This window comes from Crinia signifera, chromosome 4 (assembly GCF_055691185.1).
Source record: "Crinia signifera chromosome 4, ASM5569118v1, whole genome shotgun sequence".
NCBI lineage: Eukaryota > Metazoa > Chordata > Amphibia > Anura > Myobatrachidae > Crinia > Crinia signifera.
In genome coordinates this window covers 128,206,454-128,350,632 of record NC_139220.1, presented here as the reverse complement: position 1 = coordinate 128,350,632, position 144,179 = coordinate 128,206,454, and the positions used below count along the sequence as shown (strand labels likewise).

Genomic DNA, 144,179 nt, shown 5'->3' with positions numbered 1-144,179 from the left:
TCAATGTTTTCATATTCATTCTCATGTGTCGACATGGACACCAATGAAGTGCCACACTTATGTCAACATTTACATGTGTTGACCTTTTTGTGTTGATTTTTTCTTGTGGCAATTCGCGGCACCCCCCGCGACCCCCCTCCCGCGATTTGCAGCACACCCCCCGCAATTCGCAGCACCCCCGGTGACTCCCGCGATTCGCGGCCCCACCCCGTGACACCCCCCCTCCTGCGATTCGCGGCACCCCGCGACCCCCCCTCCCACGATTCGCGCCAGCCCCCCTCCCGTGGTTCACAGTGCCCCCCACGACCCCCCCTCCTGTCATTGCGGCAACCCCTCGCCCCCGCGCCCCACCCTCCCGCGATTCACTGCAACCCCCCGCGCCCCCCCCCCTCCCACAATTCGCGGCACCCCCCCGCGACCCCCCCTCCCGCAATTCACGGCATCCACCCACGACCCCTCCTCCCGTGATTCGCAGACACCCCTCACCTCCTCCCTCCCCCCCACCCCCGCGCGCGATTCACGGCAACCCCAGGATTAAATGGCACATGCAAAACACTGGCACGGCTATGGTCGACAATGAAAAAGGTTGACATGAGTTTTTGAAGATTTATATTTCTTTTTTCTCCTTCATCCACTAGGTGTCACTGGAGTTACACTGGGGAATAGAAGGCGACCACAGGGAGCATGGGCACTTTAAAATAATTAATCAGTGTGACCAACTCCTCCCCTTCTACTTCCCCTCCCAGGCAGTCTTAGATCGTGCCCAAAAGGGAGCAGGTCACATTTGGCTCATCTCCTGGGCTTTTTGTAATTAGGGCATAAAGCAGCAAGTTTTGTCCTTGAGGACAGGCAGATAGTTGCTGCTACTATCTGCCTGCGACGTGGGAGCCTGCCGGAGGGAGCCGGCTGCTGCTTAAGGGTTTGCGCCCGGCTCCCTGGCTGACAGAGACCACCGTCTCTGGAGCTGTAACGGGCGCCGCTCACACGCAGCGTGCACCCGATCCTCCCCCAGCCCCACCGCCGACGGCATGGCCGCAGCACTGTGAGTATTACCCTGCCTTCCTATTAGAGGAAGGTCAGGGACACAAACGGCGGTGCAGCAGAGTGTTTTTTAAACCTGGCGCCATTATGGGTGACGGAGCTGCCAGGCGGGGGGCGGAGTTACCGCGCGGTACTTCCCAGCAGGCCTTGGCATACCCCAGCGTTCCTGCAAGTCGCGGCGGCCATCTTGGACATTTGGCGCCGTTTGAACACGCTGCTGGAGGCTCCACAGTTGCGCTGCAGATCTATCCTGACTGCAGTTGGGCGATTCCTGTCCCCTGGTGACCGTCCTGCTGAACGCTCTATCCGGTCTGTGAGTTACAGTGGGGATTAGAGCTTGGTGGAGACAGTTTCAGAATCAGAATCAGAATCAGAATCAACTTTATTGGCCATGTGTGCTTGCGCACACTAGGAATTTTTTGTGGATTTACAGTGCAGCATCAAGCAGGGATGAAGGTGGGGGGGTGAAGGCATTACATACATTACATTAAGACATTACATGTGGGGAACACATACCCGCCGAGCTGCACAGCGCCTAGGCAGCCATCAGCGGCGCCACTGGTCGCTGCAACAGCCAGGAAGGTAACATTAAGTACAGTTATCACATAGGGAGCACATACCCGCCAAGCTGAACAGTGCCTAGGCAGCCATCAGCGGCGCCACTGGTCGCTGAAACAGCCAGGTAGGTAGCATTAAGTACAGTTATCACATAGGGAGCACATACCCGCCAAGCTGAACAGCGCCTAGGCAGCCATCAGCGGCGCCACTGGTCGCTGAAACAGCCAGGTAGGTAACAATACAAGCAGAGAGACAGTACAGTTATCACACAGGGAACATATTTGGCTGAGCTGCACAGCTCCTAGGCAGCCATCAGCGGCGCCATCTTGATCATGCTGCTCAAAGGCAGCAGTAATAATATTATTTTCATGGCAACTGAAGCATGAGTTCGACCGGATGCAGCACTTTTCTTCCAAAGCTGGCACACCCTGCCAGCTTGTTGTTGGAAGGGTGTGCAACTAGTGATGGTACAGCATACAGGCTTTGCAAACAGTGGTTACAGAGGTACATGGTACAAATCATTGTAAAGAGACAGTAAACAAAGAAAATACATAGCTTTCATCAGCTTAGAGGCTGAGAGAGATGGTAATTGGTGAAAAATAAAATGATGCCATGTGCGGGTGAAGTCCAAATCCAGTCCAAACTCCAGTCAAACTCATGCTTCAGTTGTCATGCTTACGATGCAGGCTAAGAGCAGGCAAAGCCTTTGAGCAGGCTTGCAAACATTTCCAATATTAAAGGAAAGTTTGGGTCAGCTGGTACAGGGGGAGGGGCTGGTGTTTGCACAAATTCCTCAACAGGCTAATTAGTGGAAGGGGGAAGTTGCAGGATCCAAGTAACAAAACAATTTACAATGCAGACTGTTCTTTAAATGAAAAGCATCAGATGTTCAAAATGGGATTCATGTACCTGTAAAATAGGAGATGAGATGGTTTTAGAACTTCTCTCCAGTCAAACTCATGCTTCAGTTGTCATGCTTACGATGCAGGCTAAGAGCAGGCAAAGCCTTTGAGCAGGCTTGCAAACATTTAGAGCTGTGTCTCAAATTTAGAGCTATAGCGCTCCTAGGTATATGCCATAGCGCTGTACAAAGCTCTGTGACGGCTCTTTTACTTTCACTGTCTCTCCCTTCCAGCATAATATATTGCTGCCTATCCTATACCTACTATCTGTGATCAGTCTGGTAGTGTGTGGTGATTGCTGGGTGTTCTGTTGAACCATGGCAGGGGGTAGCTCCAAGAGGGTTACTTGCAAGAAGTGTGCTGTTAAATTTACACCTTCTAAGGAGGGAGACTCTGTATGTGATAAATGCGCTGCTTTACCCCCAGCTCCAGAGTCCCCCGTTCATACCCCTGTTTGGGCATCACAATTAGCTGATGTGATGTCTCATTTAGCTTGCGAGCTCTCTGCAGCTCAAAAGGACAGAGAAACTTCCAGAACTCAACAGGCTTCCTTGACTTCTGCTGTGCAGAGCTTAACAAAGGCCTTGACACCAGCAGAGGGCGCCATTGCTTCATCTTCTAGGCAAAATCCCCCTACCTTACTCAGGAAAAGGGTATTACAGCCCTCTGGGGATTCTGGGGAGTATGATGATATGCCTGATCTGGAGGAGGGCGAATTTGCCCTTCCAGATAATTATGATGATGATGATGATGATGTGGAACCTGAGGCTCAGGCGTTAGTTACGCAAGAGCCGGCCCCAGCCACCCCAGGTCTGGAGGACCTTATACATATGGTAAAGGTTGCCTGCAAGGTGTCAGATGACACAGACATTCCTGCTCGTCCTTCTTTCTTTGGAAAGAGACAAAGGCAGTCACCCACCTTCCCCCCAGCGGAGGAGTTGGATGAACATATATTGCAGGCTTGGAATCATCCTGATAAAAAATTCCAGGTACCTCAGAGGTTTCTGGCTGCTTATCCTCTTCCACCAGAGGGTAGAAAGAGGGTCGAGATTCCTCCAGTAGTGGACTCTTCAGTCTCACGACTGTCTAAAAAGACGGTTCTCCCGGTGCCGGGTGCAACCACTCTTAAGGATACTTCTGACCGTAAGTTGGAGGTAACCCTTAAGAACATTTTTTCAGCAGCTGGAATTATTCAGCGTCCGGCCCAGGTCGGGTGCTGGGTAAATAAAGCCATGGGGGTATGGGCTTCTCAGATCCTAACAGAGGTCCGTGAGGGCTCTGACCCTGCTTCTATTGTTCAGCTGGCTGAACAGATCCAGGAGGCATCAAATTATCTAATAGACGCCTCTTCTGACGTCTGCATGGTTGCAGCCAAGGTTTCGGCCTTATCTATATCAGCTCGCAGAGCTCTCTGGTTACGCCAATGGCAGGCTGACGCAGAGTCCAAGCGTGCTGTGGAGGCCCTGGCGTTCAATGGGGAGGTTCTTTTCGGGCCAGAGCTCGACAAGTGGATCTCCCAAGCAACGGGGGTAAGTCCCACTTCCTTCCCTCAGCGGCTCCTCCAGCTACACGCAGGACCCCTCAAAGGCCCTCCTTTCGGTCCTTTCGGCCTACGACCAGATTCAGAGGTCGTTCCAGAGGCGGAGCTCCATCTAGAGGCTCCAGAGGACGAGGCAGAGGCGCCTCGGCAGCTGTCCAGGAGCCCAAGTCCTCCAAGCCAGCCGCATGACTGTCCACGGTCTCATCTGGGGGATCCCAGAGTCGGGGCCCGACTGCTGTCCTTCTGTCACATCTGGCTGCAGTCTTGTCAGGACTCGTGGGTAAGGGATCTCGTGACCCAGGGTTACAAAATCCATTTCAGGTTAGTCCCTCCAAACAGGTTTTTCAAGACCGGTCTCCCAGTCTCAGGAGACAAGGCGCAACTTCTGTTGTCAGCAATCAACAAGCTGCGGACAACGGGAGTTGTGATACCAGTACCCGAGGATCAGCGTACTCAGGGATACTACTCCAGTCTGTTCCTTGTGCCGAAGCCGGATGGCTCGGTAAGGCCTATACTAAATCTAAAGGATTTGAATCCGTTTCTACAAGCGGTCAAATTCAAGATGGAGTCCCTGCAGTCGGTGATTCAGGGACTGGAACAGGGAGAGTTCCTGGTATCCTTGGATATCAGGGACGCATACCTGCACATCCCCATCTGGCCTCCTCACCAGGCCTTCCTCCGGTTCGCTATACAGGAACAACACTGGCAGTTCCAGGCCCTGCCGTTCGGTCTCTCATCGGCCCCCAGGGTCTTCACCAAGGTGATGGCGGTGATGATGGAGGTCCTCAGGGCACAGGGGATTACCATCATCCCCTACTTGGACGATCTTCTTCTGAAAAATCGTTCGAGGGAGGCCCTGTTGTCCAACATACGACTCACCCAGGAGACTCTCATCAGTCATGGGTGGATTCTGAACTTTGCAAAGTCTTAGCTACAGCCGTCCCAACGTCTTCTCTTTTTGGGGATGATTCTGGACACCCAGCAGATGAAGGTTTTTCTACCGCCCGACAAAGTTCAGTCCCTGCAGGTCCTGGTCAGGTCGGTCTTGCGACGGCCACAGGTAACGGTGCACCTTTGCACCAGACTCTTGGGGAAGATGGTGTCCTCCTTCGAGGCGGTACAATATGGCCGCTTCCACTCGCGCCAATTCCAGTTGTCTCTCCTTCACCAGTGGTCAGGGTCTCACCTGCATCTTCAGCAGTGGGTGACCCTGTCTCCTCGAGCCCGTCTGTCTCTGCTGTGGTGGCTAAACTCCGAAAACCTGCAAAGGGGCAGGAGGTTCGGCATATGGGAGTGGACTCTCCTCACCACAGACGCCAGCCTTCGAGGCTGGGGGGCGGTAACGCTGGAACACCAGTTCCAGGGTTTATGGACGAGGCAGGAGAGCTTACTCTCCATCAATGTGCTGGAACTCAGAGCAGTCTACTATGCTCTTCTGCAGGCGGGACACCTGCTGCGGGGCAGAGCAATCAGAGTTCAGTCCGACAACGCCACAGCCGTCGCCTACATAAACAAACAGGGCGGCACTCGGAGCAAGGCGGCGATGAAGGAAGTAAGCAGGATCATCCTCTGGGCTCAGAATCATGCTCAGGCCTTGTCAGCGGTGTTCATCCCCGGAGTAGACAATTGGGAGGCCGACTTTCTAAGTCGGCAACATGCCCACCAGGGGGAGTGGTGCCTCAACCCTCAGGTATTTCAGTCCCTAGTACATCGTTGGGGGTGTCCGCAGGCGGATCTGATGGCGTCCCGCCACAACTTCCAGCTCCCAACATACTTCGCGCGGACTCGAGATCCTCAGGCCGCAGGGGTGGACGCTCTGGTCGCCCCTTGGCCGTTCCAGTTCATTTACCTCTTTCCTCCCTTTCCTCTGATACCGCGGGTATTACAGCGCATTCGCAGGGAGGGGGTAACAGCGCTTCTGATAGCGCCGGATTGGCCCCGGCGCTCGTGGTACACCAACCTGACGGATCTTCTAATCGACGAGCCGTGGCCGCTACCTCTTCAAGAGGACCTCCTCAGTCAGGGTCCCTTCATCTACCCAGATTTAGGACGTCTACATTTGACGGCGTGGCTGCTGAGAGGTCCATCTTGAGACATGCAGGTATCCCTAGGGCGGTGATACCTACAATGATGAGGGCCAGGAAGGAAGTCACCTCCAGACACTATCATCGTATTTGGAGATCCTATGTGGCGTGGTGCGAAAGACGAAGAGTGTCCTCTACTCTGTTCAAGAAGGCTCGGTTGCTCCTGTTTTTACAGGAGGGGTTAAACTCTGGACTTAGACTGAATACACTTAAGGTGCAGGTTTCAGCACTTTCAGTTTTTTTCCAGAAACGTATAGCTCTCATTCCGGAAGTCCACACTTTTTTCCAGGGGGTGCTGAGGCTTCAGCCCCCTATTCGTCCGCCTACGGCTCCCTGGGACCTAGAGTTGGTCCTCAGATATTTGAGGTCATCGATATTTGAGCCGTTAGAAGAGGTGGATCTTCGATATCTCACTTGGAAGGTGGTTCTTCTTTTGGCTCTGGCCTTGGCCAGACGCGTCTCGGAACTAGGGGCGCTTTCTTGTCGCTCTCCGTTCCTCCAGTTTCACCCGGACAGAGCGGAGCTCCGTACCAGTCTCTCCTTCCTTCCAAAGGTGGTCTCAGCGTTCCACGTGAACCAACCCATAGTGGTTCCAGCATTCACCGAGGCTTCACCTGAGGATAGGTCTTTGGATGTGGTGAGGACCCTGCGGATTTATGTCTCGCGCACGGCCTCTCTTCGCAAGACGGATGTCTTGTTTGTTACCTACGACCCAGTGCGTCGTGGATGGCCAGCTTCAAAGCAAACGCTGGCCAGATGGATCCGTCTGACAATTCGTCAGGCATACCTTGCTGAGGCTCAGACGCCTCCTACTAACATAGGTGCGCACTCCACCAGATCGGTGGGTCCTTCATGGGCGGCTGCCCGTGGGGTCTCCCTGCAACAGCTCTGTCGTGCTGCGACATGGTCTGGTCGGCACACCTTTGTGCGTTTTTATAGGTTTGATACCTTTGCGGCACCAGCTTCTCAGTTTGGCCGCTCTGTTTTAAGGGGATCTCAGCGCTCACCCACCCGGGTTGAAAGCTCTGGGACGTCCCCAGTGTAACTCCAGTGACACCTAGTGGATGAAGGAGAAACAGGGATTTTGTACTTACCGTAAATCCTTTTCTCCGAGTCCACAGGTGTCACTGGACGCCCGCCTCAGCGCTGTTCTCCACCTGTTATGTTCAGTGTTAGGTTCCTATTGGGTAACCTCTGGAGTTTTCCCTTGTCAGGGTTATTTAAACATGGTTATTACACACCTGTCTCATCTGGTTTGACTCTGTGTGTGTGTGTTTGTTTTTTCATATATATACATTCTTTTTCTACTATTTGTATTGAATGATGTTATGTTGTGATGAACCTCCTCTCGGATGTGTGTTATATCTTTCTGCTCCCTTTCGGGCACGATCTTTATGACTGCCTGGGAGGGGAAGTAGAAGGGGAGGAGTTGGTCACACTGATTAATTATTTTAAAGTGCCCATGCTCCCTGTGGTCGCCTTCTATTCCCCAGTGTAACTCCAGTGACACCTGTGGACTCGGAGAAAAGGATTTACGGTAAGTACAAAATCCCTGTTTTTTAATGTTTTCATATTCATTCTCATGTGTCGACATGGACACCGATGAAGTGCCACACTTATGTCAACATTTACATGTGTTGAACTTTCTGTGTTGATTTTTTCTTGTGGCGATTCGCGGCACCCCCCGTGACCCCCCTCCCGCGATTTGCAGCACACCCCCGCAATTCGCGGCACCCCCGGTGATCATGCGATTCGCGGCCCCACTCCGTGCCCCCCCTCCTGCGATTGCGGCACCCCGCGACCCCCCCTCCCACGATTCGCACCAACCCCCCCGGGCCCCCCCTCCAGCTGTTCACGGTGCCCCCCACGACCCCCCCTACCGCGATTCCCCACCCCTGACCCCCCCTCCTGTCATTGCGGCAACCCCCCGCCCCCACGACCCACCCTCCCGCGATTCACTGCAACCCCCCGCGCCCCCCCCTCCCACAATTCGCGGTACCCACACACCCCCCCCCCCGTGACCCCCCCTCCTGCAATTCACGGCATCCACCCACGGCAGCACCCCTAAGCCCCTCTTTAGTCCCCCGTATACTCACACAGCCCTATCACTACCCAGCTTCCTGCTCTCCTGAACCATAACTTCCACCACTGGGGAGTCGCTGACGCTGTTTTGCTCACATGCCCCTATCATGCCTCATAGCCCAGAGCCTCCTGCTCTCATGCACCCGAACTCCCACCCAGTAGGAGGAGACACTGACTAAGGGCCACCATCCTGTACTCCTGTACTGCCACACTGGACCCTCACCCACTGGCAGAAGCTGCACAGTATCTCCCACCCTCCTCTTTAGTCCCCCTTATGCCCACACACCCCTATCACTACCCAGCCTCCTGTTTTCCTGTGTCGTGACCTCCGCCAGTGGGGAGCCGCTGACTCAGAAACACCCTACTATACTATTGCACACACCTAAACAACATGCACACACAGCCCCCCCCCCCACCCACAAATGGCACTGTACCATCCACACTATCAATGTACATCTTACTCTGTAACCGCTTTTTAATTAAACAAAACAATACACACCCCCTTCCAAATCATATGCTCTCTATTTAACACATTTCACCTATAACTCAAGTTGCAATACAGGCATCTTACATACAATTCTAATCATCTTTCTCATATGCAAATGTTCACAAATTAAGGGGGGCGCAGCCCCTTACGACGGTGTGAAGAGCGCCCGTAGGGCGCGATGAATCACCTAGTATATATATATATATATATATATATATATATAATTAGTTGAAAGTATTTACACAAATAGAGACACACCAATGAGCAGACCACCCAACCAGTACACTGGTCACGCCCCCCACATTATTAGGTGCTGGCCACAACCCGCATTATTGCGCATAATAGGCCCTTGATAATTTTCAGCTCCAGGCCCATTTAGACCTTAATCTGGCACTGGCCGCGGGGGAGATGTGGGTTGGGGGGGGGGGGGGGGTCCAGCAGTATCTGAGAGGGTTGCCAACCTTTCCGGGGGGGCCGGGAGGGGAACCCGGTTTTCGGGAGCCCCCCGGCCATTCTGGGAGCGTAGGCAACCCTGCCCAAAAGAGGTCCCATATGCTGGTTCTAGTGATAAGAGCTGAAATTCAGCTAAAGTAGCACATATGTACCTGGAAAAAACCCTGCTGTGAGGTGCTCGTGCTTACAGTGAAGCTACAAAGCAACTTTTTTACACACTGCGCACACATACTGGGCAGCGTTATTTTACCACTTCACTTTACATATGAGCTAAAACTAATCAGTCTGCAAGCCCCCATCTACAGTACAATATGTTTAGCTGGATTTACTCCTCCTAACTGTTACTATTCAGAGTAAAGTACCAACAGATTCCATAGCACATGAGCTGATCATAGATATTTATTGCAGACAAATATATGTACAGTACTAGTGTGATAGTCAGCAGTAGAATATAGGTTTGTGAGTAGTGTGATGTTGATAGTAAATCTACCCTCTTGTTGATAATCAATAAACTAAGAAAAGGTAATTGGCTTTTACCAATGTCTTATAAATGGCAAGAGTAACTCATGCTAAAGTGGTGTACACACAGTGATATTTTAGCAGGAGATTTTGACTAAATAGTCCAGACTAGATAGGTTTCTCCTGCTTATAGATACCGACGCACTAGGCCCATACACACTAGAAGATTATCTTTTCAATCTGGCTGGTTGAAATTAAATTTTGCCTATTTTCCATGTTTAGGAGCAAATGGTCAATTGTCATTTGCTCCCAAAAACTTCCAGATTTTCATTCCAACCAGCCATATTGGAAAGATAATCTTCTAGTGTATATACCTTAAGTCAGTACCTCGTAGCATAGATAGACTGTGCAGGCAAGGCACTTTTGACTAGATTTTATTAGACAAAATTGCTTAGACAAAATCTCCAATGAATCTAGCTAAAATCTCTTGTGCATCTAGTCAAAATTGGCCATTAGCCAATATCTCAGTGTATATGGGGCTTAAGTCATTCTTGTTTAGACTTAATTACTATTGCCCTTTAAAATATATTGGCCAAAGTTGCCAATCATTGGCGGCATTGAAAAGGGGGAATCTTAGTAAATCTGCCCCAATAACCAAAATAACTGCAATTCAGAAATGAGTGATGCACTTAGATGAGGATTTAAATATTGTGAGATGTATTTAAATGGGAAAAAAAAAATCTTTATTCTTGACGCGGTTCCTTGCACTGGCACAATGGGAATGATAAGCTTTCAAATATCCTATTTTTCTGAACAGATAGCCAGTGCATGGCAAAGACAGGCTCCCCTGCAAATCACAAGTCCCCTTCCATTGCTCTCTCTTCCGTGCTCCACAGTATTCCTTCCGGAAGGAAGCACAAGAAAATACCAGCAGCCCTTAAAGTAAGTTTATTTTTGTTGTTATTTATAGCCCATATTGTTTATTCATCTTTGGTGTGAATGCAGTACAGTTCATTTATTGCGAGAATACATTTATTAGTCATTGCAGCATATATCAGGCAGGATGAATAGTGCTAGCCAATCCTGAACGGTCACTAATTTATACTGTATATTGGAATATAACCAACTAGAAAATAATTTCCTGCGGTGGCCCTTATATCCAGCCATTACATCGGGGGTTGCAGCGGCGTAACTAGATTTTCGGCGCCCCCCTGCCGACAAGTCAGGAGGCGCCCCCCTGTAAAAAAAAACGGAGCGGAGGGGAGCCGTGGTACGGCGGTGGGGAGGGGGGGTTGTGTTTCTGTGTGTGTGTGTGTGTGCGTTACCTCTGGCCGGCTGGCCGCATCCGTCTGCGCCGGGTCCCGGGCGGCTCTCCCGTTACTGCTGCTAATGAAAAAGTGACACTTAGAAAATGGCTGCCCCCATACTGCAGACGAAAAACTGTCTGCGGTATGGGGGCAGCCATTTTCCAAGTGTCACCTTTTTGTACTAGAACAGCGCTGCGGCTGCCGGGACTCGGGAGAGCTGGGACCCGGTGGTGCACGGTAAGGCGGCAGAAGGCAACTATCATCCCGCAGCCCCCCCGGCGCCCACATACCCTCAGCGCCTCCCCGCCACCGCGGGGGCTGCGGGACGATAGTTACGCCACTGGGGAGTTGTTATTTGCAGGTGTTTTTCCTCTCATAGTCAAAACTGCAGCCTGGTCTTGTCACTCGTACCCCACTACAGAGATTTTTAAATATTGTTTCACAATATTAATAACCGAGACATGTAAATAATGATAAAGAAAATTCCTGCTTGAAGCACTCAGTCGGATCTGGCTAGACTCTTCTGAGCAATATAGCACAAGTCATGGGTTGAATGGTTTGGACAGCACACTTTACACATTCTATCATTCTAGAACAATGATCAGTTCAGTGCTAAAAGTGGCAGTATGTTATGCCATTGTAAACCGGCACACTTCATGCACTGTTTATAGAAGTATTCAAAACATAAAATGAATTTAAAAGTGAGCTGGTTACATACCCTCCAACTGTACCGTTTTAGCCGGTACAGTACCGTTTTATAACGGACTGTACCGGCTAAAATTCAAATGTACCGATGTACCGATTTTCTTTGTCGGTAGCCGCTCCTATGACCCCACAGGCGATGGCTGCAGGCTGTGATGGATCATGGATGGCTGGACGCATATACGCAGACCCAGTGGGGATAATTGTGTCCCAGTGTGGCTTGTGCAGCGTCCCGGCAGCCAGCGCTCAAGCGCCGTCTGACCTCAGCACGCTTCCTGGGAACCTTTCCCGCACGCTGCCTGCGCACCCACCACTGGTGATCTGACTGGCCGCGGGACTTGGATGAGGGTGCAGTACAATTTTAAAATTAATGTTCATCCTCAGGTGGAGGCGTGGCCACGGATATATGAGGTGTTGCCACACCCCCTCTACATGTGGACACGCCCCTATATTTGTGACCACGCCCCCCTGTACCGATTTCCATCTATAAAATGTTGGAGGGTATGTGGTTACAGAAAGTACTGCACATACTGAAACTTGTTGAGGTTCCCTGCATATAGCCATTATATTGTGTGAGCGTTCCAGGGTCTTATATTTTGGGATATTCATTGTAGGTGTCAGCCAGCACAGAAGACTCCTCCATGAGTGGTTATTTAAATAGATCAAAGGGCAGCAGAAAGCCCTGGAAACAGCTGTGGTTTGTGATAAAGAACAAAGTCCTGTACACTTATGCCGCTAGCGAGGTAAGTGGCTATCAGCACTGTGTGTTCTATTGTGTCTTCAGTGATCTAGAGAAACAAAAGATAAAGTACAGCACAAGTAATCCATATATAAGATTAACTAGGTGATTCATCGCGCCCTACGGGCGCTCTTCACACCGTCGTAAGGGGCTGCGCCCCCTTAATTTGTGAACGTTTGTATATGAGAAATATGGTTAGAATTGTATGAAAGATGCCCTGTATTGCAACTTAGGTGTCCGCGAATCGCGGGAGGGGGGGTCGCGGAGGGTGCCGCGAATTGCAGGAGGGGGGGTCGCCGCGAATTGCAGGAGGGGGGTTGTGGGGGGGTGGATGCTGCGAATCGCGGAAGGGGAGGGATTGCAGAGAATCGCGGGAGGGGGGTCGCGGGGTGGGTTGCCGCAAATCGCGGGAGGGGGGTTACGGGGGCGGGGGTTGCGGCGAATCATGGTAGGGGGGGTCGCGGGGGGTGTGCCGTGAATCACGGGAGGGGGGGTCACGGGGTGGGGTGCCGAGAATCGCGGGGGGGTGTGTGTGTGCCGTGAATCGCGGGAGTGGGGGTTGCGGGGGGGGGGGGGTGGGGGGGGGGTGTGACGCGAATCGCCACAAGAAAAAATCAACACAGAAAGGTCAACACATGTAAATGTTGACATAAGTGTGGCACTTCATTGGTGTCCATGTCGACACATGAGAATGAATATGAAAACATTCAAAAAATGAAAAAAAAAACTTCAAAAACTCATGTCAACCTTTTTCATTGTCGACCATAGCCATGTCAGTGTTTTCCATGTGCAATTTAATTCTGGAGCTGCCGCGAATCGCGGGGGGGTGCCGCGAATTGCGGGAGGGGGGGTCGCGGGGGTGGGTGCCGCAAATCACGGGAGGGGGGGTTACGGGGCGGGGGTTGCGGCGAATCATGGGAGGGGGGTCGCGGGGGTGTGCCGTGAATCACGGGAGGGGGGGTCACAGGGTGGGGTGCCGAGAATCGCGGGGGAGGTGTGTGTGTGTGTGCCGTGAATCGCGGGAGTGGGGGTTGTGGGGGGGTGGGGGGGGTGCGACGCAAATCGCCACAAGAAAAAATCAACACAGAAAGGTCAACACATGTAAATGTTGACATAAGTGTGGCACTTCATTGGTGTCCATGTCGACACATGAGAATGAATATGAAAAAATTAAAAAAATTAAAAATAAATCTTCAAAAACTCATGTCAACCTTTTTCATTGTCGACCATAGCCATGTCAGTGTTTTCCATGTGCAATTTAATCCTGGGGCTGCTGCGAATTGCGGGGGGGGCGCGAATCGCGGGAGGGGGGTCGCAGGGGGGGTGCCGCCAATCGTGCAAGGGGGGGTCGCGGGGGGGTTCTTTTTGCCGCGAATCGCGGGAGGGAGGTCGCGGGGGGGGGGTTTCCGCGAATCGGGGGGGGGGGGGTCACGGGGGAGGGTTTGCCGCGATTCGCGGGAGGGGGGGGTCGCGGGGTGGTGGTTATGCCGCGAATTGCGGGAGGGGTCGTGGGGGGTTCTTTTTGCAGCGAATCGCGGGAGGGGGGGTCGCGGGGGTGTTTTTGCTGCGAATCGCGGTAGGGGGGGTCGCGGGGGAGCGGGTGTTTTTGCCGCGAATCACGGGAGGGGGGGGGCGCGCGGGGGGGGGGGAGGTTTTGCCGCAAATCGCGGGAGGGGGGCGCTCACCTGGTGGCTGTGGAGTAGCAGTGCTGGGCAACATGGGAAGGCAGTGGGTGTCTGGCACTGTCTGTGGGCTCACTGGGCTGGTTCTCTGTCACATACCTCCCAACATGACCCTCTCCAGGAGGGACACAATGCTCTGTTTCTAGACTTCCCCTTAATGTATGATTGCCATCACCTGTTTTAAACAGGTTAATTTCTCAGAAAGGTGTTCAGCACAGATGAAGGCAATCACACATTAAGAGGAAAGTCCAGGAACAGAGCGTTATAGACACAGACACCCACTTTGAGTGACAGATGTAGCCAAATATATAGGAGATGTGTATATTAGAGAAGTCATTTGTGTTTAGATTTTATATGCATAATGAGTCTTAAAAAGTGCTTTATACATATAAAATGTACTTCTACCTATTTGGTCTGTCCTTACAAACCTCAGCATAAACACACAGGTTTCTTCCACAAAACATTAGCATTACTGCCAGAGGATTTTGTTAAATTTACACTTTTCCCTCTCTGAGTGAACTCCCTTCATTTTATTTATTGCATAGGTTCTCAAACTTGGTCCTCATGACCCCAGTGCATGTTTTCCATGTCTCTTCACTGAATCACAAGTGAAATAATTATCTCCACCTATCAACCTTATAAAATGTGATTAACCACTATGCCTGGAAATTTTCCGGGCTCAGCTGCGCTGCCACAGTGGGCTGTCTCGGAAAATTTCCAGGCATACCAATAAGATGAAGGTGTGCGCCAGTGGTGCCTGCAGCTGTGCACCACTGGCACATCACCTGTCTGGGCACCCCCCACAGTGGCCGTTCTGCTCCCCCCTCCCATCACTTCTCAGCTACGGCGATTGTATGCCAGAGCTCCCCTGTCGCCATTAGTTCTAGTAATAAGCAGGCGGCAGGCTTGGGGATGTTCGGTGCAGCTCGGAGGGACTCAGGATTTCGAACGGGGGGCAGCGCCAGGGCACAGGAGCTACGGCGTACAAACGCCGGAGCAGAGATGAGGGGGAGGGGGGCGACAGGTGGACAAACCTGCCCTGGTAGGTTTGTACTGCCACAGCAAAACTCACCACTCAAGGGGTTAATGCACACACCTGATATGTGACCTGGAACACGTTGACTGTTTGGGGTCCTCAGGAAAGAGTTTGGGGAAGCTATATACAATAAATAAATGGTTCTCAATTTCTGCCATCACAGTCCAGGATTTAAGGATAACAACATAAGCACAGGCGACCTTGCTTAGTAACTCACATATAATAGCAATGATGAAAAGATGTTTTATTACACAATAAAAATACCTTAAAATACATAATATTACAAATACACTGTGGTATTAATAAGTTATAAAAACACATTTTTGAAAATATCAAATTGCATCTCCTTTAAAGCTTAGCCCTTTGAGTGCCAAGTGAATTTGTCAAAAAGTTACCTTTATATAGGAAATATAATCTTTGTTTACACATTTTTATTTGAATTTATATAACAAATTTAAGTGACGCTGGCATTTTTAGCTGATATTTTTCACATCTCTTACAGAGATGTTGGCATTTTTAACAAATATATTTGTACATCTCTCACAGAGATGTTGGCATTCAAAAGGCGAAGTATCCCTTTTACATGACGTCTGCCAGTGAATTACAGTAGGTCTTTAATATTGAAATGATTGGACTCGAGCACCAAGTCTTCCCTCTTTTGTTTAGAATTAATTAGTACTTCAGTGAATTTGATCTAATAAATCTGGACACTACCATGACTGTCCTTAGAATCTGAACTGTAATGACGAGTTTGGGAAACTAGAAATCATGGCATCTGGAGATGGCCAAGTCGCTTACAGGGAACACAGGGGGCATACCATACCAATGAGTGCTCATCACCAAACTGTGAGTTGTCTTTTACAATTTTAGGACATTGCCGCCTTGGAGAGCCAGCCACTACTGGGATTTACAGTCAACGAAGTAAAAGATGACAACACTGATATGAAAGTCATTCATCTATTGCACAAAAATACTTTATTTTATGTTTTCAAAGCGGATGATGCCCACACTACTGAAAGGTATGTGAAATCTATTATGCAGACAGGTTATTTCATGCCTAACTCATCGTACTGCAGTTTAGTGTCACCTAATGAAACGGGTGCTGGATGACCTCCTGACTTACGGAATTACAATGGTCAGTATACCGACATCAGAATCCTGACTGAAATGCCCAACAGTTAATACTATAATTTACATGGGCTAATCTCCCTTGTGGGGAGCCCGCAGCAAGCCCACAAGGGGCTTCGATGCGCTCTCCCCATCGGAGTACCGGCAGCCGGGATTCCGTTGTCGGTATACTGACCGTCGGACTGTCATACCACACCAAATTAAACTGCGTGATTTCCCATGTAAATGCCTGGAGTGCCACTCTAATTGGTCATTGCATTAATTCACATAATCCATTCTTAATATATCCCATTAAACTCTCATGGGACAATTAAACCTAAAATGCATGTCTTTTTATATAGAAGGCTGCAAATAACAACCACTGGTACTGTATGGGCAATATTCAATGTTAATTATCGCTATATGCAGTGAATCTTGTTTAGGATTCGCTGCACATTTGCAGGATTCCGGAGGGCTGGAGCATTCACTGCAAACTCTCCCTCTCACCCTATTCAACGCCTCAGGGGCTCACTGCCCCGGTCGGCAATTATTAATTTGCCGCAGGGAGCCGGCGGCAGGCAGGGAGAACAAAGCCTCCCTGCCTGCCCCAGAATGTGTGGGGGAGAATGAGGGCTCCCGGGGACACAGGCAGCACAGTGCTGCCCCCCGGAGAGCTGGCAGGGGACACAGTGGAGGGAGCCACTGCGCTGGTCTTGCTCGTGCATATGTAATGAGCAGGACCAGTGTGCAGTGAATATCTAATGAGCCGCTCCCTGCCCCCCTGCTGGCGAATGTGTAAAAAACATTACTCAGTACAATGCCTGAACATATTAATATGCACAATCAAATAATAACCATATAACATGACAACACATGAAACGGTATAACTTACTGAGCGTAAGGGAGGGATCGCTGTGTCACCAGGATGGATTCAGAGAAAGGGATTTGAACGGTAAGTTGTTACAAAAATCCAAATTTTTATTTCATCCATCCTGGTGACACAGCTCAACCATGGGACGTTCAAGAGCCGGTCCTTTGGGAGGGTATGCTCAGGCCCACAGTTCTCATCACTGCTCACACAAATGAAGCGTCCTCCGATGCAAACTCATGGAACCTGGCAGCCCTGCATACTTGCTCCGCAGTAGCCCCATGACGCACAGCCCAAGAGGAAGCAACCGACCTGGTGGTATGAGCATTAATTCTGGAGGGCACTGGTCTGCCTACTTTAGTATAGGCAAAGGCAATAACCGACCTTAACCACCTAGCAATTGTTTGCTTAGAAGTTGGCCAGCCTCTCTTATGTACGTCATACAGTACTAGTAAAAAGTCAGTTTTACAAAACTCCTTCACTGTCCACATAAACGCGCAGCGCGCAAACAACATCCAATTTCTTTAGTTTGTCCCTATTTCTAACCTCCTCAGGAGGACAAAACACCGGGAGACTTAATTCCCAGAGGGATTAGAAGGCTGCGCTAATAAATTAAAGTTACCTTCTTGCACCATGAATGGATACACATGCTCAAATTAAATGGAGACTTTTAATTTTAAATGCAATATTATGCAATTTATTTTATAAAAAATAGGTGAACAAACATAGTCGGTCACCTATATAAAAAATATTAATACTCAAATATATCACATTAATCAACACATTAAATATTAAATCAATTTGTACAGTATAGAGTATAGATATAAAATCTTTATTTACGGAGCAGCAATATTACTTCAAATACTGATAGTAGCCACAAGACTTTAATTGGAATAAGTGGATTTCCAAACACTTTTATATCCTTAGTGCAGGTATATGGAGCCGACTTTTGGCCACTGAGATGTCAAATGACGATACTCACAGACAGAGAGTCTTTTCAAAGATTTATGTAACTCACAAAAGGACAGTCTATTGCTGGGTATGTACGATAATGGTGTGCATTTAGCACATAGATCTCACCCGTGCTGATCCTTGGTGATAGTGGTTTTTGGGAGTGTCCCGCTGGGACACCAATCCCCTCACAGCCTCTGCTGTGCTGTCAGTGTGAGGAAACTACCTCTGGAAGCCTCACATTGTATTCCTGCACTAACTAGGTGAAATATTAATAAAAAAACAAACCCCCTAGCTACTCTAAAACATGCTGCTTTAGCAGCCCCTCAGTATAGCACCCACTCCGGTGGGCACCTAAAATTAACTGGGAAATGCTGGGATGCAGAAGGGAGGAGCCTGCCTCTCTCTCAAAGACTTAGCATAGGTGCCTGGCTCCTACGGACCCTCCTACATCCCATGGTTGAGCTGTGACTGATTTTTTTTGACAACCTTTATTTTAACACATTCCAGTTCACCTTAAAAAGATGTTGAATGCAAAACGGTGAATCGTGGCGAAAATCCTGCTGAAAGCAGTTCGCCATCCTAGCATTGAATAAACTCTCGGCGAATCACAGTAAAAAACCCCATTGATATACACCAGCGCCTTGCAGCGAGCATGAAATGGAGAACTGTCCGGCATTCACTATTTGCTTTCAGCGAACAGTGAACATTGAATAGGGTGAATCAGATTTTCAGTGACAAAGATTCACCGAAGGGAGTGAAAACAGCCAGATTCGCCCCCAAAAAAATGGTGAATCGGGAGCATTGAATTCTGCCCATTGTGTTCAGTTCTATATTGAACATAACTTCAGATGTTTGAGATTCTATTTATATTTGCTATATGTAGCTGACTGCATAAGCTTATTTGTATCTGTTATGCTTCTACTAAAGAAGGCTGGCTGCAGTTTCCTTCAGTGGGAATACTGTCAGGAAGTCTGATGTGTAGGAAAAGCTCTCCACCCATAATCAGAATTTTATTGCACATTTGCTCTGAGAAGACCCAAATGTTTCCAATGTATTTGTGAATGTTATAACTTATTAGTAACCATTCTATACAGTGTACCTAGTGGTAATGTACATGTTTAACACCATGCATTTTAACAAGCTTATAATAAGGCTCTGTGGCTATACTACACTGCCATTGTATAATGTATGATGCATAATAATAATAATAATAATAATCAATAAACTTTGTTTTCTTTTATTATCTAGGTGGATTGAAGCATTTCAAGAGGGAACAGTATTGTAAACACGTTTGTACTTGTGACATGAACACTACAGTCTGCCAGCATGTTTTCCAGTCATGCATATTTTCTTATATTTCAGCTACATCATTTCATGTTTTCATAGTTTTTCATGTTTGTAAAATAGTTTAATGCAACTCTTGTATATATTATTTATTAAAACACAGACATTGACTGTCAAATGTATTCCAAAAGCTCACAGCCACTCCATGTCTTTCATTACATGTACATAGATAGATATTTGCATTGTCCAGAGGGAATATATTTGTTTTTATACATACAGTACTGTTCTGCCATAAACTCTGAGAGCTTAGACATGGTGTGGTCATTTTATCCTTCAACGTTTTTGTGTGAAGCCTCCTTTAACGACAAAATGGTCACTTACAGTATCACACAATAGATTTAAGTATATCAGAAAGAGCATATTAGTTGTTTGTAACATTCAGGGACAAGTTATTTATTATACTGCACAGATGTTTATCAAAATATTAGTGCATTTTCTACTAGACTACCATGTCCATTCTTATGCTGGGTAGATTTATAGTGTGTACACACGGGGCGATATGGCTTCCGATGTTGCCGATATAGTGAACATCGGAAGCCATATCGCATGCAGATCGCATGCTTTTTTAGGGCTTGCGAGCCCAATGCGCTGCCGATGCGCGCTCCCATGTGAGCGCAAATCGGCAGTGAAATAGAGAGGGCAGCCAAGATTATATAGTGCAGATCTGCACTATATACTCCAAATTGTCCCTCTGCATGCATGCCGTGCGATGCGAGTCCCGATACGATCTGATCGTATCGGGACTCGCATCTCACGGCATATCCTGCCGTGTGTACACACTTTAGTTAGCACTTATTTTTAAATCGTTAAATGTATAACAAATGTTTTGTTGTAATTTGAATTGGTAAAATAGACATATTTTGAAAGTAAACTATTTATACCCACTCATTTCATTCTTCCAAGTAATAGACATTTGACTGGCTTGGATGATATTGTAGTATACATATGTGTTTTTGGTTCTATTTTTACTATTCTTATCATATTATCTTCTATTAGATTCAGCGTAAAATGGATCTAATAGTGGAACATTTAAAAAAAAAATCTTATTAACACCATGAAATTGAAAATACAAAACTGTCATTTAATTAAAAAAATGACACCCAGTTAATAACAATAACCATATTGAAAAAACATATAGGATCAACAGAAAAAAATACAAAGAGTATAGGGGAGTCAAAGGAGTAGAATTCACATACAGAGGCTATATTCACCTAGATTCTGTAGAGTTAATTGTTGTAACTAAAGCATGGACGCCACACATAATGTAAGATAGATGTGAAGCCCTATAGGTATGTAAGCAGACCAAATATGTATTATATTTAATAACATTAGATTACTGTGTTTACTAAAACTTGGTTAACACTAGACAAGTGTTTCTCAAACTCTGTCCTCATGGAACCCTAACTGTGTGGGTTTTTTTTTTTTTCAAAATTAAGTTTTTATTACAAATTTCAATACAATATAATCGCATGAATGTGTGTTTTCATGGTATCATCAATAATAATTTGTACCACCTGTAGATTGTTAATCAATTAACACACCTATGTTCCAGCTAAATGATACAGAAAACAGGTGCATACACACTGTACAATTTTTTGACCAATTTCATTGAAAGACATTTCCCTTGAACCCAGTGTCATGGATGAAAGATGTTGACGAAAGATACTGTTCATCAAGATTGTTTGTCAACTGTGCATGCAGCTCAATTTGGATATCTTTCAAAAAGAGCCTATAAACTGTAGCTAGATATTTCGTCAACATCTTTCATCCAGGACACTGGGTTCAAGGGAAATGTCTTTCAATGAAATTGGTCAAAAAAATTGTACAGTGTGTATGCACCTGGGTTCCATGAAGACTAGGTTTGAGAAACACTGTACAAGACCATTTATCTACAATTTAGAAAGAGTGTTCAGGGTGTAGCTATGGTACTGCATAAAACAAATCTAGAGGGCTAAGCAAATATGAAGAAAAAATATCGGGCGCCAGACCAATGTATTTAATCAAATATCAGTCTCATTAGATATCAATATATCAAATAATCACCAAATAATTAGTAATGCTGCTCCCAGTAGTACCTTTTGCGGTTGGTTACTTGCAAAACATGTTTCTATTGAAAGAGAGAGCAGAACCAATTATAATCAAATGTAAAAAGGTTTTCATTTAACCATAAATATCGATAATTAAAAGATTTTCTCCACAGTAAATACTGTAAATTAAAAAACATACGTACATACACTTAACATAAGAAAATCAGTGGAGCCACATAGGTTAGAACTTTGCGTTGATTATAATAATTACCATGCGTTTAGTATAGGAAGGAGCAGTCTTAATCCTCCTTTATAATGGCGAATCTAGATCAATTTATAAGGATTCCCCCACTGCACCTCCACCTGGAGGGAGCCCTGATGTTACTGGCTCTATCGCAGTCAGGAGTGATGTAATGTATAAGTCAATATGGTAGGAGATGTTACTCACTCTGCTGTAGTATCCTGGTGCACACAGTGTGTTGTCCGCTCTAAGCCATGAAAGATTGCTGTGCGTCAGCCGCTGCTTTGATTGTCAGCTGGACTGCTTGCTCATCCTGGCTTCCTGTCCTGCTGACAGTGTGGGCTGGGCATCTTCACCTACTGATCGGATAGCCACACTTGTGAGTGTATTTAGGTTGAGATTTGGGTACGGATGGGTAACCAAAGTTCCACAAAGTTGGTAGGAGGCAAAACTGAGAGATTTTAACCCCTCTTGAATATAATGCCTCAATGTCTTCAAGTGCCCTCTATGTAATGTATGACTCATGGAATTCAAGACAAGCAATCAAATGTCTTCTCTACACCAAGTGCTAGAGCCACACAAGATACTTTTGAGTAAATTATGTGTTACTGTTAGATGAGATTCATTTATTTCTGGCTGTTATTCCTAGCTTGCCTCTGAAGTATAATTCCTAGCTCTCTAGTACTCAGTCAAATTATCGAAAGACAGGAGCTGAAGAATTCACCTTGTGCAGAAGAGTCAGAATAACTTATTTAAAAAAATAATAATTTGGGGATGATGTCAGCAATAAATGATGTGCCTTAAGAACAGTGGAAGGTGGGATTTGATATGTTACAGCCAAATACATATTCCTTTGAATCATCACATTCACAATACATTAACACAATAGACATGGAGGTGGATGTCCAAGGTACTAGAAAACAGAGAAATGTCACTTATGCTACCACAGTTTATGATACTTATGACCAATCAAATATAGCAGGGGGGGATGTTGACCTTCAAAGAGAAGAGCAGTTTGGAAGGCAATTTGTTATTGGAGGAGTTAAGGATAACCTACTGTATCAGGATTTTTTTAAGACTGTGTAGCTGTAGTGACAATCTGAACTATCAGGGCAGTACCATATAATGGTGAAGTCATTCTTCAAGGTGTTATCTACCTGGAACAGGCTGGATAGACACATTCTGAATAAAGTCAACTTTCAAACTAGATAATGTTTCCACCCTTTCCTTTCATACAATGCATTTTAAAGAAGATAAGGGAGGAACGAGCAGATGTGGTGGCAGTCTTTCCTTTTTGGTCAAGAAAGGCTTGTTGACAGCAATGAAACTATCCATAGAGAAAACATGGATAATGCTAATCAGATCAGACCTGCTACACCAGGAACCAATACTCCATCCAAGTTTATCAAGACTACATTTGACGTTGTAGAGATTGAGTGGAAATTTTTGAAGTATAAGGGCAAATCCATATGCAAGCAAGAACGATGGTTTCTTCAAAGGCATCTTACAAAGTACTGAAGAAGTTTGTTTCCTGAATGTGACCTGGCTCTAATGCTTAGCAAGCTGAAATACCCCAAGTGCTGCAATTATTACATTATGGATTTGCATAAGGCCTAGAAGTGTCAACTATAGAGGTCAGATAATGACTCTGAGTGTTCTTCTGGATAGAATATTGGCGGAGAACCAATTCTTAAAGAGATTTTGTCGGGCCATTAAGAAAATTCAACCACATATTACGTCACTGGCTGCTCTAATGGAACAACTTCAAGATATATCTTATTGAAATATTTAATCTGGAGGGTTATATTTCTAATGGCAATTACCTCTTCCAGAAGTCTGAGTTTTAAACTCTATGGGCAGAGGAGCCCTACTTGAGAAATATGCCAGACAAGGTTGTACAGAAAATGAATCCAAAATTTCTACTGAAAATAGTATTAGATTTTTATCTGAACCAAGAGCACTTGCCTTCTTTATTTCATTACCTTAAGAATAATGGAGGACCGGTATAAATTGGATCATTTGTTAATACCTCCATTGAACAAAAGGAAGAGCTTTGCGCCAATGGAACAGACTATAGCAAATGCTGTTTATGAGAGGTCATAAGGTTCCAGAATTCATTACAGCACATTCAACTAGGGCGATGGCAGCTATGTGGGCTAGAGAGGCTCAAGATTTAGTCAAAGATATCTGTGCTGCAGCTACATGGTCTTATGTGAATACTACTTCCAGCCATTATGCTCTAAATGTTATGGACACCCACTTTGGAGGTCAGGTCCTGCACGTAATGAAGGAAACTGTGAATTATGCTTTGCAATAATTCCATTTCCTCTGTTATCCCTGCCAGTTTATAGATTTATTCCCCCATAGTTGTGCTTTTTCAGGAACCATAATGGGACACACTCAAAGACTATTCATTTGCACTTCATACAAGTAGCACATTTCACATGATCCTTATGGGCTTCATTCCACAGCACTGTCTGACAAATCAGTCACAGATCCCACCCAGCATGCCCCACGTTTGCCGCCGTCTCTCATTCCTGGAGGACCAGCGATGTCTGCCCTTTGCAAAGGACAGCGCTTATACGGAAGAGCTGCCCATTGTGTTAATAATCGCATATGACTGTAAATGCATATGCTATTATTAAAAATGCAATATCCAGCGAAGTGTGGCGGGATGCACTAGCGGAGCTTAGTGCATCCCGTCCATAGTCAGAACATGTGTGCCAACGAAGAACTTACCACCCCTCTCTAGCTGTGATGCCACTACAACATTGGGTTTGCAAGATGTGCTGGGACAAATAGTCTCATCAAAGCAGCACACTACCCATAGGACCCCATGATTCCTTACCTTCTCCATGTAGAACCTTCTCCATCAAGACATGGGGAGCAGAAGCAGCCGCAGAGCACATTGAGCCGCACGAGCTGGTCCACCTGTAAAACAGCCCCCTGGCGTTTCTCCCCTCCCCCAGTACACAGGCCTGAATCCGCCCGCCCCCCCCCCCCCCCCCCATCTTCACCCCCTGCAACACCCCACACCCGGTTCTCACCAGAACAGCACCCCCCCTTACTTGTGTGCCAGGTGTAGTCCCAGCTGCTGCCAATGAGATGGATTGGCAATGATACAAATGACGTCACTGCATTGTAGCTACAAGTTACAGCGAGAGTCACTCTATAATTGGCTGACACAGTGGCGTGTGGCGTTAGTCCAGCGACTGGGACAGCCGCTCAGGCTGCGCCGCCACGGGTTCAAGTCCTCCTCCTGTGACCCCACAGATTAAAATAAGGAAAGCGCAAGCAGTAATTAGTTAGGGACGCTGTCGCAGGGGCGTGGGGTGTAGCGCCTTTGGATTCGGGAGCAGTCTGAGTTTTTTTTGGATCTTTCACTGATACCATAATATTTTCTGCTCAAAATGAGTGTACACATAATATTACAACTGCAAAATATGTTACAAATAAAAAAGTGCATAAACAGAAAAAATAAATTGGAGCTGTGTGTCCTTGACGCAGTACACTAATACGGTGCCAGCAGATTTCCACATATGAGTTATTAAAAAATTGTCTATCGACTTCTTGCTGTGTTGACCATTTTTATGCAGCCTTTTTGCTTGTGTCGACCTTTTGTCAATGTCAACTTAAACCAGGTCGATCTTTTTCATGCGTCAACCTTTTCACTGCCGACTAATAGACCTAATTACTGTCGACTTAATGATCCTCACCCCTGGTCACAACATCTATAAACGGTTATGTAACAGAGGATACAAGTCCCTAAAACTAAAATATCATAAATTCCCTAACGTTGTGCAAAAGAAGCAGCCTCTGTGTTTTACTAAAGTTCAAAAATGTGATGTGTGCTGAGCGATCTGGCACGGCCAGTGTTCTCTGGTGAGAAGAACCCTGGCGATGACTAGATTTATACTGCATGCCTTATAAATCTTGCCCAGTCTAACACGGTTATGTGCATCGCTATTCTTGAGGGGCCTACACACAAAGCAATCAGTGATTCATTTCTAAGCGATCTAGTTAGTATGTATTTGGATTGTTCTGCAGTTATGGCACTCGCAACTGGACACCATACTCTAGCTGAGGTAGTACCAGAAGCCCATACAGTGACATTGTTCTCATTCTGATTGACTCAGTGCCAGGAGTGTTCACACTGGGGACCAATATTTTAGCACTGTGCATATGCAGGCCCGCTGTGTGGGTGCCTTCGGAAACTTGCATAGTCTCCATGTTCCTCGTCTGGGGAGGAGCATTTGCATGCATACCCATGAAAATGCTGGGCAACTCCATGCAAGAACTGACGGGCACCTGCCTTCCAGGGGCAGGTGGCTGACATCATTGGATATTAGCCATCCACCCAGTTCTCGGAGAAGGACGCCGCAAGTCTAAGTCAGCAGAGACGGACTTAGATTTGCGAGCACTGTAGAAATCATTCGATGGTCATTGACCATCAAATGATTTTGGGCCTGCACACTAGCCTGCAAATGGATATATATGCAAATCATCCATTCACAGTGCCGCACGTATATTTTTGGCTGGTCAGAATTACAAGGCGAACTACCGCTGCTTAGCAAACTAATTATTACTCTCTTGTTCGAGCCATACAAGGGGAGTTTTCTGTTGTGTCGGGAGGCCATGAGGTCTACCTGTGGAGGACTCCAATGATCCGACAGAAAACTTCGGGGTGAAGGGACCACTATCTGGAGTGAACTGTTCGTCGACTGAGAATGTCTGCCTCCCAATTCAACATCCTGGGAATATATATACTGCCAACAGGGCCAGTAGATACCTCTTTGCCCACAGCAGCATGTGAGTCACCTTTCATGGCTGCTCAGCTTTTTGTGCCACCCTATTGGTTTACAAATGCAACTGCTGTTGCATTGTCTGGCTGGATGCATGCAGACTTTCTGTGAAAGGCCCCCGATTGGCAGATCGTTCGGTGGATGGCTCACAGTTCTAATAAATTGTGAGGGTGGTCCCCTGATGCACCCAAAGTCCCTGAAAGGAGTGATGCGCTACCACAGTGCCCCATCCAGCTGGCATCCATGGTCACGATCACCCAATTGTGACTAGTAAACGAACAACCCTTCTTGAGATTTGGTGACTGCAAAAGATCCAAACGTCCCTTGACAATACCAGAAACTGTTCTTTAGGTGGAGATGTGAATGATTCTAGCAACCTAGTAGTTTGAGCAGGAGAATGGAATAGTCCAAACTCCACCATGGGAAAACTGGGCACCATCTTCCCTACTACTTTCATGCATAAGTGGATCGATTCCTTGCAATTCTTTAGAAAGAAAAATCGGTACTTGTGTAATATCACAGCGCCCCACTACGCTACATTTTCAGTGTAGGCTAAGCTACGTTGTCAGCGTAGCCCAACGGCTACCTGGCATAGTCAGCGTAGCACGGCTGCCTAGTGTAGTCAGCGTATCGCCCCTGCCAGCTCTCCCAGGGGGCAGTGCTGCCTGTGTCCCCAGGAGTCCTCCTACCCCCCACACAGCCTCCGGCGCAGGCAGGAAGGGAGGCTTCCATCTCCCTGCCTGCCACCACTCCCCGCCTCCCTTCGGCATGCAAATTTATACCAAGTTTTGTGTACTTTAGGACTAAGAAAGGATCGGCGTGCAAATTTATACCAAATCATACCTGGTGTGTTTAATTACTTAGTACTGAGAAAGGATACCGCTTTTAAATTATTGACTATCGGTTTTGGAATAATTTGGCAAATGCGTTAATTTCAAAACCCCACTATCCATGCCAGCCTGAAGCATGGTGAGGGAACGCATTACGCTTCCTCCCGACCTGTTCATACCCACTATCCACGTCTGTGTGGAGTTGACCTTATAAAGTTTGACAAGCGCAGTGAGCCCCACAAGGGGACGCAGATTACTTTACATGTATTCCACATCCGTTCACCACACTTCAGCTGACTACGCTGATCGCGGGAACACTACCCCAAATCTGACAGATATGCTGGCCGCAGGAACAGTACGCTGATTTTGACAGGGACGCTACGCTAACTACGTAACTGGTGCGGTGATATAACACAAGTATCAAAGAATCAGACTAATGCCTGTAATTCCAACATTTTTTTTTTAGGGAAAAAAAAACCTTCTGTGAGATTGTGTCTATGAGAGCCCCCAGGTGCATCATGACGGTCGAGTGAATCAGGCTGGACTTCAATCCGGCATCAATTGTAAAGGATACTGGAGAATTTGTCAAGTGAGCTAAAAGAAGGTCATCAAGGTATGGGAGAATCCATACCCCTTGTAGGTGGAGGTGAGCTGCCATTACCACCATGATCTTTGTGAAGACATGGGGCGCTGTTGAAAAGGCCGAATGGTAGGGCCTGAAACCTGGAAGTGTCCTGGAACCAGAGACAATGCTGCTCTAACTTTATGGGTATGTGGATGTACACAGCCTGGATATCCAGGGATGCCATAAATTCTCTGTTCGATTAAGTGTAGAATTGACCTGAGGAATTCCATGCGGAATTTTGGCACTAGTAGAAAAAGGTTCAAACTCTTTATATTGAGTATCAGGAGGAATGAACAGTCTGGTTTGTTGACCAAGAAAAAGTTAAAAGCAGAAACCACTTGTGAGTCGATATGGCTGTTTCGAGGGCGGTGGCCTTCAATGGGTCTGCAGGAAGACCCATTGTTCAGAACTGGGTTGGAGGCCTGGACCAAAAGGTGAGGGATTAGCTTTGTGACAGTACATCCAACAACCAGGAGTCAGATTTTGAATTTGGCAAAATCCTTGCGAATTGAAGAAGGTGACCCCTTATCCTCAACACAGCCAGACATTGTATTCTGGAGTCAGGCTGCTTTGGGGCTTGTCGACAACTGTCCCAGCCTTGTCGGGGTTTGGCTTTTTGAAAAGGCAGGCTGAACTCTTAGAGATTTTAGCTCTGGTCTTACTTTGGGGCTCTAAAACACCCGAAATGACTGTCTCCTTCGTTTTGAAATTGCTGAGGGAAGGAAAGCTGATTTAGAGGCAGCTATAGAAGCGACAATCTTATCCAATTCTGGAACAAAGCATGGATCATGAAAATGGTAAAGCCCCCAATACTTTTTTTGAGTCGATATCCACAGTCCAAGATCTGAGCCAGAGAGTAAAGCAGCCCATACACGCTGCTTTGTGGGCGTGCTTTCCGTGCTGTACTAGCACGGATCACATTGCATTGCATGTGCATCCGTTGTGCATGCGATGCGATGAAACCTAAGTACAAAAAGTATGTGCAAGCAAATACTTTTGGTACTGTGCGATGAGGTGCCGCGGGAGCGCGCACCTCAAAGCACACATCGGGACAGCACGCTTAGCAGCGTGTATGGGCAGCTTTAGTCTTGCTGCCACCAATACCTTAAGAAGCAAAGACACCCCTGTCCAAAACACTCACTAAAGGTAGGTGCTTGCTTCCCGTATATTATCCAAGAGGGGCAAGAGGTTTGTTCTGCGTGTACCCGACTGCAGACCAGCATCAGCGCAGCGACCTATAGCCATGGAGGGCCATGTCTGAATGCCTTTTTGCTGTTTCATCCAGCCACCTCAAACTTAATATTTTTAAAGCAGAATTAAATTATATTTCCGCCAATAGTTACCAACCAGATCTCTATCGCTGTTGAGAATACAATCACATAAGCTCACTGCCTAGGTGTTATCCTTGACTGAACTTTCCTTTGCTCCCCACATTCAATCTGTCTTGAAATCATGCTACTTGCACCTTAAAAACATTCAAAATTTGCCCTTCTCTTACACAAAACACGGCAAAAACGCTCATCTCATGCATTGATTATTGCAATAGTCTCCTTATTGACCTTCCAATACAGACTCACCACTAGTCCATCATGAATGAAGCGGCAAGGCTAATCTTCCTACACAGTGGTTCATAGTCTGCAAAACTACTGTCAGTCACTTTATTGGTTACCTGTATTCAATACAAAATTTTACTTGCACACAAAGCCATAAACCAAACTACAACATACATGTCTTCTCTCAAAATATCTTCCAACCCGACTTCTACGCTATTCACAAGATCTACATCTCATCCACACTCATTACTCGCTCCCATTTCCAGGACTTTCGAGCTGCACCCACTCTATGGAATGCCCTCCCATGCCCAAGATTTTCCTCCAGTTCCCTGAAAACTCACTTCGGACAAGCTTATCAAATTCCAGAACCAGCCACTTATGGGTCTTCAAACTGCAGCCCTCCTGATGTTGTGGAACTAGATGTCCCAGCATGCCGAGTTTTGGCATGCTCTTATAGGAAAAAATGTGGCAATGCATGTTGGAACATGTAGTTTCACAACATCTGGAGGGCCGCAGTTTGAAGACCCATGCTTAACCTTCCAATAGCATTTCTATCTAATTACATCCCCACATATCTACGCTTTCTTTTTCACATTTTCCATTCTCCTGACACCTGGCCAAACTGCTGGGTCACCGTGTCATACAGCACACCAGTAACCTTTGCATTCTGGTGGAATTAATGCAATAAAGAATCTCTGTATCAATGCCTATTTCCCTATAGATTGTAAGCTTGGGAGCAGGGCCCTCTCATACCTTTGACAATCTGTAAAACTGCGGATTATACTCACCAATAATTCCGTTTCTTCCCATGGCAGCCAAGACCTTGGGATTTCATCCCTCTCCTACTAGTTAGACAGGCTGTTTTTTTTCCTAGGACCTCCCCCCTTCCAGTATAAATCCCAGCTCCTCCCTATCCGCCTTGTCTTTTTACGTGTCTCCTTCTCTATTCCTGGAAAAAAAACACAACAAGGGGGGGGGGGGGAACTAATGGCTGCCATGGGATCTCTAGGAAGAAACGGAATTATCGGTGAGTATAATCCGCAGTTTTCTTCTACGATCCCCATGGCAGCCAAGACCTTGGGATAATACCAAAGCAAGAAGAGGGAGGGACACAAATGGTATGCAAGAATTATTTTAATCTTCAAGGGCACTTTGAAGCACTTGATCTCCAAAGCAAGATTTTGAAACATTAAGAGCATAATGCCTTGTAAATGTATGAATGGACTACCAGGTTGCTGCACCGCAGATATCTTTAACTGATGCTTGAGCCTTCCTTGCCCATGAAGTCGCCATCGCCCTGGTGGAGTGAGCCTTTATAATACCTGGAATCTCTTTGTCTTCCTGCTTATAGACAAATTCGATCAGCTCCCTGATCCATCTAGCCATAGTCTGTTTAGATGGTGATAAACCTTTCCTTACCCCTTCTGGGATAACAAATAGGTTCTTAGATTTTCTGACTTCTTTAATACGCTCCAGATAAATGGTGATACCCCTCACCAGGTCTAACGTGTGCCATTCTTCCTCTTTTCCATCCTTTGGACTTGAGTGAAATGCTGGCAGCGTAATCTCCTGATTGAGGTAGAACGTACTGATACCCTTTGGTAGGAAATCTGGGTGCGTTCTCAACACCACCCGGTCGGTGAAGATTTTCAAATAAGGTTCCTCTATGTAGAGAGCTTGAAGTTCGCTTATTCTCCTCGCGGAGGTAATTGCGACAAGAAACATGATTTCCTCTACCTCCCCATGGCAGCCAACTCATGGGTTAAGTCCCGAAGGGTAGTACTCTGGAAGGAAACAAAAAACGGAACACTGGCCCCTATATAAGCCACACCTCCTAAGGACTCAGTGTCTTTTTTTTCCTTCCAGGGTAGGGGAAGGGCTTACCCTGAGCTGCGGCCCTCTCCGCTGCCTAGAGCAGTTGGGGTTGAGGCATGGATTATAAATGCGGGTCCCCGCTGTCGAGGGCAGTAAGGGGTACCTGGGGTCTGCTGGAGCCGGTGCCCGGAGGTGTTTTCTCTAATGGTTGTGAGCAGTAACGCTGTCCGGCAGCGGCGGCGCGAGCATGGGACCTGGAGGCTGGCGGGCGTCGGGGGTCCGGCGTGTGGCGTCTGACGTCAGAGGCGCCGCGTAGGGACGCAGTGACCGGGCGCCCGTCGGGCGTGTAGCCCAGGGGTCACAGGCTGCGGCGTCTGACGTCAGGGGCGCCGCGCAGGGACGCAGAGACCGGGCGCCCGTCGGGCGTGTAGCCCAGGGATTACATGCTGTGGCGTCTGACATCACAGGGGCGCCGCGCGGACTTCGGGCGCATCACTGTGGCACGACAGGAGGCTTAAAAGCGGCAAATTCGAACTGAGAAACTGCTGGGGAGCAGTGGAGTGTCCGGGCACACGTGCAGTATATTCCAGCAGACGGTAAGACTCCGCTGACAGCGTTAAGCTGGAGGAGTTGGCATCATCCTTACTGTGTGTCATTGTTTTTAGCTGCAGGCTATTAAAGCTGTCAGTATGGATGAGGAGAAAAAGCAGCAGAAAAAATCAGGGTAAGCCAGAGAGAGGAACTATTTTTAGGAAGCATTAATGGTACTGACTATTATATGTGTGATTTTAGATCAGATACAAGCAAGGGGCAGTCGGAGGCAAAGGCTAAACATAAGAAGCATCACTCTGCTAAATGCAGCCTGTGTGATAAAGCCCTGCCGGATAAATGGATAGGATCCGCGTGTAATGCCTGCAAATTAACCCAGCAAATGGGTATGCCTCAGATGACTGAATTGGTGTCTATGCTGAAGACCGCTTTAGCTGACACTTTTATGACTAAGCAAGATGTGGAAAGAATGCAAGCAAAAAGGAGTAGGGCGTAGCTCTCAGGGGGGTCCCAGGACTCGGCTGAGGGCCCAGCTCTTAGAGAGGAGGAAGTAAAAGAAGGAGAAATAACGCAGGATAAGGCGGAGGCAGACTTTAATCCTGTGTTATTGGAGAACCTGTTGGTTCTTATCAATAAGTCTCTGAAAATAGAAGAGACTCAGGAAGAGGAGAAATTGCAGGATCTGCTTTTCCAGGACAAGAAGAAGAAGAGCAAGACATTTCCATTATCAAAGCCGCTGAAGGAAATGGTAGACGAAGAATGGAGACACCCGGATAAAAAAGTGGCGGTGCCGCTTAGGGTATCTAAGATGTATCCATTCGATAGTGAGCAGGTGAAACATTGGGAGGAGGCCCCAAGGGTCGATGCGGCTATCGCAAGAATTTCCAAAAAAACTACGCTCCCACTGGAGGATGCAAATATTTTCAGGGACGCGATGGAAAGGAAGATTGAGGTCAGTCTGCGGAAACAGCACATCACCTCGGGTGCAGCCATCAAGGCGTCCGCAGCTATGGCAGTAACAGCCAGGGTAATGAGGTCCTGGTGTCATGACCTAGAGTCAGACACGCTGGATGGAATTCAGAGATCAGATCTGATAAAAACCATCCAGAACATTCAAATTGCCGTGGAGTTTATGTGTGATGCGTCTGTAGATGCAGTAAAACTAGCGGCAAGATCAAGCGCTACTACAGCGGTAGCAAGAAGAGCGCTCTGGCTTAAGCCATGGGCAGCAGATACGCAGTCAAAACAGAAGCTGTTGTCTTTGCCGTTTCAAGGGCAGTATTTATTCGGCTCCAAGCTAGATGATATCATCACGAAGATCTCTGGTGGTAAATCAGTGTGGCTGCCACAGGATAAGGGGAAGAAGCCCTTTTTCAATAGATCGCTTAAATTCCAATCACCGGAGTTTAAAGAAGTGAGAACGTATAGGCCAGGGAGAAGCTTCAGAAGGTCTTGGGCGGCAAATCGAAGCTTTTTTCGGGGCCAAAGGGGCAGAGACGGAAGATATTCCGCAAGGCACTCTAGCCAATGACGCCAGAGCGGCAGTTGGGGGCAGGCTGCTGCAGTTCAAGCAGGCTTGGTCCCAGTCTGTCCAGGACAAATGGGTACTCGAGATAATAGAATCCGGGTACAAAATAGAATTTGCAAAGTTTCCGGGTTACTGGAAGACGGAGTCTCCAATACCTCGGGATACGCGGGAAAAAACCGCGTTGCTGGACAGCCTACAAAAAATGATCAACCAAAAAGTGGTAGTGAGAGTGCCAAAAGAGCAAGAATGGAAAGGTTGCCAATCAAGATTTTTTTATAGTCAAAAAGCCTTCAGGAGGTTTCAGGACTATCCTGGATTTGAGAAGAGTAAATGCCTTTATCATAACGAAAAAAATTCAGGATGGAATCACTAAGGTCTATCCTACCGGACATCGCGGAGGGGTCATTTTTGACGACAATAGACCTTCGGGACGCATATCTGCACGTACCGATACATACGGGGCACCACAGGTACCTAAGATTCCGTCTTGGAGGGGTAACATACCAGTTTGTCGCCCTGCCATTCGGCCTGGCTACATCTCCAAGGACGTTTACAAAAATGCTGGTGGTACTGGTCGCCAATCTGCGACAGCAGGGGATCTGCGTGTGGCCGTACCTCGACGACTTGTTAATTATGGCGAGAACAAGGAGGGAGGCGGAGAGAAGCACATCGCAAGTAAGGCAATACCTGGAACTACACGGGTGGTTGATAAACCAGGAGAAGAGTCAGCTCATCCCGGCGAGTGTAGTAAAGTATCTAGGCGTCTGGATAGACACAAATCGCATGACAGTCAAACTAACAGAGGACAGAAGGGAGAAGTTAAGACGCGAAATATCTTCTCTCCAAAGCAAAAAAGTCGTTTTTTCAGGAGACTGCATGAAAGTGCTCGGCCTCATTTCGGCGGCATTAGATGCCGTACAATGGGGTCGGTTCCATATGAGGGCTTTCCAAAACTGCTTCCTTATGCAGTGGGATGGCGATGGAAAAAACAAATTTCAAAAGATTGCCCTGTCAAAGAAGGCTCGTCAAGATCTAGCATGGTGGTCGGTCAGACGGAGACTAGAGGAAGGAAGAGTGTTCGCAGTGACGAGACAGAAAGTGGTGACTACGGATGCCAGCCTGACAGGCTGGGGAGCGGTCTGTGGAGAGCAGATGGTTCAGGGGGTCTGGACCCAAAGAACAAGAATCAAGCACTCCAACGTCCGAGAGATGAGGGCGGTGCTTATGGCCTGCATACACCTGCAAGAATCCCTAGTGGGAAGTCATGTTGTTGTAAGGTCCGACAACCAGTCGGTGGTGTCCTACCTAAACAGGCAAGGGGGGACAAAGAGCCGAGAGCTCATGGCGGAAGTATCAGAAGTAATATCCTGGGCAGAGAGTCATGTAAACAGTCTCACGGCAGTGTTCGTGGCAGGCAAAGAAAACCTGCAGGCAGACAGCCTCAGCAGGCAGCTTATGCAGCCGGGAGAATGGGAGTTGTCCCCAGAGGTGTTCCAGCAAATCATAAAGATGTGGGGTCAACCTCAAGTGGACCTCATGGCCACAAGGAAGAATGCAAAGCTCCAGAGGTTCTTCTCAAGACATTGGGATCCCGGGGCAGAGAAACAAGATGCGCTGACGGCAGTATGGGAAGCGGAATTCGTGTACATGTTCCCGCCGTTTCCTATAATAGCGAGGCTATTGAGGAAAATTCAGCAGGAGAAGGTGACTGCAATAGCGATACTTCCGTACTGGCCGAGGAGACCGTGGTTCTCCAAGCTGCTGGAGATGGCGATAGCGATAGCGGACCCATGGCCCCTGCCGGATCTGAACAACCTAATAGGTCAAAACAGGTTATGGAGGGCACAGCCCCTTACCTGGAAACTGACGGTTTGGCTGTTGAGACACAAATGTTAGAGAGGAAAGGGTTTTCCAACAGAGTAGTAAGAACCTTGCTCAAGGCCAGGAAAGGATCTACGTCCATTACGTACCATAGGATTTGGAGAAAGTACGTGGAATTTTGTAGGTCAAAAAACAATCAGGCAAAGGAAGTAGGGATGGTGCTGGAGTTTCTGCAACGGGGGCTAGACAAGAACCTGTCCGTGAGTTCGATTAAGGTACAAATCTCGGCCCTGTCGGCCATGCTGGACTGGAAGCTAGCAGATAACAAATACATTCAGAGGTTTATTCAAGCAGCTAAACGAATAAAGCCGTCCTTTCATAACCCGCTGGCGCCTTGGGACCTTAATCTGGTCTTGAATGCGTTAGTAGAAAAACCTTTTGAGCCGATGCAGGAAGTGTCATTAAAAATGCTTACTATGAAGGTGGTGTTTTTAGTCGCAGTCACATCTGCGAGAAGAGTTTCGGAACTCCAGGCTCTTTGGGCAGAGCAGCCTTTCCTGAACTTTTTTCCGGACAAAGTAGTCCTAAGAACGAATCCGCAGTTTCTGCCCAAGGTGGTGTCCGCCTTTCATATTAATCAGGAAATTATCCTGCCTTCGTTCTGCACGAATCCTGCTAATTCAAAGGAGGAAAGGCTACATACATTAGATGTAGTTAGAGCATTAAAAATATACTTGGAAAGAACTAAAGCTCATAGGAGAACGGAAAGGTTGTTCGTGCTGACCGAAGGAAAGAATAAAGGGCAGGGGGCCAGCAAAACTACGATTTCAAGATGGATCAAATCTTGTATTGTGGAAGCATATAAAGTTAGGGGCCAAGCCCCACCTGTAGGCTTAAAGGCTCATTCAACAAGAGCAGTATCGGCCTCCTGGGCAGAAAAGGAGGCGGCGTCAATTCAGGAATTGTGTAAGGCAGCATGCTGGTCCTCAGTACATACCTTCACCAAACATTACAGAATGGATGTAACGGCGTCGGCAGATGCCCGGTTTGGTAGGAAGGTGCTGAGCGCAGTCGTTTAATGTGAGGTGAGGTAACCTCTATTATTATTATTTCGTTATTGTTATTATGCCCACCCTGAGTGGTAACTGCTTGGGTATTACCCATGAGTTGGCTGCCATGGGGAGGTAGAGGAAAGTACAGATTCCTACCTGTTAATATGCTTTCCTCTACTCCACCATGGCAGCATTATCCCGCCCGGTTGTTGGTGGTAAAAAAAAAAAAAAAAAAAAACTGTTTAAGTGAGATGTAACTATGTATATGTTGGCTATTTAATTAAGACACTGAGTCCTTAGGAGGTGTGGCTCATATAGGGGCCAGTGTTCCGTTTTTTGTTTCCTTCCAGAGTACTACCCTTCGGGACTTAACCCATGAGTTGGCTGCCATGGTGGAGTAGAGGAAAGCATATTAACAGGTAGGAATCTGTACTTTTCCATGTAAGACATTTTAAGGAAGTTTCTGCTAGAGGTTCAAATGGTTCTCTCAAGAGAGAGTTCAGCACTAAGTTAAGATCCCACTGAGCAACCAGAGATCTCACTGTGGGTCTCATTCTCTTGACTGCATTGCAGAATTTCCTAATAAGAGTCTCTTCTGTCAACCTTATGTTAAGCAGGATGCTTAATGCCGAAATCTGTACCTTTAAAGTAGACAGGGCCAGACCTGACAAATATCCTCTGAATAGAAACTGTAGTATTTCAGGAATAGAAGATTGCTCAATTCTCTCCTCTGAGCCCCTCCAGCGAATAAATGCCAGCCATACTCGATAGTAAGCCAATGACACCTCTTTCCTGGCCTGTAACTTTAAAGATGTAACTTGCTCTGAAAGACCTTCTCTTAACAGCTTCCCCTCAATTTCCAGGCCTTTAGCGATAATATCTCTGGATTTGGATGGTTCACCGGTCCTTGAACAAGGAGGTTTGGAATTGCTGGAAGAGTTAAAGGCTCCTGTATTGATAGTTTCAGAACTGTCGCAAACCAGGACCTTCTCGGCCAAAAAGGAATTATCATTATGACTGTTACCTCTTCCTGTATTATCTTCTTTAACAACCTGTGGATCAGCGGAAAGGGTGGAAAAATGTAGCCCAGTTGACAGGTCCACTGTACTGAAAACGCGTCCACTGCTGCAGTTTGGGGCAGATACATTGAGAAGTATTTTCTTACCTTCTTGTTGATGTTTGTCGCCATCAAATCTACATCTGGTTCCCCAAACTGTTTGACTATCTGCTGGAACACTTTCCCATTCAACTCCCATTCTCCTGGGAGGATTTTGCTTCTGCTCAGGAAGTCCGCTATCACGTTTTCTTTCCCTGGCACGTGAACTGCTGTGAGAGATAGGACATTCTCCTCTGACCACGCTAGAATGTTTGACATCACCGACATCAATGCCTTGCTCCTTGTGCCACCTTGGTGGTTGATGTGTGACACCACCGTCATGTTGTCTGAGAAGACTCTTAGATGTTTCTTTCTGATTCTGTGTTGCAGACCCATCATAGTTCTCCAAACTGCCTCTGCTTCTCTCCAGTTTGAAGATCTCTGACCTTCCACTTTTGTCCATAACCCCTGGATGGTTTGAGCTTCCGTGTGGGCTCCCCAACCTTGAGCACTTGCGTCTGTTGTAAGTGCAAGAAACCTGGGGAGATCTAAGGATACTGCTCTGTTCTCCATCTCTTGGTCTATCCACCATAACAGTGAATTCTTCACTGATACCTCCAGTCTGATAACTTTTGTCAGTGGATATTTTCTTTTGATGAAGGGAAGCAATGCCCACTGAAATTTTCTTAGTCTCCAGTGGGCCCACGGAGACTCACTATCTGTCCTAGGGGGGGGGGGGGAGGCGTATCCATAATGTAGTATATAGCAATCAATCCTAAGGAGGATATAGTAGTATATTAAAGCCTAGAAGTCCAGACTTTGTAATCTTGCCATAGAGAAAACACACCAATATAAAAGGAGGTACCTTAACACTGACTCCAATTTCCCAAGTGCAGCAGTCTTTCCTTCAGTAGCTACCTGCATGCTGCTGCTTACACTCCCAAGGTTTAAATAGCTTGCACGCTGATTTTCCCTGCGGCGTCCAGGCCGGAAGTGCGCCACGCGCGTGTGCTTATGGGATCTGTAGTTTACCCGCCGTAAGCCATATAACCTGCTCCTGGAAGTCACGTGTAACGCAATGCATTCTGGGAGCTGTAGTCCGTTCAGCACGATCCGGAAGTCCCGGCCACGCTGAAACTCTGCTTACCGCCGGTGTGCTGAGACGCTGGAGACTCACCCATAACGGCGCTCCTTACCTTTTTCTCCTGGACAGGACTCATACTTGGCCACGCTTCCAGTGTTTCAAGATGGGCAGAAAACCTCTTGGTCCACGCTCCCATATCGCCTTATTCCCCAGAGTGCTCCCTGTATCCTAAGGTAAGCTCCATAAAAAAAAAACCTGCTCTGCCTACCTCTAACTAAATAAAGGAGACAGGAAAAAAAGACAAGGCGGATAGGGAGGAGCTGGGATTTATACTGGAAGGGGGAGGTCCTAGGAAAAAAACAGCCTGTCTTAACTAGTAGGAGAGGGATGAAATCCCAAGGTCTTGGCTGCCATGGGGATCGTAGAAGAAATAAGTGTTTTATCACTGTCTCCTATCGTAAAGAGCAACAGAATATGCTGCGCTATATAAGAAACTAATAAATAAGTCCAAGCAGCTGCACGAATGACTGCCCCTGCATTAGTATAGATAGATTGTAAAACGCCAACACATTTTATTGCCAGTGTCTTTGAGACATTACATATGATAGGTAGGGTGGTAACTTTACCTAGCCTGGTCACATGGGTGTCCACAGGAGGTGGAACCTCCATTTTTTCTGATCCTCAGGTGGAGGATAAAAAAAAAAAAAAAAACCACAGGAAATGTGGGAAGACTGCCGGAACTTTTTCCGCTTAAAGAGCAGGGCCTCCAAAGGAGATTGAGGACCAGATTCTTTAATTTGTACAGTCTGTCAGATTTAAAATCAGACTGTCAACCCTGGACTCTGTCATGAGCTCATCGGACGTGGAATCATCCTCAACTGGGGAATCTGTATCAGAGTCCTTGTCCAAGGATTCTTCAGACGTAGATCCTTCCAAAAGCAAGGCAAGTGAGGTGTCACGTCATGCACAGTAGCACTCGATCCAGGAGCACATAAAGAGTGTTTCAGTGAACAGGATACCTGTACCAAACCCTATACAGATTGGGGACCGGCTTTTTACCCATGCTGGTTCCTCTGGCTGAGGAGGAACCTGGGTAATAACTGGAGTATGTGAAGCTGCAAGTTGAGACGACAGCTCCCTTATTTCAGTAACCCAGTCAGGCTTGAAGTGAACCTCTGCAGTAGCCTGCAGACTGGGTCCCAGCACAGAGCAGCGTTCACAAAACACCAGTGTGGCTCTGCTCAGCACATGCAAAATTTTCATTACATGAAGTGCATGTACAGGTGTGCAGCGTTCCCCTCCTTGTGCATTCCCTTTCCTGAACCCTTAGATATTTCAGGAAATCTGTGTCCATAATTTCCCACAAAAAGTAGCCCCTTATACACACACTATGGTGAGAGTAAGAAAGTACTGTACAACAGGCACTAAAAGAAATGAGTGACTATACACTGTATGCCCTGATAGCCAGCACAGGGTGATGTAGATATGAATCTTCACATTAATTGAAAAATAAACAAAAAAAAAAAAAAAAAAAAACACACAACACCAGACAAACAATGCAGAATATGTACAGCAACTTCCACACAGAAATAAATGCACTTATTCCCAGCACCAACACAAGTGAGGCGAGGTCACTGAACACAGTGAAGGCAAAGGGGGCGATTATATCTCCTGCTGTCAGCCAGACCCTCCCGCAAGTGCTGATGGGGAGTAGAGAAGCACCCGCAGTGGGAACCCAGGACGAGTCAAAGCTGAGGGAGGGGGCGGAGGAACAAGGTTAAGTCTGTCCCCTCCTGGAACCCCAGAGTCTCGGTGCAAGGCCTTGTTCGCAGGCTAATATTCACTGGTGGTCTAGCAGTTTCTCAGCATGAGCCGAGTATCGCCAGTATCATTTTAAATACCCAATCTGGGTCACAAAAAGCACTTTGAATTAGGATAATCTTACATTTTCTATACCGTGGACCCAAATCTAGATATTTGCCAACATATACAAGAGTGTTTCAGTGCCATTGGGAAGCCGCATGTTGACTGCCTGGCCACAACCCAGGCTATCCAACCCTCAACTCACCACAAGCTTCTTCCCATCACAAACCACAGATCCCAATTCCAGACTCATTTGTGGTCACTGCCAGTGTCACATCTCGGCTCAGGCTTGTTTCCAGTGGTTCACACTTCCAGCTCTCCCGATACACCTTGACCCTATACTCCTGTCCCCAGAAACTCCTCTTCCAATTATAGAATTCATAACAGTAATTTTAAAGTTTGCTTTGGTCTTTCACCTGTTCTGCAACCCAAGTACAAGGTTTGAAAACTCCCCTCACAATCTATTGTAACACCCTCTGTTGCTAGTATCCTAATGAGCAAGTTGGTCAGTAAGTTAATCACTGCAAAATCTAAAAGGCCTCTTCTCTCTGCCTCAGAATCCACCTATGGACAGCAGAGGTGCAGTGCTAGGTCTGTGGCTCTTGGTCATCTGTGTTTCAGCATTGCCGCTATACAGATAAGCTTATTCCGAAGTGTAAATCTGAGATCAAACACCGTTGAGTTCTATTCCAGAAAAGAAAAATCACTGAAACATTTGTACAATATATTTGCTCAGAAAGTATATTTATTTACTTTGTATTTTACTACCATGCCAAACTTATCCATAGGAAATATTCGATCATACTCCGGGCATTCGGTGTCACATGGCCAAGTTCAGCTACCTGGCAGCTTAGTCTGAGCTCATGTAGGTGGAATATTTGTTTTCACCAAATTTACACATTCGAAACAAGTCCAGGCACTGGGAATCATCCACTTTCCTAGGCAGGCAGTCTCAGGAAAAGCCTCAAACATTAGGTTGTTTGGACTACAATAGCCCGAAACTGAAGTTGCTGTAGTCCACTTTAAAAGCACATGCTGCCGTAACAAAGTCTGATGCACAATAATTTAATTTGTATTAACACGTAATGCTGTGGCAAATATCTCATGAACGCGTTAATCCAAGACACACAGGCCAGGAGGTGACACTTGCTGCATGGGGCACCATCTTTGTCCTGATTGCAGCTACAAGGAGGATCCTTTCAGGGGGAAAGTAAAAAACGTTTTCCATGTAGAAGGCCAGATGCAGATAGAAAGCCACAGTCCAAACTACAACCTAAGGGATGAAAACAGGGAAATTACAATTAAACACTCAGCTAAAGTATCATAGCAAGACTGATTAATAGGCATAATTTGCAATGGAATAATGCAGCAGTTGCTAGGATTCCAGTCACTAACACAATGGAGACATTTGTTTGCATACAGGAAGAGTAATTCTAAGCAGCACCACACTTTTCTCCGTATTCAGAAGATAACAGCAGTTACCTCTGAATCGGTATGCCACAGTAAAGAAACCTTGATATGAGTGAGGAACGTGTAACGGATGAGTGAACATCTGTCGAATAAAAGATACGCAGATATTCCTAGCCTCACTACATTGTTACGTAAGTAAGGTAGGAACATTAACATAACATAACGTAGGACACATGCATCAATTTTAACATAGAAACCTCCTAAAAAAAAAAAAATATTCCACCTTGCTTTTGTCTTTAATTGTTAATCTCACGATGAATATAAAATAGGAGAAAGAAACCCATAGGTGGAAAAGGAGAACACTTTTAGGATAAGTATCCGACCAAACTAGGATTCTACGAATCTAGCGCCATCTTTCTAACTTATTTTCCTTTTCTTAGCCTACTATTTTGAGACTTGAGGGTGTAGTCCAATTTGGTGAGGTTGAGGCAGCATAAGAAGCAGCGCTTGAGGTTTTGCCCGAACAAAAATTCCACAAATATTATGAGGTTTTGGAATTTCTGTACTATAACAAGGTTATTGTATGGATCTCTGTTTATGCTACTATATCTAATAATTGTTTTTTTTAAAGAAATAAGGAATTACTAAAGCAGTTTAAAAGTTAAGGAGCACCAATCCCGGCGTGCATTGTGGGCTTAACTAGCACACATAGCATCGCATCGTATGCCTTGTGCATGCGATGCTAGAAAAAGCTAGTACAAAAAGTATGTGCAGCACATACTTTTTGTACTGTGCAATGAGGTGCCGCGGGAGCGCGCACCCCTATCGCCGGCATTGGTGCGTGTGTGGGCTCCTTAAGTCCAGAGGATGCCCAAACTAACAGTATATACACCAAGAAAACATGTGTAACCTTGCTCGAACACTAAAACACTGACCATCTGTATAGAATACTTACGTGATTTCTCGGAAAGCCCGTTTCTCCACATATTTCACCTTATGCCGCCTCTTGAACCTACACAAAGAGCAGGAAATGGTCAATTTTAAACTCCATTATGCAAAACCCTTTATGAAATAGGTGCAGTGTCACACAATTCTAAATTAACATGTACTTCCTATACGCAGAATATTCAATATTTACATTAAGCACGCCTCAAAAAGATGTGTTGATACCACAGACGCATTTACTATAGACAAGCCCGATGTAGGTTTTTACATCAGTCTGTTTTCTTTTACTTGCTTTACTAAAATAGTCACTGCCTGGCTCCCTTTGGTCATTATTACTTTATATGCCATGTCTGATCAGCCACCAGCCTTGGAGAGAAAGTAAAAGCATAGTTGGGATGGTGGCAGATTTACAGATGGGGAGGTCCAAAGCACATATGGGAGGGGATAACATAGGCTTGCATGGGAATTAAGTAGGCAGAGGTAATCAGGGGGGTGGGGGGTGATTTCATGAGGATGGGTATCAGAGGTAAATATGACAGGGAGACGATAGGTGCACATAAGGAGAAGACAAAAAGCACTTGTGGGGAGGGGGACAGAGGCATGCTTGGCCAGACAAGAGGTAAAAGCACTCAATGTGGGTCAGTGGCATGCTTGGTGAGGTACGATACAGGGGTAAATATGGGGAGGGGTACAGAGGCACTCAGGGAAAGATTAGCCTAAACTACAGACGGCTCATTTAAGAAGGTGAAGCAGGAGCATTAAGGAGAGATGGGGGTCAGGTGAAATAAAGCTCCAGGAAATCGCCGCAGCTACTGCAGTACCACTCTTGGCCATCATGTGCACTGCAGAGCACGAACTGATATCACTCCCTAAAACACTCCCTAAAACAGTCACTGCTCAGCTCCCTATTGACGAAGTTCTCGTTATCCCAAACAACCAACAGACAGCATATATCTAGGCAGGTAATGGAAAGTTATAATCAGTTTATAGATACAGAATAAAACTATAGTGTAGATCTGTTCCTGAATTTCGAAGATTAACAAGATTAAAGTCCCCCTATTCAACCCCAGTGTGGTACCCCTCCCTGTTCTCTCTCTGACTTAGGGTTAAAAGTACAAAGAATCATTAAAAAACAGAGCTAAGCATTATACTAGTCGGTCTTTATAAGTACAGAGCCCCGCCAGTCACAGTACTTACTTTGCACGCTCCCTTGGCTCTATGAGACTTCTCTTCTGGAAACTCTTAAACCGGTCTCTGGCAACGCTCCCCTCAGGCTAGTGATCAGATAAAAATCAGGTTACTTTATCCAGGTGACGAAAGTTATAATTCACAATAGGTCTACTATTCTATAGAAGCTAAATACTTGGTCTCCCAAGAGCATTCCTGTAGCCCAATTCTCAAGCCCAGGACAATGGCCATGGTTCTACACTGAACTTACCTTTAGTTTTCTTAGTGAATCTGCTAGTTCATCACTCAGCTGAAGGTCTATAGCAGGCTCCTTATACCTTACAGTGAAAAAGGTGTTAGAGTAAGTTAAAGAGCAATATAATAATCTTGTCTCTACATCCTTACACAAACTTTATGTAAAGCAAATTAAGGTTCACACTTTATATTTGCTTTCTGTCTGTTTTATAGCAATAATAAATAAATCTTAGCCAGATTATACAAATGTGCACAAAACTTATTTTGGGAATAAGGCACTGACCTATACACCTGTTTAATTACATCAGGGAAAACAGGGTTGCACATGAACAAGAACACAAGGCACCATGCAATGCGCTGTATTAAACATCTTCTGCCCTCAGACCCCAGGGTGGGTAAACACCACAACCCCAGGGCACCCAATGGTGACATCACATTTCCAGCTATGCTGAAAATTCTCACAGCGCAAGGATGCATCTCATCACCGGGCAGAGTTCAGGAACCAAGTCTCCCTTTCCTTTAAGAGTTCTACTGGATCATTTTGAACAAACCCTCCAAAGCAATGTATTTCAAGTGAAAAACAGATCACCCCCATCTTACTTTAGGCGGCCTAGTCTCCGTGGCAGTAAGGCCTGTGCTTTGCGTTTCTCCTCTCTGAGCTTCTTGCGCCGTAAGAGCTCTGCTTGCCTAGATTTCATCATAGAGTGAAGGGACTTAAGCTGGAACAGTCCCTGGCGCCGCAGTCTCGCAGTCTTTTCTGCATCTTGACGAACTTTCTGGGGAATGAAAAGGGAAACCACTGTTACTGCATTTTCCCAACTAGATAACCACATCAAACCCAGGGTTAGGAGAAAGCACATCTTTAAAATATACAGATTTAACAGTTTAAAAAGTGTTCCTCTACCAGAAATATTCTGGAAAAGACCAGTTCTTACAAGACTTTCCATGCAAAACAACTGCTCTTTCTAACAGAGCAGGACACTGATGAGTGCCTCATGTGCAGCCCTCAGACCCCAGGGAATGGGTAACACCAAATCCCCAGGGAACCCATTTTTCGCATCACATTCCTGCAAGCAAGGCAGGACGTTCTCACAGCGCAAGGATGGGTCTCATCACAGGGCAGGGCCAACAAACCTAGGGCTGTAAAGGATGGAGTCCAGCTATGTATAGATGGTTAAGAAGCAGTGTCGTACCTTAAGGCCCATACACACTAGAAGATATTTGTACCAATATCACTGAGAAAGGGGCTTCTGAATGATATTGATGACAATATCTTCTAGTGTGTATGCCTAATCATTAAAGCGCACCCACACACAGTTATCGAGCGATTGCATCTGCCTAACATGCAGCTCAATCTGACCACTTGTTAGGCACAATCTGACCACTTGTTAGGCACATCATTATGTTCGTACACTGTGCCCAACAATGTTAATGCCCTGTAGCCAGTGCATTGCCACCTGCCTCCTCTCCCTAGAAAGGCAGGGGAGTGGAGCAGCAGCTCCAGCCACCAATGAATCAATCATTTTTCATTCCCCCTTGCGCACCAGTTTATAATAGTATTCTCCCCGCAATGTAATATAGCATACATGTACTTTGATACGAAGGTAAAGAATGGAATGATTAAACATCTACAGTGCGTGCATGCATTATGGCTACAAAATAGATATCGCCTCATCTCTCCAAGGTTACATAATAATTGGCAATAGGGGCAGATAATACCCAATCTGTGGAATGTGTGCCTTTATTAACCAGTGTGCAAATAAGTTTGCAATACTGGAGTCACTTTAAATAAAGTTGAAAAAAATAAAAATAAAAACCTGGTCAATCGGGCAAATATGAGATATGGGCTAATGCGAACTCACCAGAAATTTGGCCTCTTTCTCCTTCTTCCTCTGCCGCTCTGTCTTGCGCTCTCTCTGAGGCAGGGACACTGCCTTCTGCTCTGCACTCTCCTCTCCTGACCCTTCATGGTCAGACTCCTCCACCAGCCCCTCACACAGCTCATGGAGTTTACTTTCCTGTTATTGGAAGATGCAAAGAACGGTCAGATTTTCCAGAATCGCAGATCTGCACACTAACATTTTATACTTTCCATAACCATTCTCTACCTTGCTTACCATTACTGGGCTCTTATAAGAGCAGATAGAGGATATGTATTTGGACATTTGGGAAACATGTAATGGCAGAAGGCACTTGCAGTTATCCAGCACAACTTATACAGCCACTGGAGAGGTCCGATTTCAATCTTTTTGGGTTTATATGAAGTTAGTTTCATTAGACAGTCAACATTACCTACAGAAAAGGTATGAACACTTCTAAACACCCCCCCCCCTAACTGATCACAAGCAGAGCGCAGCCTACTCACGGCAAATGCAGGGATTTTATATATCCTTATGTAGAACATAGTAAGCAGAGACCAAAATACAACACAGATCTGTTTTCACTGTAACATCCTCAAATACCCACATCTACGTTTTTTGGACATTGGCAAGGAGCAAGAGGGAAATTGGGTGGGGTCCTTTTAGGATCTCCATCAATATTTGCAACAAAAGAATGGGGAATTTTTGCTTTATGAAAGTGAACAGGTTGGAAACAAACCTCTGTGGACAGTTCAGCCCTTGGGGGTAACTTCACTTGTCTCAGCAGTTTTTCCTCCTCTTTCACAACCTTTAGTTCCAGCTCATGAGCACGAAGCAGCAGCGCCTGGAGAAACAGATTAGCAGATTGAACTCTCATATATACTTACATTAGTTTTCAAAATTAAATTTCCCACCATCAGGAGGGAAAAATAAAAATAAAAAACACCTTTGGAACAAAATCTGCATAACAATGTGACCTTGCATGAAGAGTTAAAAAGGGACATGATGCTTCCATGTCCACTTCATAGGGCTGAGGATTCAGGTAAAAAAAAAAAAAAAAAAAAAAGAAGGATTAGATATGCCACTAACCTGATGTGATTCGTATGTGGGGTTGTAGGAAGCCCCTGGAGCAGGAATTTCAACAGCGGGAAGCTGCGACTGTTTCTCCTTGAGTTTCTCCGGACGCTGTAGAGAAGAAATTGGTTAGGAGAAGCGGTCAGAGAAAGCCATCACACAGGATTTTTATTTTACACATTTCTGGAAGGCACGCACATTTGGCAAAGCACATGTCAACACCAAACAAGCACATTTGGCACCAGGCAAAAATTACTAAACACCAGTGACGTTTGCAAATGCCTCAATCATGTCATTAGTTCCTACTGAAAGGACAGGCATCATCCAATTGAACGTTAGGGTTGTCAACATGTCTGCCTTTGCAATGAAAGCAATGGGTAAAAAACAAGAGGTTCCAAGGGGCAGACTAGATGGGCCAAGTGGTTCTTATCTGCCGTCAAATTCTATGTTTCTATGTTCAAAACATCATTCATCCAATCTTCCTTAGGACACTCACCTTGACTCTGCTCTTCTTGGTCTGTTCCAAATACCATTTGTCTTTTCCCTCAAGTGCAGAATCCAATGGATCTAGAGAGAAAGTGATTACAGTCCTGTATGAGTCCCAGAGGTGTCAGATATTGCCTAGGTCTACATTACACCGTTCATAGAAATCCACTTACTCTTTTCTGCCCAGAGATCATAGAAGCCGCGGGATGGGTCATTGTTTGCTCCATCTTTGCACGTGGGCTTAGGTTTGTTTAGCTGGGCCAGGAGAAGTCTCTCTGGTCGTGGCAGAATTCCCCTCTTTTCTGATCTCTCCTCTCGTTCTCTCTTCCGCTTCAGTTTCCTTCCATTAGGCACTTGGTGAGAAGTAATGCTGTGTGAAAGGGAAAAAAGAGTGAGAACAGCAATTCCTGAACAGTTTCTGACATCCCTGAACAAGCTGTGCTGAAAGGAACTCCAGCCAATTTTTTAACTTCAATGATCAATAAAGTGATCAGACTGCCACCTACTGCACAGGAAATGTATAGCTGAACATCAAGATTTTGGGAGATTTTCTTTCTATCAGTAAGGTTTTACCATTTTGGCCAAATGTTAAGACAATGCAAAGAAAAAATAAATAAAGTGCAGCCTTAGCATGTTGGAAATGCCAACATACATGCAACAGTTTACCCTCAGCCAGTACACTTGCAATGTATTAGTAACTGGACCACTTCCATATGTATTAACTTTAGTTTATGAAATTACCATCACAAAATGTTTAAACTGCTTAATATTTAAATAAGTAAATATCAGTGAAAAGTTTTTGCTTGCCTAGAAATGGTAAAATTCAGTTCCCAATGCTGTAGCATTTTCTCTAGATGCCAATGTTTGCATGCTGGGAACTAGAAAAGTATATACAGGATACCAGGAATGCACAGCATGTTACAGCAGCCAGCGTGATGGGCGGTAGATATTTCAGCCCCAACCTATGGAATGCCCTTTCATGCACAATGAGACTCCACTAGCATCTAAACTTTCAAGCATTCCATGAACTCACCTCTTCAGCCAAGACTATCATACTTAGGTGCCTGAGGGTTATTTTGGCCGGTACTTATGTTATATAGCTTAGCTTCCCTTATGGATTTGCAAATTGGTGGGACGGCTATGCCATTACTCGTGCCTGTCCTTATGTTTCGCTCCTATTTCCCTATAGACTGTACACTTCCAGCAGGATCTTCTCAGAGCCATGTATGTTACCCAGTTTGTATTATTACGGTCTACAATTGTAAAGCACAACAGGATTTGCTGAGCTATATAAGACAGAGTGCAGAGCTGCAGCAAATGGCCAGAAAACAAATTCTAGAATAAAGATGCTTTTTGGACACATGGAACAAGGAATTTTATCTAGCTGTGTATAATAATCTAATAGAAAACACACCAACAGGATTAGAAGGTTTATAGAGGATGATCATTTATGATAACACTTGATACAAACATATCGAAGTGTTAATGATTACTTTAGCAGGAAGTACAGGAGTCTTGGCTATAAAATATTCACATGGAAACCTGTATCAGGCTACACTAATAGACCGCACAATAAACCGTACTTTAGAATAGAGGCATCCTTTTCAAGGCATAGAAGTAATGAGCACATGAGTGTCCCTTTACCCTTATACTAGAGAGTCTACATACATCACACATTAAAAAGGAACATTGCAAGGAGAGATCAGTAATTCAAGAGTTAATGAACCGGAATTGTTTAATGGAGGAAGCAGTTGAAACTTTACTTACATGCAAGTCTACCTGCAATCAGTAGTGCTGTATGTTGTAACTGCACACCTTCACTACTGTAACCATGCATTTTTTAAACTAGAGTTCCTGAGTCCGCTGAAAATAACCCATTAGATCTGAATATAGATTATAATAAATGGAAGCCATACAGAATATGCAGTGTATTTGCTCAAATAGTTTGATATCGCACCAGTGGTTGAACACGTTACTGTTTGTCAGTGGATATACAACAGGATTAACGTCCAGATACGCAATACCTCTTTCCTGTTGCACATTGGTTATCTGAATAGGTCGGTGACATTACAAAGAAAAGCATTGCAGTTTGTACATCTGTAAACTTTACATAGTTCTGGACTTTATATCTCTAAGGTGGGGGTAATTCACATAGCTGTAAAGGTATTGAAAGCAGTGACATGTGTTGTGTCCGCATCATGTTTAGGTAATTATCTTGCCCTATGACCAATACCTTCATTACTGGAATAACTGGTAATATTCACCACAGCATAAGACGCTAATACAGAGCTTTGTGGGTAATTTAACTGGCTCACAAGATTAGACTTTTTGTTGTATGATCACTATGGTTTATAGTGTTGGGTGCTAATCCAAGTTTGTAGACGCTACTAGAAGCCTGCTTTACTAAAAGAAATAAACACTGAGACAACTGTAAATACCCAGTATCACCGTTCTGTTGTGTAAAGCACAACAGAATTTGCTGCGCTATAAGAAACTTTATAAAATAACCAAATTGCATGCTGTGAGAAGCAGGACACTAGGAACAAGCAGAGACAAGCACCAGGACAGATCCCTCAAATATAGGACAGTCAGTGTCTATCAGTTACTTAGTAGCAGTATTGCAGGACATACTCTTTGGGTGGGGGTACTTTGGAATCCAGCTGTAGAATGAGGTCTATTTTCAGAGGTTTACCACGTTTCTTTATCTTGACATCTAAAAAATAAATTTACACCGTACATCAGTTCCACAAACTAAGTCAGCAACCAGGCCTACAATATATAATGTAAAATGTCCTGCATTCTCCTACTTCTAGGATCAGAAATATACCAAATATGTTATGCTGAATAGAGACTCACATCAATTTCAAGAACAAATTTACCTGACCTCGCCAACCTGTGGCTCTCCAGCTGCTGAGAAGCTACACATCCCAGTATGCTTTGCCATAGTTTTGCCATTAGGAAATTCTAAAACTGTGGCAAGGCATACTGGGATGTGTAGTTTCATGACAGCTGGAGAGCCACAGGTTGGCCAGGTGTGGCATATTGCACAGTGTGTACACTCCTTTACTAGTTTATGGTAATAAGCATACAGATCAGCACTCACCTTTTACAGGCTTTACAACAGTGTCCAGAAAGAACAGGCTCTCATCCGCCTTCTCTGCTAGTAGACCCCTGTGGGAAACAAGTAGGCAGTCAAAAGGACATTTCACAATAACAGCCACCCATCTTCTCTGCATTCAACATAGATGCAAGCAGGAAAACCAGCTAAAGCGCACCTATTAATGGCAGTTTTCAGCTTAAGGTGCATACACTGCAATTTGTGACCAGTTTAGTTCAGGTCGGCCATACTGAACAAAAATCGGTCAACATATTAATTACACAGGTTCTGTGGCAGTTTAAAAACAGGTGAAATGGAGTCTTGAATTCATGAAGCCACATAACCTGTGTAATTAATATGTGTCCGGAATTAAAGGGATGAGGTGGTAACCCTACTCAGACACCATTTTTTTAATTATAAGTAACAGTTATTAATATAGAGCACACATTAAGCAGTGCTTTAGAGAGAAGATTTCAACGTTCACTTCAAGCCCTGCCCCAGTGGGGCTTACACTCTATATTCCCTGCCACATGCATTTATTCCAGGCTACATTTTGTTAGGAGCCAATTAACCTACCAGTATATTTGTGAATTCTCCCCACGCAAGCATGGGGAGAATGTACAAACGCCTCAAAGTTAAGGCTATGGTGGGAATCGAACCAATGACTTCAGTCATGCCCCACTTGCCACAGCCTATCCCCTCTTGGAGGCTATTCCCACTCGCAGGGCTTACTTGCATCAGCAAGGAGTCTCTCGCCCTCAACCAGGAGAGCCGGCTTTCCCTTCGGCCCTCTCCCCCTCATCCAGGAGACTCACTGACCCCCGCCCAACTTCTTGTGATCATATCCAGGGAGACAGCTCTCCCGAATCCTCTAGCAGACTCACTCACAACCCAACTACCAACCCCGTCCAGTCTCTCACCCCGCCGTCCGCTCCTGCAGCCGCACGTCGTCCAGGAATTCCTCCACGTCGCGGACATCGCTGTGCCCCCTCCAATTCTTCTTCTTGTTCCTGTTCACCCGCTTCCGCTTCGGGGTCCCTTTCTTCCCGCACTTGGACAGAACCGAGAACCCGAGAAAGTCATCTCCCTTCCCTGCCACGCCGCCTCCACCTGCCGCCGCCATCTTCTATCACGTGGGCGGAACTAACAGCGGAAGCGCGTCTAGTTCTCCCCAAGCTCCAGGCTGCGTCATCTCGTACAGCGCGCCCGGTGACGTAATCACGGCCCCACTAACGTCTCGGTCACGGGGAGGAGCCGCGCACTCGGTGGAACTGAGGGAGGGTCACGAACTCTGACCCGCCGGGAACCGTTTACGGCACATAACGGTGTATACGTCACCTGACTACCGTACGACAAGCACATAGTTTCACGAACGCAGGTAAGATACGCCCGGGCGAGACAGGATGCGGCGCGGGTGGGGAGAAGGCTGTGGCACGGCGTGCGCCAGTGCCACATTGGGGCACCGCGAGTTCTCCTGCTCTCACGCTACCCCCACGTGTCCCGCTGTGTATTACCACGACCGGAACGTCGTGAGCGTGTGACGCTTTAACCCTCTGACAGTGACCTCTGACCTCCACCCGACAGGAACAGCTTCCCGAACGCGCGGCTCCCTTCCCCCTCGCTCCTATGCTCGCGCCCCGTCCGCCCTCCCACCTGTGTGTGCGCGCGCCTCGCTGTGTCACCACCACCGGCGCGTGTACTCGTCTCTCAGTCCTCCTGTACAGATTGAATCAGATCAGTGTCAGGCAGAAAGTGAGGCCGCGGGCGGCTGATGAACCTGTATCGGTGTGGGAGCTTCCTGCACTACACCACGCTGTTGCTCCTATGCTCACCTATGTAATATAGTACAGCAGGGTCCAAACTGATCCTCAAACTTTACCAACAGTCCACGTTTTCCAAACCACAGCTGGTGCACAGCTGTAGTCATTACTTACTATCACATGTTTAAACATGCTACTTTCATTTCTACTATAAATGCACTGGTTGGTAGAACTTGAGGACAGGTTTGGCCACCCCAGGGTGCCACATACAAGGAGAGTAAAGGTGGCAATGCACTGCTGTGATTTATCGTAGCAGTGTATGGCCATCCGATCCCTCGCAAAGGTCCCTGGTGGCAGGATCGCATGTGATGTATCGCATGTTTCCCGCCACCGCCAGACTCAGGTCCGATGCGAACAGGCCGCACCTGATAGGACATCAATGGCATTTGGGCTGATTTCTCAAATGGATGAAACATACCTTCTAATATGACCCTCTCCAGGGGGGATGGAGTGTTCTATTCCTGGCCTTTCCTCTTAATATTTGATTGCCATCACCAGTGTTGAAAAACACCTTTCTTATGCATTAATCTTTTTAAAAACAGGTGAGTATTATTTGCATATAGATATGCTCAAGTACCCGAGTTGCCTTTTATTTATGTGCAACAACGATGCCATGTTATGGAACATAACTGTGTGCCATCTACATCAGTAGTTCCCAACCCTGGTCCTCAAGTACCCCCAACAGTGCACATTTTCCAGATCACCCAGCAGGTGCACGCATTATTCAGACACATTTTAATAAAATCCACAGGTGGAGCTAATTATGTTACTTGTGATTCTGTGAGGAGATCTGGAAAATGTGCACTGTTGGGGGTACTTGAGGACCAGGTTTGGGAACCACTGATCAAAGATTATGGGATTGATTCCATTAACTGCAAGGAACAGTGGGGGATTTACAAATCAAAGGTATGGAAACATCGGCATTAGCACCTCATCTCTCCCCCTAGTGGTTCAATCCCACCCAAGAAGCACAATTTTTTTTACTCCGTGCTATGGGTCTCGTGTTCATTCTAGCACCTGCCATCTTTGAAAACCCATGCAGTTACTCTTCCCTGCCTGGGGTGTCGCTGTCTGCTGTAGTGTTTCTAGCACAGGTCTGGTTTGCATATCAGTGTTGATATACAGACCACACTGTGCTTGAAGCACAACAGCAACCAGCGACACCCCAGGCAGGGAAGAGGAACTACAAAAAACAGAGGGGAGAATTGGCGCTCAGAAGAATACTATTTCAAGTGCCAGCATCAATTCAATAAAAATTATTTAATCAATAGATAAATAAATTCATACACATATATACAATTGACATAAACAAAATAATAAATTTATAAATATAAAAACAATAAAATGGCAATGGACCTATTGGGAGAGCTGAGGTATTTTTATAGTCACCCGTGTGGTGTTGATAGTACCTGCACTGATCCAAGAACTTGTGTCCAAAAAAGTCCAGACAGCGTCCGTGTGATTTAAGGCCGTATGATGTTATGTCCTGGTAGGTGTCTAGGAGGTGTGCCCGTTGGCAAAAGATGGTATATGATAGCCAGCCCGGGATATCCTTCCAGTTGAATTTGGCAATCAGGATTTAATAGGCTCTGCACGGTGGTGAAAGAACGGTCTTTAGGACAGGATCAGATGTAGATAGAGCAGGTGGTCAGCACTTCATTAGGGGACTTGGTAATAGTCTCTCTCCAGTAGGGTCCAGCAAAACACCAACGCGTTTCGCTGTGTTGGCTCACAGCTTTATCAAGGTGTATTTTCTCAAGCAGGATGTACACTTATATACCCTACTTCCTGTATGGGTAATTTGCATAGGTAATTGATGCTTGCACTTCTAGATACATTAAAAACAAATATTCCTATTTGCTCGGGGACTATATATGTAAGTAATACTCAATTACATTTATAATATGGATAAAGAGTTTACAAAGGTGAAGAAATAAAGAAAAACAGGGAAAACACGGGCACAGTGTGATCTATTTAGGTCCAACTGCTTCCGGGTTAGCGATGTCATTATTTTCTAACAAGTAAAAATGTCTTAGACACACATTTTATTTAATAGGGGTAATCAGTATAAGGCTTAGACAATACTATAGGCATGAAATTTCAGAATATATTCCGTGGAAGAGGAACTGTATGGGTTTTCAAAGATAGCGGGTGCTAGAATGAACACTAGTAAATACTTGCAGCTTTATTTTTACACTGAAATTTATGTTTCAGTTTGTACACACCCCACCCAAATGTAACTCTGCACGTTACATCTGCCCAGTCTGCACTGCAGATGGGTTTTGTCCATTTAAGCCCTATGGACCTTATTCTGGTTGATTCGCAAGGCTGCAAATTCGCAGCCTTGCGAGTCCCTCAGATGCCACCCTGCGAAAGCCAAAATGCACCCCCCCCACCCCCGACACATGCAGCATTTGTACGCACAGGCTGCGAATGGATGTGTAACATACACATCCATTCACAGGCTGTGGGGGAACATCCACATCATTCGATGGTTGCCGACCATTGAATGATGTGGAAGGCGCACACACACATCTAAGGTTACTCGTAGCTAACCTTAGATGTGCTGGGGCATTCAGAAGGAGGTGGGTGGGAAGCTGACATCCAGTGATGTCAGCTTCCCGCCCACATCACAAGACGATTTCCATGGGAACATCCAACATTTTTACCCCTATCTGCCCATGCACCCGGTTGCAACCTTGCAACCTGTTTGCCTTGTCCGCACGCATCTGGCATATGCACATGCGCAGAGATGTGCATACACAAAACACCGGTCCCCTTGCAAACATACGGTCCTTGCAAACAGACCAGAATAACCCCTATGTACGATGGTAGGGAACATTTGTGTCACCTTTCAGATAGTTATATATGTATATATATATATATATAACTATGTGTGTATATATATATATATATATATATATGTGTAAATTTACAGTACTATGCAAAATGGACCCCTTTATATTTTTTAAGAATGAACATGATTTGTCTGCATACAAAATAAGGCCCGAAGATAAATTGAATGTTCCCCAGAATTTATTGGTGCAAAATATTGTTTAGGATTCACCTGTTACATATATTTTATATTTGTTGTGATAGGCTGTACTCAGTACGAAACTGGATCTCCTAAAAACGTTGCTTCCTCCCGGGGACTGTACTGTGAAGACAGGTGATGGCTTCTATAGAAGAAATAGCCCATCAAATTATTGAACAGCAGATGGGACAGGTATAACATATACATTTTTAATTGTCTTCATTGTTTAAGATTTATCCAGTTAAGGATAATGTTGCGATAACAGCGTGCAATGCAACGCGTTATCGAACGGATCACATCGCAACGCATGCGCTTTGCATGCGATGCGATCCGCGGGTATTACAAAAAGTATGTGCAGCACATACTTTTTGTACCGTGTGATGCGATGCCCGCGGGAGCGCGCATTGCTTATCGCAAGGTGTATGGGCACCTTAAGAGAGAAATAGTTACTAATTTAGGTCATATGTACCTACTGTCCCAGACTGTCCTGTAGACTACTTAATTTCAAGTGGCTTCCCTGGGCTCCGGGAGAGAAGGCCAGCCTTCTTCACACTGCTCCGCTCTGACCATACATCAACTTGCATACAACCTGATAGTACGCAGGTCATGGAGCAGTCGAACGAGCAATCGTATCTGCTTACGACTGCAATGAGAGCCAATGGATCAGACGTGCAGCACATATGATCTGGGGGTTCGATCTGAAGACCCGCTGGTTTGCACATCGTAACGACATTAAGCATTATGTGTACACGATCTGTCGCACGACCTGTCAAGATTGTGGGTCCAATGTCGTTCTGGTGTATGGAGGCCTATAGTCCTTAGTTGCTGCTAAATAAAAACTCCCACGCAAAATTTAAATTGTGGGTGGAGTACATTAAGGTTACATCAGATTTTATTACCTGCCATAAATATAGCAGCTGATTGAGAACAATTATCTCTAACTTATCCATATAATTGGTGTGGAAAAAGAAATGATTAAAATAGGCAAGTAGTGGACAAAAATGGGAAATCAGGGACACCATGCATACTGAAAGCAATTATTAATTAACATACTACATACAGTAGTGATGAGTGTGTGATATATATAAAAATAAATAAGAAGGATTGTCATAATAATGGCTACCATGACTACAAGAGAAAACCTCAATAAATAGTATACCCCTTTCACATCTCAATACTCGGTCGCACCTGGGATCTCGATCCCGGGTCCAACCCGGCACAGACTCTGGACCGCCACTTTCACATACACCCAGAGTCACCTATTATACAGAAGGTGACCTGGGTTTAAGCCTCCCAGGTCAAGTTGCTGAGTTGGTCGACTCAGGTTATAGCTTTGGTGCTTTCACAACTTACTTCGACCCAGCAATTGCCCTGGTCCGAGGTGCGGTGTGAAAGAGGTATAACAGATTACTTGTTTGGCAGGAATTTTCCAGGATCATTATAATGAAAAACTAAACCTAATTCACTTCCAAATTCTGTTTGTGAACAATTCACCAAAGTCAGTTACGATAGATTTTGAATTGGATTGGATAATTTGGTGTAAGTGGCACTTCAGCTGAATTTCTCCTACCATGTTCTATGCTCTATCCAATGTGAGCTGGGGAGATGAGTGTATACCAGACTTTCCCTAATCCAATTCTTGGGACTCCTAAACAGTGTATATATAATAGAAAAAATAGTTAGCACTACCTGTGGAGCTATAAACAAGTGGGAAACGGGGGGGGGGGGGGGGGAGTTTATCCTGCATGGGACATTTTTTAGTGCCTGAACCAAATACCAGGAACTCACGCAGATTTAAATTGAAAGAACACTCACAGAAGCAGGTTCTTTTCAGGGCACACATTTTAAGTTGTAATTATTAAACACCGGGCCTGATCAACCAATAGGCTGAAACCTGGAGCAGCGCGCCCTGCATTACCCTGAAGTGTGATATCAGGAGTGTTGGAGCTCTCTGGGCAGTAACCCCCTGGCAACAATCATGAAACCTCTTGGCAACGAGCATGAAACCTCTGGCAACGAGCATGTAGTTAAAAATAATTATAATTAATGTATTAGGGGTGGTGGTCTTTACTTCTGCTTTATCCTAGGGTGGTTGGAATTCTTATTCAGGCCCTGATTAAACATATTTAAAACATTACTTTTACTCCTTTGGAGCAGGGACAGGCAGCCTTTGGCCCTCCAGCTGTTGTTGAACTACTCATCCTAGCATGCCCTACTACAGTTTTTCTAATTTGGCCATGCTAATTCTGTTGCAGGGCTTGCTTGGACTAGGGTGGCAATCCCGTGATCGGGATTGGCGGGTTCCTGGGATTTGGCCCCTAAAACGCAGAGATTTCAATCACGGGATTGCACAAGCACAGTCTAATGCTGAGCAGTGTCTGAGCGTGTGCTCAGACACTGCCCGGCTTCTCCCATCCCCAGCAGTGTGGCTCTGCGCAGCGTGTCGTGGTCAGACGCCATGCTGCGCAGGCCACGCTGCCCGCCCTTCCACCCTGAATGCATTGCCTTCACCCGCCGCTGCACACCTGCTGGCTTCCGGCTTCACTGCCTGGCCCCGGCGCCCACCCGGCACCAGTGATTGGCCGCCCACCCTCCCGGCCGGTGCAGGGTTTTGAGGAAGACGGGGTAAGGTGCCGCTTCCTGGTCACAGTGGCCACTCGCTTGTTCTCCATGGATGGGCACTGGGCAGTCCCACTCCAACTGCTACACTCCAACTTCTGTCCCCTATCTGGAGCCACCAGAGGCTTGGTACGCAACACCTGTAGTGTAGTGGCTGTCACACATCCGTGTTACAGCGCTGTCACTGCTGCTGAGCACACTGCGTGCAACATGGGCTGTCATACTCTGCGCATTGATGGGTGATTGGGAACCGGGGCCAGTTCACGTGAGGAGGCATTAGGGGCGGTGCTGTGTGCATGCGATGCTGTACATAGTGTGTAGGGAAACCAATCCTGGGAATCCCGGGATTGGGCATTTTTCAATCCTGAATTCCGGGATTGAAAAAAATGCCCCGGGATTGGCATCCCCAGCTGGTACGTGTAGTTCAACAAGGGCTGGCAGGCTGAAGGTTCCCAATTCCTTTTCTAGGTTCTAGTCTCTAAAATCAATAGTTTGCCCATATAAATGCTGTTTACAGGTGTTTTTTTTGCTCGTAAGGTCAACATCATAAACACGTATATATGGAATTATTCAGTACTGATCGTTGCTTTGCGAATTTGCACAGTAACCAATTATTGACAGACTGCGCATTCATATGGATCACAGTGCGTATACAAGAGGCCAAACAGTGCCAAAATTCAGGGATTATTCTATTCGCAAGCTGTTCCCAAGTTAATTGACAGGACGCCGCCATTTGCAGATGCCATGCGTCCATTTTCTGAGAGAAAAACCGTAGGCGTTCCCAAACGTTTTCAGGGAAATCGTGTGAAGTCCACTCTAGCCTCAATTAGTCTGTTTCTATCGCAGAGTTGTGGACGGGTCAGGGTTATGCATAGACTGGAAAAATCATTCTATGGTAAGTGAGTTGCATATGGATTTGCAGCTGGCCGCCAATCGGTGAGGTTTTCGCAGACTTGCACACGTCTGGGTGGCGGCTATCTGCTCTCAGGCTAATCATTCTACATCAGATACATACTGTATATATAAATGAGTATGTTTCCAATGATATTAATGGATTAAATCCAGAAAATGTGCAGATTAGTACATGTACAGTTGTGCTCATAAATTTACATACCCTAGCAGAATTTGTGATTATCTGGCCATTTTTCAGAGAATATGAATGATAACTCACAAAGTTTTCTTTCACTCTTGGTTAGTGGTTGGGTGAAGCCATTTATTATCAAACAACTGTGTTTACTATTTTTATATCATAAATGACAACAGAAACTACCCAAATGACCCTGATCAAAAGTTTACATACCCTGGAGAATTTGGCCTGATAACATGCACACAAGTTGACACAAACAGGTTTGAATGGCTACTAAAGGTAACCATCCTCACCTGTGATCTGTTTGCTTGTAATCAGTGTGTGTGTGTGTGTGTGTGTATAAAATGTCAGTGGGTTTCTGGTCTCCTGAGAGACCCTTGCATCTTTCATCCAGTGCTGCACTGACGTGTCTGGATTCTGAGTCATGGGGAAAGCAAAAGAATTGTCAAAGGATCTGCGGGAAAAGGTAATTGAACTGTATAAAACAGGAAAGGGATATAAAAAGTTATTCAAGCAATTGAGAATGCCAATCAGCAGTTTTCAAATTCTAATTAAGAAGTGGAAAATGAGGGATTGTGTGGAAACCAAACCATGTTCAGGTAGACCAACAAAAATTTCCCAACTGCCAGGAAAATTGTTCGGGATGCAAAGAAAAATCCACAAATAACGTCAACTGAAATACAGTGGTGTGGTTGTTTCAAGATACATAAGGAGGCATTTGAAAAAAAATGGGGGTACTTATAGGTTAATTGGGCGCCCACTTAGCTATTGCTTAGTTTTCTGTGTCCCCTTGTGGGGCTCGCCACGCTTCGGGTTCAGTGGCTCGCTGCGCTCGCCATACTATATAAAATCAACTCCATGCCGACATGGATAGTGGGGGTATGAGCGCAATAACTATAGTGTGGTCGAGTCGCCAGAAGAAAGCCATTACTACGCAAATGCCACAAATCATCCCACTTACAATACTCCAAACAGCACAGAGACAAGCCTGAAAACTTTAGGAACAAAGCCATTTGAACCATTTTGCTCACAACCCTAAACGTCACATTTGGAGAGGAGTCAACAAGGCCTATGATGAAAGGTACATGGAGGAGGATCGCTGATGTTTTTGGATGGCAAGATGAATGCAGCATGTTATCAGAAAATACTGGAGAAAAATTTGCACTCATCAGCCTGGAAGCTGCACATGGGACGTACTTGGACGTTCCAACATGACAATGATCCAAAACACAAGGCCGTCGACCTGTCATTGGCTACAGTAGAATAAAGTAAAGGTTCTGGAGTGGCCATCTCAGTCTCCTGACCTCAATATGGGGAGATCTCAAACGTGCAGTTCATACAAGACAGTCCAAGAATTCAGTTGGTGAATATGTGTAAATATTAGTAAGGCATACTAGCCTACACTCCCGATAGCTGTGAGAGGCTCTCGATTTTTGGGAGTGGACAGGATGAGGAAATTATATAATATTTTGGTTTTAAAGTTTGTTTATTATTATTAACAGTTTCTTTTATAGCGCATACATATACCGCAGCGCTTTACAGAGTATAGTTGAACATTCACATCAGTCCCTGCCCCAGTGGAGCTTACAATTTATGTTCCCTACCACATGTACACGCACACACAGACATTCTAGGGTTACATTTTTTTATTTTATTTTTGGAGCCAATTAACCTACCAGTATATTTTTGGATTGTGGAAGGAAACCGGAGTACCCGGAGGAAACCCAAGCAAGTACGGTGAGCGTATACAAACTCCGCACAGTAAGAGCCATGGTGGGAATCGAACCCATGACCTCAGTGCTGTGAGGCTAACCATTACACCATCCGTACTGCCCTGTTTACATAAAGAAACAGAAAATCTGCAGAGGAAAAAATAAGAACAAGAAATGTTACTGTTGAAAAAAATAGCATGGAAATACATTACATATGAGAAAGAACATTGGGAGCATATCAAGATTTGAGGAAAAATCAGTAGACTCACTTAAATTAAACAATGATGATTATTTAAAAAAACAAAACATGGTCAGCAGAAACAATGAGTTCCCCTTTAATAGACCTAAACAAAAGTAATGTAAGGAACCGAAATATCCAGTGGGCCTTATTAAATAACAAAATTAAAGAAACATTATTAGGGGGCCGGTGGTGGGCAAGGTTTCACAGACAAAATATATGCAGGCACAGCAGAGCTATGGGGAGTCCAACCAAGCATCCCAGCTCAAAATGTGCAGGGTATCATGACTGGTATAGATACATTTCTCATGGGGGACAGTGGTATTCACTAGTGTAACCCAGTTAGAAAATACAGGACCCAAGTACAGAACCTGATAAAGCCTAGTTATGGAAAATTACTTTATAACCCTTAAATATAACGGCAATCGCTGAAATAATTGCACACCAACACAAACTTCTAAAAAAAAGCTTTACTTGAAAAAATAGCTTGATTACAGGTATTTGAAAATGCAGACTAACACAAGAAACATGAAATTGATTAGCTAATACTTAAACAATAATTCTAAATCAAATCAAAATGGAAACCTATCAAGGACAGTGATCAGCCATTAAACCTCATTTCATAGTTACCTCCAGCCCTCTGCTTGCCTGTTCTTCCTCAACTGCCTGCCCCTTCTATCTCTATCTCTGATATTTAAACCTTAATCACATTAATTAATTACTCATAAGCATTGAGTCTTATTGGCAAGCTTTGCTTTCCATCATGATGTCATAATTAACCCAACACCCAACTTCCTTGTTACTAGGGAAAGATTCAGTGGCCTTGGGGTCTACGCATGTGTAGCCCTGTTCCCATATTATTGATACGTTTGTGGAGACTAGCTGGATGTCCTCGCTCTCTGTACTGTCAACATCGCTTTCTTACACTTATAAAATCAAAAAACAATTTTCTATAGGAAATCACTTTTCCAGCACTGTTCTGAATCTTCAGCCATTTTATAATGTTTTTATGCAAGTCATAGTTAACAAAATGGTTGCTGCTTCTGACAAACACCTGCTGCTTAGCGCAAAGGGTAGGCCTCATACGCCATGGCTAGTACCTTGTGCAACAAGCTAACGTCATCTGCAGCAATAATAACGGTATTTAAGAAAACAGAGTGTAATAAAAGCATCGAATTATTGATGCGTTCATCAGGGCCATCCAAGCCCTTATAAAGCACACCTTAAGTACATATCGTTTGAGACACTTATTAAGTTCATTGTGACAGGACAAGACTGCAGAAGAGCCAACAAACAGGACTTATGCTTGGGGGTACAGAACTTCAAAACTCGGAACATGTGCGGTATCTTTGTGCTGTCCTGGATAGTGGCTTGACACTTAAAAATCAGGTATCAGACACAATTAAATCATTGTTCTATCATCTCTGGAACATAGCCAGAATCAAGCAATAATTCCCTCAGATCTGCCTACTGTCATACATGCATTTGTATCATCTCGCCTTGACTACTGCAATGCCCTCTACCTTGGACAAATGAATGGTACTTGTTTCCTAGCACGGCCACAACGATCATGATCGTGGGCATCGTGAGGAAAAATCGGGGGCGATGGTACCGACGCGATGCCCGCGATTTCCCCATAGGGAAAAATGTTAAATGCATCAATTTACCCGCGATGCCCCCGATTTTCCATAGGAATCAATGTTAAATGGCTCAATTGACCCAATTCATCATAGGGAACACTGGTAAATCGGCCAGAAACCCAAAAAACACAGCTGAACAGTGAAATGTCCCCCCAAAAGTAGTTGACGCCACCCCACGATCAACGCGAACCCGAAGCGTGGTGAGCGCAGCGGTACGCGTCCTCCGACCTTTTCATACCCACACTATCCACGTCGGCGTGGAGTTGAGAATAGAATAGTGTGGCAAGCGCAGCGAGCCACCGAGCCCGAAGCGTGGCGAGCGGACGCGGATACCTGTGAAGCCCGCGAAGGGACGCGTTTACCTGTGAAGGTATCCGCGTCCCCTCGCGGGGCTCGCTGCGCTCGCCATGCTTCGGGCTCATTGGCTCGCTGCGCTCGCCACACTATTCTATTCTCAAGTCCAAGCCGACGTGGATAGTGGGGGTATGAAAAGGTCGGAGGATGCGTACCGTCGCTGCGCTCGCCACGCTTCGGGTTTGCGTTGATCGTGGGGTGGCGTCAACTACTTTTGGGGGCACATTTCACTGTTCAGGGGTGTTTTTTGGGTTTTCTGGCCCATTTACCATTGTTCCCTATGATGATTTGGGTCAATTGAGCCATTTAACATTGATTCCTATGGGAAATCGGGGGCATCGCGAGTAAATTGAGGCATTTAACATTGTTCCCTATGGGGAAATCGGGGGCATCGCGTCTGGACCATGTAAGCCTTTTTTAGCCGCATACGACGCGACCGACGCGATATTGACTTTTTTCAATGCATTTCAATGGGAAAATCGGGGGCATCGCGTCGGTCGCGTCGTATACCACTAAAAATGACACCCGATGCCCGCGATTGTGGCCGTGCTAGGAAACAAGTACCATGAATTGCACCGCTTGCAGATGGTACAAAATACAGGCTATTCACCAATCAGCCCTGTTCCAGCCACATAACACCCTTTCTGTACGCCCTTCACTGGCTGCCTATAAGATGGTGAATTATTTTCAAGATTGGCTTAATGACTTTCAAAGATCTACATGACCAGGGCCCAAGGTACCTGAAGCAGCTTCTGATCCATTATTGTCCCAATGAAATAATATGGTGATACAGAGAAAATCCCTTATTGTCCCACTCTATTACTGTGATTGGTTGATGAAGGACTACTAACCATACCCAGAATTCCCTGAATTCATCTGGAGGTCAAGCTTTCAGCGCTGTGGCTCCAACTCTATGGAACTGTCTTCCCCGCACAGTTGGAGAAGCTTCTACTCTGGAAACATTCAAAAAAAGACCTCAAGACTTTCCAGTTCACCCAAGCATTTCACTAATGTCCCTAGTTAAGTTTGTTTTGTATTTTGTGCTGTAAATGGCTAATGCAAGCACTTTGAATCCTATTAGGAGAAAAGTGCTATTTAAATAACTATTATTAATATTATTATCTAGGATACCCAAAAGGCAGACTGCAGAATCCATAATTGGTAGAGACACACCCACTGAGATGATACATCCAGGTTACTCTATCCCAGAAATCAGAGACCTCTATCTCCAAACCTACATAATAGAGTTTGAGTAAGATATGTCCCATGTAATAGAAGGAATTGTATCTGTTTGAAATGGGAACAACCGGTGGCCAACCCCCAATCGTCATCTCTCGAGTGACCCATATTTGCTTCCCACGACTGCAGGATAGACAATGGGTCATAGTGCAGCAAATATATTACAAAAGCGTTTAAGAAAAGAAATCAGTCAGATTTTACACATTTAACATTGTCAATAGGCAGGGTGAGCTCCATCTTTCACTCTCCTCAGGTATATGGTATCTGAGGTGAGAGGAATCTTCTTCTAGATCTCCATCCTAGAATAGTTCCAGAAGATCTGTTCAAGGGACTCCATCCACAATCTGGATGAAAATGGACTCCATATGGTAGGCAGGCAGATCCTGGGGCAGCAGTCTCCTTGCTATCATTTCTCTGGTTGAAACTCCCACCTACTCGTATACTTGGATCTTTTGAGTTGATTTAAGCACCCCCCCCGACAGCTCAATTTGGGGTGATGCCAGGGATTTCTGGAGCAGCCCTTATTGGATCATCAGGGATGTGGAGCAGAACTGCCTATAAGCCTAGTGAAGGCTCCACCAGGGAATAAAATATATACACGTTGCATGATACAGTATACCCTGAAGTGAGCCATATTTCCCCCTCTATCCCATTTGGTCTACGTGGGGATCAGGTTCCAGACACACATTTTAATTATATTCTGTAACACATTTACTATACTACAATCTAGTACATTTTATATATGTTTTAAGGAAAGGTATTAGCCTATAGCATGTACCTTGAAGAATCTGAGCCATGTAAGCAGTAAGAGGATAATTTCTACATAACTCCCAACATTTAGGAGTGAAAAATTGGGAAAAGGGGACATTTCTGTGGCAGACTGGGGGTGTGTCTACCAGTTGGGAGGTGTGATACAATGATAGTGATCAAGGGTGAGATTCTATGCTTTGCGCTAAATGCGCATGTTTTATTTGCGCACCACAGCGCCGCAAATCGCCTATTTTAAATTTGCATTTTTCAGTCAAAATGCGCATATTTAATGTGATGCGCATTGGAGGCTGAAAAGTGCGAAGAGGGGCGATTTGCAGCGAAGTGGTGCGCTGTATTTAGTCCTGAAAATGTGCGATTTTCATGTCTGAAAATCGCACATTTGCAGGACAGCGCAAAGTAGTAAAAAAAAAAAACGAGCGCGGGGTCCCCCGCCCGAGTATAACCAGCCCCGGGCTCACTGAGCCGGTGCTGGTGACATAAAATCAGGGTCCCCGACAAATAGGGGTCCCCTTGATTTTATGAAACCAGCACCAGACTCAAGGTCCGGCGCTGGTTCCCAAAATACGGGGGACAAAGTGACTAGGGGTCCCCCGTATTTTAAGAACCAGCACCGGACACAACCAGCCAGCAGGGTAATGCCACAGCCGGGGGGAGACTTTTTATACAAGTCCCCCCGGCCAAAGCATTAACCCCCTGGCTGGTCAGCATGGGCAGGGGTCCTGGAGAAGTGGGGACCCCCCCAATGAAGGGGTCCCCCCCCTCCAGGACTTACCAGCCCATGCTGATAGTCCGGGGCTGTCCTCCATGCCCCTGGGCTGTGGGCATGGAGCTGATGATTTGTGTAAAAAAAAGAATGAAAACTATTGTTTTACACTGGCGAACTATGAGTCCCAGCAAGCCTACCCCACATGCTGGGACTTGGGGAACCACAAGTCCCAGCATGCGGGGCATTAAAGGGCCCGCTGGCACTTGTAGTTCTGCAGTGAAAAAAATAGTGCACAAAATCACACTGACACCCTGTAAAATAAAACTTTAATACACACAAAACACACACACACTGATACTTACCTACCTTGAGCCCGTAGGTCGGTCCCTGGATCCTGGGTCCGGGCTCCAGGGCAGAAGAGTCCGGTTCCGGGGCCTTGGTCCTGGTTCCGGGGCTGGTCCTGGGGTTCCGGGGCTCCTGGCGTGAAGAATCCGGAGTCCGGGATCCGTGGTAGTCCCCAGGGGTACCTAAGGAGGCAAATCCTACTCACCTGCTCCCCGGCGGCGACCTCCGGTGACAGCGCTGCTCCAGACTGGTACCCGGCTTGCAGGACTTTGCCTGGCGCTGAGATGTTTCCTCCTCGCCGTCTCTGAACAGAATGATTTCTCGGCCAATCAGGAGCCGAGAAAGTCGGCTCCTGATTGGCCAGAAATCATTCTGAATACAGACGCCGACGAAGTAACATCTCTGCTCTGGATGCGCTGAGATGTTACTTCGTCGGCGTCTGTATTCAGAATGATTTCTGGCCAATCAGGAGCCGACTTTCTCGGCTCCTGATTGGCCGAGAAATCATTCTGTTCAGAGACGGCGAGGAGGAAACATCTCAGCGCCGGGCAAAGTCCTGCAAGCCGGGTACCAGTCTGGAGCAGCGCTGTCACCGGAGGTCGCCGCCGGGGAGCAGGTGAGTAGGATTTGCCTCCTTAGGTACCCCTGGGGACTACCACGGACCCCGGACTCTTCACGCCAGGAGCCCCGGAACCCCAGGACCAGCCCCGGAACCAGGACCAAGGCCCCGGAACCGGACTCTTCTGCCCTGGAGCCCCGGACCCAGGATCCAGGGACCGACCTACAGGCTCAAGGTAGGTAAGTATCAGTGTGTGTGTGTGTTTTGTGTGTATTAAAGTTTTATTTTACAGGGTGTCAGTGTGATTTTGTGCACTATTTTTTTCACTGCAGAACTACAAGTGCCAGCGGGCCCTTTAATGCCCCGCATGCTGGGACTTGTGGTTCCCCAAGTCCCAGCATGCGGGGTAGGCTTGCTGGGACTCATAGTTCGCCAGTGTAAAACAATAGTTTTCATTCTTTTTTTTACACAAATCATCAGCTCCATGCCCACAGCCCAGGGGCATGGAGGACAGCCCCGGACTATCAGCATGGGTTGGTAAGTCCTGGAGGGGGGGGACCCCTTCATTGGGGGGGTCCCCACTTCCCCAGGACCCCTGCCCATGCTGACCAGCCAGGGGGTTAATGCTTTGGCCGGGGGGACTTGTATAAAAAGTCTCCCCCCGGCTGTGGCATTACCCTGCTGGCTGGTTGTGTCCGGTGCTGGTTCTTAAAATACGGGGGACCCCTAGTCACTTTGTCCCCCGTATTTTGGGAACCAGCGCCGGACCTTGAGTCTGGTGCTGGTTTCATAAAATCAAGGGGACCCCTATTTGTCGGGGACCCTGATTTTATGTCACCAGCACCGGCTCAGTGAGCCCGGGGCTGGTTATACTCTGGCGGGGGACCCCGCGCTCGGTTTTTTAATTTTTTAACCATTTCTATTATTTTTTACAGCAGAACCCTGCACGGAAAATTGCGATCTGTGCAGGGTTCTGGCTAATTCGCCTAACAGACCCAGGTCTGAAATAAGTGCGATAATTAGTCACTTAAAAAATGCGATGTGCAAATGCGCATTGCATTAAATAAGCGACTTGTATACTTTTCTGTGGGAAAACATCTGGATGCGATAAAAATGCGAATTAATCTCGCATATTTTTTCACCAGACCTTAACGCACATAATATGCGATTTCAGCCCCTGTGCGCATCCCATTAAATAAACGATTTCATGGGAAAATGCGATATCGACATTTTGTGGTCTAATTACCGCAAAAAAACGATAATCGCATCCCATAGAATGTCACCCCAAATGTCATAAGGGGCAGACTGGAAATGTCAACAAATTCTATGTACCGACAGGTGGTATTTTATGCCCTACCATCCACTAGGGCATGGAGGGACAATAAAATAGTGTGCCGAGCGTAGCAAGGCACTGTGCCCAGAGCATGGCGAGCACAGCGGTACACTTAATCCAGTGTCTATGTTGACTGTATCGACATTTGGGTAAAAAAACTGTGAAAAACCCTATGTCGACCTTCTGACTGTCAACCTAGACCATGTCGATCTAATGCTTATGTCGACCTTGTCCCATGCCAACCTTTCAGTATGTCAACCCAACAGTGTCGACCTAATGACTATCGACCATCTTTAGGTCCACCCAATGATCCATACCCGCTCAGCTTGTGTCTCTTCAGACATGACCCAATGCGACAATGGTACCAATGTATCAGCAGTTTTACACCATTGGACGGAAATTCTCCACTTTGGATTCTTCCTATATTAGTATATAGTCACAATATAGGCACATTTCCGTCTTTTCACGGCAGTGGGAAATTCATTTTATATCTAAATTAGAACTGATTTGTGAATATATTTTAGAACTTTGTACTAATTTAATCTTGGGATTTATTGATACATTTATCTGCAACCCACATCCCTGGTATACTGGGGATAGTGTACCTTCTGTAAGCATATTGTTGCATTTGTAAATAACAATCTCCAACCATCAATACTTCATCTCTAGTTTTCTCTATCCACTGATAACATCAGGGTTGTTTCAAATAATATTGTCATAAGTAACATTGTAATGAAATGAGATTAAAGAAACTAGTATTACATGCCAAGTTAAATACTAGTACGTTGCAAATATGTAGTCTCTCATTTGATAAGCTTGTGCTTACCTTGCATTGGAAATACATCTTACATGCAGAATTATAGTAGCAATTTTTGTGTAGCCTTATGCAGGGGGTATAAAGTAAATAGGTTTTTAAGAGAAATAAAAAGAAAATCCATTATGTTTTTTTGTTTTATTGTATTTTTAGCTTTCGCGCTCACAGACAGAAGTAACTCATACAGCATTGATGGATGGAAGCTCCCAACGGATACAGCTTATACCATCAGAATCCGGTGTTTCCATACCTCAGCGTATACAGGTACATTAAGGAACAAGCTTGTCTTAGTAGCTGCCAAAATAGTTACACAGAAGCGTTATACAGGTTCTACTAGGGGTTGTTCTTCAAAAAATGATTTCTCAATGTCATGTCGTGGGAATAGAAGATGTTTTAGACCTTCACTGGCATTTCTTTCAGTACAGTTGTTTTTTTTTTAACCTGGGGTGTCCATGATAGCATTTTACAAACTACAATAACTCGCTTGGGGAAGGATTATTTATTTGTATTTTGAACAATGCTACACAAATCTAATCATTGTAACATTTACAAAAGCACTTAAGAATGGAGGCACAGGGGAAAATATTGTAGACAGCCCTGTGACTGAGTAAGTGCTAGATATAACCTGTAATTGAGTAAGTAGATTACAGCATGACCATTTATATATAAAAAAAGAGGAGTCACAATGGAAAGGGGTTATAAGTAGTGAGACACATCAGTGAATCTCTGCTCATCACATCTGGATTTGGGAGACAGGCAAACTAGGACTCAGAAACAAATCTTGATTTGTACTAGCGCAACACAATTTAATGGTAGTTGCACTTAAATGTATGATTAACCAGGGCTAGCCATTTATAGAAATTATGAGGCTCGGACTCCATCTAGTTTATCCAGTGTGGAAAATGTAAAAATATATTCAAGGTACATTTACTCTTTCCACATGTAAGCAACAATTTACTAAAAAGTGATATACATAAGCTGTCGGCTCTCCATGTGTATTGCTTTGAGTAGTATTGCTATTTTAAATTTCCTGCCAAAATATGCAGACAAGCTATAACTCTTTAAATGAACCCCCTAGTATTTTCTCTGAGTGACTTGATAGAGGTAGAGGGTGACAGGGGTGATGACAGAGGGAGGCAAAGGGTGACTCTGGAGAGGTAGAGCTAGGCATGAAATGATGGTGGTCCCTGCAGATGACCTTCCACCTGCACGTTTCCTACAACTCAGAAGCTCCAGGATCAAGGTGCACCCTTGCTGCCTGCCATGTTTCCCCTATAGATATCTGCATGTATCTGAGGGAGTCAGGAGTGCAGCCTGCTGGTGGCTGCGTGCCATTTGTGAATAGCTGAAACACCTAAAACCACATCAAACTCTTTTACGTAAGAGAGTGTACAGTACCCAATCACAGAGATCCAAAAATGTCCAGGTGGACTGGACTAAGGAGGCTCAGGTCTGTTGGATGTGGAGTGGTGGGTAGTGTAGTAATCATACTAGAAACTCCATTTTACAAAAGGGCATGACGATCTTGAGGTATATCTGTAACCCAGAGTCTTCATCTTATAACTATGTTGAACATAGTAATAATTTTGAGTTTGAAAATTGCAAGCTGCAAGGTTTGGATTATTGGACAGCAACAAAGTATATACAACGGGGAACCCACCATTCCACAGTTTCGCTAACACATCTTGTAAGCATCGGTTCAGATTTTCTCTGTATGAAGTGAGATTCTTTTCTATGAACACTCTAAAACAGCATTTCAGAGTGCTTAATACATTTAGACATTTTAAATATGTTTTTAAACAAAGTTTTTCCTATAATTTGTCAGTTATCATTTTATTAGGTAATAAAACAAATTATTTAGATCTTGAGCACATTCACTGTGTATATGTGTTGTAATGCAGAAGCATGTGATCTTAATTGTTTCCAGAACTTTTGTAAGAAAGATAAACCGCAAACAATGCGGGATTTTGTGCAATTTGTCTATAACCAGTATAATCATACAGTACTTCATGAACTTCTTTAGTTTGTCACAGATCAGCAGACTGATCAAAAGATCCAAATCGTAACAACAGTTGATCAGAGTGGGGCAAGCAAGAGGTTCTTCTTGACAAACAATGATGGCTCATCTCCAAGTAAAGTGATTCTTGCTAGGCAAGACCACGGCCAGGGCAAGGTTTATCTAACAACTCCCGATGCAGCAGGTGTCAACCAGATATTCTTCTCAAACCCTGAGGGGTCTGGACAGCACATTCAGGTAACTCAACGTAGATTTTTCTTCTGTGATGTCTCAACATGTGAAATTAAGTTGTAACCTTTCAATTACACTTTTAGTGTTATATGTGATAGGGTGTGAGACTCCAGAAGTGTGAGATTTACCTGTATTTTTAAAGCGGTAATCCTTTACAAGGTAGAACTAGACTGTTTTTTGCTTTGTAATGGATTGCCGCTTTAAAAAATATGGTTACTTCCGGATAGTCACACCCTATTACATTTATCTCTTTGAGTTAATAAAACACTGCCATTATTATTGCATATACTATTTATGTGAGCAAATAACCCTTTGAATACCACCGTTGCTTTGAGAGATCCAGCTCACAGTGACTGTTCTTTTTTTGGGGGTGCAATATTTAATTAAACTTCAATTAATTGACTTGGCTGTATATGTATTTATTTATACTTAAAGAACAGTCTCTGTGAGCGATGCTGGCATTTTTAGTGGATATTTTTAGAAATACTCAGAGCAATGTTTAAGAACAAAGGGTTAAGCAGTATTTTACAATGACTTATAATATTGCTTCCATCCATGCAAGATAGTGAGAATCGCTGTTCTGATATTCATAGAAATTATAGACCAGGTATTTCTTCTTTCTTCTACCACATGTCAGTAGATGCGTCTGTATTCTATTACTTTTTTTTACGAATCAGTAAGATTCAAATGTTTTTCTATTTTAATATACATATTTACAGAATATATAAAATCTATGAATGATAATTTGGTGTAAAGTTTTTTGACAAAATCTAAGATTATGAGAAAAATAAAATGAGATGAGGACATTTTTTGAATAGTCTTTTTATTAGGCAATAATGGTAACACAGAACAGTATATCACAATGTTGGATCGCATATAGACATGTTAATAATACATTCCCAGTTTAGTCTTAAGGCCCATACACACTTGACGATTTTCAGATGAAAATCGCCCAGTGTATAGGGGTCAGTGATCCCCGACTAGCGATGATGCGCGCTCCCGCATCATCGCTAGTAAGGTGGTTCATCTGCTGGTTTTACCAGCAGATGCAGCGATGATGAATGGTATTTCATCCATCATCGCTGTGTGTGTACGGCCGCCGGGCTGAAAGATTAGCCACTTTCAGCCCGGCGGACCGCCCCGCTCCCTCCCCCTTCGCCCCAGCCTGCTTCATACTCACCCCGCCGTCCACCGCACTGGTCCACCAGCACCTTCCCCACGGCTCCATGTTCAGCCGCACGGGGCTAGCAGCTGACGCCCCGCCCCCTCCGTCCTGCGTCCTCCGGCTCCATGTTCAGCTGTCCGGGGCTTGCAGCTGACGCCCCGCCCCCTCCGCCTTGCTCCCCCGCCTCCCTCCGTCCTGCTCCACACGGAGCAGTGAGCACCACTGGCCACCAATGTTTCTTTTTTTAAGCCAGTAATATATACATTGCTGGCATGTGCCAGCAATGTATATATTACTGTCACCACTGGGCACCAATGATATTCTTATGCCATAAGCCAGTAGTATATACATTGTTGGCACATGCCAGCAATGTATATATTACGGGCACCACTGGGCACCAATGATATGCTTATGCCATAAGCCAGTAGTATATACATTGCTGGCACATGCCAGCAATGTATATAGTACTGGCACCACTGCCCACCAATGATTATTTACTGTATTTATTAGCCAGTAATATATACATTGCTGGCACAGGCCAGCAATGTATATATTATCGGCACCACTGCCCACAAGTGGTGTGCAGTGGGGTCAGCAACTGATGGGGCACCTGGCTAGGCACCCGCACCCCCCCCCCCCCTGCAGGTCCAGCTCCGGCACCCCCACCCCCCCAGGGGCCAGGGTGCGGAGCCGGAGAGACCATAGAGAAGGAGCCGGGCCACACACTGCCAAAGTTTGACTCGCAGCCGGTTCCCCGGCAATTGTAATGCGGCAGCGTGGAAGCTTTTCTGCGCCTTCCAGTGTGGCAATCAACGTGTCCGGGACCAGCGTGATGGTTTGGCAGGCCTTGCCATCGGGTAAAAGTTCATTGCGGCAGGGCTGAGTGCAAGTACGAGTGGCCCCGCAGCTAAGCTAAATGCCTATACAGCACTGACAGAGACAGCTGGGTGCAGTCACTGTCAGTGCTGAATCTGCTGCCCAGTGCTGAATCTGCTGCCCAGTGCCCAATCACATCGGTTTCAGTGACAGGGATGTGCTTTCATATTGGCTGAAGGCATGCCCCTGTCACTGAGGCATGTGCCAGCAATGTATATATTACTGTCACCACTGGGCACCAATGATATTCTTATGCCATAAGCCAGTAGTATATACATTGTTGGCACATGCCAGCAATGTATATATTACGGGCACCAATGATATGCTTATGCCATAAGCCAGTAGTATATACATTGCTGGCACATGCCAGCAATGTATATAGTACTGGCACCACTGCCCAACAATGATTATTTACTGTATTTATTAGCCAGTAATATATACATTGCTGGCACAGGCCAGCAATGTATATATTATCGGCACCACTGCCCACAAGTGGTGTGCAGTGGGGTCAGCAACTGATGGGGCACCTGGCTAGGCACCCGCACCCCCCCCCCCCCCCTGCAGGTCCAGCTCCGGCACCCCCACCCCCCCAGGGGCCAGGGTGCGGAGCCGGAGAGACCATAGAGAAGGAGCCGGGCCACACACTGCCAAAGTTTGACTCGCAGCCGGTTCCCCGGCAATTGTAATGCGGCAGCGTGGAAGCTTTTCTGCGCCTTCCAGTGTGGCAATCAACGTGTCCGGGACCAGCGTGATGGTTTGGCAGGCCCTGCCATCGGGTAAAAGTTCATTGCGGCGGGGCTGAGTGCAAGTACGAGTGGCCCCGCAGCTAAGCTAAATGCCTATACAGCACTGACAGAGACAGCTGGGTGCAGTCATTGTCAGTGCTGAATCTGCTGCCCAGTGCTGAATCTGCTGCCCAGTGCCCAATCACATCGGTTTCAGTGACAGGGATGTGCTTTCATATTGGCTGAAGGCATGCCCCTGTCACTGAGGCACCTGTAAAGGTGCCGCCCTAGCTACATTTTTGATACACAGTCCAGCAATCATTTCTGAACCAGGCCCCAAGAACAGAAATGCACTGAATAAAATGTCCGCTGCTCCCTCCCTTGGAAGTCAAACACCGCCCATTATGTAAATTGCCTTATATATGAAAGATTTTCAGCAAAATCTTTCGCCTCCTGAAAATCTCTTGCTCTTTGGTGAAAATAGCTCAGTGTGTACGCACTACTTTGGTGACCGATATATCTTTCAAAGATTTTGGCAAAGTCTTTTGAAATGAAAATCTTCGAGTGTGTATGGACCTTTAATTGTATTGTATAAAATGCTATAACAATTGCACTTTTGTGTACATTTATGTAAATAAATATAACGGTACCAACATTTTATGGTGTCTGTATTCTGGGTAAATTACATATTAATACCATAATATCAATTTTATAATAATTTAATTAATAGAAGGAAAATAGAAAGAGAAAACAAGAGAGGAAAAGGAAAAAGAGAGTATCATGCAAGAAGCAATTAGTAAGATAACCCGTTTATGAGAGGGCAGTATAACAGTACAATCATGCATAATAAGTGAATAGGCAGTTACTGGTCGTTACAGGGCAACATGCAATGTTTTCATATCACACTGCAGTGTAGCAACTGAGTCTCAAGGAAGCCACCGATAATCTGATTTAGTATTCTTACGATGGCGAAGAGTGTGGAGATTCCAGCCACCTATTCCAATTTTTTCAAACTTGGGAATTGTACCACGATACATGTAGACATACTTTTCGTGCTGTACAGTAGTGTTTACCAGAGCCTTCCACTCCACCAATGTGGGTCCCGAATTGACCATCCAGGACCTAGCTATTATTACTTTGGCTAGAGAGCAAAGATTTATTACAAATTGGCTTTCCAGCCTATTAAGAGGGGCGTTTTTCCTACTTCCCAGTGTACACAGTTTGGGCGTCAGGGCTTGGTCAGATATCCCAGTAGAAGCTATAGTTAGTTTGACATTTGCCCAGAAAGAAGAGACCAGGGGGCAATCCCGAGATGAGGACATTATAATTACATACACATTGGTCCTTATTCTGGAATTTCACAGCCTGCGAGTCCACCAGTCGCCGAACCCCGCAGGCATGCGAATCGATGATTTGTATAATCATCCATTCGCAAGCCTTTGGTGCATGTGAGAATCATTCGACGGTCGATGACCATCAAATGATTTCTTCAGCGCTTGCAGATTTGAGACACCTCTATGGTGTCCCTGATCTGCAGGTGCCCTGTGCAAGGACATGGTGGGCAGCTGATATCTGCTGACGCCAGCTGGCCACCCCTCCCGCAACTGCGTAATCGGGGAATTATTATGGGAACGCCTGTGAAATGCTAAGCGTTCTCATAGGCAAATTCTCTCGCCCACCTCCCCGCACCCCCTGCCCAAACTTCTGTGTGTTGGTGCTGTGGGTGCTCGAGCACAGCGGCTGCACATGCGCATTAAAACCTATGCGCAGTCGCAAACAATCAGTCCCCCGTGTGAATGCGTGGGGGACCGATTGAATTAGGATAACCCATTGTAACGTAAGATTAGTGTCAAGTAATTCTGCCGACTGGTATGCAACGACATATTTTTATGTTTTTTTTTTCAAATGGCATTGTATAATGCTTTGCTGTTAAAGAACTTTTGTATTTGTAGAAGTGTCATTATATACTATTCTTACTATTGTTACAGATATTATCAGATACCCAGTGTATAGAACAGAATTTAAACAAACCAGTAGTTGACCTATGTGTGGTGTGTGGCGATAAAGCTTCAGGTAAGTGTGCACAACTTTCAATTTCAATAAATGTGACTTAGTTTCAGTACAAAATCATATAAAAATGTAGAGCATTTTGAACTACTAGTAAACAACTAGAGCACAGGTTCTCAAAGTCGGTCCTCTAGACCCCACACAGTGCATGTTTTGCAGGTCATAGAATCAAGTGAAATAATTAGCTCCACCTGTGGATCTTTTAAAATGTGTCATTCAGTAATGAGTGCACCTGTCGGGTGACCTGGAAAACGTGAACTGTGTGGGGTCCTGTGGACCGAGTTTGAGAACCACTGAATTAGAGGGTCTATTCAATTAATTGGTGTGGAGGGGAGTTGCTATTACAGCATTGTAGAAACACAATCTACAACAGCCAAACTAGCCCACTATGGGGCTGCAAACAGTCATCACGTCGGGAGCCACCATAAGGGTGGCATATAGCTGCAATAACTCCCCTGGACTCAAGGGGCAAGTTAATTGAACTGATCACTAGGTCTAAAGGTGCCCATACACTAGTAAGATTTATCTTCAGATCTGGCTGGTTGGAACAAAAACATGGGGTACTTGTTTCCTAGCACGGCACCCATCGGGTCCCATCGCATACCTTAACTTAAGGTATGCGATCGGACCCGATTTTTGGGCTTTTTTTTTAGGTTTCCCGACAAATGTAAAATTGGGTCCATCGCATGCCATTATAATGGCATACAATGTGACCAATGCAATGGACCAGATTTTACATAGGAACCAATGTTAAATGGCCCCATACCCAATTTTTGATTGTATACCCACCCTGATGGGTAATTTCTATGTCAAATGCCCCCCCCCCACCCCCCCCCCCCCTTGTTGACGCCACCACACGATGAACGCCAACCCGAAGCGTGGCAAACGCAACGATCCCTTGAGGGGCGGCGGTACGCGTCCTCCGACCTTTTCATACCCCCACTATCCACGTCGGCGTGGAGTTGACTTTATATAGTGCTTTATATAGAGCCCGAAGCGTGGCGAGCGGACGCGTTATACGTCTGAAGTAATGCGTGTCCCCTCGCGGGGCTCGCTGCGCTCGCCACGCTTCGGGCGCGGTGGCTTGCTGCGCTCGCCACACTATATAAGTTTCATAGTGGGGGTATGAAAAGGTCGGAGGACGCGTACCGCCGCCCCTCATGGGCTCGCTGCGCTCGCCACGCTTCAGGTTCACGTTGATCGTGGCGTGGCGTTAACAATGGGGGGGCATACAATGAAAAATGGGGTCTGGGGGGCATTTAACATTGGGGCCAATGTAAAATCGGGTCTCAGGGACCATTTAACATTGGTTCCAATGTAAAAAATCGGGTCGGTCAGGTCAATCACATTGCATGCAATTTGGTTGCATGCAATGTGATTGACCTGATTTTTGCAACCTGATTGCATACAATTAAAATCGGTTATGGATGAGTGACAGTTTGTCAGTTTTCCAGCATTTCCAAGCAAATGGTCAACTGTTTTTATAATTTAAACAGTGCTTTTGGACCAACCGAAATAAATTTTATAGATTTCACTCCTTTTTCTTAAATCAATAAAACATTTATTCACATAAATACACAAAAGAAAAAAGTTTCCACCGGCCGTTAGAGATATTAAAATAAAGTTTTACAATAAAACTGCATTACTATGCATATACTTAATAAGATCTATACTACTGACCATTTCATATATTTCATTAGGCTAGCATCTTATGCATAAGAAATAAGTTTTATGCTAATATTTGATAGTACATAAGCAAAGCATAAATTGGGTTAAGTGCAAAGAGATAGTTTTTAGTGTTGTCAATTGCAGAGGTAAATGCAAGCCTTTCCTTCTTAATTGAAGGTAACAGGAGGTTCCGTTTTTTTAGAAACCAGAGTAAAGGGACCTCATATGCCCAACTTCAGACTCAGCAAGATTGTGCAGCCTTTATATGCCCAACTTTACGTTAGCAGTCTTATGCAGTGGTTAGTAAGTTTAGTAAGCCATGATACTTATTGTGGTACTTGTTTAGTTTCACGACGGCAGCGGCCGTGCGTCTGAGTCTCCTTGCGGGGCTCGCTTCGCTCGCCCACGCTGCGGGCTCGGTGGCTCGCTGCGCTCGCCACGCTATCTAAAATTAGCTCTATGCCAACGTGGATAGTAGGGGTATGAACTATCTTCATTGGCGTAGAGTTCATTTACCTTATTTTTGATAGTTTAGTGAGCGCAGCAGCCGGAAGTTTCACGGCGGCCTTACTGCCGCCGTGAAACTAAACAAGTGCCCTTATTGTTTTCGCTGAAGATGATCTGCAGTCCACCTGCTCTGTGTTGGATTCACACACAGTGAGCTGGTTCCCGGCTGTTGGTGTTTCCCTATTTGATACAGCCCTTTCTGGAATGTCCGGCTCTGGTGGCAGGGGTCTCTCAGTCTCTATCACCCTGTGGAGATGTTCTTCCGTGCAGCAAGCAAGATGTCAGTGACGCGTTTCTCTGCCTTCTATTCAGATCAGCGGCTTCCTCAGATAAGGATCTTGAATATTATACTGTTTAGTTATGTCTGTTTATTTGATCAATGGATGTTACTAGATAGATCAAAATAACTTGCGATGTTGGTTAGGGATCACTCGTTATGATGACTGATACACTTGCAACATTTCTTACATAAACATGCTTTAAGATTAAGAATGTATTTTGACAGTATGCATTTTAAAAGAAGTCTTGAGAAATGACTGTTCATGTCCCAGCCAATAAAGGTCATTATTGCTTAATTATTGATTCTGGACGCCTCTGAGGACACTATTCAGGCTTCCTTTTTATTATATATTTTAGGGCGTCATTATGGTGCGGTAACGTGTGAGGGCTGCAAAGGTTTCTTTAAAAGAAGCATTCGAAAAAACTTGGTATACACATGTAGAGGATCGAAGGATTGCGTCATTAATAAACACTACCGCAACCGATGCCAGTACTGCCGGCTGCAGAGGTGTATTGCACTTGGAATGAAGCAAGATTGTAAGTATTTGTTTATTGTGTTCTACCATACCTGACAGACATCTAACATTCTTCTCATGTATCCCATATACATAATGACAGTGTTTTGCAACCAGGGGTTTCCAGTTTATGTGTGTGAATGATATCAAAGTTTTCTCATTGATCTTTAAAACCTTACTGCTTTTATTTTACAATCTATCTTTTTTGGCTTGAAGACAAGGACTGCAGGAATGTGTGGCTGAGTTTAATACAGGGTTCTTGAGGAGCAGGGACCATTCAACTCATGCATTGGACCTGGGTCTATATACTAATATAAAAACATATTTTCACCATTGCGTCCAGGGGGGCATGGGGCGGCGGCAGGTAGTCACGCCCAGCATTTTATCGGCGTTCCCATGGAGATCACCCTGATGCCAGCTGCCTGCCATTTTCCCCTTAGGAATATACACAAATCTAAGACACCATAGAGTGTCTTAGTTTTGCGTGTACCCTCCTCATCATTCGATGGTCAGCAACCATTGAATGATGTGGGTGTTTCCCCATAGGCTGCGAATGGATGTTTATGTAAAACATCCATTAGCAGCCATGCGGCCGAATTTGGCCTGTGAAGGGGGGAGGCGGCAATTGCGAGCGCCGGACGAAAAATGACACGCACAACATTTTTTCTCCTAATCAGGGGTACAGAGGGGCTACCAATTATATGCCTACCTACACTCCATTGGCCCTTTCCCACTATTGTTGTGTATGACTCACGGATATAGGCCATTATTCGGATCTGATCGCAGTACAAATTTGTTCTCAAAATGTGCAAAACCATGTGCACTGCAGGGGTGGCAGATGTAACATGTGCAGAGAGAGTTAGATTTGTACACTGCAATTTTGATTTCAGTTTCAACAAATCCCACCCAAATCTAACACTCTGCACATGTTATATATATATATATATATATATATATATATATATATATATATATATATATATATATATATATTTGCAGTTAGGAATCGAGACCACCATTTAAGCAAGGTTCAAAAATGTATATTTAGAAGAATACTTTTGGAGTAACAAGCCATTGTGACAAAAAATGCATGAAAGCACAAACAACTTTTCAGGAGTACTTCTAATCTCCGGGAGCTGCACTAGCAGCATATCCCAGCCTCGGGCCGACAGCTGTTTCGGTGCTAGCTGCACCTTTCTCTAGGGCATACACCATAATACAAACAAAATTGTGTCTCAGGTGCCCTCCAAACTTACATCACACAGCTGCACCTGTATCTCATTAACTTTAACCAGTTGCTTCTGGGTTCTGTCATACCGGCAACTGTAGCAGCACTCCGTGCACAGGGTGCATCTCCCGGCGTCTGCTACTTCATCTATAATCTATCTGCCTCAAATGAGAGGCCAATTCCGATAGGAAAAGTACCACATGCGTCACTGCATAGTGTTCACTTAGCGTAATATGGGGGGGGGGGGGGTTATAAATTGATAAATCTATATGCATACCTTTCTATTTGCATGCATAACTTGGACTGTTCAATGCCATTTTAACCTCAGATAAGCCTTCCTGTCCCTGTACAGCTGTGCAGTGTGAGAGAAAGCCTATTGAGGTCTCCAGAGAAAAATCTTCCAATTGTGCAGCATCAACAGAGAAGATCTACATTAGGAAGGATCTGCGTAGCCCTCTTGCTGCAACAACTACATTTGTAACGGATAACAAGCCTATAAGGTGTGCTTTAAATATGTATTTAGTTCAAATCTATTATTTCTCCTAACAAATTACCTGCTTTAGTGTTAAGCATTTTGTATCTGTACCAGTGTGCTTGTTGTGTGTATTGCAGATTTCTTAATATCACTTGAGACTGAAACTCACTCTAGATTTTCATAAGCGTGTAACAAACAGTTAAGGGGTGTAAACACGGTGTGATTCCAATAGTAGATTTTTAACAAGATTGTCAATTTTCATTAAGGTGCCTGTCACAGTGTATTTGACTGCGGCTGGGGGAAGGCAGGATGTAGTTAGCTGTCTTATCTCTGATCTTGATTAACCCTCTGAGTGCCAACTTTTCTCTGAGAGATGTGCAAAATATCTGTAAAAATATGGCAGCATCGCACACATTTGTTATATAAATTGAAATAAAATATGTTGTGTAAAAAAAGATTATATTTCCTATATAAGGTAAATATTAGAGGTCATTATGATGAATAAAAATGTTTGCATGCCAATTTTCACACCTATTTTGATAACTTCACTTCACACTCAAAGGGTTAAGGACTTGGCTTAGTAAAAATCGCTGAGCCGAGTACGGTGTGTAATATAATGTGCTTCTTGCACTTGGCAGCACTGCACAGTTACAAAGCACTACCTATATAGGGACAGTGACTGTAGATGCAATAAGACCAGGGCAACCAAGCTAATAAAAGGGTTGGAGTCATTAAGCTATGAGGACAGATTAACCGAATTAGGAATGTTATGGGGAGATATGCTTAATATGTACAAATATATCAAACAAATTGTCAGACACCCTATTTACTTTGTGGTCAGAGAAGTTGCTTTGCATTTGTCTCCCACAATGCTGGATTTCCTGTCTGCACTGTATTCAGACTATCAGCCCCCTCTTATAACATACATTATAATTTACATAGTTTCATCTTTAAAATGGATTTAGGGGGTCATTCTAGTTCACACGCTCCCCTGCATGTTTGCACGGGGAGCAATGTTTTCTTTCTGTGCGTGCATATAATGTTTTATGCGCATGTGCAGGGTCCCTGGGAGAACGGACTCGGCAACTTACATAGTCGCTGGCCCATTTGCGCAGGACGTGGGGTGGTGGGCACGGGTGTCACCCATGGGAATGCCCAGCATTTAATGGACGTCCCCATGAAAACTCTGGGTGTTCCCATGGGAATTCGGGCGGGAGAGGTGTGTCGGGGGTGGGCGGAATGGCCGCAAATATAAGTCATTCTCCACTCATATTTGCGTGGCCTAAAGAAATCATTCGATGGTTGGCAACCATCAAATTATTTCTTTGCTAGTGGGACAGAGGGATGTGTCTTGGGAGAACACATCCCCTCACATGGTTGCAAGGGGATATGGCGGCAGCGGGGGGGGTGTATATACGGCCATCGGCAGGGCAGGCCCTCTGGGATTCTGTAAGCTGCGAGTGAACCAGCATCAGGGCCTTGGTCCGTAAAGTACAATTTTAAATGAAGCCATGCTCCCAGTCTCAGAGATAAGTTGCCCAGAGCAACCAATCTACTTTTAATTTATTTATTTAGCACCTTCTAGAAGATAATAGATACAATCTGTTTGGTTGCTATGGGCAACATCCCATCTTAATTAGAACTCCCATCTTAGTAAATGTCAAAACACTATATGATCTATACATAGAATATTATTTATGTTGGAAGGAACAAAAAAAGCTCTGTTCGTGCATTGATACCATATAGAAAAGCAATAGATGGTAGGTAGGAAGCGCTCAAGTTACAGTATGTGTGCGTCCTACTGATATGACTATATGGAGGTCTAATTGGAATGTGTAGGGAGCTGCGCTATATCGGGTGGGTCCTGACCACCCTATGTAGTACAGTATAGAAAAATATGGAATATACTGTGCTCACCTGTGGGGCACTTGTGGTGTGTATGAGACTAGCAGTCTAGAGACAAGTTAATGAATTAATAAATGAAGATAGAGAGATGGTGTAAAAGTACAAGGGAATTTATTATTTGTCACAATAAAGTAAAATAATGTGGCAGTGCGAGAATGTATGAAGTCCTGATTAAACAGGAATAGGCCAGCGGGGTATCACTCCACGAGGCCTATTGTTGAGGTAGAAGTCTGACCTCTGTAGGTCCCTTTATAACCATAGGCCCCTTATAGGAACCTATGTCACTGCGTGGGTGACCGCAGCGGTCTGTAGTGGGCACAGGGGTCGGGGAATGGACTCCTGCAATGTTATATAGTTAATAACCACAACAGGGTGAGGTAAAAAGGTGAGTGAATCCTGTGGATCTCTGTAATAGTCACGTATTGCAGAAAAGTACAGGAATGAATGAATGTCCAGTAACGTGTTCTGTAACAAATGTTGCCTGGCGTGGAGGGCAGTGAGCGGCGTCCCGCTATGTACTCTTACCGGATGAAGTTCAGGTGTTGCCGCTGTGATGTTGCTGCCTGGTGCACGGGTGAACACACAGCCGTGCGCGATCACCCGGCTCCACAGTCTCTGTCTGCCGTGACTTCTGGGTTCCGCTCTGTACAGTTCTGCAATACGTGACTATTACAGAGATCCACAGGATTCACTCACCTTTTTACCTCACCCTGGTTATTAACTATATAACATTGCAGAAGTCCATTCCCCGACCCCTGTGCCCACTACAGACCGCTGCGGTCACCCACGCAGTGACATAGGTTCCTATAAGGGACCTATGGTTATAAAGGGACCTACACAGGTCAGACTTCTACCTCAACAATAGGCCTCGTGGAGTGATACCCCGCTGACCTATTCCTGTTTAATCAGGACTCCATACATTCTCCCACTGCCACATTATTTTACTTTATTGTGACAAATAATAAATTCCCTTGTACCTTTACACCATCTCTCTATCTTCATTTATTCATTCATTAACTTGTCTCTAGACTGCTAGTCTCACACACACCACAAGTGCCTCACAGGTGAGCGTAGTATATTCCATCTTTTTTCTATATAGAAAAGCAAACCAATGTATTTTTACAGTGTGTCTGTGTAAAATATTTTTGCAGGTCTACAAATTTGTTGGACCCTGGAATGTTAGTGAACATTCATCCTTCTGGAATTAAAAGTGAACCCATGCTCATAACACATGACAAGGTGAGTGTTCTATCTTTAAGCTGTCATCACACAGGGCTTTTAGGCAAGATCAGCAGTGATGGTAGTACTCCTGCATTACATGGGAAATGTATCAGCTGCAGCTTTCCAGTGTCAGGCATATGGAGTTTCCCTTCCTTCTGTAGCACTGTGAGGGCATAAGCATTTAAGGGACACATTTTAGCATTTTTAATCATGTTAACATACAAAATAATACGTATTTGTTTACATTTATTATTACAATGTACATTTCACTAGCATCATTTTATAATCTATAGTGAGATTTCAAATGTCAGCATTTATGTATGGGTGACCACACCAAAAGTGGTGCTGATTCTATTTCGCTATTCTGGTTATTTTAATGTTTATTCACAAAACTATTTATTAAAATTAATTGGTCTTAACATCCTTTCTATTTGCAGTATATTTTTGTACTAGAGCTGAGACCTAATTCAATAGATCTGTTACCTATCATATTACCTGCCTGCTTGTTTGTTTATAATGTTTGTTATGTAAAAATCTGAATAACATTTATTGGAAAAAAAAAATCTTCTTTTTTTATTTGATTTTAATAATTAATTCATTATCAGATGGAAACCTGTCAAGGAGATCTAAGCACTTTGGCCAATGTTGTCACAACACTTGCAAATCTTAATAAATCAAAAGACTTGTCTCAGTCAAGCACAGAGTTGTCTATAATTGAAAGTTTAAGTAATGGAGATGCGTCACTTTCAGAAGTTCCCCAGGACAGTCAAACGAACAGTGAAGTCACCAGGTACAACCTCCTTGATACTTGAAAAGATGATTGAAAGCATAAAATGACTTACTCAGAATTAGCACATGTTCTTTTGCCCCTTCTTTTCATTCTAACTGAACAGTTCACTTTCATATAGTTATTTCAATATTTACTGGCTGAATTTCAGAAATGGTTGCACATTTTGTATTTTAGAGCTTTTGATACACTGGCAAAAGCTTTGAATCCGTCAGAAAGCTCTGGTCAGAGTTCATCAGAGAGCATCAAATCCAACTGCAACCTCTTCCAAGACATCAATGTTGTTGAGATTGAAGGGCCTCTTCTCAGTGATTCTCACATCGCCTTCAGGGTAATGCTCTGCCTCTGGTTATTTTCCATATAATCTCAGATCATTACTATTTACTCACTTAATTTCAAAATGGTTTGTGGTTTCAATGGCGTAACCTCAATTTCAGCCCCCCCACTACAATTTGAGCACCCCCCCCCCCCCCCCCACCTCCGTCCACTCACCGCTCTGCACTTACTATCTTCGACCGCCTGGACCAGCAGATCTTCCTGTCTGCAGTCCCGGCGCTCATCCTGATAGAATGTCACTTGCAAAATGGCCGCCGTCATACAGCAGACCATTATTTAGGATGCAAATGGAGGTCACCGCCTCCTCTAACATCCTTAATAACTGTCTGCTGTCAGGGGGGGCGGCCATTTTCAAGTGACTTTCTATCAGTCGGAGCGCCGGGACTGCCGCCAACAGGAGGATCTGCTGGTCCCGGCATGGCAGCACCAGATGCGGCGGCCGTAACAATAGCTTCTGCAGCGCCCAAACTTGCCCAGCACCTCCAAGCTACCGTGGGTCTGCAGAGCTATAGTTACGCCAGTGTGTGGTTTCCATGTATGCTTTTTAAAAGTTACAGCGAAGGTAAAGAAGGTGGGTGTTCAGTGACTGACTTAAAAATGGATAAAGTTTTTCTGTTATCTGTAATAATTTTGTGTGGGTGTGCTTGTCTGAAATAAAGTAACTTCAAATAGGTTTTCCAAGCATAATTTTTGACATTCATGAAAACTTGCACTTTGGAAAACTGTGGTGTTGTCAATCAGATGCTGACATTTATTCAGTGCAAATTAGAAAATGAAAGAAAACATTTAGGGGTATATGTAATCGGGTGAGAGAATTAGAAAGTGGGAGAGTTGGTGAGAAATCTCCAGTTTTTTTAAAAGTGGCAATCATTTACACTGCAAACCCAGTTTGCTTCTGCAGTGTAAATGATTACCGCTTTAAAAAAAGTAGAGATTTCTTACCAAATCTCTCACTTTTTGATATTGTCATCCTATTACATTTCCCCCTTAATCTCTTTACTACAGGTGCACCACCATTTTTCTGTTTGTTTTAAGCAGTCTCCCGACTGTGACCCAAAGAATTGTATTTTAGAATTAGTAGCAGTTGTCTTAATCATTAGAAGTGAAAGCCTTCTCTCTAGATTGCTGTGAATGTATACAGTTAGATCTTTGTTAAATTAATGACATCCTAATAAGAGATCCTTCCTGCTTGTCTGCCTGGGGAAAAAAACAAATCTGTGATTCCATATGAACTTTAGAGTCCATGATTAATACTTCTATAGCAGAACTCTGATGAGACTGAGGCATGACTGATTCAGATTATTAAGTGATGTATAAATTCATAGCTGTATCATATTATTTATGTATGTTTCTAAAAGAAAGCTATTAACCCTTTGAGTGCCAACGTTGCTGGGAGAGATCCTCAAAATATCTGTTAAAAATGCCAGCGCCACTCACAGCAGTGCCAGCGCCGCTCACAGCGACTGTTCTTTATTTTGGGTGCAATATTTAACCAAACTTCAATGAATTGACTTGGCTGTATTTGTATTTATTTATACTAAGAGAACAGTCGCTCTGAGCGGCGCAGGTATTTTGAGGATCTCTCACAGCAGCGTTGGCACTCAAAGGATTAAGAAAACATTAGAGTGCATATTTCTAAAAAATGTGACAAGATTTGTTATTAAGATGATTGTGTAGTGTTTTTTTTTTTTTTACAACTTTCAACTCGATTCCTTTGAGTACTGAAAGCGTAACTTTGTATGAAAATTCATTTTTAATAAACAAGTGTACATAACAGAGCTCAATAAGTTCTCTCCATCTTCCAGCTCACCATGCCTTCCCCAATGCCTGAATACCTGAATGTGCACTATATTTGTGAGTCTGCATCACGGCTGTTATTTCTATCCATGCACTGGGCCCGCTCCATTCCCTCTTTTCAAGCTCTTGGGTGAGTAAGAAGTCCTGGGGTCACAATCTTATCAATAACATAGCCAGTGGCATATCTATTGAGGGTGCAGGGAATACAACTGCTATGGAGTCCAGTGACTTGGTAAGCCCCAAGACAAATCCCTGCACCCTTTTATTTTTGCTGCCTGTCAGTTGCTCCTGGCGCAGAGAAGCAGGAGCTGATGATCTTGTGCCAGGGAGAGGGAGTTGGGAACCCGATTCCAGGGATCAGGAGCTGGGAACTTGATGCCAGGAAGCAGGAGCTGGGGACCCTGCGCTGGTGTGCGGGAGGAACAGCCTTTGCCCCGGGGAGTGCTGTAGACCTGGCATCGGGTGTAATAGCTGAAGACCTGGCGATGCCGTTGGCAGTTGTCTTATAACATGCATCACCGATGAGAGGGAGGTACACAATGCTCACTTGTACTCAGGGGGGAGGAAGGGACAGAGTAAATTAGGAGGGATAAAGTGATGCCTGTTGTCACAAATCTTTAAAACTCCTGCTCTCCCTTCTCCTCTGCTACCCCTCCTCTTCCCTTCTCCTCCACTACCCCTCTCCTCCATCCCCCCTAGCCTCCACTCTTCTGCCCCCTCTCCTCTGTTCCCCCTCATCCCACTCCTGCTCTCCTTTATTCCCCCTCCTCTCCCCCTCTCCTTTGCTCCCCCCTCCTCTCTCCCTCTCCTCTGCTACACCCCTCCTCTTCCCTTCTCCTCTGCTACCCACTCTCCCCCTCTCCTCTCTTCCTCTCCCCTGCTCTCTCTTTCTACTTCTTGCTATATATTTCCCCACACTTCCCCTCTCTCTCTTTTTGACAGTCCCTTCCCGGTGCCATTTGTCTCTCTCCCTGACACCCCCTTCTCTCTCACTCTCTTTCTCTATGCATTTTTCTCCCTGATACCCCCTTTTCCCGGTCTCTCCCATTTTCGTTCCCTGACACCGTATTTCTTCCTTTCCCTGATACCCTCTCTCTCACTCTCTCCTCTCCCCCTTTCTTTGCCTTGACACCCTCTCTATCATTCTCTCCCTTTCTGCCTGACACCCTCTAACTTCCTGTCTCTTGCCATTCACTCCCTGACATATCCTCTCTCTCTGCCCCCCCCCCCCTTCTTTCCCTGATACCATATCACTCCCTGCATCTTCCCCTTTCTCTCCCTGACATCCTCTCTCTCCCCATCTCCCCCTTTCTGTCCCTCACATCTCCCCTCTCTCCCTCTTTCTCTCCTGGACACCCTCTCACTCTACCCCTTTCTCTCCCTAACACCTTCTCTCTCTATCATTCAATCACTCTCTACCTGTCTCTCCCTTTCTCTCCCTGACATCCCACCTCTTACTCAGCCTATTTATTGTTGATATTTTACTTCACACCCTGATTGAAAAAATATATATATTCTTGGTTGGGTTTGTAAAAGTCTCAGCCAAATGTAAACTAAGTCCAAATTTGTCAAGTGATGATTTTTACTATGGGGTTGTCTTAAAAGACAAAATTTGCTTGGTTTACCCTTTTGAAAAAAAAAAAGGGGGGGGGGGAGGCGCAACACTTTTTAAATCTTGCAACTAAATCACAGGAAAAGTTGATCAAATTGTGACCAATTACAATTAGCTGTTACATCTTAAAGTGTCCATGAAATTTTCAGATTATGTACAACATATTCACTACTAATACAGATAATATTTGTGTCTCTTATCAGGCAAGAGGTCAGCATCTCTCTAGTGAAAGCTTGCTGGAACGAACTGTTTTCGCTTGGTCTTGCTCAGTGTTCCCAAGTGATGAATGTGACAACCATACTAACAGCATTTGTTAATCACCTGCACAGCAGCATGCAGCATGGTAAGATCCCCTGCTTACCGTCCCACAGATAGCAACAGGGATACGGTCTAATGGTTGACCATAAGATGGTCGTCAGTCATGAGGTCGACATACAGGAAGGTCGACATGGGTCAAGGTCGACGTGGGTCTAGGTTGACATGGGTTAGGTCCACGGTCAAAAGGTCAACATGGGTTTTTGACTGTTTTTTGTGCCGACATGCACTACCATCCACTAGGGTGTGGGGAGCCGAGCGTAGCGAGGCACCATGCCCAAAGCATGGGGAGCGCAGTGAGGGGATGCGGGACACTTAAAATTGTGTCCACGTCGACATTCGGGTCAGAAACCAGTCAAAAAACCCCATGTCGACCTTTTGACCATCGACCTAACTCATGTGTCGACCTAGTCCCTTGTCGACCTAGACCCCTGTCGACCTTCCTGTATGGCGACCCAACGGTGTTCACCTAATGACTGTCTACCATCTTCTGGTCGACCAAACAATCCCATTCCTAGCAACAATATTATCACTGGGCTCTGCCTGGTGACAATCTGTTATATGCATGAAATGTCCAAGCATTCAAAGCTATGTGGTATTTACATTTGATATCTTACATAACCATGAGGATAACATTTATTTAGCCATTTAAATTAAGGGTATGTAAATACACACAAATTGATTGACATCCCCTTACTGCATATGCCAGCTTAATGTTTTCATTTAAATGTTGATGGCTTGATATTGCCTAAAATGCTTTGATAACTGGTTGGAACATATTGGCATATTAGGGCATATTAGATAAGTACAGAGGTTCCCAAATGCAGCCCTCAAGACACCCTAAGGGTCCAGAAGCCAATACAGTTTATCTGCTGATAGCATTTTCACGCATGCCAGTATTGCACTTATTTGGTAGCTCTAGGAAGCCTGATTTGTAGAGAGGTTGCCTGCTGTGTTACTTATATGCAAGTCAATAGATTTTGTTTGTGAGGTAGTTATTAAACATTTGTTTAGATTTTTTTTGTGTTGCAACAATAGAAATGATAGGACTGAACTGTTGCCTTCAATTCAACTATGAAATCTGACTGCTGCTTTGCGGTCTTTTTTTATATTGCCAGATTATGCAATGATTACATTGTAATCTTCACAACTGGCAGTGGCAGAAAAAGATTTGGTGCGCCCAACCCATGGACCTGCTCATTGCTAGGGGATTCTACCCTCCCCGTCTGCTGCTGCAGGTCTTCTGTCCCATAACCAATGTCTGTGAGTCTACTCATTGATGGGGGATTCCCCATTCTCTGGCGGCCACCCTGGGACTGACGTGCCTGTCCCATAAGAAATGTCCCTCCCAAAATGGCCACCGTCTCCTCTAGCATCTTTAACTGTCTCCTAAAGTGGTGGCCAATTTGAAGGAGACTTTTTAAAGGGGGCAGGCACTACGGGACTGCAGACAGGTATCTGCAGGTCCATGCAGTGGTGTAGCAATAGCCCCTACACTCTTCTGTGTTATTAAGAGCCATATATAGAAATTGTTTATCTTGCTGAACACGTAAAATAAATATTCATAGTTGTACTTATGTCATTCATATAAGTAAAATATGAATATATGTAAACTATGTTACACTGTACAGGGTAACCAGCATATTACATTTTCCATACATCAAGGTAATCATGGATTATGTAAATGGTGCACTTGCATGGATTATTTGTTTTTGTTGTTGTAGTAACATTAACATTGCCATGTTGTATCTTTTGCCAGATAAGCTCTCCGGAGACAAGGTGAAGCTGGTAATGGACCACATCTTCAAACTTCAGGACTTCTGCAACAGCATGGTTAGGCTTTGTTTAGATGGATATGAGTATGCCTACCTGAAAGCTATTGTTCTCTTCAGTCCTGGTAAGGGGCCTTTCTTGTCACTAGCTCTTCAAATTATACACACACTCTGGTTTTACAATATATTTAATCATGTTTTAGATCTGAAATGTAGCATTGCTTTTATTAAAACAGTATACTTAGCCTCTCATCTCTTGCGGTCAGGATAGTTACCAATGATGTGTTCACCTTTTATGTGGTAAAACATACACCGATTTAATACAAGACAACATACTGACAAATCCTTGGCGCTGACAGATTTTTTTCATGTTTTCTCATTAAGTTAGAACCCAAACTAAAGAAACAGAAAAAACACAATAGTGTAATACACTTTTTGCAATTATGCAGATGAGACTCGTACCCTAGACGGTGGTCTACCTTATAGGGTACAAGTCTCATCTACTTCAAAATTCCTCCAAATGAAAATATATGCATAATTGCAACAACTGTATTACAGTATTGTGGTTTTTTATGTTTCTTTATTTTGGGTAATAACTTAATGAGAAAACGTGAAAAAATCTCTGTCAGCACCAAGGATTTGTCGGTATCTTTTCTTGTATTTATTCATGTTATGTATGTAGGGTGATTCATACTACCTGACAATATTCCAGGCAGCAACAAGCGCAAGGTTTAATCCAATAATCTTTTCAATTGAATACACAAGCAGTGCAAAATCAGAGCTCTGCAATGGTGCCATTCATGCTACTACAGTATATCTGTGGTGTGTGTAGGCCATGACTGAATGTTATCACATTATGGGGCCTATTAAGACCTATTCATGCAGTTCCAAATTCGTTCCCGTGCCTGATTGTTGGGGTCTACGCATGCACGATAATGCACATATGCAAACCTCCACTGCAAGCGCCTTTGTCAAATTTAGCATTTGCTGATGCGCTCACTGCCTGATTCACAGGCAGGGGATGTTTTGGGGTGGGCACCCAGCATTTTATGGGTGAGCCTGCCCCCAATTTGCTGGAAAGCGTTCAAGTGAAAAGTAAGTCCTGGCTTCCTTCTCACAATGAACAGAGGAAAAATCATTCAATTGTGAGTAACCATCAAATGATTTTTCCTACGCGGAAATGCGTAGCATGGGGATTCAGGCAGCAAGGTGGGCGTGCATTCGGCGCAATGGCATTTATCTGCTTGCTAGGCAGCGAATATATGCACCCTAGTGAGTAGGTCTGAATTGGACCCTATGTCCTGAGACTAAGGGGAACATTCAATTAACGCTGATACTTTTCCATGAGAAAAAAAAGCAGGATTTTATTGCTATTTAATAAAAAACCCTTTTTTATATTTTATTTTTAAAAATGACGAAACATATAAAATCTGTGGGAAGTTTCCGGACCAGTGTTGCGAAAATGGAACAATTTATTGGGGATTTTTTTACCTTTTTTGTGCAAGAGAAAAAAAAAATCCCAGATAAGTGCCAATATTGGGCTTAATTCAGGGGTAAATAGATATTCCATGTGTCAAATAGCCCACAGTTTTCCCTAAATGTTCTCTTTCTAAATGTTAAAGGATTAACCGTATTAATTTCCTTTTTTTCTCTACCGTCCAATGGGATACTGGGTTATACTATGGGGATAGAGATCCTCCGCAGGAGAGACAGGCACATTAAAGTTTTCAGTGTGGGTGCACTGGCTCCTCCCCTCTATCTCCCTCCACTAATCAGTTTAGAAAATGTGCCTCAGGAGAGGCAGTGCTTTCTGGATGCTCCAGATTTTTCTTCAAATTTTATTTAGTTTATTATTTTGGAGCGCTGCTTTGACCAGGCAGCTGTCCTACTTCGAGGGTGTCAGGGGAAGGGTCAGTCCCCGGCCTCTTCAGGTGCAGAGCTGACCCTGCTGCAGGACAGTCTGTTCTGAGTGAGGCCTGTCACCACACAGCATTGCGCTGTAGCGAGCAGGCCTCCCAGCTGCCGCACACCCCCTGACTGGTCCGAAGACGTCTGTGGGGAGTACAGGTTGGGGGTCCCACAAGGGGACACCCCAACCCGCTCCGTGCGGCAAGATGGCGGCGGCAGTAGCGGCTGCCCTCTCGCAGGGACCGCGCGACACCCCGCTATCACACTGGCATAGGGTGATGCCGCTGGACCACCAGGGATGCCCAGAACATTTTAAAGACATTTCATATGTAAAACGCTTCTTATGCCAGTATAAATATACTGAAGCGCCAGCTCCGTGCAAAGGGGGCGGGGCATCACTCAGAGCGGGACCAGGCTCTGCTGGGCGCGCTCTGTCTCTGCTTCCTGCTTCTTCACACAGCCAGAGGTCGCCATTACAGCTCCTCAGCGGCGTGGTGGATTTGATCCTTTGCAGCAGCTGCAGAGACAGCAAGTTATAACAGCGCAGCAGCGTTGCATAGCTGTGTTATATTACACTGTGTCAGGGGCGGGCTGGGCCGGGGGGCAGGGTGCCACATGCCCCCCGGGCCGGTATGAAGTGGCTGGGCCGGGGCCGGCTGTGTGCATCTTGCACAGCCCTGCTGCCGCAGCCGTCTCCGGGTCCTGCCGCACACAGGCCACCATGTATGGTGACGGCCCCTCCAAAAATGGCCGCCGCCTTGGAGGAGACAGACACTAGAGGTACTGCTGTACCTCTAGTGTCTGTCAGAGCCTGGATGACAGCGCGGATCGTACGGCAAGTCGGGGGGGGGGGGGGCACCAGGCACCGCATCAACTCACTTGACACTCACTCCAGGTCCCTATGTTCTGCCGTGCTCCAAACAGCCTGCAGGACGCCCATCATTTGTGCTTCAGTCTGGCTGTGCTTGGGCCATCTGCATTCCCCGCCCCCTGCTGTCACTCTGTCCTGTCCTGAACGCACGCAGCATCATCCTGGACGGTGACTCATCTCATTTCCTCCCCAGACAGCAGCCAGGGAGTGTAGCTCCTCCTCCCAGGATATGCATGGCTGGGAGACCAGACTCCGCGGCGGCCGCTCTCATGGCCATAAGCAGGGAGGTGAGGTTTCTTGCTTCCCCCAGCCCACAACTGCTCAGCCAGGCCAGCCAGCAATGTATGCTAGAGCTGGCTGATTGCTCCCTTTTATGTACGTGACAACAGCCGGCTCTGACTCCTGCTCTGGGACCTGCAGTGAGAGAGAGCTCAGCAGCAGCGTGCAGACACTGCAGAGTATGAAGACTGTTGCTGCCTGACACAAAACACCACATCCTGGAGGAACATCCTCCAGCCACACCAAAAGCCCTCAACTTGTAAGTTCAAAGTGCATGACCTCATGCTTCACATATATGAGGGGTGTGTGTGGGGGGGGGAGGGGGGTTTATAATAAGGGATGTGGCATGGGGTATAGGAATATAGTATATCAGCAGTGCGGAGGGGGGGGGGGGGCTGAAATGTATATAGTGTATAAGGGGTGAGTATGTGGGGAGGGAGGAGTGATAAGCATTTATATAAATATGGGGTGTTGGAGGAGATGATAGGTATATGTGCACCCCTTGAGCTTACACTTGCTGCAGATGGCACTTTTGTAAACAGGAGTATTTAGGACAAACTGAGTAGCCACAGTTCTAACATCACATCCTTGCTGTCCCCCTGTTCATTGGTGATCGCTTAAGTGATCAATCGCACAGTGTCCCTGTTATCGAGAAACTGCAAATGCACAGGACAGGTCCTGTGATCACATCGCAGTATTATTCCAGAACCCCCACATAACCTAACATTCCTATCTGATTGTATCCCATCAGGACTCTCCTGTAATCTGGTGGGACGGCCATGCTATGGAATCCTATCCTTATGTATCTCTCCTATTATCCCTATAGACTGTAAGCCTGTGAGCAGGGCCCTCCTACCTCTATATGAGATGGTTTCTGCATCCCATCAGGACTGTCCTGTAATCTGGTGGGACGGCCATGCTATGGAATTCTATCCTTATGTATCCCTCCTATTATCCCTATAGATTGTAAGCTTGCGAGCTGGGCCCTCCTCCAGGGCCTAATTACTGTTGTTTTCAATTGTAAAGCGCAATATATAAATTGTGAACGCCTCTGCCTGATTGACAGACAGAGGCGTTTGCATGGCGGGGCGGAGGTGGAAGGTCGACGGTCGATATCCAATGCTTGTGTCCATCTAATGACCCTGTCGACCTAACCCCATGTCAACCTTGGGTAGTGTAGTGGTGGATATGTAGGGTTCATTAGTGTAGAGGCATGAATAGAGGGGCCAGTAGTGTAGTTGTGTGTGTAAAGTGGGGTCAGCAGTGTAGAGGCGGCTATAGATGGGTCAGTAGTGTACAGGCAGGTATGGAGGGGCCAGTAGTGTAGTTGTGTGTGTAAAGTGGGGTCAGCAGTGTAGAGGCGGCTATAGATGGGTCAGTAGTGTACAGGCAGGTATGGAGGGGCCAGTAGTGTAGTTGTGTGTGTAAAGTGGGGTCAGCAGTGTAGAGGCGGCTATAGATGGGTCAGTAGTGTACAGGCAGGTATGGAGGGGCCAGTAGTGTAGTTGTGTGTGTAAAGTGGGGTCAGCAGTGTAGAGGCGGCTATAGATGGGTCAGTAGTGTACAGGCAGGTATGGAGGGGCCAGTAGTGTAGTTGTGTGTATAGTGGTGTTAGCATTGTAGAGGCATGTATAGAGGGGCCAGTAGTGTAGAGGCATGTATAGAGGGGCCAGTAGTGTAGTTGTGTGTGTATAGTGGGGTCAGCAGTGTAGAGGCGGCTATAGAGGGGTCAGTAGTGTACAGGCAGGTATGGAGGGGCCAGTAGTGTAGTTGTGTGTGTATAGTGGGGTCAGCAGTGTAGAGGCGGCTATAGAGGGGTCAGTAGTGTACAGGCAGGTATGGAGGGGCCAGTAGTGTAGTTGTGTGTATAGTGGTGTTAGCATTGTAGAGGCATGTATAGAGGGGCCAGTAGTGTAGAGGCATGTATAGAGGGGCCAGTAGTGTAGTTGTGTGTGTATAGTGGGGTCAGCAGTGTAGAGGCGGCTATAGAGGGGTCAGTAGTGTACAGGCAGGTATGGAGGGGCCAGTAGTGTAGTTGTGTGTATAGTGGTGTTAGCATTGTAGAGGCATGTATAGAGGGGCCAGTAGTGTAGAGGCATGTATAGAGGGGCCAGTAGTGTAGTTGTGTGTGTATAGTGGGGTCAGCAGTGTAGAGGCGGCTATAGAGGGGTCAGTAAAGTAGAAGCAGCTATACAGGGGCCAGTAGTGTATTTGTGTCCACATGGTCACTTCATTACAATCGCTTTGCTATGAAAATCTCATTACGAGCAGGATCGCAGTGGCACCTTGGCGCATGTGCAGGGTCAGCAGTGTAGGGGGGTATAGAGGGGTTAGTAGTATAGAGGGGGTCATTAGTGTAGTGGCGATTATAGAGGGGTCAGTAATGTAGTTGCGGGTATAATGGGGTCAGTAGTGTAGAGTAGAACTAACGCCGGTGATAGGGGGCACCAACCAAAATCTTGCCTAGGGAATCAAATTGGCTAGGGCTGGCTCTGCTGCAGCTACTCCCTCCCCGGACATCGGAAATTCTGTATTGTACATGTGTGTGGCATATATGTTGCAGTGTCCCTTCCAGGTGCATTTTATTAAGTTGGTAAGCATGTGTCTGCATAGCCAGTTTAAGGGAGGGGTGTCGGGGGTGGTCATCTCCACACAGGGTAATCTGACTTTGTATTTAGGACAGCGGCTGCCCCCCAAACAGCGCCACCTGGGTATCACTTGCTGTGGTTTCTAGCCTGCCAATTGGAACAGCGGCTGCTGAAGATCGCTATGCATACAGCGCAGGGCAGCTCCCAATTCCCCTCATCAACAGCACATGACACATCACTTCCATGTCGATGATGAAGGGACTCGGGGCTGTTCTATGGTATGCTGTAACTGATCGTAGGCAGCCGCTGTTCCAATTGCCAGGCCAAAAACGCCGGCAACAGGCAGGTGAAACCCAGGTGGCACGTTTTGGGGTGGTGAAGGGTGTGTGTGAGCACTGTAGACAAGGCAATGGATCATTTTTTGAAAGGGCCCACAATGCAGTTGTCTCGGAGCACCCATACGCCTTAATCTGGCCCTGTGTGTCTGTAAAAGAAATGCTATCACCACCACCCATCCTCCCAATTTCTTACAGGAAGATCCCCCCCCCCCCCCCCCCCCATTTCCCCTATTAATTGTGTTCTAAGCCCCTCCTTAGCGCAAAACCCCACCTTAAGTCAATACTTCTACAGTACTTCTACAGTAAGGCTATCTAAAACGACAACTATTCCAATATAAATTGCTCCAGCACAAAGTGTGGCCCAGCATCTGAGAGCATTGATGTGTTCTGCATGCCCCCCACCAGGTATGTTCCCCTGCACCCCTGAGTTATCTCCCCCTAGCACACACACACACACTCCCTACAGGAGCCTGCAGTGGAGGTCGGCTGCTGGCTGCTGCTGCTGCTTAAGAGAGATTGGGTGAACTTAGAGAATACCCTTTCTCACTCCCTGTCACCCTTTTACTCTTCCTTTCATCCTTTTCTCTGCGTCACCCCTGTCCTCTCTGCGTCACCCCTGTCCTTTCTGCGTCACCCCTGTCCTCTCTGCATCACCCCTGTCCTCTCTGAGTCACCCTTGTCTTCTCTGTGCAACCCTGTCCTCTCTGTGTCACCCTTGTCCTCCTTTTCCCTCTCCGTGGCAGCCACTATCGCCGTGTCAACCTTGCCCTCTTCGTTTCACCCTTGTCCTCTCTGTGTCACCCTTGCCCTCTCTGTATCACTTTTACCCTCTCTGTGTCACACTTACCTTCACTGTAACACCTTTACCCTCTCCTTGTCACCCACTTAAGGACTAAAGGACTTTTTCCCCACTGATTTTCGTGATCCAGCTGCTGTGCTTGCTGTATAATGCCTCCAATTTTTTATTTAAAAAATCATATATATATATATATATATGTGGCATTATGTTTAATTGGCATTACGGTGTTGGCTTTATGTGGAATGGGCATTACAGTGTGTTGCATTATGTGTAATGGGCATTACAGTGTAAAATTTTGCAGTGCGCCTTTGGCACGCACTGTTCCCATTTCGGGTGTGTGTGGGGGAATGATTGCTTAATAATTGCTGGGGAGAGGGTAGGGTGGTGAAACGATAGTGATGGTGGTGGGCCACTTGCTTGTGTTGCCCCCCAAGCTGAAAGTTGCCAGCCAGCCCCTGCACTGTGTAGACATTTCACTGTGTGTTTTGTGCGTTACCAGCTCACTCTAATCCGTGAGTTAAGGTTTGGGGTGTACTGGTCTCCTCATATTGCTCTGAGTCTAACCCACTGGCTAGTTCACCACTTGTACACAACACCATAGTCTCTAATACAGAGGTGTTTTTACACTTATACTGTGTAGAGTTACAGCACATTAAGTGTGGGTGTTGAGTGTGCGCGTGAGTGCTGCTGGGGTTGTCCTGTTACTTCATCATGGCAAAAAAGTTAACATGCATGGTGTGCAGCACAAAGTTCATTCCAGCTTCACAGTCACAGGTTACCTGTGAACCGTGTATGATGCCACAACCCAGTGGTGTAGCCACTCAGGTCAGTGGGGTATCCCCACAACTTGTGGTTGGGTCACAGGCTGATAATACAGAACCTGCCTGGGCCAGCAGCATAAAAACGCTGATGGACTCTGTTGCTTCCCAGCTCTCTGCAAATACACAGCAGACGCAGAGGGTGCAAAGGGAATTAGCCATGTTGTCTGCCAGGGTTGATATTCTCACCCCTCCCCTGCTCAGCCCCCAAAGCGGCCTGCTACTGCAGTGGCCCCCGACTCCGATGATGATGACATACTTGAAGAGGGAGATGGGGCTGATGATCAGGATGCTGTTCAGGAGCAGTCTTTAGGTCATGGGTCTGAGCCTTTAATTAAGGCCATTAGGGAAGTGTTAGAGCTCCCTATGGAGGAACCCTCTGAGGGAGACTCCTTCTTCATGACTCAGAGAAAACAGACAGTCAATTTCCCAGAACAGGCTGAATTAGAAAGTACCTTTAAGAGTGCTTGGCAGAATCCTGAAAAGAGGTTTCAGCTGTCAAAGAGGTTCACAAATACATATCCCTTTGATCCTGTTGGTAGGAAGAAGTGGGAGGAACCGCCTGTGGTGGATTCCTCAGTTTCCCGCCTTTCAAAGAAGGTGCTGTTACCAGTTCCTGGGGTATCTACCCTCAAGGATGGTGCAGATAGGAGACTGGAAGCGACGCTTAAGTCCATGTTGGGCTTCACAGCGCCCGGTTTTGGCCAGTTGCTGGATGGCTAAGGCCATTTATACTTGGTCCACGCAGATCCAAGAGGGTTTGTTGGGGGACATGACCGTGGCTCAGATAGGTGAAAACCTGCGTCACATTCAGGACACGGCACGGGTGCTTTGTGAGGCACAGAAGGAATTGGGCGCTATAAATGCGCGGAATTCTGCAATGGCCGTGTCGGCTAGGCGGGCCTTGTGGTTGCGCCAGTGGGTGGCTGATGTGGATTCCAAAAAGAGTGTGGAAGGTATACCTTTCACAGGGGAGAGGCTCTTTGGTAGTGAGCTGGACGACTGGATTTCTAAGGCTACGGCAGGAAAATCCACTTTCCTCCCATCAGCTCCCACTCCGGCAAAACGCACCTTCACAGGACCCTCCCAGCAGTCCTTTCGTGGGTCCAAGTTCCGCCCTAAGGCCAGAGCCGCCTCTAATGCCAGCAGAGGCACTAGAGGGAAGTTCAGGAAGCCAAACTCCTCAGGTAATCAGGACCGTTCCACCGTCCCTGCCGCTTCCAAGCCGGCAGCATGACGGGGTGCACCCACCACGGGACAGTCTTGAGGTGGGGGCTCGGCTGCTACACTTCAGCAAGTTGTGGGACGCCTCGTGCCTCGATCCCTGGGCCAGAAGTCTTATTTCGCTAGGTTACAGGCTGGAGTTTGCCGGGCCTCCTCCTCGACGCTACTTCAAGTCGGCCCTCCCAGCCTCAGTGGAGGATCAGTTGCTTCTTCAGGGAGCAATCCACAAGCTCCTCCTGTCCAGGGTGATCATACCTGTACCAAAACAGGAGCAAGGCCAGGGTTACTATTCAAACCTGTTCCTTGTCCCCAAACCGGACGGCTCAGTGAGGCCCATTTTGAATCTGAAATCGCTGAACCCCTTCCTGCAGGTGTTCAAATTCAAAATGGAGTCGCTCAGGTTGGTGATTGCCTCCCTAGAAAAAAAGGGGAATTTCTGGCCTCTGTCGACGTCAAAGACGCCTATTTACACGTCCCAATTTGGCCTCCCCATCAAGTCTTTCTAAGATTTGCGGTGGGAGATTGCAATTATCAATTTCAGGCGCTGCCCTTCGGGTTATCAACTGCCCCGCGCGTCTTTACCAAACTCATGGCAGAGATGATGGTCCTTCTCAGGCTCCAGCGGGTAAATGTCATACCCTACCTGGACGACCTGCTGATAAAGGCAGGATCGGAGGAAGCCCTGGTGAGTGCGTTAGACCTGACTATGCAGGTGTTGAGAGACCACCGGTGGATTTTAAACATCCCAAAATCCTCGCTGCTCCCGAGCCGCAGAATGGTGTTCCTGGGGATGACTCTGGACACAATAGAGCAGAAGGTGTTCCTGCCGGCCGAAAAGGCGTCAGACTTACAGGAATTGGTAAGGGAGGTCCTATCAAGCCCTTGGGTCTCGGTGCACCTCTGCCTCAGGCTCCTGGGCAAGATGGTGGCCTCATTCGAGGCCATCCAGTACGCCAGGTTCCACTTCAGGACTTTTCAGCTGGATATCCTCACAAAGTGGTCAGGATCCCCCCGCCAGATGCACAGAAGGATTTTCCCGTCTGCAACGACCAAACGCTCCCTGCAGTGGTGGCTAGATTCGCCAAATCTATTGGCGGGTCGCTGCTTCCAGATACAGGACTGGCTTCTGATTACCACGGATGCCAGCCACAGAGGCTGGGGAGCCGTGATACAGGGAGTCCGCCTGCAGGGCCGTTGGTCTCCAATGGAAGCTACGCTGCATATAAACAACCTCTAACTGAGGGCTGTTCACTATGCCCTTTTACAGGCGGAGCCTATGCTGCGGGGCAGGGCGGTGCAAGTCCAGTCGGACAATGCAACTACGGTTGCCTACATCAACCGCCAAGGAGGGACAAGGAGCATGCCCTGTATGAGGGAAACCACCAGGATATTCTCCTGGGCGGAACGCCATGTAAAAGCCCTGTCGGACATTTTTATACCTGGAGTCGACAACTGGGAAGCGTATTTCCTCAGCCGTCACGATCTCCACCCCGGGGAGTGGGGACTTCACCCCCAGGTGTTCCAGGACATAGTAGATCTTTGGGGGCTCCCTCAGATCAACCTTATGGCCTCACGGTTGAACCACAAGCTAGACAGGTACTGTGCCCGGACCAGGGATCCAGGGGCAACAGCAGTAGATGCCCTGACTTGGACGTGGGATTTTCAGCTGGTGTATCTGTTCCCACCGCTCCCATTGCTGGCCCGAGTGCTAAAAAGGATCCGACACCAGAGAGTCGAGGCCATCCTAGTGGCCCCAGACTGGCCTCGAAGGGCCTGGTATGGGGACATTCAGGCCATGCAGGTGGAAGACCCGTGGCGTCTTCCTCCAAGAAAAGATCTTCTCCTCCAGGGACCGTTTGTCTTTCAGGACTTACCGCGGCTGCGTTGAACGGTCTGGAGGTTGAGCGGAAGATATTAGGCCTCAGGGGATTACATCCCTCTGTGATTACCACCATGACACGTGCCAGAAAGCCGGTCACGGTCTCTCACTACCATGTGATATGGAAGAAGTACATAGCCTGGTGTGAGAAAAATGCTTTGCCGCCAGCAGTATTTCGTCTTAACAATCTGTTAAGATTCCTTCAAGCTGGCTTGGATCTAGGCCTCCGGTTGGGGTCTTTAAAGGTACAGATCTCGGCTCTGTCAGTATTTTTTCAGAAAAAACTGACGCTGTTGCCGGAAGTCCACACCTTTCTGCAAGGAGTGCTGAGGATTCAGCCCCCCTTTGTACCACCCACCGCGCCTTGGGACTTGGATGTGGTCCTCACCTTCCTTAAATCCTCTTGGTTCGTTCCATTGGAACAATCAGAGTTAAAACATCTTACATGGAAGACTGTTGTCCTACTGACCTTAGCCTCAGCCAGGCGGGTGTCTGAGCTGGGGGCTTTGTCTTGTAAAAGCCCTTACTTGGTATTCCACGAGGATTGGGCAGAACTTAGGACCAGGCCACAGTTTCTGCCAAAGGTTGTGTCCGCATTCCATCTGAACCAGCCTATTGTGGTCCCTTCCAGCGCAGCACATCCTGATATACCTCTCTCTTTGGATGTGGTACATACCCTCAAGGTGTATGTAAAACGTACGGCTAGAATCCGGAAGTCGGATAGCCTGTTTGTATGGTATGATACACAAAAGAAGGGCTCTCCTGCATCTACAAGGACCATAGCCCGGTGGATTCGATGCACGATAAAACAGTCCTATGCATCGGCTAGTTTGTCCCTTCCTCCAGCGTTGAAGGCCCATTCCACAAGATCTGTTGGGACTTCTTGGGCGGCTGCCCGAGGGGTTTCGGCTCTGCAGCTGTGCAGGGCCGCAACTTGGTCAGGGAGTAACACGTTTGTCAAGTTCTACAGATTTGACACTCTGGCCAGGGAGGATTCCTAGTTCGGACAAGCGGTTCTACAGCAGACTCTGCACGTTCCCGCCCGTTCTGGTAGCTTTGGGACCTCCCCATAGTATAACCCAGTATCCCATTGGACGGTAGAGAAAATAGGATTTTGGGTACCTACCGGTAAATCCTTTTCTCGTAGTCCATATGGGATACTGGGAGCCCGCGTCAGTGCGGCTTTCTGCTGTGACTAACATGGTTAGGGCTTGTTGCCCTGTTGTCATGGATTGACCTTCTTCAAGAATTGTGGTGAACTCAGAAGTTGTTATGATTCACCTCTTTGTTCTGTTCTGTTTATTATTTTGGTTTGGGTGTGCTGTGAGAATCTCACCAAATATTGTTCACATACCTCCTCACATAGGCCCTTATTCTGCTTCGTGCGGTACGGCCCGCGTGCGGCCGTACCGCCGATGTTTTTACTCTGCACATGCGCAGAGGTCAATCTGCGCATGTGCAGCCCCCTTCGCCGCAGACGTATTTCGTCCGCCGCAAAGGGGGCGTATAGGGGCGTGAGAGGCTTCATGCCCTCATTTCCCTATGTGTACGCCCCGCGTTTCATGGGCGTTCCCATGCAAACGCGGGGCGTATGCATGGTAATGAGGGCATGACGCAACTCATGGGGGCGGAAAGCTGACGTCGCCGGATGTCAGCTTTCAGCCCCCATACAAGCTACCACACGGACGATTGTCCGTGTGGTCTCAGCTTGCGGGAGCTGCCGGGGCGTGCGGACCTGCCTTCGATGGTCGACGACCATCGAATGCAGGGGGCAGCTCCCACCATGGTGGAGGCGTACGCCTCCACCATTTTTATGCGGATCGCCAGCCGTCCGTGTACGGACGGCCGTGGCGATCCGTAGGGTGGGCGGGGATTGGTTTGTGCGGCCGGAGCCCCGTGTGCGGCTCTGGCCGCACCAACCAGAATAAGGGCCATAGCTCTCCTTCGGCACAGTTTTTCATTAACTGACTAGTGGAGGGAGATAGAGGGGAGGAGCCAGTGCACCCACACTGAAAACTTTAATGTGCCTGTCTCTCCTGCGGAGGATCTCCATCCCCATAGTATAACCCAGTATCCCATATGGACTACGAGAAAAGGATTTACCGGTAGGTACCCAAAATCCTATTTTTTTTTTCTTTATGTTTCTATAACTTCCCAAAATGATTCTTGTTTAGTTTAACCAGAGTGTAATGTTCACATATTACATCAAAATAAACTATATTCCCAGATCATCCTGGATTGGAAAATGTTTCAAATATTGAAAAGCTTCAAGAAAAAGCCTATATGGAATTCCAAGACTATGTAACTAAAACATACCCAGATGACACTTACCGGTAAGTTATATTTGTTGTTTCCATGTCTGTTACAGCCACCATCTTTGTCAAGTAATATTCGACAGCAAATGCAACCTGCTGGAAGGTTTATCATTTTAATGTGAATGAGATACTAAGCATGCATTGTTATGGCAAATTCTCTCTCTCTGTTTTTTAGGCTATCTCGACTGCTACTGAGGCTGCCAGCTCTGAGGCTAATGAGTGCAGCCATTATGGAGGAGCTGTTCTTTGCGGGCCTAATTGGAAACGTGCAGATTGATAGTATCATTCCATATATTCTGCGTATGGAAACCGCTGACTACAACAGCCATGTTATCGGCCTCTCTGCATAGCATACCTTGTGCATCTTCACTAACTTTTATACCGTGGCAAATTGAAAAGACAATAAGAATGATATACCTTTTGTCTTTAGTGGTCTGCAAGTTAATCATGCCTTTTGGCATAGTGTATATATTCATAGATATATAGAGACATGTCTATATGGTCATGGGTGGCCTATGGCTGTGCATATTGAAAGCGGTGCTTTTTCCTCATTTCAGATGAGTATTATGTCATGGTACACTGCAGTTGGTCTAGTAGAGGTATCATATTTGTATTACAGTCAAGTGTTGTGTGCCTTGCCTGGGTTCTTACTGAGCTGGAGAAAAGAAAAAATATTTTATAAATACATTTCAAATTTTTGTTTGGATATTCTAAACTAGCCACTTTTTTGTAATTTAAATGAAAATCTTATGTATTCTCTAAGAATCACAGTACTAACTTATAAGCAGTGACATTGACTTCGGAGGAGTGTTTCCTCATTCCTGCATGGAATAAAAATGCTTTTTTCTTATTTGATCATTTTTGTGACCTTACTGTACTTGTAAACAGAGAGGGGGGGGGGGGGGTCTTAAACATATTTAAAAAGTGAATAATGACCGCCATAATCCAAGATGTGACATTTTGAGTAAGAATAGAATGGTGATTGTTTCTTGAATTCAAAAACACTGTTCTTAAACTATGGGGTGTATTCAATGATTTTTGCAAGCTGTGACAGCTCGCATGGCCAGTATTCAACTGACCCCCTGCACACTCCGTTTCCCCATCGCTAGGTTTCTGTGACGACCGGGAAACGGCGCAAGGCTTGTGGCTAAATGCAGAGGGCTCCCTGCATTAGCCGTGAGCCTCACTGTTTGGGGGAATCCCCCAGAATGTAGAATAGGGTTGGCGGCTGGCACGGGGGTTAAATGGTGAGGATCACTTGTTTTCGGTGATCCCCAATGTTTAACCTCCTCGCCAACCGCATTGAATATGGCCCTTTATGTCCACTTACTAGCTGCTAGTTCTCTATACTTTTACACAGTTGGGTTGTCAGTATCTTTCAACATTTTTCTGTGATGACCTACAATCCTATAAGTAGGAACTATGAACTTCTACGAACGATGTGATTCAGTCCTGAGACCAGCTATGGGATGTTGGGCCTTATTCTAGTTCACTCTCTGACAAAATCCTTCTTAGATGGACAAAACCATGTGCACTGCAGGTGGGGCAGATGTTACTAGTGAAGAGAGAATTAGATTTGGGTGGGGTTTTACTTCAAAGTGAGATCTATATTGCAGTGTAAAAAAAAAGCAGCCAGTTTTTACCCTGCACAGAAACAAAATAACTCACCCACATCTAATTCTCTCTGCACATTTTACATCTGGCCCCCTGCAGTGCACATGGTTTTGTCCATCTAAGAAGGATTTTGTCAGAAAGAGTGAACTAGAATAAGACCCATTGTTCATTCTATTACATCCCTACCCCTAGGGCAGGCTTTCCCAACTACGGTCCTCAAGGCACACCAACAGTGCAGGTTTTAGTGATATCCAGGCTTCAGCACAGATGGTTTAATCAGAATCACTCAGGTACTAATTAGGTCACTTGTGCTGAAGCCTGGATATCACTAAAACCTGCACTGTTGGTGTGCCTTGAGGACCGTGGTTGGGAATGCCTGGCCTAGGGAATACAAAAGAAACTCTTTGCATTTACTTTGACATACTCTAATGAGGGAGTTTCTGACCACAGTCCTCAAGTCACAATGACAGTCCAAGTTGTTTTTTTTCTTTTTCTGTAGTATATGTTTTATTGAAATTTGAAAGCAAAATACAAAATGAACCATTTGCCAATGCCTACAACAAACAAGGAAATATGGGTTATATGCAACAGAAATGGATCATGCAACATCGTGCTGACAGTGTCCAAGTTTTCAGTATAGTCATATTTGAGCACAGGTGACCTAATTTGAACCTCTCTCATTTTGATTTGCTCAAGCATGGCTATCACTTAGACCGGGAATGTTAGTGTGCCTTGAGGACAGATGTTTGGAAAACAGCTTTAATGCTTCATTTGTCAAGGTGGGATGCATTTAGTATCCCGGTGGTGGGGATACCATCATTCCGAATACCGATGCCGGTATCCCAACAGTCAGGAGACTGGAACCAGAATCCCGAAATCAATATGGATGCCCGTGCCACAATCCCAACTGCCGGGAAGCGGAACGTAAGAATATGGGGTGAAGCATACAGGCACTTAGAAGGGGCGGTTCGTGTCTGGCTATAGGGTGGTTAGGGGGAAGGGTTACGCTTAGGCTGCAGTAAGTTAAGGAGCGGGGGGCAGGGGGAAGGTAAGTATACTTACCTGACCCCTGTCGGGATTCCCTCCTTCGGATTCCAGTATCTGTATTATGAATGCCAGCATGCCCACCACTGGTCATCTCTATGTATCCTGACAAGGAATGCTGACTAAAGTGTGAAACTTCTATTCCATGTACAATCTCTATGATCTCCTTCTTTATGTGTTTTATTGTAAAAAACAAAAACCAATATATTGTAAATGTCTTTACTCTTAATGGAAATTGTAAATTATATTTTGGTTGTATTTTTTAAGAAAAAAAAACACATTGTATCTTTTTACGATAGAATAAAATTCCCTTGGTTTTTTCCCTACTATAACTAGACCATGGAATGTGTGTTTTCCTTTGTCAGTTGCTCATATTTTCATTTATTCCGCATGCATATTTGTAGTTAAAGTCCAGAACAGAGCAACACAATAAAAAAAGCAGACAAAGGCTGGTGTCTTATTACCAACGGTAATTTACCATGTGGCAAAAATGGGAATTTACAGCAACATACTATCCAATCATAGAATTACCCTGTATCACTTGGAAACACATAGGTTTTGCAAAAAGCTGCTGACCTAATGTGTTTCTGCAGCAGTGATCCATGCTTCTGAAGCAGGCAAACTAAACCATTAAAAAGCGCCGGGGCTTATAGAATAGTCCAGGTCATGGTAATTAACCGCGGCAAATTGGATACCAGCCCAAAGTACTACAGACATCACAGGTAATCTATTATTTTTATTTTATTTTCATACCTACAAAGATTGTTATTGCATTAATGATATGCACATGTAACCTACACTCCCTTCTAGAAGCGACCTTCGCATGTAACGCCCACGTCGGCCACTCACCATATTCAATGTTCCGGGGGAATCCTCGATGTCCGAGGACTGCGAGCATTCCCCCAAACTGCGAGGTTCGCGGCTAATGCAGGGAACCCGCTGCATTTAGCCATGAGCCTCGCTGTTCTGGCAGCCGCACACGCCGTTTCCATGTCGCTGCAAAAACCCAGCAAATTGGAAACAGCATGTGCAGTTGAATACTGACCCTGAGAGCTGTGACAGCGAGCAGTCAGCACTGCTCGCTGTCACAGATCGCAAAAAGCATTGAATACTGCCCTTTGCATGGGCTGCAAACGTACATTTTAAACATGTTTACATAACTAGTGGTGTGCTATGCTTCACATCCATCAATGTTCCCAATGGATGTGAAACTGCCATGCTGCCTTTTGAACAGTCCATTCGGTACTTGCTTCCTAGCACGGCGCCACAGATTTTAATTGTATGAAATCGGGTCGCAAAAATCGGGTGGATCGCATCGCATGCGACCAAATCGTATGCGATCGACCCAATTTTTGCATTGGAACCAATGTTAAATGGTCCCTGAGACCCGATTTTACATTGGCCCCAATGTTAAATGCTCCCCAGACCCCATTTTTAATTGTTTACCCACCCTGATATTACTATGTGAAATGTCCCCCCATTGTTAACGCCACGATCAACGTCAACCCGAAGCGTGGCGAGCGCAGCAGTACGTGTCCTCCGACCTTTTCATACCCCCACTATCCACGTCGGCGTGGAGTTGATTTTATATAGTGTGGCGAGTGCAGCGTGCCACCGAGCCGGAAGCGTGGCGAGTGGCCGCGCATTACTTTAGATGTATTATGCTGCGCTCGCCACCCCCGCCGCTCGCCACACTTCGGGTTGACGTTGATCGTGGCATTGCGTTAACAATGGGGGCGGGCATTTCACATAATTAACCATGAGGGTGGGTTTACAATTAAAAATCGGGTCTGGGGGGCATTTAACATTAGGTCCAATGTAAAATCGGGTCTCAGGGACCATTTTTACATTGGTTCCAATGTAAAAATCGGGTCGGTCGCATCGCATGCCATTATAATGGCATGCGATGCGACCGATTTTCAAAGTGTGTTAAAAACATCTTTAAAGCCCGAAAATCGGGTCGGTCGGGTCCCATCGCATACCTTAAGTTAAGGTATGCAATGGGACCCAACGGGCGCCGTGCTAGGAAACAAGTACCGTCCATTCACATAAAAATATATTTTTATGCACAAGCTTTTTATTTCTAATTGGGTAATATTAGCATTATGTTTAAAATACAAAATAGTCTTCCATTACATACAAGATAAATGTAATAATAATTTCTGTGTTTATTTGTTACTTATTCCTGGATGACGGAGGCTGTGTGTCACTGATAACAATGCAACCTTACATTTTTTTCTAGTGTTGAACTCCCAATGGTCCAGACAGACCAGTGTATACAGTATATAGCAACAGGAGTTGTTAAATAATGAAGGTCTGCTGCTCACCTCTCTGAGAGACTCAAGATCAGTAAGTTTGTAGTCAGACAGTCCAGGATTAATAGGCTGTCAAGTGGACAATCGGAAGCAAGGGATATGAAATGCAGGTAATGACAGACAGGGGCAAAGTGTAATCTAGAAATAAAGTCAGAGGTTAGGTACACATCAAGGTAGGTAACTGCAGAGAAGGATGAATATGAATGTAGTCCAGTAACAAGTCAGGTAGGTAAACAGATTGTTCAGATGAGGAGCAGATAAGGGGGGGGGGGGAGGGGGAGAGCAAGAAGTCAGGAGCCTGATAATGCATTCAACGTTTGTGGGGTGTGCACAGATGCAGACATGGAGCATCTCCTAACACTGATTGCTAGGTTACCTACGGGCAGCGATCCAAGCAGAAGGGTTGGATGGCTGTAAATGTGCAGCTGTATTCGGATTACATAGAGATCTCCAAACAGCAGGAAGCCTATACTTACTAAACCTGTACCGACCAGCCAAAGTAAGTTTTATTCATATAAGTAAGTTGTATGCACTTTAAATATGTGCTGAGATTGCAATGTTTACTCCATTCATGGGGCTGTAAGGTAAAGTAAACATAAAAACATGAAATTGGGTTCCGCGCAGGAGAAAAAAAAAACATTGATTCCAAAGTGGAATCAGTCGTTTTCCACACTTGTCACATTTTTACATTTTTTGGGTGTGGGAAAAACACCTATTTACTTGAATTGCCTTTCCCCATGCTACAGGTATTTTTTATGGCAATCAGCTGCGCTCATTGAATATCCCCTTTAATGTTACTGTAATACAGTGTAAATGGTGGTGTTTGTGTCATCAATTTACAGCTGATACTCTGAATTCTTGCTTGTTCATGAAGTGAAGATACTAAAGATAAAATATTCATTAATTTCACTACTATTGGCCACTATAAGTCAGGCAAAAATATCAATTGTAAGCACATTATACCATTGACATTTTATGAATGATGATTAGTTGTGTTTGTATGCACTTTTCATCTTAGTTAAAAGGCTCTTTCGGAAACAACAAGAAAATAACTCCAGTGCTAAATGTATGTATATAGGGATAAATACCTAAATAGTATCTTAATCGATGATCAGCTGCAAAAACAAACATATGCTAGTGGGGCCATATATACATATCTAGAAAAAGTACCAAGAAGTGTTACATCAAGCTTTTGTGATAATGGTAATGAAAAGCACAGTCACTATGTACATGCACAAATATAAGCAACCATTTGTTAAAAATATAATATATTTATTAGCAATATGATAACTCTTAAATAGGCATATCATATTACAATAATTATTACAAATACATCAAATTAAAGGAATACAAATATATATACACACACACACACACACACACACACATAAACACAGGGGGGCCAGCACTCACTACAACAAACTAACTCACCTTAACATTCAAATAATCAATTAAATAAATAATGGGGTTTTAGTTCATGAATTGATCAATGCATTTAAGCTTGCAGCCCATCGCCAAGGGACCCCATTTCACTGCAAGTCCTACACTAACAACTGGTTTTCATGGGAACCTGGCCACTGTTTGCACATCATAGCTAAAATGAACATGTGTTTTTTCCTGGGTTAAAGCTCAACTGCCTAGTACCTTATGGCTTTTAAAGGTGAGACCATCCCAAACAGCACCTGAATTAGTATTAAAGGGGCAGCTGTCACAGGTTTCAGGTAAATGAGCTTATCTAGGGTGCATGAGATAGCTATGATCACAGTAACAAAGGTTAATTAAAAAATCAACCCAAATATATAGATACAGAAGTACCAACACACTCGCCATTCCTAAGAATGGGGTGCAAACCGCACCCACACTTCCCAGGATGGGGTGCAGTGGCCTGTGACCACACATCCTAGTAAATACAAACACAGGGGGCCCAGCACTCACTACAACAAACTAACTCACCTTAACATTCACTGCAAGTCCTACACTAACAACTGGTTTTCATGGGAACCTGGCAACTGTTTGCACATCATAGCTAAAATGAACATGTGTTTTTTCCTGGGTTAAAGCTCAACTGCCTAGTACCTTATGGCTTTTAAAGGTGAGACCATCCCAAACACAGCACCTGAATTAGTATTAAAGGGGCAGCTGTCACAGGTTTCAGGTAAATGAGCTTATCTAGGGTGCATGAGAAAGCTATGATCACAGTAACAGAGGTTAATAAAAAATCAACCCAAATCTATAGATACAGAAGTACCAACACACTCGCCATTCCTAAGAATGGGGTGCAAACAGCACCCACACTTCCCAGGATGGGGTGCAGTGGCCTGTGACCACACATTCTAGTAAATACAAACCCAGGGGGCACAGCGCTCACTACAACAAACTAACTCACCTTAACATTCACTGCAAGTCCTACACTAACAACTGGTTTTCATGGGAACCTGGCAACTGTTTGCACATCATAGCTAAAATGAACATGTGTTATTTTCCTGGGTTAAAGCTCAACTGCCATGTCCTTCTGGCTTTTAAAAGGTGAGACCATCCCAAACACAGCACTTGAATTAGTATTAAAGGGGCAGCTGTCACAGGTTTCAGGTAAATGAGCTTATCTAGGGTGCATGAGAAAGCTATGATCACAGTAACAGAGGTTAATAAAAAATCAACCCAAATCTATAGATACAGAAGTACCAACACACTCGCCATTCCTAAGAATGGGGTGCAAACAGCACCCACACTTCCCAGGATGGGGTGCAGTGGCCTGTGACCACACATTCTAGTAAATACAAACCCAGGGGGCACAGCGCTCACTACAACAAACTAACTCACCTTAACATTCACTGCAAGTCCTACACTAACAACTGGTTTTCATGGGAACCTGGCAACTGTTTGCACATCATAGCTAAAATGAACATGTGTTATTTTCCTGGGTTAAAGCTCAACTGCCATGTCCTTCTGGCTTTTAAAAGGTGAGACCATCCCAAACACAGCACTTGAATTAGTATTAAAGGGGCAGCTGTCACAGGTTTCAGGTAAATGAGCTTATCTAGGGTGCATGAGAAAGCTATGATCACAGTAACAGAGGTTAATTAAAAATCAACCCAAATCTATAGATACAGAAGTACCAACACACTCGCCATTCCTAAGAATGGGGTGCAAACAGCACCCACACTTCCCAGGATGGGGTGCAGTGGCCTGTGACCACACATTCTAGTAAATACAAACCCAGGGGGCACAGCGCTCACTACAACAAACTAACTCACCTTAACATTCACTGCAAGTCCTACACTAACAACTGGTTTTCATGGGAACCTGGCAACTGTTTGCACATCATAGCTAAAATGAACATGTGTTATTTTCCTGGGTTAAAGCTCAATTCTTAGAGGTGGATTGAAATAAAAAAGCAAAAATATGGATAAAAATCTAGCATCGAGGCATTTAATACAATAAGTTGGTCATAGCCTCCGGTATTTATCTATTATACGTGTGTGACTGCACCAAGTTCACCCTGTATTTTGGCTGTTATGGATAATAAATGGTACCGTACTGCAGATATCACATTCAGCTTTAAAGGTAATGACTGTAATATACTTTTGGACAAGTCCCTTTAATCGAGAAAGTCAATAGAGGTTCTCTCCACAAAAAAACCTTGCATCCAGTTTTGGATTACCATGGGTATGCGCATTCATAATACCCACGGTATCCTCAATAAAAGTACCCACATTTTCAGCTATAATGACATAAGCATCTATTAAGCAGGGTTTTTGTAAATTCAACCTCTAATAGGGTAAAAATGAGTAAAATGTGTTTTCATGGATTCCTGAATATAACTTTGAGACATCAATTTGGGTTTGGTTTATAAAGGTTTCCCACACTAATTCCTAAAAAAACATAAAACATCACAGGAACGTAATAAAGGCCACAGTCTTCACTGGGTGTACATCAACTTATCCCACTTTGAATGCACGAGGCTGCAGATCCCCTTTACAGTGACCATCCCAAGTCCCTGGGTCAGTCACTGAAGGTGGCACGGATTGACTTGAGGAAGGACTGCTTCTCACATGGGCAATTCTACAAAGCCTGCTTCAGAATTAGCTCATCCAGTAGCCTGGCGATCCTAGTTCCTGAAGGGGAGAACAACCAATGTAGTGTACAAATAGATTCTTAAGTAGAGAAAAGAAGGTTCAATTGCATTTTATAACCAACCTGTATTTAATTTTGGTACTACCTCACTCCTGTGCCACAGAGGCATAACAGGAACTGAGCATATCATTTAGGTTAAGATGGGATGAAGGAAATGGAGACCGTAAATATTGAAGGTCTTCCAATGTAAAACTGGGCACATCAGTCAGTGAACTATACACTTTTACACAAAATGTTATCCCATGTGTGTCCAAACAACATTAATATCTGAACTGCACCAGCCAGCTCTTAGCTACAGTATATGGTTCTTGCTGTTAAAATTAATGGTGCAGGGAAAAACCTTTTTGAAGGATTTTAATTAAGGATGTTTCACAATGTTTCATGCCCACATAGTAACCTTTAATGGTTATATAATTGGTTGGGATGCAATGGATAATAGCTTGTGTGCCATTTGATTTAATTGTTTTTAATTAGCATGAACCTCTGGCATTTATAGACTACATATTGGAAAAGGCACTTTAGGGCATACAGTATGTAATAGAGTCTGAGTTTGCTGGAGGTGTTGGATGCTGTGCGATCTCAGGCGATTATTTAAAGCGGTAATCATTGACCAGGCAAAACCATGGCTTGTAATTGCTGCCACTTACATCCATCACCTGGGGAGCAAGTGCTGCTGAAGCCCAATGAACAGCTGCAACATTCTAAATAAACTAGTGCCAGAGGTGCCTTTAGATGAATATCCAGTAAACAGGAAATGGTAAATGTCACATAAGAAGTAGTATGTGCCCAAGATAGCATATTTTTTTTCTTAAAGTGATTATATTCAATGAGATCTTACATTTATTGGAATTGTATGCATGTTTATAGAAATATGAACATCTAATTGCCCTCATACATTGCAGATATATTGGGGCAATGTACCAATCCCCCGACAGCAGGGTTGGGGAATTGGGAATATCAAACATTTTAAAAAATCACGATTTCTTGATCCTGACCTGCAAACTGTCAGGATAGGCAAATCAGGGCGTTTATAGCATATTTACTTGGGTAAAAACCAGACCCTTACACGACCCCGGAACATCAAACTCTGAATTCTGGAGCTTGTAGTGGGGGTGTCCTGTCCAGGAGAGGAGGAGGGGGGGGTGTCCTGTCCAGGAGAGGAGGAGGGGGAGGGACTATGTAAAAACCGGACTAGACGCCAGACCGGACATCAAAATCTGCAGTCCGGAGCTTGTGGTGTCCAGTCCGGGGGATGTCTTGTCCAGGGGGGTCCCTGTGATAGCTATCACCAGGGATATGGGGAAGGGGGGACTACAGCCTTCCCATGTGGTCCGGACCGTCTGGTTTTTGCTACATGCCCGGACCATACAGGGAGGCGTTATTCTCCACTCCCTGGTGACAGGTGTGTGTCACAGACCGTACACCCCCAGACTGGACACTACAAGCTCCGGACTGCAGATTTTGATGTCCGGTCCGGAGGTCTTGTCCTGGTCCGGTTTTTACCCATACCCGGAGGGGGAGAACAAAGCCTCCCTGTATGGTCCGGGCATGTAGCAAAAAACCAGAACGGTCCGAACCACATGGCAATGGCAACGTCCCTGGTGAAAGCTATCACAAGCATCCCCCCGGACAAGACACTCCCAGACACTACAAGCTCTGGAATGCAGAGTTTGAAGTCCAGTCCAGCGTTCTGGGCTCTTGTCCTACATATCACCGATCCTCAGTAAGGGAATTGAGGCAGCTGATGTATGGGGGCCATATGTTCTACACATTTTGATTACTAATTATTTAGAATAATTTTTGTAATTAAATGCTGGCAGGTTAAGTGCCAATAATTAAGCAATCTATTTTATTTATATGCTTATATTTGGTTTGCTTGGAACAAGACCATTCTGTGTCTGTTTTGCCGTACAGACAATCAATTGTTTAATTAACATTTTCTATTCAAATAGATAAAATTATTGCAATTGCGGTTATGAACATTTACGTTTTGTTTATTAAGACGAAATCGTGTTATTACAGTAATTTTTTAAGCAAAATGCCGGAACTATCAGTGTCGCGGTCTTGTTTCCACCCGGTGCGCTTTCCGAAGCGGACAGCGGCTGTAGAGCCACACAGAAGATGGCGGAATACGTGCAAGTGGCTCGAAGGGCGCTGCAGCAAGTCCGGGCACACGGGGGACTCTGGGGATCTTTTTGGCAAATTCTCAGGTTAGATTTGAAGACGAAGCGGAGCCCGTAGCTTGCGGGCACACATGTGACGGGTGTGCAGCAGTTATGTCTGTCCGTCCCTGTTCCACCTTGGCTGTCACCTTGTACCGGAGATAGCTGACCTCGCTCTGATAGGACACATATAGTAACACAGCACAATGGTGATGTTAGCCTGAGCTTTCACCTGACACTGATTTATTATTTCACGTTAGTAGTTTTGGACTATGTGTGCTACTAGTAAGATACTTTTGCTATTAGTATAGGTGCACTGGCAGCCGCTCCAGGATGTACAGGTGAAGTGATAAAAACAATTGTATTTTACATTTTCTGAAATATGTCCACATTTTTCCAGTATTTTTGTAAACATATTCAGGTTTTCTGCACTGGCTCTCTTTTCCACACTTTTCACTGCTTCATGAATAGACCCACTGCCTAAACTAGGTTTTATGGCATGTTTAGACACTGCACACTTAATGTGTGAAAATGGACCAATAAAATGTTATCTTCTCTGTCTTGCAGGATAGTTTTAAGTGCAGTGTGCTGCAAAAATCCCACTTACAAGCTAGAGCCTGGAAATGGATGTTGCAACATGCAGAATTTGTTTAAGGCTAATGCTGGGTACCCACTGGGTGATCCCCAGCACTGCCTATATTGTTAACTATATTGGCGATGCTGCGGAAGTTACGATACAGTGCATACACACTGACTGATATGGGTCAGTGATGTTACCCACCTGTCGCTCCATATATTCACTCAGTCAAAGACTACATAGTCAAGATTGAGTTGCATGTAGATATAATGGGGTCTCATTAAAAATATGACATCATCTCCAAGCGCCGGGACTGCTATTCACCCTGCCGGGCCCCGGACTGCCGCGCTGCGGGCAAACCCAGCACCAACGAAAGCTGCTGGGCTGCCCCCAGCCACCATGCAACCTCCTCCCTGCCTCCGCTGCTGTCTGCAGAATACAGCAGCGTAGGCTGTGTGCGCCCCCCCCCCTTTGTGTAAAAGGGGTGTTAGGGAACACACTGAGCGATTTGCACTATATCTATCTATAATAATCCATATTGCAAACCATAAATCACCCAGTGTGTACCCAGCATTAGTCTGTTTTGGCTTATTGTATCACCTAGTTTACACAAACAAGGTGTGTACAGCCTGACGCGCACTCCCACATCATCGCCAGCCACCACTGCTCATCTGCTGATATTAACAGCAGATGAGCGACGAGGTGGACAGCTTTCAATAGCGTCTTGCTTTGGAAAGCCATCCACCCCCAGTTATCATGCTATCTAACAATTCTGGTAGGCCAACCCTGCATATTTCCTTTATCCCTCTATATGCCGCAAGGTAACAGGTGCAGTATAAGGGACTGCAATTTGCACTTCAGGGATGTTGCTTTGAATATAGTTCCTTCCAAAAAGAATAACTTTAAAGATTCAGGATGTCCCTTCCCTTTAAAAAACACAAACAAACAATGAAAACAAGTTTAGCTCCAACTATTGTGGTGTTACTGTACCATTGCATGCTGCTGCTTCTTCCTTTTTTGTATGAATGGTTTTACATTTTGTTTGTAACTCTCTTGCAGAGTTAGTGATCTAAAAACTGGCGCTCTTGTTGGTGTAGACAAATATGGCAACAAGTATTATGAAGACAAGCGTAACTTTTTTGGTAAGTTCAGTTTCTGGTATTGCTAGATATTTTGTGGATGCTGGTCATTTTTATGTTCTCCAATAAATCGATAACATTACATGTTCTATCTGTTCCTGTTATTGATCTTCATACAGTTTTTTTTTCTTTTAAAATAGCTTCTATTTCCTATCTAGGTACACACAGGGCATTGGGCACTTTCACACCAAATAGCTACCTTTGGTGGGCTACAGCCTTTGGGACTTATCCACTGTATGCCAATTCTTCTTAAAATAGGCATCTGTTCTATTTCTTACCAAATCCTTTGTGATAAAAAATATACTAAGCCTAAGTACTTAGAATACTATTAGCCACTTAGAGCCTAATTCTTGTTTGATTGCAATGGTCAATGTTTACGCAGCAGAGTGATTTTTGGCATAATGGGTATGTACTGCATATATGCCAAGGGGATGCTGCAAATTCATTGGCACCGAGTATTACGCAGTAAAGTGATTGACAGGAATGAACTGTTTGAAGATGTTAAGCAAGACATTGGTTCCCCCAGGTTTGGGGGCATATCATACACCTGCACATGTATATGTAACAATATCTCTGAATTCTATTATCATGTAGTGTTCAAGATTGGTTACTAATACCATTCAGTGAGCTGGGGGAACCAATGTCTTGCTTTACTTACTCAGTATTAACCCCTCCCTTGCATGCACCTGAATGGTATTACTGAACTAATTTGAGCATCTACCACTATCTGTATGTTTGGAGATGTTAATGGGGAGTTTACTGGTGTGGCTGGGAAAAAGCAGGTGTCATGGCTGTTTTCTGGCCTGTGTGTGCCGTCATCTGCCGTCATCTGCGAGTTCGTATGTAAACACATTGTGCCTGCACTGTTACTACTGTAGCCAGTTTTAGTACACATAGTTACATAGTTGGGGTTGAAAAAAAGATACCTGGCCATCAAGTTCAACCGTTGTTGGATCTACTGCAGTCCCTATATTATATGTGTAAATGACCCAGGTGAAGCAACCAACAATCTGTTTCAATCCAGAAATCAATCCTAACTCAAGATAGCAGTCCTATTTCTCTCTGGGCCCACTACTATAGCCCACTACTATACATTTAATTAATGGTTGTAACTCTGGATTCTCTCTTCCACTAAAAATTAGACCAACCTAATGTTTTTTTTTTTTTTTGGCATGCATGCGGGGGGAAGGGATTTCTGAGTCAAACACCCCCTGATGGACCATATGTTTACAATAGTTGTTCTGCTGATCATGGCTGTCATAGCTCCGCCCACTGAATTAGAGATATTGGAATTGTTATAAAAAACTAATTGTCACGGTGCATTACAGGAATCGTTAAACTATGCCTCAGGATTATCTAAAGAAAATCTTTGTAAAGGCAGTATAAAAATAATCTTCATGTCTTGTTGTGTATATAACTACAAGTTGGCATAATCTCTCCCATAGTTTATAGTTGCTTGTTTACACTTCTCTTCTACTATTCTTGCAGGACGTCACCGATGGGTAGAGTATACAAGTGAGATGAATGGGAAACCGACATATTGGGATGTGGATGGTAGTATGGTGCCACCTGAATGGTGAGTTCATGCCACTTGTTTAAACTGCCTTTATACATGCAAGTTTTCTGTGCCCCTGAGGATATTTAAATTAACTTGTCTGTTATTAATTGGTTACTTGGATATTCAGGAAACTATATACAGTATGTGGTAGAACTTGTCACAAATGAAATAAAATCTGTTGCTACAATGTTTGTACACATATAGTATCCAGCATTGGTTAGTAACAATGAATAGATATATTTAATATTGTACCAACAGATTACACAACTATTGGCCTCATCGTCTTTTTTTTGTTTGTTTGTTTACAAATTGATGGAATTATCTGCTACTCTTGTTAATTTTTTTGGGTTGTCAGTGTTCTGTCTACATTATAATTTTCTACAGTGGTTATGTAGTAGTAGTAGTAGTAGCAGCAGCACTATACATAGCAAACAAAAAACTAATTACAAGGTAACGTACAGGGTGTGTTCATAAAATACTGCATAAATAGGGGTATAGCTGGTAGAACTAAAATCAGCTTCAGTTCTGAAGTAGGTGTTGAAATTGTGTTGAGGAGACTGAAGATGAAGTAGCGGAAGGGAAGAACAGGGCAGGAGCACTGGTGAGGTAAAGAGGTAGGGTGAGTACGTGAGGAAGGAGGACCCTACTCATAAGAGTTAAGAGACTAAAAGGAGGTGGATGGACAAACGAAAAACAATAGGATAAGTAGAAACGGATGGGATCGGATGGAGGGGTAGTAGGGTAGGCAGGAGAGGAGGAGCGAAAGTGGTTAGGAGGAGGAGGGATAGGCTAGTCGGAAGAAGTTGGTTTTGAGGGAGCGCTTGAAGGAGGTAAGCGAATCAGAAAGCCTGATTGGTGGCAGGAGGTTGTTCCAGTTATGACTGTTTTTTAAATGGGGCCCTAAATACTATCGGGTGCTAGGGATTATCCACCTTTCTCTCACACCTCTGCTGGTATTTAGGCAGACAGAGAGTAAAAGCTTGAATTCAGAACATCCTAGGCCCACCCAACAACTCCAAGGAGATACATAAAGGATATTATTAGGTACATTATAGGTGCATCTAGACAGCTCTCTTCAAATATTTCCAACAACCCAGTTGCAGCCACTTGCGGTAGCTATGTATTGGCACTGTCAAGGTAGGAGGGAGATTTTATATTTATCCAATAATATGCTGTCTAAGCCACAAGTCATGTATTATAAAAGTCAAGCTAAAACTCTGCCGACTCTTTAAACTAAGCTGCCCTTATCTCTGTCCAATCACTAACCTTGTGTGAGTATCTCCTGCTGCCACTAAGCTGTGTACAGATGGGTCCACTGTCATCTATAGCGCTGGCGCGTCCGAGCAACCTGTCTTGACGTGCCTTTCGCCGAGACGGGGACATGTGAGCATCTTGCATGGTCGCGTGTCCATTGCCGCAAAATGGGGAGTGCGAGCATCTCACACAGTACATTTTGTGATGTAGGCCATGCACCATTTTAGTTATCCTTCTTTGCACAGTCTCTAATGTATTTATATCCTTCTGGAGATATGGCTTCCAGAACTGGGCACAATACTCTAGATGAGGCTGTACCAGTGACCTGTACATAGCTGGGCACCTTATCTAGATGTGTCTGTTCTAGTGACCTATACAGAACTGGGCAGCTACATGAGGGCGGAACAGCGACCTATACCGTGGCATATTACTTATTTTTTCCTGCTGCTGACTCCTCTCCCTATGCCTTCCTTGCTTTATTTTTTATTTATGCCTCGTCCTGTACTATTTTTCAAGGTGATTTTCTCCAGTATCTAACTGTGGAAAAGAGAAGCCCACGCCAACAAACGTAGTCGTCATCATCTGCAGCATACAATATATGTAAAGAATACTTTATATTAGAGAGCTTCTTTCAGTTCTACATCATATACTGGATATTGTGTTCAAAACAAATATTTTCTACTATGAAAACACTAGATGAGACAAGCTGAATCCTCCTTCTGACAGGGGGAAGCTCAGACAAGGTGGGTTGAGGTGGCTGTTAGTCCCCTTCTGGCGGGTTAGCTACAAGTTTTAGTGTAGCCAATAAGTTCCTCTTTGCTGATGTCAGCATAATCCCCCCCCCCCCCTCCCCTTCGTACACACTGCACTGCAGAGTCACATATTATACGGAAGCGGTACATCTGTCAGAACAGACTTAGGTCTACAGATATTAGGTCGACGGGGTTAAAGGTCGACATGGTTTTAGGTCGACAGTCATTAGGTCGACATGAGTTGTTCACTGTTTTTTTTACCCGAATGTCGACACAGTTGGAGTCGAACCGCAGCCCCTCGCATTGCTCGCTATGCTTCGGGCACGGTGCCTCGCTGCGCTCGGAACACTATTTTATTCCCCCATCACGCCCTAGTGGATGGTAGGGCATAAAATCCCGCCTGTCGGCACATGTCAGCTCAAAAAACAGTGAAAAACCCATGTTGAATTTGGCCCATGTCGACCTTTCGGGGTCGACTTAATGACTGTTGACCTAAGTCTGGTCTGACAGATGACCGTTTCCCTATTATACAGTGTGTGCCAGCAACAGCTGACCACCTTTATGGGAAACAAAACTTTGGAGAGGTGAGTGCTGATTCTGGGCGGCAGGGATACTTGCCAGACACACCATATGAAAAATAAAGGCTGAGGAGGACATCGCTTTTAAATAAAGCCCCATACACACTAGACGATATTTTAAAACCATATCGCTCAGAAAGGGGCTTCTGAGCAATGATATTCACAATATTGTCTAGTGTGTACACTCGATATTGTTAATCGTGATAACGTGCCTCATTAACGATGATAGGTGTTTACTGAACATATAAAAATAAATATACCACCAAGTATATTGGGCGCAAATTACAGCTATTTATTTTTAATTAATATACTCCCACAGTATTAGCAATTAATATGCTGCTCCCATTAGTATAAGGATACTAAAGGAAAACAGAAAGGATGGGAGCGCACTGGTTTGATCTGTATTAATTTAATCAATATCCTAAAGCATGAACAATCAGCACATTAAATAAATGTATACTAAAAAAAAACATAAAAACCTGAAATGCAAACATAAACACCTATATATTGAATGCCCTCAGTTATAAATAATTAGTTGCTCAATAGTATTGGCTTCCAATTGGCCTTACTGATCCTGGGAATCATTCCTTAAAGGTAGTCTATTGCTTGGATTCCACAATCATAACATGTTAAGTATGGAAGTTACGTTCAGCATAACTTAATTCTAATACAGATCTCCTTCTCCAGGTAAGTATAAACTAGCACCAATATGAGTTGTTAGCAGTGCAAAATTGTGAGTATATTGGTTGGTCGCTTCGACCGGCGTGACTCCGTGGTTAGGAGAGCTAACGCCGGGAGTAGCTTTGTGTTTTTTACGTACAGAACCGTAAATCCCACTAATCTGTATATTAATTTATTCCAGTATTAACAACCATACTAATGTGCAAACCATATAATCAGTTAGGTTGTTTCTCTGTAATGTTATGGATCTCTCTTTCAATCTGTTTTATTATCATAAACAGTGATTTTACTGAGCTGTCCTCTTCACAATAGAATGTATTTATTATGCTGTGTTTACCACTATACCTGGCAAGCTGAAATACAACTGATGGGCCCAAATTTATAGACTGGTAACTGACTAGCTAATTTACCAAGGCCACTGATACCCTTGACACAGGACATTTACTAGATGGGTGTTCTATTTCACATGGGATGTTGATATAGGCAACCAATCGGCATCTACTTCTTATGTATGTAGAACTTTATAGAAGACAATAGATAGAATCTGATTGGTTGCCCATAGCAACATCCCATCTTGGTAAATTACCCCTTTGGACTCTCCCCGTCCCTCTTTTCTACAACTGATCACTTTCTCTTTTTCATTTTCCGATCAGTTGACTTGGCTCATGTCTATTCTGTCGGTCTCCCTCTCCATTTATGCTCCTTTTATTCTGCAGCACAGGACACAACTGTTCCTATTTTCCAGACCACCCAGAAAAACTTAGGTGTACGACCAACGGGTTTTTATTGAATATTATTTCTTTTATTACAATTAGTTTTTCAGTTTTATGGTGTTTTTCAATACACACCAAAAAATTGGTTAACGCATAATATTATTAACCGGTTTTGTTCCTATATTTCCACTAGAGGGAGCTCATAGAATAGTTATTGTGGTATAAAAGCAGACGCAATGCAAAAATTTGCAATGACGTTATGTGCCTATACAGTATGATGTGTGTGATGTCCTGACCCGTGCTCTAGCCAGCTTTATGAGAAGTGTTTTTCTGTGCATCATGCCTATTTGTGTGACATTCTTTTAGATGCTAAGATTTATATTTTAATGCTAATTCTGTTTTGCAGGGGCTGAAATATTCTAGTATGGAAATAGGAAACGCTATTGGTGTGATAGTCCTATGCCGTTTACACATCACAAAATGCAGGGTCGTAGCAGGACTTTGAAACGCTTCAGTCCCGGTGCAAGCCTGCTGTTTAAATTGCTTCAGCGAACCGGCAATATTACCGGTTCGCTGATGTCAAACAGGGGTGGGGCAGAGTGGCGGGGGAGGAGGCAGTGCATAGAACTGGTGCCACTCCAAGCACTGCCTCCTCCATAGTGTGAACAGGAAACGGGCAACTCGACCCGATTAATCCGTTCACACCGCAAAGCAGCACAGCAACGAAGCGGTAAGAACCCTTCTTTTTTATTGGATCGTATTGCCATGGCACTACCGGTTTGCTGGACCCGGTAACCCCTTTCACATCGCACCAATTACCGGGGTCGGACCGGCAAGAAACTGGCATGAACCCGGTAATTAAGTGCTATGTGAAAGGGGTATAAGATACATGATCTGCGTGCTCCATCTCATACAGTCCCTGTTATACATAATAATAAGCGGAATGTGAGGAGGAGTCCTTTATTTTTTTTTTTTACGTCCAAAATAATCATTAACAATATTTACATTTGAAAACTGAATAAAAGATAATGCACAGCTGAAAACTGGAACTAAACATAACAGTAACTGAAAAACTAAAACAGAGCACAGGTTCTGTGTACTGAGAATTGGCAGCACAGTTCTCAGTACACAATACAGCTGAGCTGTAGGGAAGCAAAGGAGTTGTCCGCATCCTGCCAAGGGAGGGTTGTCGTTGTTGGGGATGAATGATTACAAGTGAGAAGTGCTGCGGATATAAATGGTATTTCAGTAAGAGAAAGCTGTAACTGAAGTGTTAGACACTTACAGCCCAGAGGGAGTTTATATATATATATATAACACACCCATATTCCTCACTGCTTTGTAGAGCATTTCAGGCCATGCCCCAGTATATTTTATTTCTAGATCTTGAATTACAAAATTTTATAATGGTATTTGGGGATTGTGGAGAATATTTAAAACACAAACTAAAGAAAATAAAAATATAATATTGGAAAGGGTAATGTAGGGAAATTATTTTGCCATGAACACATTTAAAGAAAATATAAGATAGGTATATATCTTCACAATGGGAGTTCTTCTCCAGTGTTGTATGACTATTAAATTACGTAATATATGATGTCTAAAGCCCTGTACACACATCGTTCATTTTTGCACTTCTGAGCAATATTGTTCAATATAACACCCAGTGTGTATGCTCTGCCTGACAGTCGATGCCCCCTCCTGCAGGTTGTTAACGACCCCCCCAATCTGTGCATGTACAGACGAGGGAGCGAATAGTTGACCATACCCCCTCCGCCGATGCTGGCAGCTTGCTGGGTCCCTGCAGTCGCTGATATCGGCAGCAGAGGGGATCGGCAAGTGTGGTAAATAACTGTTAACATATCTGGCTAAATGTATTTCCTCTACGATGCATGTGATGGGTATATTTTCCTCCATTGTTTTTGACTATGTGAAGGGAGGCAGTAAAGAATGTTTCCAAAATGTCGCTACTGAACCTTTTGCTGCCTGGAGTATATGGAATGCCAATTTAGTTGCATCTCTAGCCTGGAGTGATATGTTCACACCTAGGAGTATTGTCCGCGTGGTTATCAGGGTAACATTCATTTGTATTCTGTATTTTAGTAGCTTTTTAATATCCAATAGGCAGATAGCTTTGATCTAGTTCCCCAAGTGTGGCTTAAGTTTTATTTATCTTTGCCCACCATCTTGTCAGTATACAGGAGAAGCAGAGGAACAATAATTTCATCTAGTGAAAACCAAATTCTATATTTTAAGATTTTTTTAAAATTAATGTGGAAATAGAATATTTGACAATTTACTTTATAATTTATTGATCATGAGTCTTCCGCTTGTGGAGTGCCTAGTCCCTTTTCTATTCAGGTTCATATCTCATTAGTGGTTCCTAATGCTGTACAATACAGAAATAATACCTCCCCTTGTCTGATTTGTAGCAAATTACTTTAAAACCGTTCATACTTTTGAATAATTATTCCATTACAACACTACTGCGCCATTCCATGAAAAGGAGTAAAAATGTTGCACTGTGAACGAACATAGGTTTGATAGGTAAATTCTAGCTCTCGTAGGTTTCCCTTTAAAAAAAAATAACATAGTTGAGGAAAAAATTTATGTGATCAAGTATAGATGTGTTCACATATATCTAGCCTCCTTGTGCTTAAACAGCCCTTCTAGTCATGCCATGAGACTTTTTCTGTGAAAATGTCTTATTCGCAAAGCAGTGGAAATATGCTGCACAAGCAGCTTATGCTGATTAAAGTATGTGACATGCCTGTATTTAGTGTACAACAGCAGCTGAATTTTCATATGAAATGCTACGGCCTTGGAGGCACACAGAATATAGACATGCAGCATGTCCTTTTACTCCACATAAGCTGCTTGTGCACCCTATTTGCATTGTTTTGCTAAAGGATGCATTTTAGCAGAAAAGGTCATGTGAAAAATGCCTGGCGCTACCAGGTCACATGGCGCTCATGCATTGTGTAATGTAAATTTTAGCACATAGAGAATAGATATGTGGACCTATTTATTTTATTTTTTTAAATATCCTGTACGTAATAGTGAATAGTCCAATTAACTAAGAACAGACATTTAAGGATGATATATTTGCTAATAGTGGCATATGTATTATGATAACGGTGAATGGTGCATAAGAAACTGATGGACCTATCCTATCTTAACAGGACATCAATACTTTTCTTCCATGACATTAATGGCTATTAAAAGTAAATAACTGATTGTCCAATACCAGGATTTGAGTATCAATTGTTTACTGTTTATCAACAAAAAATACAGCAGCCCTTGACACATCAATGAAATGGTCCTGACATAGGTCTCATTGCAAAGTTACGTAACATAATAGAATACAGGCTCATTATTTTTGCGTAGCATAATATAAATTTGCGTGAGGCACATACCTCAGTCCAACTTCACAAATATTGCTTAAAACAGTGGTTCCCAAACTGTGCCGTGGCACCCTGGGGTGCCTTGGGGGACTTGCAGGGGTGCCCTGTATTGGTGGTCCATGATCAAATTTAAGTTATTCATGGCCAATGTAATAACCAAAGTTTGGACAAACAGAAGTGAATCCTGTCCATTACCAAATAACTGACCCTAAGGATGAGCTATAAACACCATTTAATTACTGTATTTGCTGGCGTATAAGACTACTTTTTTCCCCTAAAAAACATGCCTCCAAGTGGGAGGGTCGTCTTATACGCCAGGTGCACTTATTTAACAAACTCCATATTTTGAGTGGAAATGTTGGGGGGTCGTCTTATATGCCGGCAAATACGGTAACTTAATATTTTTTTCTGACTTTCTTAATTTTTGGTTTAGGGTGCGGTGATTCCAGAAAGTTTGGGAACCCAGCTCTTTAGACTAGTCCATCAGGTTATGTTACTTCTTTAGTATTCTAAGAAGCCTATGTTAGTTCGGGTGCCGGACAGGGTCCCGATAGTCATTTACCTTACGTCGGGATCCTGACTGTTAAAACACCGACAGACGGGTTCCCGACGGCCACCGGCTATTCTCCCTCGTGTGGGTCCATGACCCCCATAGAGGAAGAATAGAATAGGTAGCAAGCCTGCAAGGGGCTCTGTTGCGCTCGCCATGCTGTCTGAGTCTGGCCAGTCGAGATTCCGACATCGAGGCTAATGACTGTCGGGATCCTGACATCAAGGCTAATGACTGTCGGGATCCCTATACCACACCCTGGCAGTTCAATTTCTGTCTTATCTGTATGTAACGTCTTGGGCTGGATACACTTCAGCCCCTTGATACCATCAGACATTCGTGAGAAGTATGGCAACATGCTCTGCACAACTGGGTGGTCTTCTGTATTCCGCAGACCTTATGCACAGTGAGTCAGCAATATTTAGTGCTAAGACATTTCTTTGTGTGTGTGTGTCTCTTCTTAAAAACATGTATTCTTTCTGACTGCTGCAAACCTTTAATATGTCTAACCACTATTATTCTATGAGCTTCACACTCCTTAAATCACATTATACTGACCTAAACCAGTGCCATATACTTCTAATTAGCCATACATAATAACCCAAGCTTTGCATTGCATGATTAATTACTATTAAAGTATTTACAGATCAAATACCATAATATGTTTGCTCAAGACGTTTACCAGGGAAGGACTAGCAATTAAAAAGCATAGCTAGTGCTGTAAAGAATATAATTTAACGTGACCAAGACTCACAAAGAATGTTGTTAATTCACAACGGTAAGCATGTGTACTTCACCTAACTAATACATATTTCTTGCCACATGTCCAGTTTTGATTTTCAAAACCGTTTTCCTCTCTTACAAAAACTGGATGTTGGTAGGTTCAGGAGAAATTGGACAAAAAATTGTCAGAAAGGGTAGTGGACAAGTGGGAATAGCACTTCTTCAGAGGTGGTAGAGATGAACATTAGAGCAGGGGTTTAGGGGACTTTTTTACATTTTTACTCCAAAATATATTGACATAAGCCGACGTTAAACCCTTGATTTGGAAAAAAAAAAAAAGTTATAATTGTAATACACACTGAATCAGGCCCATAGTACAGTGATAATATGTAAGGCTGTGAGAGTGATGCACATTAACACAAACATGAATGAATAGAAAAGAGGCAGCATCATTGACATATACATGGTAAAAACTGTGTATTTTTTATTATTGTACTGCATATAAAGTGTTTTATCACAAGTTATCATAGAAATGAAAGTATTGTGTTTTAGCTGCACAAAGAACAAATAGAGTAGAAGCAAAGTAATATAAGTGTATGTATGTATGTATGTATGTAGTAGTGACCTGGGTAGGTCTCCCGGCTCCCTCCTTAATGCACGCTGACCATGCTACTGTCCATGTTTGTGGGCCAGATCCTGCTTCGTAGGATGCCTAGGAGCCGCCCTGATGCTGAAGACTGAAGTGACGCGGCTCTGTATCCCCAGCAACCAGGCAGTGTGAGACTTCCAACGCCATTACAGGGTAGCCCGACGTGTACCACCGGTTGGGAACCGCTGCTATATGCAATGCAAGGAAATTCCTGGGGGTACTAGATGGGCACGTTGCCGAGAGACAGTCGAGAATGTGTATAAATTCATAGACCTGCCCGACTGGGTCTCCGCAGAGCCACCGTCCATTACCCCCAGGAATTTAATTTTTACCCCATTTGGGGTAATTTACACCAGTTCCCTGACCACTGCATTAGAGGAATTTAAACATGCATGGGATAGACTGAAGTATATTCTTACAAATAAATAAGTATGAGATGGGTTTTAAGGTACAATATGGTTAAAAAAGGGGCTATCTAGGCGGGCCAAATACTTCTGATCTGCGGTCACATTCTATATTACTTATCAGAAGGAACAGTAGGGAGGTCTTGCCACCTTGCTAGCAATGGGCTCGGTCTTTGCAGCAAATCACAGCAGTCTGCAAAGAGTGTATACCTGTAGCAGATAGTGTTGCAACCTTGCTCCGCTCACCTTAAATGCTCTCTTAGTATATCAAGTTTATACAATGTTAAAATCTGGTGGTAATGGGAAAATTCTAATCTCTGCAGTTTTTCGAGAAATGGAACCTTATTCAAAACATGCTGGGACATATTTACTCCTTTTCCTTGAATGACCCAATAGCTTTATATATTTTATTTTTTAAATCCTGCTCGGTACTTGTTTCCTAGCACGGCGCCTGTCGTGGGTCATCGCATACCTTAAGTTAAGGTATGCGATGGATGCGACCGACGCGATTTTAGGGCTATTTTTAGCCTTTTTCCCGACAATTAAAAATCGGGTCCATCGCATGCCTTAACTTAAGGTATGCGACCGACGCGATTTAACATTGAATGCATTTAGGGATGCCAATCCCGGGGCATTTTTTCAATCCCGGGAATCGGGATTGAAAAATGCTCAATCCCGGGATCCCGGGATTGGCATCTCTAATCAGTTTAGGCAAGAAAAAATGCTACAAAGAAGCCCAGTCCACCCCGCTACAGCCGCCCCGCACATTTATTTACTCACACCGGCGGCCGGGAGCAGGGCAGACAGGGCAGGAGCAGGAGGTGTCAGCGGCAGTAGCACAGCAGCAGAGCCGCCCGGATGGCGGGCGGCCGACGCTGCCAGGTCCGGTCCAGGTCAGAGATGATTCTGGAGCGGGTATGGGCAGTCCGACCTGCGCAGCGTGATGGTCAGAGGTCACGCTGCGCAGGTCGGACTGCCCATACCCGCTCCAGACTGCAGTCTGGGGATCAGGAACTCCTGGGTAGCGTCTGAGCACTCGCTCAGACCCTGCCCGGCATTAGATATGCGCATGCGCATATAATCCCGAAATCCCGGGATTGGAAGATCCAATCCCGGGATTCAAATCCTGGCGTTTTTTAGGCCAAATCCCGGGATCCCGCCGATCCCGGGATTGGCCACCCTAAATGCATTGTATTCAATGTTAAATTAATATGTAAAATCGGGTCCATTGTATGCCATTATAATGGCATACAATACGACCGATGCGATGGACGCGATTTCACATAGGGAACAATGTTAATTGGCCCAATGGACCCGATTTTTGATTGTATACCCACCCTGATGGGTAATTTGTATGTAAAATGCTACCCCACGATGAATGCCAACCCGAAGCGTGGCGAGCGCAGCAAGCCCGCGAGGGGCAGTGGTACGCGTCCTCTGACCTTTTCATACCCCCACTATCCACGTCGGCGTGGAGTTGATTTTATATAGTGTGGCGAGAGCAGCGAGGGGACGCGTAATACCTGTGAAGTTATGCGATTCCCCTCCCCTCGGAGGCTCGCTGCACTTGCCACACTATATAAAATCAACTCCACATCGACGTGGATAGTGGGGGTATGAAAAGGTCGGAGGACGCGTACCGCCGCCCCTCGCGGGCTCGCACTTGCCACGCTTCGGGTTGGCGTTAATCATGGGGGGGGGGGGGCGTTTGACCCATCAGGGTGGGGATACAATGAAAATTGGGGTCTGGGGTGCATTTAACATTGGGGCCAATATAAAATCGGGTCTCTGGGACTATTTTACATTAGTTCCAATGTAAAAATCGCGTCCATCGCATCACATGCGATGGGCGCGATTTTTAGGTCCCGATGGATACAATTTTTATCGTTGGTGCCGTGCTAGGAAACAAGTACCTCCTGCTCTAGTGGTTTATTTTCTGTTAGTTGCATAACATTACACACAGGACATTAGCTCTGTAATGGTCTCTCTTGTTTTCAGGCATTATTTTGGAAAACGCTACATTTACTTTTCGAATGTAAAAGTATTCCTCTACCCAGACTTTAACATGGCCATAGGCAGGTCTTTGTTAATTCTGCATTCTTTATTTAAATTGAGTAATTAACTCCATACAGAGGCAGTAATATAAACTGTGTTTGCAGGCCAAAAGAAAATCGATGACAATTAACTTTTGATGTATTAAAATCCTAGCAAATTGCTTACAAATGACATGATTTAATGCGGAATCGGAGATTTAATCCTGTGTTAATTTTGAGTTATTTTACTTAACAAGCTTTTACATGACAGTTATGCGTTGCAGATTTTAGCATGAAAAAGCCATTGGGGCAAATGCAATAATATACGTAAAGCCGTTTGCACAATAAAAACACAAATTTGCTGCAAATCATAAAAAGTGCCTATTCATTTGTTAGCAAAAACAGATTCGCACTAAGGACATTTGAATGCGTTTTAATTGGCCAATAGTGACATAACTTTTGGGGTGAAAAAGTGCAAAATTTAAATTGAGGTACAAGGCATGGGACAGAGGTATATTGGGGTTCTTTTAGATTTGCGGGTGGGAGTAGTTGGTGGTCCACTTTTTTAAAAACCCAAGCATGGCAAGGAGTCAGTCCTGCTTACGCCTTGCCATGCTTGACTGGTCTTGTAAAAGGGCACGATGGTGCCAAAACGTTGACATATTGCATTATAAACTAGTTCACCATTAGGAGAATTTGTGTGTACACGCTCAATGAAAGCCTCGTCTTTTGAAAAAAAAAAAAATTATTTTTCAATTCTTGTATATTTCTGGCCCTTGCTGGATTAATGAACTATCAGGTACCTGGGAATTGCACCCCAGCAGATGCCTAGCGGAGGATTGTAAATGCTGTTTATTCGATACAGATGAGTCTGGGCTCATCTACGCTGCTAGCAACTGAATGGTTTGCCGTGGCTTGCATGCACGTGGCCATGTGGGTGTACCAGGAACGCACCTGCCAACCATGGCATCAAAAGGGTCACAGACTGCCATGGCTAGTCACAATCGTGACTAGTATGAAAATGCAGCCTGTTTGCAGATTCGGGGGGGGGCGGCATATCTGCAAGACAATGGAGGAGGAATAAATGGAACTCCTGAACTTTCTTGGACCATCTTAGCAGTCCTCACCAAGCTGTGCCTGTAAAGTTTTGCTGCACCCATACTGTCAGTACAATTGCAGAGAACACTACAGAGTTTGTTAGTTTTTCAGGTGCTTGTGGACAGTTTCACATGAGTAAGTGATAGTTTGCAGAGCTGGTGCATTGTTTTAGACATCATAGGCAAAGCTACACACTATCGCCCCTGCATCCCCAAATACCCTCTGCCCAGCCGTGCATAATTCACTTCTTCAAATATTACAATATTCATTTTTAGATTTCTGAGCAACATAAAAATACATTAAGGCTCCCTGCAGGACACAATGTGATATTGTAACAATGTAATATGAAGAGTATTTTTATAGCTAACAATGCAATACAGAGAGCATTATAGTGACCACCAGACAATACAGAGTGCATTTTAGCGACCGCTAGACAATGCAGTGAACATTTTATTGATCAGCGGACGATACGAAGAGCATTTAAGGTCTGCCAACTGCCCGCACAGCCGCAGAGGAGGCAGCAGTGATTAACAGCTGAACTGGGTGGGAGCATGTAAGTGTCCATGGAGAACACACCTTTGCTCCACATTTGGTGAAACAAATTCTATGATTATGCTTTCATAGTTTTTGTCCCATTTCTGAACATGTCCTTGTAGTTCACCTTAAGCACCTGATCTACAGACTAAGCACAGTGGATTTCTTTTTCCCAGCCCCTGTTGCCTGATTCTGTGGCTCAGACACTGTGCTGCAAGGCTTGTGAAGGAAGAGAGAGAGAGAGAGATGCAATGCTTGGCCTGAGGGGGAAGTAATCAGCCTGATGTGTGCAAGCTCAGAGACATAGAAAGGAGACACACTGACAGTCGCACTGACATAAACACAGTGGATGCATGCACAGGACTGCATATACTGTATGAAGGGTGATTGCTCATCACTTTTTTCATTGAATCACGGTACCGTGACTCCTTCCCAGCTGTGCTCCTGCAGCCTGCCACTGTGTGCTCCCTCTGATGCATTCAGATCTTGCATTGTAATTGTGTGGTGGGGGCACACCTGAGGAACATGCGGGAGGTTGAATGTCAGAAATGTATCTATTCATCTGTCTCTCTTATACCACTTTCAGACCGCACTCTGGACCTGGGTTATTGCTGTGTCCTTGTGTCTCCAACCCGGGTCAAGGTGCGGTGTGAAAATTCCTGGGTTGATCAATCCTGCATTTCAACCCTGGTCTTGACCAGGATTGAACACGGCTCTAACCCGGGTTGGGTTGCAGTCTGAAAGCTCCCTACCCAGGTTATTGAACACTGCATTCATCAAACGGAGCTATTGCATGATTTCTCGGTCTTCTTTCATGAGGTCAGTGGCCAGAGCCCAGAAAAACAAGCAGCACACTGCAGAGCACATGCCTGAGGCAGCATTCTGGCAGTAGCACAGCCATGTCCTCAGTTTGGTCATATGAGCAGGTGAGGGAATTGCTGAATATAAGGGGAGAAGAAAAAATGTGCAGACAAATAACAGGAACAGTAGATGCTGTGGTTTACAAAAACATAGCTATGCGAGGCTCTCCCCCTGCACAAAATACAGGCGTCACTCAGTATTCCTCTCAGCCCCTCACTTTTGTTTCCTTTGTGACGTCATGTTTGTGAGCCTGAAAAAAGTCCACTTTTAATGACACCAATAGGGTTTGCTGTGCTGACCCCGGTCCAGTGTGAAAGCGACCAACCAGGGAATAACCTGGGTTGAAGTGCAGTGTGAAAGGTGTCAGAAAGGAGTCTGACCCAGGTCGCAGCAGGGATGGACCAATCTTCAAAATACAGGGTTGGACCCGGGTTTGCTGTCTGAAAGCAGCGGCCGTGTAATTGGGACACGCTGTGTCCCTTTACACGGGACTTCTACCCAGGTCCTGACCTGAGTAGAACACGGCCAGGACTTGGGTAGAGGGTGGTGTAAATGGTTACGCCGGGTCATGCGACCTAGCTCCTATTTACATCAATGGGGGATGTGCAACCTTCGGACCGCAGCGTCCGCAGGTTGGATGGGGGGGGGGGGGCACAGACAGCCTGCGCTGCTGTACTCTGCAGGCAGCGGAGGTGGTGAATGGATACCTGTGTGCATGGGGACTGGGAGCAGCCCAACAGATTACCTTAGTGCTGGGCTTGCCCCCAACACAGCGGTCCGGGTCCCAGCGGCGGCAATCGGTGCTTGAGAGGCGGCTCAGGAACAGCCTGCACTGGGAGGGGGGCACCAGTTTAAAAGGGACAAAACACCGGGTGCAAAATGGCGTTTTGGTGTAAAAGGGGAATTATTCTACTCCATTGTTAAGTCCAGTGAACAATACATTCATAATTTTGTATATCCAGTTACAACCTAGCACTGGGATGCCTGTAATTGCATCATATGACTTCGTGTTGTATGCTAAATAAAATCCAGATCCAGTTGTGTCTAGATTGGACACTGCCAGGAAATATCAGTGGGCAGATGATAAAGGTCATACCCCTACGGATTACATTGTAACTAGCTTTACAGATAACCATGTCTACAGAACGGAAACTGGTAGGAAAAGAATTACAAATACAAACCCAGTTATCAGCAGCACTGTATTACAGAACTTTCTTATGGGTGTGGTACAGGGTTCCGACAGTCAGGATCCCGACAGTCATTAGCTCGACGTTGGGATCCCGACTGCCCGGACTCAGACAGCATGGTGAGCACAACAAAGCCCCTTGCGGGCTCGCTGTGCTTGCCACGCTGCAGGCACGGTGGCTCGCTACGCTCGCCACCTATTCTATTCTCCCTCTATGGGGGTCGTGGACCCCCACGAGGGAAAATAGCGGGTGGCCGTCGGGCACCTGTCTTATCGGCGTTTTGACAGTTGGGATCGCGTCCGGCACCCCTTTCTTATGTGGAACTTTTCTTGTAAATGGATATAGCCAGCGATTACAAAACTTAATAGCAAAAAAGGTGCTTGTGTAGTTTCACGCCGCCGCGCGCACAGTCTGTTTCAGAAACTTGGCAGCCTGCCAGAGGCTCTGTTTAACTGTGCGCGTGCCGCTCTAGCTGTTCTCATCGTAGCGCGTGGCTGCTTTCCATATGTAAGCTACGTTATCAGCGTAGCGCCGGGCAGCAGCTGCCCAGCGCTGACAGGTCACTGTGGTACTTGTAGTTCCACAGTGAAATAGGCAGTCCTGCGCACCGCTGACAAAGGGGGTGTCCGAAATGTACACGCTACAATTTAGACGCTTTAGCATCTGAATCCCGAGTCCTTGCAAGCCGCTAAGAAGGGGGTTATCTGGATTCAGACGCTAATGCGTCTGAATTTGGTAGGGTGTAGGGGTACATAGGGGTGCACTGTGCAAAACACTCCTAAATCTGTTCACAATGACACTAGTCGACGTAACAGCTGTCGACCTTGTTCCACTATCCACGCCAACCCGAAGCGTGGCGAGCGCAGCGGTACGCGTCCTACGACTTTTTCATACCCCCACTATCCACGTCGGCGTGGAGTCGAGAATAGAAAGTGTGGCAAGCGCAGCGAGCCACCGAGCCCTAAGCGTGGCGAGCGCAGCGAGGGGACGCGGATACCTTCACAGGTATCCGCGTCCCCTCGCGGGCTTCACAGGTATCCGCGGGGCTCGCCACGCTTTGGGCTCGGTGGCTCGCTGCGCTCGTCACACTTTCTATTCTCAACTCCACGCCGACGTAGATAGTTGGGGTATGAAAAAGTCGTAGGACGCGTACCGCCGCCCCTCGCGGGGCTCGCTGCAAACTGTCATTAGATAGTCTGATGCGCAATGCTTTATTTGCCACAGGAATCATCACATACAGGTCCTGCACATGCGCAAAATCATGGTTATACAGACGTTTCCTCCTACATCTTTGTGGCGCTCCTGACAAAGAGCCCCTCTTGGTACGCCAGGTAACATGATAAATGTGAGGCGGTTCTGAGGATTTATTTTGATATGGCATTTGTATATCGGTGAGCAACTAAAGGTGCCCAAGCATTTGTGCGATTTGAGCACTTTTCATCTGATTCCGACAGATTGGTCATATTAATAAGATGAAAAGTGTAAAACCGCATGTGTGTCACTTCCGATTCCAATGCACGATCTGTGCGCATCGGAATGGAGTCAGAGATCACAAGGCCTGGACTATAGATGTATCGGATCCCAAGGGCCTTCTTGGGTTTGTATATGATACATCATATGCAAAAGGACCACATACGATCCTGCAGACCATGTGATCGCATGCAACTTCTCCCCTCAGGGCAGTTGCATGGTGTATGTAAGCCTCCGAATCTGTGCACAAAGTGCTACACCGTAGTAGTAGCAACAGCAGCTTTGTTTTTCAAAATAAGGGCCCAAATCAGTATGGATCGCTAATCTAAGAATTTGCAGTGGACTGCAGGCAGAAAGCCGCCATTCAGACAGGGAGAAAAGACACCCCTTGCAAAATTGCAAATGTGTCCCAAATAGCGACATTACCCTGCTGGCTGGTTTGGTCTGGGGCTAGTTCTTAAAATACGGGGGACCCCTACTCATTTTGTCCCCTGTATTTTGTGAACCAGCCCCGGACCTGGAGCCTGGGGCTAGTTTTACAAAAAACAGCGAAGCCCTATGTGCCGGGTTTCCGGAATTATTATTATTTTTTTTGTACTTGTTTCCTAGCACGGCGCCCACGATAATAAGTTGTATGACATTGCATTTAAATTGTATAAGCCCCTATACGATTTTTAATTGTATAAGCACCGTAATGGGTGCTTACAATGTTAAATGCACCCCCACTATCAACGCCAACCCAAAGCGTGACGAGCGCAGCGAGCCCACGAGGGGCGGCGGTACGTGTCCTCCGACCTTTTCATACCCCCACTATCCACGTCGGCGTGGAGTTGATTTTATATAGTGTGGCGAGCGCAGCGAGCGGACGCATATCACTGTACATGTAGCGTGCGCTCGCCACGCTATGTAAAATCAACTCCACGCTGATGTGAATAGTGGGGGTATGAAAAGGTCGCTGCGCTCGCCACGCTTCGGGTTGCTGTTGATGGTGGGGGTGCTTTTAACATTGTAAGCACCCATTACGGTGCTTATAAAATTAATTATCTTATAGGGGTACATTTAACATTGAAAACACTAGGGTGCTTATACAATTTTAAATCATATACCATTGTATATGGCATAAAATGGCATACAATGCAATGGTATACAATTTAAAATTGTATAACATCGGCTGCCATCGTGTAACATCGCATACCATCGTATGCCTTATGGTATGCGATGCGATGGGCGCCGTGCTAGGAAACAAGTACCTTTTTTTTTTATTTTTATTACCAGCCCCGGCTCTTTGAGCCTGGTGCTGGTTACGGCTGTGGGGGGAACCCAACGCCTTTTTTTAATTTGATTTATTTTTCTATTTTTTTCAACACTGCAGCCTGCACACATCTGACTGATCTGTGCAGACTGCCTGCACGAATTCGTATTAGCGCCCGTATATACGGCCGCTAATACAAATCATTACATCATCGGAGGATTACAAAGCATTCGTATGTAAATTCCCCTCCGGAACATGACTTTGCATACAGCTGAAACAGCCGTATGCAGTCATATTGATTCGTATTAAGAATACGAATACGATTTCTTGTATTTGTATTCTTAGTAAATTTCCCCCATAGGCTATTGAATCATTTTCGTGGAAGTGGAATGACTTTTTATTTTGTCCTTCCTGGATCGTTTACAAGTGAATCATTCTACATAGCAGAATCTAGTGACATTGCTTTGAAACTTATCTACTGTGTAACCTAAATGCGAAAATGATTTTCTTACCCCATGCTGTCAACTCTATACAAATTCAGTGACTAGGATCATGAAGTAGTGTCCCATGTCAGTAAATGTGATGTACAGATTGCAAACACAACAGTTTCTGCAAATCTGTTATGTTCTGGTTACTTTTCCTTCCAGTGACATATCTCAGAATAATCATCTCAAGTGCTTCAAATCGATTTTTGTCATAGAACGCTGTCAATTCACATTTGTATATGCAAATGCCCTGTTCTTTATACACTATGGAATTGTAGTATCTTTGATAGAAGTTTTTTCAAATGCTTTCAGGAAACAAGAAACTAAGAATTCTTTGGCACAGGAAAAAAAATATTTCTATGCACCAGTCTAGCTTTGATTCCTGTGCTAAGAACTGACTTCTGTACCTTCTGATATTTTGGTTTATGGGGGAATTCAATGTTGGTCAATATTTCCGACAGTTTGAAATATAGTCCGTTTCCAATATTAATAGGTCAAATTTGCATCTGCCTTTTCAATGTAATGTCAGAAACTACAGCATTGAATAGAAAAGTGCCGCTATTTCCATCGGCAGAAATAACGGCAGTCTCTAAAATTAATCTTCTTTGTTTAAGTAATATCTATTTTATTGTATTAAAAAAAAATAAAGTAAACATTTAGAAAAATAAAGATGCAACTTAGTATTTACATTATCATGGGGGCATGGCCAGTCTCACCACACCCATCCACAGTTTTCAGAGGCAGTGGAAAAGGGGATCCAGTCGATAGGTCGAATCCATATTGAAGACATGCATAAGATCAACATAGGCAAGAGGTCAACATCAGTACAAGGGTGATTTGTGCATGTGTGTTTGTAAATATTTTACTTGGTATCGCCCACAGTGGAAATGATCTTGTGTGATGATGTGATGTAGTAGGATACCGTCTCTAGTAAAAACAGGTGTTACATGCATGTTGCTGTCGTGTATGCTCTCCTGCTCTTTCACAGAGCCTCATAAGGATGAGACCCTCCATTCCATACTTGTATGGTAGTTGGTGTGTTTAAAGCTTAGAAAATGTCAATATCAGATCTATGTGTGTCTGCTTTCGTTCTTGGGAATTGATCATTAAAACTTTGAGTAAAAAATAAAACCCTATTTCTCTATTTATGTTGGGACTACACAAGTATTTAAAAAAAATTGAAACCGCTGTGACCATATTTACATCCAATGATAAAATGGCCCTTATATCCCTCCACCTCCGTAATGTCAGAGAGTATAATACTGGTGAAACGTTTGATACGCAGCAGAAATTCTGTGGAAAAATTATATGTTGGGAGTTACATTTTTCCCATAGCTGACAGCAGTGGATAAGCTGGTGGAGCCTAGTAGAGTTAATACTAAATATTTTAAAGCAGCCAGATAGTGTGCAATTATTGACGCAGTCATGGATCATAGGCTTATCAGGCCGATAATTGTATATTGTATGGTTAAGACCTAGAAGCAATAATCACCTGTCAGGCATGAGAGAGCTTTCAGCATACACTATTTAGTCATTAGTATCTAAATCCAGGCAGTTGTGCAGAAATAAAAGGTACTTGTGTAGTTTCACGGCGCCCGAAATATCGGATGTGATATTGACCGATACATCAGATGCAATATTGGCCGATATATCGATGCGTTCCGATGCTATTTTTTTACCTTTTCATAACCCCACTATCCACTACGCATGGAGCTAATCGTATATAGTGTGGCGAGCGCGGTGATACTAATGTTCATGCACCAACTCCTGTGCATGCTCAGAAGAATAGACCCTTTGGCAATTAAAACTTTGAGTCATTCTTGGGAACATTCCAAAAGCTTACTGTTGGGTTCTGTAACTGTGAGTCATACCCCTGAAAGTAGGGACTTGTGTTTGGCTGGCATTCTCCTTTCAAGTAAAATAGATATAGTGTAAAAAAAAGCTGGAAAAAAACCCCAAAGAAATGTAGCTAATGGGCCTAAAATATATTTCTGGAGCCCAATGCACGGAGTCATTTCTGTTGAGGTAAATTAATGGTTTTCTGGCTTTGAAAATCCCTGCAGGCTCTGAGATGTGACTCATGAATACTGCATTTATTCTTAATTTGTACAACACCGCTGTGACATTTTATCTCTAAATGAGAAATGTGTTCTCTTTTTCTAGGCATCGCTGGCTGCATTGCATGACAGAGGAGTCTCCAGTCGCTCACCCCCCTACTACTCATAAATTCATTTTGGAGAATCACACATTCAACTTGAGTGCCACTCCAGGACAGTATGTTCCATATTCTACCACTCGCAAGAAGATAGAGGAGTGGGTCCCTCCGTCATCATCTAAGTTGTAAATATGACCTCCTATATTTAATAAAATTCTTTCGACACTCAAGTCAGTATTTGTCTGTAATTTATTGCATCATTTTGTACCAAGTCTACAAATACCTCTTGAATATATCTTTACTTTAAATCATTAAATTTCTCTGCAAGGATCTGTTTGTCTGGATACAGGTTCTGCAGTGTGTGATTCCTATACAGGATAAGTAAATGTCCAGCTCACAATAGTTAGTAGTCAGTCCTTACAACATTAATAATGCACTTTCATCCATCATGGTGCATTGCAGTTGGGAGGAATGCTCACATCACATGAGAACTTAGGGCCTTATTCTAGTTTACTCTTTCTAACAAAATCCTTCTTAGATGGGCAAAACCATGTGCACTGCAGGTGGGGCAGATGTAACAGGTGCAGAGAGAATTTGATTTGGGTGGGGATTTACTTCAAAGTGAGATCTATGTTGCAGTGTAAAAATAAAGCAGTCCGTATTTTCCCTGCACAGAAACAAAATAACTCACCCAAATCTAATTATCTCTGCACATTTTACATCTGCCCCACCTGCAGTGCACATGGTTTTGTCCATCTAAGAAGAATTTTGTCAGAGTGAACTAGAATAAGGCCCTTAGTGTAAAGCCTCCTTTCAAATGGGGAACCGTTTACAAGACAATGGCCCCATCACAAGGACCATAGGACAATAACCCTTATTTCTTTCATTATTAAGAGAATGCCCCCATCAAACGAGTACATAGAAGAATGAAAACCCTATCTTTTGGGTTCCCTAGGAGAATGCCCCCATCACAAAAGTTCATAGAGTGGCTCCCTAATACTGTGTGCTTTACAATCATACTTTGAAGCAAACAGGCAGAAGGCCTGACTCCGAGTAGCACCCAATGCCGATGTCCACATTGTTTGTTCTTATATTCTCAAAAGTATTTGAACCGCTACGGTGCATGCTATACCAGCCCTCAGCTTTTTTTTTTATATCATTGGGGACATTCAATTTGCTGTGAGGTTCAACTGGAACCTGCCACACAAACAATGTGAGTTGTACACAAAATGCCATAAAAATAGTGCCCACATTTGTGCCCCTATACACAGATCTGCCTCTGTCCCTCCAGCCCCCTCTCACCTTGTCTTCAGCATGCACATAGCCGGCTCCTAGTGGCTCTTCACGTCAGTGGCAGTGACAGCATGGCATCACATACGCCGTGCCATATAAGCAGGCCTCTGGGACAGCCTTTTCTGATGGAATTACTGTGCAGGGCTGTGGTGGAGGTGGAACTAGTTTCCCCTACCATTAAAGATGGTTGTCTGGCAGTAAAACCTTGCTTGTTATTGTTCATAACCTGTGAGCAAAAAGAGTTCGGCTTCACTATTTGTACTTCAAGACAAACCCCTCCACCCCCCAATAAATATGGGATGAAAGGACAATGAGATGTACACACAAAGCGACAACAGAGACATGAGTACACATTCATACTTGGAAACAGAGAGGCTAATACAAAAGGCTAACTAATTCACTGCAGCTAATTGATCCGCCAGGGGCTATTCCGTTAGCCACCGTATCCTGCACTTATTGGGAATTATGCGTCACATACCTAAGGCACATGAAGCATAATCCCCAGTAGGCAGCCCTCAGAGCCATGATAACACATAGGACCCGGATACTTATCTCCGGAAATTTACTTTAATACAATCACCCGATAATAGCCATCAGTCAAAAATCATTCTATCCGCTTGTTATTTTTTCTGGGGGATATGTGATCGGGACTAATTGACTACCCCCTTAGTGTTTTAGCAGCAAATCACCTGTTCTCACTTTGCCACACAGAGTAGGGGAAGCGGAGAATGAGACAGGACCGCACATCTACACACCGCTAGCCAGCGCAGGCTATGTAAATGGCTGCACAATATTTTTGTGAAGCTAACAGGCAGGACAGGCTATAAACATGCTAACCAAATCATTTTATTCTGGTCTGGAACATCCATATTACCCTGACCGCATGATGTGGCAAGCTGGACAAAACTATACCCCCAATGTTCAGCACAAGGAATAAGGCAAGTGGATGTAATCAAGGCAGGTGACAGAATTTTTGGGGCCCGTGACTCTGACATCTCTACCCCTCCCCCCTAAACACACACACACACACACACACACACACACACTACATGAGATGTGTTTGGTAGAGTGTAACATTTTTTTTTTAATAGGTTTTCTAGTCCGGTTTATTGTACCCCTGACCCTCAGGGCTCCTTTGAACTTCGGGGTCCAGTAAGTGTGTCTCGTTTGTCCCCCCTCTGTCGCTGAAAATGGATATAACACAAGTACAAATGTGTTTTTTATGTTTTGCAATTTAAAATAAAGTTGCTTTTTAATGCTTTTCCTGAAAGGCACAGCGTTTTTGTTCCATCACATCTTTTGCAGCTTAAATATTGTAAAATATTTACAGAATGTAAACCAATAATCATAGCATCAAATATAGTGTTAGCCTCTAGTTCTGTCACCATGGCTACCAGAAACAAGAAATGCCAATTACCTCTCTCACCAAAGAGACACATCTATGCGAAAGTGATTACACTGACCTTACTTTAACTTAACAGTTGGGATTTTTCAAACTATTTGTGATTTTATTTTATTATGATATTCAGTATGAACCCATCTTGTTGTATCATAAATCAATGTGTGGGGCCACCCCACTCCACCCCACCTCACCACTAAGCATAACCAACCCCTGGCTCTTTGAGTCCATCCTGATTCTAAAAGTACAGGGGGGGGGGACATGGGGTCCCCCATCTATTTAAAGAACCAGCACTGGGCTCTTGCACAGTCCCTGGTTCCAAAAAATATTTTGGGGAAAAAAGACGGGTCCCCTTTTTTAAAACTGCCCCGGGCTCCACTACCCATGGAGGCAATGCCACAGCTGTGACACACATTTGCATTGTACCGTTATTTTATTCCAATTGTATGTTTTATAGGAATTGGTAACATCCAATTATCATTATGATTATTAATAAATGTGTTTTACATTGATGCAAGATTCTATTGCTCTAATGACAATAGTCAGCACTTGTGGTTTTTTCCTTTCTGGCACAGCAGCGACTAAAGAACCAGTGTGTTTATTAGCTTAAAAAAGCTGATTGCAATGTCAGAAGGATGTGTCACAATACAACTGAGTCGGCTCTTCCCCGTGCTTATTACAAATTACAATGACATGTTCCTAGCTCCTAAATGACGCACTGTTACCATGGCAGTGTCAGAACTTGAGATTATTACAGTACTAATGTACAATATAAAATACTTGCTTCTCCATCAATCTTTCCATATACAGATACAGTTATTGTAATAAAACCATTATCTACAGCAATCTTCTTAGTAAAGAAATATTTAAAGAAATTCTCCTCTTGCCATGTATACTAATAAATACTGATGGATTGTCCAATAACCAAAGAGAACCATCTCATGATGGGCCATATGTACTAAGCTTGGGGTGAGCTAAATTACCAGCCCCTCCGCTCATAACAGCCATGTTACAGGCAGGGGCGAATTTAGGGGTCAGGCCGCCCCTAGGCACAACATTTCTGTGCCGCCCCCCCCCCCGACCCCGCCCTATTTTAATGTAATCATATATGTATATACATTGTTATTTATATATTTCATTAAAATTTAACTGTAGCACACCTTAATATTTTTTTAAGCACTCTGGACTGCTCACTGTACGGAGGAACTGGAGGGAGGGAGGCACTTATTAGTACAGTGATTAGTACAGTGTCTCTGTCAGTCTCTCTCCGGCTCACACACTGTGACTGACTGAGCTAAGGGAGGATCTGTGCGCCGCTCAGCTGCTGGATACACAGCAGCCAATAAACTGTGTGTGTGTGTGTAGAGTAGCCAATGGGCGGGAGCCGGCAGCAGTGAGCCTGAGTCATTTTCGGACACGGAGGGGGACCGTCGGACCCAGCCACTAAGCGGTGATGTAATGTGCATGGCAGAGTGGGTGGGTAGTGGCGGGTGACGAGCGGAGCTGCCACCGACATATGATAATTCATGTCTGCGGCGGTGGCGCTCGTCACTCACCGCTGCCCACCCGCTCTGCCATGCTGCTATTTAACAGAATGTCAGCCTGCCTGCCGCCCTTAATTGGTGCCGCCCTGAGGCCGGTGCCTCACGGGCCTAGGCACAAATCCAGCCCTGGTTACAGGCTATGTTTGAAAATGTCAGGAACTGATTGGTGGTTTTATCACTTTCCAAGTGATCTCAACCCACATCTCAACCCAGTAATCCTGAACTACTCAATCCATACAGCCCTCTTCAAAATAAAGAGTAGGCTGCAGAGTGCTTCAGTTGCCATACAATTCAGAGTTGATCTGGTGCTATCTCCATAGGAGGTACTGACATAGCAGAGTTCTAAAGAGGTTGTCCTCTGACCTAAAGAACACACTGGCAGTTCCTATGAAGCGCATGATGATCTCAGTTGCTGGGGCATTAGCTGCAAAGACTTACCAGCTCTCTTATGCCTTCCAGGGTAGAATAGACAAATGTCTTGTTTTCTATTGCTCTGGATCTTCAAAATAAAGGAAGAGAACAGCTAAGGTATTTAAAAAAAATTAGCATTGATTTGTGAGTAGGCTCCAAGGTGTAAAGTTTTCTGTTATGTTCTGTTAGTTTCTAGCAGAACATCGTCTTTAGCCAAAGATTATTCATCAACTGTGGAGTATGAGTATGATATACATTTCACCCTTCTTAATACACCAATTAAAAACATAAGCTGATCTCTGAAAACAGATGTGTACACACCTTTGCTCCTTACAAAGATCATAACTACATTTTAAAATGTTCAAAACTCCAATCAGGGTTTAAGTAAATCCTATTTCTTTGTCCCAAGTCATGTGTTTTGTCTTTCATCAACATCAATCCTGTGGTTATATTCAGTCTCCTTGGTACAGTATGGGGTAACACAAATGATCAAAGTTATACTTTAGGCCCATACACACTGAGCGACTTTGAGCTGCTTTCAGCTCAAATGCCGCCCAGTGTGTATGGGCAGCGATGAGCAGTATTACCAGCAGATGAGCGACAGGGTGAACTGCTTTTCATAGCATCCTGCTATGGAAAGTTGTCCACCCCTGCGAAAATGGGTTGGGATTATTAGGTCGACATGGGAAAAAGTCAACATGGTTATAGGTCGAAAGGTCATTAGTTGAACAGGTCATTAGTTCGACAATGTCTAGGTCGACACTCATAGGTCGACATGGGGTTTTCACTGTTTACCTGAATGTTAACACAGTCGACATGGACACAGTTTAAAGTGCACCGCATCACTCGCTATGCCTCGGGCACACTATTTTATTCTGCCACCGTGCCCTAGAT

General features: G+C 45.0%; 4 protein-coding genes across 6 annotated transcripts in view; 3 read left to right on the top strand and 1 right to left on the bottom strand.

The window, feature by feature from the left end:
- Positions 1-19,594, top strand: part of FGD6 (FYVE, RhoGEF and PH domain containing 6) — a 99,425-nt gene extending 79,831 nt beyond the window's left edge. The window contains exons 18-21 of the mRNA XM_083182420.1: positions 10,424-10,548; positions 12,230-12,358; positions 15,943-16,091; positions 19,250-19,594. Of these exons, the coding sequence (XP_083038546.1) occupies positions 10,424-10,548; positions 12,230-12,358; positions 15,943-16,091; positions 19,250-19,286 (440 nt within the window). The 3' untranslated portion in view covers positions 19,287-19,594. The remainder of the gene's footprint in view (positions 1-10,423; positions 10,549-12,229; positions 12,359-15,942; positions 16,092-19,249) is intronic.
- A 21,362-nt stretch (positions 19,595-40,956) lies between these two features.
- Positions 40,957-52,076, bottom strand: NOP53 (NOP53 ribosome biogenesis factor). Its single transcript, XM_083182419.1, has 13 exons — positions 51,445-52,076; positions 50,531-50,598; positions 50,059-50,140; positions 47,601-47,797; positions 47,438-47,508; positions 46,957-47,052; positions 46,607-46,711; positions 45,871-46,026; positions 44,609-44,784; positions 44,025-44,091; positions 43,784-43,860; positions 42,597-42,653; positions 40,957-41,504 (listed from the first exon to the last, which is right to left on the bottom strand). The coding sequence occupies exons 1-13, from the start codon at positions 51,645-51,647 to the stop codon at positions 41,498-41,500; spliced, it is 1,362 nt and encodes a 453-aa protein (XP_083038545.1). The 5' UTR covers positions 51,648-52,076; the 3' UTR covers positions 40,957-41,497.
- Positions 51,701-104,167, top strand: NR2C1 (nuclear receptor subfamily 2 group C member 1). Of its 3 annotated transcripts, none has more exons than XM_083182416.1 (15): positions 51,701-51,902; positions 55,444-55,570; positions 68,949-69,059; positions 70,819-71,049; positions 75,798-75,882; positions 78,688-78,867; positions 80,402-80,573; positions 83,605-83,692; positions 84,280-84,464; positions 84,639-84,792; positions 86,603-86,724; positions 88,410-88,549; positions 90,281-90,418; positions 103,225-103,330; positions 103,488-104,167. In XM_083182416.1, exons 2-15 carry the CDS (start codon positions 55,517-55,519, stop codon positions 103,660-103,662), a joined length of 1,941 nt encoding a protein of 646 aa, XP_083038542.1. In that variant the 5' UTR covers positions 51,701-51,902; positions 55,444-55,516; the 3' UTR covers positions 103,663-104,167. The 3 variants fall into 3 exon arrangements, with proteins under 3 accessions (XP_083038542.1, XP_083038544.1, XP_083038543.1); XM_083182418.1 differs by having other exon boundaries at positions 51,704-51,902; positions 80,426-80,573; XM_083182417.1 differs by lacking the exon at positions 51,701-51,902 and adding an exon at positions 52,016-52,886.
- Positions 104,168-114,471: 10,304 nt separating this feature from the next.
- NDUFA12 (NADH:ubiquinone oxidoreductase subunit A12) lies at positions 114,472-138,868 on the top strand. Its single transcript, XM_083182415.1, has 4 exons — positions 114,472-114,629; positions 116,218-116,300; positions 117,786-117,873; positions 138,647-138,868. The coding sequence occupies exons 1-4, from the start codon at positions 114,541-114,543 to the stop codon at positions 138,825-138,827; spliced, it is 441 nt and encodes a 146-aa protein (XP_083038541.1). The 5' UTR covers positions 114,472-114,540; the 3' UTR covers positions 138,828-138,868.
- The last annotated feature ends 5,311 nt before the right edge of the window (positions 138,869-144,179 follow it).

Bases quoted from the DNA above. Each gene is read 5' to 3' on its own strand.
- NOP53 (XM_083182419.1), bottom strand. From the start codon at position 51,647: ATGGCGGCGGCAGGTGGAGGCGGCGTGGCAGGGAAGGGAGATGACTTT. The intron at 47,053-47,437 runs GTGAGTGTCCTA...TCTTCTCTACAG, and splicing joins CCAAGAAGAGCAGAGTCAAG to CGTCCGGAGAAACTCAAGGA. The intron at 42,654-43,783 runs GTAAGTACTGTG...CTCTTTGTGTAG, and splicing joins GAGCCAAGGGAGCGTGCAAA to GTTCAAGAGGCGGCATAAGG.
- NR2C1 (XM_083182416.1), top strand. From the start codon at position 55,517: ATGGCTTCTATAGAAGAAATAGCCCATCAAATTATTGAACAGCAGATG. The intron at 83,693-84,279 runs GTGAGTGTTCTA...ATTCATTATCAG, and splicing joins TGCTCATAACACATGACAAG to ATGGAAACCTGTCAAGGAGA. The intron at 90,419-103,224 runs GTAAGGGGCCTT...CTATATTCCCAG, and splicing joins TATTGTTCTCTTCAGTCCTG to ATCATCCTGGATTGGAAAAT.
- NDUFA12 (XM_083182415.1), top strand. From the start codon at position 114,541: ATGGCGGAATACGTGCAAGTGGCTCGAAGGGCGCTGCAGCAAGTCCGG. The intron at 114,630-116,217 runs GTTAGATTTGAA...ACTCTCTTGCAG, and splicing joins TCTTTTTGGCAAATTCTCAG to AGTTAGTGATCTAAAAACTG. The intron at 116,301-117,785 runs GTAAGTTCAGTT...CTATTCTTGCAG, and splicing joins AGACAAGCGTAACTTTTTTG to GACGTCACCGATGGGTAGAG.